Raw genomic sequence first — 144,179 nt, forward strand, 5'->3', positions numbered from 1 at the left:
GACCTTGGACTCCTCTCCTTTGTTAAACATCTCAAAAACCTCATCTTATTGCCTGAATATTTTCTGAGATCTCCAGAAAATGACTGAAGCTATAGTACAGTTTTTTGCATCAAGGCTATTCTTGTATCAAAAATAATAATAGGGAGCTCACTTCACTTACTGGTGAAGACACGCATAGGGATCCCGGCCATGATGATGAGGAGTGGGAATAAACAAATAAATAGTGGTAATGCAGAGACATTTTGGAACTAATACAGAATCATGTATTTCAGGGCTGAAGCCCATCCCTGTTGGGCATCAGAACAGAGCATTCTCTAAAGCAGCTGGTAGCGGGACCAGTGGGACCTGAATTTCATCAATCATGGAAAGCCTGGTAATACTCAGCTGCAAGCACAACTCTCACTCATTGTAATGTTGGTTGGTATTTTAAGCTTTAATTACCAATTTTGAACTATTACCACCCAGACAATCTATGGCTAATCAGTACCTGTAAGCTGCCACACACTGTTCCAAGAACTGCTTGTCTGAATTAGCTATTTAGTTCTAATTATAACATCCTATATAGGAGACAGTAACAGTCTATATTAAAGTGGTCTTTTCATCAAAACAACAATTGAAGATTTAAAGTAAATAACTCTTCCAGTTTCTGAGCATTTGTGCCCACAATTTATCTTGAAAATGCTCCATGCTGTATAAAACTTCCACTGTCAACTTACCAAAACCAGCTCTTTGAAAACACGTTTTATGGAAAATGATATCTTTTAGAAAACTCAAGATAAGATAGAAGTTGACTTCATATAGTTCCAATAAGACATTACTTTCGACTACCTTCTATTCAGTTAAATGGAAGCGTTTCAACCTATGTCTTCCAGTTCACAGTTTTTAAGGACAGAAGGGATCATTTAGGAACATTACACAGTTCTGCATTAAAGCTGGACAAAAAAACCATATCCCAGAATTTCTGAAATAAACCCACTGCAAGTTTGTATTCTGTGATATATTTATGTACAAAATTCAGGCCTTATGAAATTTTCATTTGAAGATTTAACTCATCCATCATCAGGAACATTTTTTCAGACCTTTGTTAACCTCACCTTTAATATGCATGTGTCTTTCATCCAGTGTGGATTTGTTTAGCTTCAGGTACTATGTTTTTTTCACTGTAACTTCAGCATGACTAGACATTAACATCAGCCTTTTTTTTTTCTTGTTATTTTAAACAGTATTTGAGGGCATATTTATATTTCTCTATATAAACATACAATTAGAAGATGACAAAGTACAAATTAATTAGCTAATTATGTTAATAAAGCAAAATACAGTATTCTTGACAAATTTTTTTTGGTTTTTTGTTACTGCATCTTCCCTTAAATATTATTTTTTAGGATAAATTTTCCTTTTCTAATGAATGGAGAATTTGTACTATTTCTGTTCAACAGGACATCCTTAGTTACTAATAATCATCCTCATTTAATTTTTAAAAACCTCCACTTGTCCAGTTTTGCTCATCATTATTATCAGCTTTAATGAAAGAGTCTTTTTCAAGTATTAGTCATGTATATTTTGTTTAGTAATATTCATATACACATACACCTATATGAAATCAAGAAATCAACAGGCATCTCGGCATCAACTTTCAGTGACCAATCCAGTTACAATGGCCTTTAATTTTGAATTAGGCTGTGTACATTTTGGTGGGTCTGTAATGCTAACTTCAAAGCACTGTGCTTAAAATAATATGCTCAGCCTAAAGCTAACAAACAGATTAAAATGCAGTAAAAAGGACATGAGTTAGAAATCCACACAAGTAAGAGTAAGTTACATCTTAAAAAGCAAAACAGCAACCTGCAGCGTAGTGACAATTTCATACCAACAGTCTTACTGTAAAGATTTTTCAAGCATTTCCCTCTGCTGAACAAATTTCTCCAACAGTACAGAAAGAACTAAAGGCTTTTAGTTTCTCCTTTGTTCCTCATGTCTCATCTCTACAGATAAGGACAAGAAAAACATCTATTAAAAAAAAAATTTAAAAAACAGGGTTTAAAATTATATTTATGAGGCAAACACTTACTAGCTCCAACACCAACAACTATTCAGGTAGTCTTGAACTGTACTTTGAGTCAGCAGCTAAGCAAGCTCTCGTATGCTACAGATTTATACTGAAGGGCTCAATGTGAGTAACTTGTGAACACCGAGGTAGAAACTTTCCTGGACCTGAGGGTCTGCTACAAGCAAACTATCTGCTTAGTATGACACTAAGCAAGCCTCCTGCAGCAATGCTCCTGCTGTGGTTCTTGTTCCCATGATGCCTTCCACACACTTGGAAATAGTGTGCAAGATTTTGAGGTATGCAAGAAGAACGTTTATTCTAATTGCCTTTTCCCAATGCCCTTTTTAAACATACATACACCCCTGACACAGGAATTTGGAAAACCATAAATATAAAGTGTAATCCCATTTTTCACATTTTATTTAGATGAACTTAGAGTGAGTGTTTATCAACAACTAGATATATTTTCTTACACTCAACAACATACAGTCTGCAACCCAGTGTGAGGTTCAAAGTAGCCAAGTAAAACAAGTCAATGGCTGGCACTCATAAGCTTGAAAAAGAAAGCCTAAGTGGATTAGTATGCAGAGCATTAGTGCATTGAGGTAATTTTTAAAATTAACTCTCTACAAGGAGGGTTGTGGGGTTTCTTTACCAGAATTTTATTTCAAAAAGCTGTTTTGTTTGGGGTTTTTTGTTTGGTTTGGTTTGGTTGGTTGGTTTGTTTTGTTTTGTTTTTTTCTGCAGAAATCCCGAAAAGACCTAAGAGGAAGCTGAGGAAATGTTATATAAGAGGAAGAAAACTAGGATTCTTCAGAAACCAGTGGCAAAGTGAAAAAAAAAGGGAGTGTGAGTCTGTATTCACCTTCAGATGGAAGTCTGGAGAATAGATAGATCCTATACACTGGCTTTCCGCTCCATCTTCTGAGTGATGACTGTCATTGAACTGTTTCTATGCCTCCTTTTGAGTGACAGGGAACTCTTCCACAATTAAATTTTGTCAATTAAAGTCAGTAACTAACACCAGTATATTGGCTGCCTGCACACTGTTCTGTCCAGGTATTAAATCCAGTTTGTTTTCTTACTGCGGAAATCTGAGATTCACCTGCTAAACACTACTGTCATATTGAAAGAGGAAAATATATGTGCATGAGAGGGGGAAAAATACACTCTGCTCCCTTTTGGCGTGCTCCTTGATGTTTTCTCTTCTTTAACACATCTATAAGGCTGAATTTAATCTTTTAGAATTCAAATTTCTAGCTCTATGTCAACTAGTCAATTCTTCAAAAACCTACAACCTTTACAGTAGAGCTGACACCCTTAACCTGCCTGCAATTCTTCAGTCTCTAATCGGAATATTTTCTATGAAAGCAGAGTTCCACAAGGCCTTTTAACATATGCACAAAGATCACTAATTCTCTTTTACTTATTTTTTTTAAAGACCACTTTGCTGCCCTTATTATACATAATTCAGTATAATCTTAATTGTCTTTTCTCTTTCTTTTATTTTATTTTCATTTTCCCCCCATATTTAAAGAGGAGTGCGTTTTTTGGGTTTTTTTTCCAATGTGATCTCCTGAGGTAGTCAGGCCTAAGCTGACAAGACCTGTGTGTGTAGTCAGGGTGGATCTCATCTAAATTTGCCATATGTGGAAGTATCTGGACAAGTCACCCTAGGCTTCCTATACAGACATTGGAGAGTGAGGCATTTCAGGAGGCAGTTTATCTGGCCTATTTCACAACAAACTTTTGGATGAGAGGAATTGCACTGTAGCCTCTGCAATTATATTTATAATAACTTCCTTGACAGCTAAGAGAGCCTGGAGAGATTTGTCTTTGTTGTAGGCATTTGTACTATTGACTACATTTTGCCAGTTAAATCACTCCCTGTCTCTACATGAATTCCCCCATTCCTTTCACCCCAGAAACTCATTAACAATTTTACCACTTCTAAATATATTTGATAGAGAAGCAAAAATCTCCAAGATGTTTAGTTCCTGCAAGTTTTGTGCAAAACAAGGACTAGAAGGAGCATTCTACTAGTACCTACATGCGGGAAAGCTGTAAACATGGGACTCAGCTATAGACATGAAAGAAACTAAGAGAAATGTTAAACCATAAACCATGCTATTCAAAATGAAGAATCTAAAGAAAGATTCAAAGCCATTGGACACAATTAGTTTTCATTCCATCTGATACTTGTTTAATTTAGAAAGGCTTTCCAATAATTTTTATATTCATGAAAAAGAATTCACAGATTGAGAGGCAGTTTAACAGGATGTTGACCACTAGAATGTAATGGAGCAATCCCTAATAAAACACATCTGTGGAAGCAGTAATTTATGATTTCAGGAAAAAAATATGCCCTTTTGCTACTTCAGAACCAGATTTTATTTCATTTTTTCAAAGAAAAATAAAAATTTAACAAGGAAGGAGGTTCAGTGATCTTTTTATGAAGTGAAAATCGCAGTAATTCTAGCCCTGGATTTAGAAAATATGTATAGAAATAATTTTCTCTTATTAATGACAATAAATGCTGACACAAATATCATCAAGAAAACAGAAATAAAGGATTTAACCCTGGGTTTGTTTAATAGTTTTTATTTTTACTGTTTTAGCTACATTTTATTAAAGACTATCAAAGTAGACATGCTGTAATTATCTCCTTCCTATGCCATTTTACCACTGCTGCCCTCTGCTGCATGGAACAGTTTCCAAGTGTCTTTATTTCTCACTAAGCTTGTGAATTATTAATTTTAGAGGTAGATGTTTAAGTGCATTGCTTCTGTTTCTTCTTTTAACTTGCAAAGTTTATTTGGCAACAGAGGAATGTGAATTTTTCAGTATGACTTAAAATTGTCAAAGTAAATAATTATCAAAGATGATATATGATGCATAGAAGAAATGTATTGTCAAATTTGTTTTGTAAAGTAGAATTACTTACTTCAGGACATATATATGCTGCAATATCCATGACATTAATGTTAATGTCTTTTTAAATGTCATCTTTCAATGAATGTGAGGAGGCAGTAAGAACAGAAGAAAACCCAACATGAACAATCTATGAATTCATATCCTTCTCCAGTACAGTTTGTTTCCAACATTTCTCCCTTTCTTACTCTTTTTTTTTTTTTTTAGTCCATCCATCCATCTGTACATCTCAGGAGAAAGCGCTATTCTTACATGCCATATTCCCAGCAATAATAAACTTGTTATCTGGGAAGATGTAACTTGCACTGCAAGGTAGCCCAATTACGTTATATACCTCTGAAAACACACCCTCAAATGGGTACACATCAAACTACCTATGCATTTAGCTAATAAAAGGCATAGACGACTATCTGATGTTTGTCACAGAATCTTAGCAATACCCTAAAAATGAATATTTTTTTTATTTTTCCGGCACAAAACTTAGCCTAGGCTCGTCAGTAATTTAGCCATGTTTACAAATTATGAGGCAGCTTTTTTTCTTCCCATGCATTTTCTACAAGATTCTTGTTTTTGACGAAACCCTACAAAAGTCCACAGCTTTTGTCAATTTTATTCCGATTAATAGGGATCAGTATTTTCAATCACTTTTTGACTGGAATCAGAATAAAACTGCAAGGTAAACCTTATGAAGAGAAGGATGGGAAGTGAAATGAAAGGAATAACTCAAAAGACAGAGCAAAAGACCATAAGGCCTAAAAAACATCCACTGGCCCTAAGAAATGTTTTACACAGATTAGCTTCTATCACAACAACAGAAAATGCTATTTAGGCATTGCATGCAAGCCTGGCACTATATGTGGTCCATTCCCTTCACATCCCCTGCAGTCATTAAAATTAGCTGTTAGAAAGCACACCCATGACCATGACTGTTGCCTTTAGCAATCATGCTTATAAACATGTTTTCCACATATCTTTGTGGAAACCCCTCTTTGCACTGCCTTCATAAGATCCTGCACTAAATTTTTTTTGAAATTCCCTACCAAGTCTGTAAAATAGGATTTTCTTTCATCCTTTTTAAATCAGTCTATTAGTTTCAATTACTACACTGTAAAATTTGATCAATAATGTTTCTGTATCCATTTTATTCACAACCTTCATGATTTTGCAATCATTACCAATATCTCTCATCAGGTTTCTCCAGGCCAGATTTAAGTATTTTCCTTCTACTTCATCTCTCATAAGGCAGTTGTTCTATCCCTAAATAATTTTACTTGCCTTTGTCCCCATTGAAACCCCATGTCCTTCCGATTCAAACAATATTTAGGATGTGGAGAGTACACTGCGCTCTCGGTAGTTGAAATCGAATGTACCTAAGTGGGGCTTTTTAGTAGAACTAGTAGAGCCCTTTCTTATCCTCCTGTATTTCTAAGCAAGCACTGACAACAGACATTTAATTTAGTTTACTATCTTAATATAACACAGCTCCTGAAATATTATATTGGTTTGTAGGTCATCTTAACATTCATATTGATGGATAAAGGCAGTAATCTGTGACCAGTTAAGCATTTTAAAGGCATTTACTCAAACTACAAATAAATGTTGCTTGGATTTACCAGAGTTGCACATGAATGGCATCCTGCATTCCTGAAGAAAATCTTGTTTCTAAGCATTTTCCTGGTGTCTTGGGGAACATTTTCTGTGAGCCATTATTAATTTCATGCAGCACTTTGCTAGCTCAGAAAAGTCAGAGTTGATATTGCTTCCTGTTGAATTGAAATTTGGGGGAAATTACCAGAACACTTTTTAAAAAATAACTACTTATAATCTGGGTATTTTCTACAGAACTTCATGAATTTTAACAAATTGAAATATGACCTTAGACTGCGTGTGAACAGATTCAGTTCTAAGGGATAATATTTAGAGTTGATGACTGACGAGTTTTACTTGACTCGCTCCAGTTTTTCTAAGGAATGAATACTTGTTTGAGTGACTTCTCTTTCTCTCTTTCTAAACCACTCAATCCTACTCCCTTCCTAATGTTCCTGTTTTTCAAAATACTCCTTGTTAATATCTAACATGCTAAATGTGATCCTCGGTGCACTTAAAAAAAATACAATTTCCCCAAACTGAAACTAATAAATTAAACTGCTTACTTTCAAACTGTTTAAAAAGATGTAATTTTCCTTTTATGTTAGTGTCTTTCAGGTTTCAGCTAGCTCCATACAAACACAGGATACAGTCTGCTTCTGTTTTCTTCTGGCTTTTTCAGCAATATAGTCCAATTTCAACAGGCAAGTCACTTGGAAACACCATTAGTCTAAAAGCAAAAGAAATTAAAACAGTCTGTGTAGTGATTCATGGGAAATATGAGTATAATGTCTTTATTTTTGTAGTGACTGCTTCCAGCTGCCATTAACACACCAATAACAATACTGGAATGATGTAGTGAGAGTGTTTATATGTAAGACAGTGGTACAACACGTCATTCCCAGTAATGCTCCACAAACAAGGAAGTTACTGCCCAATGGAGTTTAAAGGTGTTACCTGTTGTACCAAGAACATAATAAAGCTTCTTTAATACTGCCCAAGATCTCTGAATTTCTACCTAAACAGAAACTACTCAGACTAGGAAATACTGGGCACCTGTGTAGACACATTCTACCTTGTCAATCCTGGGTGATTCTGTTGGCTAGGTCTTGCCAGAGTGATATATCCATTACATTACTTGCACCATTAACATAGTTCAGCAAAGAGCTGCTCTGGAGGGAGCCAGTGTGACAGAAGACTAGATAAATATATTAACTTCCTCTGTAGACTCGTATTATATTTTCTTATTTGTCAATGTGAATTCAGGTGCTTTTTACCAGAGTTTGGATAGTTGAACTGACAGGCACCGACATTCACAGCCGCAGAGGCAGTGCCACACACGAGAATAGATGTGCCTTGTCACAGGGAGTTGCAGAAGTGTGTCGGCAAGTGCAGTACTAGACACTAGAACTGAGGACATTCTAGCAGTGCTAACCCCTACCTGCTTTGAGTGCATACAGCAACACAGCCAGCCTTTGTTCTGTTAGCCTGCCTAAAACACAGTTGTTGCCTGTATAAAGACAGTGGCCAACAGTTTCCTTTACAGTACCGCTGTTCCCAACCATCTATAAGAGAAATACTCTGTTGTCTGACAGGGATGCTCTAGGGTCATTACTGATGAAATTTTTAAAGTTCTGTTCATCAAGGAAATGGCCATTCATACTTTTAATTCTGATTGTCCTCTTACAGTGACTAGAACCTAGACCACTATGTAATAACACAATTCCAGCTGCTCCAACAGGAATCTGGTCTTATTCAACCACAGGAAACTGAAGAGTACAGTTGTACACCTGGACACATTCCATGATATTTTATTTAAATGTTCCCATCAAGTAAGCATTTTTGAATTTCAGTTTCCAGCCTTAGCCATAACTCAAATTGTGAATTAATCCTGAATATTACCCAAGGCTGAGAATCTTAAACTGATACGTAAAACACCTCCATAAGTAGTTAGTTTAATAAAGAATCCATTTATTTTGATAAGAAGGGAGCTTTTAAATCGTGTATCACAAAGAATCATACATGAAACATTAAGGATCACAACAGCATAATAAAAAAAATTATCAAGACAAAGAATTCATTAGAGTTTGATTACATACTATTGTACAAATATGGAAGACAGCTGCAACACTATCACTAAAACCTAACAAGCTTTAATTTTTAATTTGCTAATTGAGCCAATGAATATTCATGATCCCAAACTTGTAGCAATTCCGCAGTTCATTTGTCTGCTATGTGATTTGTAACACCGCCATAAAAATCCAGACTAGTAGAAAATGTCAAAGAAAACTAACAGACTGTGCAAATTTCCCTTCTTTTCAGATTGTGCCTTAGTCCCTATGCAATAGTAAAGTACTATACTGAGGACCTTATTCAGACTTAAAATTCATGTCCTTCTGAACAGGGAAAGCAACTGACCATAGTTTATTATTTAGAGTTCTAAATTTGTACCTTTCTCCGATTCATCACAGTTTAGAGAACTGGCTTTAAATTTTTTTCTTAAAAAGATGGCACTTGCAATGGTCCATAACTTATCTACAACAAACATAAACTAAAGATAAAATAGTAAAATTAGTGAACACAACAAGTGCTGCACCAATAACTTTGCACAGCAATCCTTAATATTGGCAATAATTCTAGATTACTTTCTTAACAATTGAATATAAAGCGCTCAATTAATGTTTAATATAAAATGACCCTTCTAATTAAAATTAAAATGTGTGACTAAATAATTAGGGATTTAAACTGCGTAATTTGAAAATACTTCTTTGTCCATAAGTTATTAATCGGTGAAACAAACCATCATAGTTTGTTACCACAAATTTTTAACAATTTTGTTTTAATAATACATTGTGGGACATGTATTATGTCCCAAAAGATAGGATTTTTACAACTGTAACAAATTTCCCTGACAAAAGTATTTACATAAGTGCAATTTATGCCAGTCCAAAACCAATTTAAATACAAAAAATAGCTCACTGGTTGGGACTGACATTTGCCATGCAAAATCTATCACAACAGATGTCTCAAATTTCCTGAGACATTTTCTTAAGGAAAGAAAGATAAAAGTATATCAGCTAGATTCTCACAAATTATTGGACTTGAATCCATCGATACATTTATATAAGGCTCCGGTACTGCCAGTTAATGCATGATCTGCAACCCAGAGCACTTGACTAGAATAAGCAGAGCCTACGCGGGAGCACGAATAAATGCAGTTTACATTAGGCATACTAAACCCAGCTTACATTTTTAGCATGAGTAGTTTCAAATAAATTTCCCAGGAAGCAGCTGTACATGGCTACAGGCTTGTTTACATGTAGCACTTTTATTTCAGTTTTGAGAGTGATATTTAAACTGGTTTTGCTAAAGTTGGAAAAAAAATGTTAAACTGTCATTTGTTTTTATATAAAGAAACTTTGCATTTTTTATTTTCAACTGATTAAAAATCAAGCCGCATTTTAGTGAATATGAGGGTATCCAGAAGGCACCTATCTCTGAATAAGTGATAAGATGGTTGAATGGATGGTGGTTAAAAGGTTGCTATGCTGAAAAGCATTATTAGTTGCCCTATCCTAGCTCTTTACACGTTAAGTAATTTGCATTTTAAGTATGCTTAGATTTGAGAGGAAAAGTAGCCTGTTACACATTTCCAGCATGGTGCACAGATAAAAACAGTGCTGAAGGTTCATACTTAGTCCCAAAGCAAGATTAAAGGATGTTTTTAATGTGAGAAGGAATAAAAGGTCCATAAAGGAAATCTTGCAGGAAATAAGACAGCATATTTCTGAAACAAAGCGGACATTAGAAAAACAAAGAAGAGGGATTGTTTAATGTTCGTTTTTGTTGTTGATGGTAGTGGGAAAACATGTAATCTCTTTGTAAAATAAACAAAAGATACAGTAGAAGAATAGCTTGACATAAATTCACTCAGATAAGTCTTACAGTCTCTGGTCTCTGATCAAAGCAGGTGATTACCATGCTGTTTTCTGACCTTGTAATCTATTAATCACATGTGTTATACAAATATTTATTTAAATACAAGTAAGTTGGCATAGCATCATAGAATCATAAAATGGTTTGGGCTGGAAGGGACCTTAAAGATGATCTAGTTCCAACCACCCTGTCATGAGCACTAGATCCAGGGAAAACACTCAACATTTTCAGAACACCAAACATATGGATTTCTACTCATGTTCTGAGCTCCTATTAAAGCACTTGTATGGAAGTCCTCAAGATAGTCTCTTAGTGAACCGAGCTAGAAGCCATCCCTGATGAAGCACATTTGTGGCTTTTATTGTTACAGAAAAGTGTCTGTTAGTCAGTAAAATCTATCCCTATGAATGATTCCATACAAATACACAGATCATATTTCAGGTTTGTTTTCAAATGCTGGAAAAACATTATGTAAGCAAGCATGGAACTTGAATGTATATTTTCTGCAGTAGAATACACTTGGCAATGTCTTATGAAAAGATCTATTTTCTTTTCCAAGACAAAATTAACCATTGCTATGAAATGTCAGAATTCCTGAGTGGCAGACAAAGGAAAGTTAGCTGAGTATTTTAGACAGTAAAGAAACACTTTATGGAAATCACACCAGTGGACACATGCCAGAGAGAGAAGTACATTTTATACCCCTCTGAGATACTCACTGTATTTAAACCCTTCGTCTCTGAAAGGACAATACACCTGCCTTGTGTGAAAGCAGTGATGAAGACAACAGCCTATTGCTCAAACATAACTGTTTCCAAAAACAACAGACTCCATAAACAGTAGCTGAGAGTCATGTACCTTTTAGAAAGGTTTTCAGGCATCTGATATGTTTATTTAAAAGATATGTCATAGAGTCATATTTGATACTCAAGATTTTGAAGCTTATTCTTCAGTTGAGTCAAACTCACTTTTTTCCAACTTTGTCACTAATCACAAGAAGAATTAGTAGAATAAGCAGTACTACAGTACCTTAAACCAGAAGTCCATCTATTAAATTGCCTTCTCTTTTACAAAGTCTAATAATGGACACTTACAGGACTGCAGAAATAAGTATATAATGAAGGATTCTTCCTCGCTATATCACCCTGTTTTCATTGAATTAAAGGTTTAGGAACCTCCTGAGACAGTGGTCAGTCACATTTGGATGACTATGTTGAAGAGCCCCTCTCGACCTAGTCTCCAGAAACATGGCAAACCCATTTTTGACAATATGCCATCCTATGGCAATTAAAAAGCCCATGATTGCATAGGTTTCCATAATATTTACCCTTAATCACCTTGTCTTACACCTGGAAACCTTGTTGCATCCAGTAACCCTGTAACAATGTTGCTAATGTTAACTGTCACTGCACAGATATTTTTAGGGTTAATTTTCCCAAATACATTACTTTGACTTTCACAGCACTAAATTTAGTTTCCATTTCATTATCTCAGCTCAGCAGTAGACAAATCTTCCCCAGGTATCCATACTCAAACTCTGCTTTTGACAACCATGAATACATATGAGTAACTCCATCATTACCTCTTTCTTCCAGGTGACTCAGGACTTTTTGAATAGCACATGATCAATATTCTCCATGTCTACTGGAACCTTCTAGCAGAGTTAGGTCTGATTTTCCAGTACAAACCCCACATTTTCTCTTCTATAAACTGTCATAGGTATTTCCTCATTCTTTCCTTATTACTGTTTTTACTGTTCTACCTTTCTTAAAGTACTCAGGAAACAGAGCTTGCTTTAGAAACCAATATGGTATTTGTGACTTGCTATTCCTTTGGCACTCTAGATGATTTCAAGAACAGGTTATGTACTACAGCAAACACCAATTTCTAGTTCTTTCAGAACAACTTCTAGGATTTTTTCTTAAATTTTTTTCTTAGTATATGTAAAATTTGAGGAGAATGCAATTAGTGTTACAGTGACCTTGACCCAACGTAACACTAATCAGGGCCTTGTGTTCTTGGGATGGATTAACCTTCTGTTGTGAGTTTTTGCTTCAAAAAACAGTGATATATGAGTACACGTACATGTGCTGTCTGCATGACAGCCCATCCATATGATAAATATAATGCTATGTAAAGAGAACTGAAGTCTTCCATTATTGCTTTTTTCTTCATTTGAAGTCTCTCAGTGCTAGTAGTCAATAGCATCTTAGTGAATAGTTTAAAAAGACAACAAGAACAGAAGAAAATAAATGCTGTTGCTCTCTGATGTGTCAAACCCATATTGCTTCTAAATGCAATTCCATTTCACTTCTTGAGAAATCTGTAAAGAAACAAATTACCAACGTTAGTGTCTGGGAAAAAAAACAATAAAAACAACAAAATGGACATTTACCGAAAGACAACAAATGGACATTTACAGAAAGACTAGTGATGCAGGGAGATATGTTCATCCTACATTAAGACAAAAAAGTTGGAAATAAAAGCGACCATATTTATATCCTCAAGAGGGGCAAGTTTGGTGTGTAAACAAGTTTCTGAAATTGAGCCAGGAGAATTCCTGTCAGTTCTGCATCTCTAATGATAATAAGCTAATGTTTTTGTAGACTTTTCAATTTTAAGATTTCAAAGCAATTACCTGATCTTGAAAATGCTTCTGTGAGATAAACACACATTATTATCCCTTTATTAGCAAGGGCGATGGAGGAATAGAGTTTTTGATTTGCCACGTAATTAACTGATTACCAGAACCAACAGTGAATCACCCACTCATCCTCTCTCCATTGCTAATATTGCTCAAACTGACCCTAATAGTGTGTATGAAGGCAAATGCCTACCTGGAACATTGCAGTGACGGTCCCACAAGACTTGTGAGAAGAAAAAAAAAAAAAGAGAAATGGAGGAAAAATATCGTTTTACTAATTCTGTTTCACTTAAAAGTCACACATAAGAAAAATTTGTACAGACCACCTTAAGCTAAAAAAAAAGAGACAACTCTAGATGGAGAGAGAAGACCAGGGTATTAACTCATTTGTCATCTAAAAAATTAATTATGAACTCTCAATCCCTTCCCTCTCATCCCCACCGCAGCCCATTCCCTTGCCCCCAGGCCCTGCCTGCCAGGGCCTCACGCGTCCTCCTGGGATGAGCACACGAGCAGCGCGGTTCACGTCCTGGACACCTCCAGCTGAGGGAATTCAGCGCTGCAGCACAAAAAGCCTCCTCTCAAGGCTCAGATGCCGCCTTTGGCCCCGGAGCTCCAGCCAGTGGAAATAAACGTCTCAGCCAAAGCCGGGGCGCAGCAGAGCCCCTCGCTCCCCCGCTAGATGGCGCCGCCGGCTGCTGCGGGACATGGCGCCGCTCGCCCGGGCGCCATCTCGGGCGCGAAGCCCCAGTGCAGTGAGCCTGGAGGTGTCGCGGCCGATCTGCTCCCACCGCCCTCACCTGCCCTCCGTCCCCGACCCGTGGGAGACTCCCCGGCCCAGAGAGCCTGACTGGCTCCGGCAGCTCCCATGGAGGCGGCAGGAGAGGTTCCCCCGCTGCCGGGCAGCGTGTGTAGGGTGGCGGGGCCGGGGCCGGCCGTGCGAGCCTGGCCGGGTGTGAGGTGCGGGCCGTGCAGCCCCCGGCCGGGATGAGCCCCGGCGTCGGCGAAGGCTGCGGGACTTCGAGACCGGGGCTACACATGAACGGGGCTTAGGCAGTCGCCTCACGCGTTGCTTTGTGAGGCTTTGCTCGCCACGTGGACCACCGGCGTGGCTGCCCTTGCAATGCGGGAGGATGGCCAACTCATGGAGTCACCCGGGGGCTGGGGTTGGAACGGAAATCACACAGTCCAGCCCTTGGCATCGAGAAACGCTGTGAATATCTCCAAGCCTGTGCTCCACATCCCCTCTGGTCAGCCTGTGCCAGGTTTGGAAACACACGCCAAATCTGGGCTCTTTTATTGTGCGGAAGATACACTCTCCAATGGTCATTCCTTAGCCCAGTAGCTAGCCATGGAAGACACCTAGAAGTGCTCCAGGATGGAGAGGATCCTTCTTCAGTTGCTTTGCAGTTCTAGGAGGTAGAAATAAAAGCTTATTTGTCAGCTGTGTCTGGTTTTTGATGAAGCCCTGTCCTCAGTGCCTGGCTCATAGAGTACTGGGATGCCACTCCAGACTTGTCATCTCAATGTCTGTGTGATCTTACAGGAAAAACATTTTTCCATATTGCAGCTTGTCTAGAAATACCCAGAACCTCACTCAGACAAAGTTCAGAATGATGCAAACCACTCAAGTTCTGTTTCTATTAAATAAGGGATCAGGTCATGAAGTTGAACAATTTCCTCTGGATGTATAGCAAACTTATGAACAAGGAAATATGAAGTTAAGAACAGATGGGTATTGCTGAAACCCACTGAACAAATCTAATGTTGAGTTAGGAAAAAAAAGTCTTGTTTTGTGGTGCTTGAGTGCTAATGAACATAAAACTGTATCATCTCTTTAATTTCAAATAGTCTTTCTCAACCATAAAACTTTAAAAAAAGTTTTTAAGTATTTAACAAAAGTACTGAGATTATTACGTGAAGAACTTACATTTAAATACCTTTCAATATGTGTCTTCCAAACTTGTATATAGTAGATAGGAACTCTTGGGAAATAGAGTGATTTTTTTTCTTGAGAATCTTATAACTATATGACCAGTTAATCCACTCTCCTTGACAAATCACCTTCCTTAACCTGCAGGCCACGCTGCTTTTGATGCAGCCCAGGATATATGGTTGGCTCTGAGCTGCAAGCACACACTGCCAGCTCATGTCCAGCTTTTTATCGACCAGCACCCCCAAGTCCTTCTCAGCAGGGCTGCTCTCGATCCATTCTCAACCTACCAGTATCTGTGTATTTTTTTAAATAATTTGAAAATTATTTATTAATAGTGTTCAAGTAATGAACTTTTTACCAGTGGAACATGTCATAATTTGAAACAATTAGGAAAACAATACCACATAATTCAGAAATGTTTCATACATGGGATGAGGGCATCATTCAGTGGAGTGGCTGAGACATACAAAATCTTAATGAGTAATGATGTTTAAGTGATAGTTAACATTTATCTGTGACTAAAGCTAAGATACTGTGAACAGAAATGGGGCTTACAGAAATTAAAAATAAATTGTCCAGATTTAGCTTAACTAAAAATTGAACAATTCTTGGTAAACAGAGATTATCAGCCTGATGACCAAAAATACCAGTCTTCTATTCTAGCTTAGCATTAAGGTCATGAAGACAGTAGGAAATAGATGGGAGACATAAACTGAATGTAGCCAAAGCAGGTGCAGTGGTTTTATGACAGTCTACACAGAATAGGAGGGGGAACTTTTAACAGCAGTATTTGGTATGAGACTGAACAGGACTTTTATGCTTCCTTTATCTTCCTCAGCTCTATGTATCAGTGATGGAGACAAAAGCAGCAGAGCCCTCATTTCTGATGCTCAGCACAACTTAACCTTCTCAGGGGTTCACTGCTGTACAGGATACATCAGCAGCTACTCAGGGAAACAGAGAGCAGACACACTTCACTGATTTCTCACCTGTCCTGGCACATTGAGAAGTGTTTGTGAGGGTACAAATGCAGATGTTTTCCTTGGGAATTGATTTGTAGTTTCTGTCAATGTTCTTAATGTTTGTTTAAGAAACACAACTTGTTCAGTTTCCATTCTGGATCAGTATGAAAAATAAAATCGACAGAAATTTTGGAATTTGACAGATGTTTTGTTTCCAAAAGTAATGGTTTTCAAGCCGGGAGAAAAAAAAAATCTATGGGGACCAGTTTTGTTAGCTGTTTTCTGAACTAGCCTGAAGCTATTGACGATAAATGTAATCAACAAAATCTATTAGTGCATGTTATGCCAAAATGCACAAGATATCAATTAAGAATTGGATTCTGCAGAACTCATTTACTGTGAGATAATTAGTTTAAGCTTTCTTCTTGCCAGTGAGAGTCTAGAAGTTCTCGTCACTTTCTGGACTAGATCAAGTATTTGTACCCTCATTGTATCCATCTCTCTGTGCTGACCACAGTGATGATCTTGGCTGAGTAGTTTAGCATGATATGGCTGCATTTTAGATATCTACATTATGTGAGATGAATTCCATCCTCTTCAGGTGCCTTAAATAGCTGAGCCTGTGTATGAAAGAGATTATGTTGTTACTGCAAACGGTAATGATTAAAAGTGAGGAAAATCAGGCACCATTTATTTATGGAAATGTGAGGAAAAATCCCGCATGCACACACATCAGTATAAACACATATAAACACTTATGTTAGAAAATCGATGCTGAAGTGTCTTCTCCACTCTGAAACTAATTTAAACAGCAGCATTCATAATAAGCAATATTTTTCTTATGCCAAGCACTGAACAGGCAGTGGTTTTACATATACAGAACTCTTTGAAGAGAAAAGACAACTGACTTGTGCAGAAACACTGGGATTTGGGATTAAGCATTTAAAGAGGTAAGGGCCTTCTCTGCCCTGTGGAATTGAAACAATTGCAACCCAGCCCTCTTCTGTGTCTGAGCAATGTGTGAGATGTGTGGGTGATGTCTTACTAATATCCAATACCAAGTCCAAATGACAGATACAGAGAAGTCAGTGTTCAGGTGCATTGGTCTCTTCCCCAGGTGGCTGTTCAGTTGTTTGAGACACTAGATTGAAAGAGGTGTCCATGCTCTGGCAATGCTGTCCCATGCTGCAAGCAGCAGGTAATGATGGCAGTGCCTGCCAGGAGTGAGCAGGTCTGGTCAGGGCTACGGCCCTCATCCCTTTCCCCAGGTATGAGCCTCCCTGCACTGGCTCACTCTGCACTCATCTATTTCCACTGCTGTTTTCGCCACAATCTCTCTGTCTTTCTTTAAGAGGCACTTTGGATCAGTTTTTGTGGTGTCTCAGTATCTTGCAGAGGGATCAGTAACATGCTTTGTGTCTAGTCTGTGATCTTGTCCATTTCTTGTCATTTCAGTCTATCTACAAAGTAGCTGTACATAAAAATGTATATTTATCAAAGTATTTTTATATATTAACTCAGAGAGCGAGCACACACAGCAGCCTGACTGTAGAGCTCTGCAGACTTCTTGCCTGCTGGTGATACCAGCCAGGCTTCTCCTCTGGAGGTCCCAGGCTGTGATGAATTTGGTCACCAGAATACTTCTGTTATGAACTCCCAATTTTTATAGTTAAATTACAAATAACTTAAAAAGAATAGTCTCTTCTATTCCCTTTTTTCTTTTGGGAAAGGTAACTCTAATTTATCAGATTCACTAACCTGGGCATATATATGGTATTATCCAGCAGCCTGTAGTCTTTGTAAGCATAGAACAGGAAAAACACTTTCACTATTCACTCATCCAAAGGGCAGGCAGAAGCATGTATTCCCAGATATCTGCAGCACACACCAGGAAACATTTTATCTCTAGTCATCTCCGTGGGAAGCAGGTGTTGTTTTTCTAATTTGCACAGTTTTGTGCAGACTTCTTTCAGCTATTTCCTATTTCCTCCTGAAAATGGCAGTGACTTTCTTTATTGCAAGGAGTTGGTATTACAGGACTTATTCCAGTAACTTTAGGAATTTTTATCTAAGGGCTGTTATTTCTGGGCTTTACAAAGTGTTCAAAGGATATTAAGAGTAAAAATTAATTTTGGTTTACTTAATTTTTAACTTTATTTTAAATAACCTATAGGTGGGCATTTTGGTTTTGGGTTTTTTTTTAATGGTGGTTTGGTTTTGTTTTGTTTTGTTTTGTTTTAATCAGGTCTTGGTTAAAAGACCAGGAAGGGACAAGCCATACAATCTTCAGACATCTTTGTCTGTGATTGGTGAACCTTCTTTACCAACTTAGCCAAAGGTATAGAATAATATTTGGAATAATTTGTGTCCATCCAGCAAAAGAGTAGGGGGGTGTGGAATCTGAATGCTCAGGAGGAAACGTTAGCAGGTGTGACTCATGTTTTAAGATAGAGTTTGATAAAACAACTGAAGTAAGTATTCCTGAAGGAAGGGGATACTTGCATTCTAAGCAACTATCAATAGAATTTTTACTTAGGAGCTTTTACTGTTTTCTGGATATATAGAAGAAATCTAAATAGTGGAGATAATTCAAATGTGTTCTTAAAATGAGCAGGCATAGACACAGATATCCTGAAAATCAGAAACCTATTCCACTTTCTCCAGATATTTGCTTCTCTTTAACAGAGATCTTTAGTGTGGTATCATCTTTTTGTCAGTTAGAGACCATAAGCATAGGGAGTGGGTAAGAAATTCTGACAATTTTCACAGAATGGCCAAAGAAACAATCTGTCTCCCAATACATATATTTGGTAGCAGCTCCTCTGCTCTAGCCCTACTCCTCCATATGCTTCTTCACTGAGGCCTGTTAGTGCCATGTGCCCTCCCATGTCTTGGAGAAAGGTGTTCTCATTCCTCAGGAGGGATGATGCATGTCTTAAAATATGCAGAATGATAAACTGCCTCCTGAGGCAAACACTGCTGTTGGGTACAATGGAAGAAAAGCTGAGAGGGGTCTAGGCAGCACATTATCAAATGATATCACAACAAAAATGAAAGAATTTATTTTCAAAAAATACAGCAGTGATTTTATATCTCTAAACTGGAGAGCTCTATGATGCAGTATAAGATAGCTATTTATTATACATACTTAGATCTCAAAAGGGGCATCTCTGCGTAATGAAAGCATCATTACTGAAATAAGACCCAATGAAAAGATCATCTAGTCTTCTCTCTTTGTTATTAATTTGAACTGCAGAAAAATGTAGGTATTCGCAGAATAATAGAATATTGCAAGGCTGTAGGAAATGGCATAATTATTCCAAAAAGTCAGACTAGAGATAGAAATAAATGAGCCTCTTCAATTTTTTTACAACTGTCTGTCTTGGTTTTTTTGGTAAGCAAATAATACACAAATGCAGGTATCATAATGGATTTTGCATGAATGAAAAGATACTGCGAAGCTGAAAACCTGAAATGAACAATGCGTCCCATCATAGTCTAGGTTCCACTGAAGTAATACACAGAGAAAAAATAATCTGAAGATATGAGTAATTATTTCCCCTGTGTGCAAAAAGGAAAATTTCTACATTGAGTTAAATAAAATTTACTTACTTTCACATAGTAAGTATGTGTCCGAATTTTCCTGGAATACCTCTGGAGCCAACTTGTCAGCTGTGCCCATTTATGTAAAAATATATATACACTCCCCAAACTAAACAATTCTCTACCACTTTGGAGGGAATTTTGGAAGGCATATATATGTATGTGTATTTATATAAATCCATGAACTTTGTATTTGAGGAGAGAGGAGACTGAGAGGAGACTAGGAAAACGTGAAGATTTCACTGATCCATAGCCTGGTTTTTGTTAATCAGAACATGTGGCCATTTGGTCAGACTACATGCTGGTATGTACATCTTTTTCTTGAATATCCACAGTTCCTTCTGATCCACTCATTCTGGTTGAAACATGTGGCAGGTTTTGTCTTTTCCTCCTCAAGTAGAAATAAATTATACTTCCAGCCCCAACTATAGAAAGAGCTAGAAGAACGAACAGCCAAATGACCCCGGTGGAAAGTACTTTCTCCATTTTCTCTTCTGTAAGGAGATACAATGGAATCAACACCTTTGATCTTAAAAGATTTCAGAATCTACTAATAAATGGGATTTCTTTAACCTGGAAGCAGAAAAAGGCAGTATGCCTGTAGATTTTCACTTCAGCGTATGGGTTTTTTTGCTAACAAACCCAAACAAAATGTAATTAAATCTGATTAAAGCCTACTATTAAAATTATGAATATGAAAGTGAAATAAAGCCCAATATTAAAAGTACAAATATAAAAGTAAATAAATATTTACTTCAGGGTAAGCCCTATTTCCTATACTGAGGCACAGATATAGCGTATGGACTTTTTATTTTTAAATACTCTCAAAACTGATACTGAGAAACTATGTAATTATCTTTTTGCTGTATTTGAGCATCTCCTTATAATTCTACTTAAAATGAAGTATGCTTACCTATATTTTCTGTTGACACCTCTGTGCTTTCAGGAGCTTTTGAAAGGAAAGAAAATGTTTATTCTGAATGCTTTAAAAAAAGAAAAGAGGCATTTCTAGCTTCCTAGGTCCCAATGTTTCTGACAACTCCCCGTAAGTTCATGTGCTGGTGACAGTTACTCTCCCAGAGAGATGGAGCTAAGCATGTGTAAAACTCGAGTAGGATAATTGGCTCTTTGATTCCAAGAGCATCTGGCCTCCTTAGTTGAGATACCCAAAAAAGACATGAAATTACAGTCAGATTTTTGTCATATTGAAAAGTGTTTTCAGACATGTTAATTTTTTAGAACTACTGACAGGATCCCTAATAATTTTAAAGTGTTTCCTGAAAGAAGGTATTGAGTGTTAGAGATGCATCATAAGCATTTTAATTGAGCTGAAAAGTACCTTCCATTGTGGTAGCCCCATCTGTCAGAGACAACCATTCCACGTGGATGTGGTTCCTATGGTAATTGCACTTCCTGAACTTAGCAAGTAATGGAAAGGTGAACAGAAATATGAAGTTTAACCAAACAAAATGTCCATTTTCTGGACCACTTTCATTTATTCTTGGCAATCGAACTCATGCATTTTCTTAAGATGATAATTTTTCTATCATGATACTACCAGCATTTTATTAAACCTGATTCTATCATACTGTAGATAAAGAGTGCCACAAGAATGTGTGGTATGATATTCCTGTAATCCATCAGATCAGAGGTCAATAAGAAAAGGAATCACCAATTTCAGGATTTCTACAAGACAGTTTTCACTGGACTTATCAGAACAAGATTTTTTTTGAGAATATATTCAATGAAATTAAACAATATGTTGTTTTGAGCTTAGCTTGCTGAAACATAGGGGTCTGAAGTATTTATGAAGGCTGCATGGGGCTGATGGTACTTTTACAGGACTTATGGGAGATGCAGCCTTCTGAGAAGGCAGTTGGAAGCCGTATGGGGCTTGTCAGTATTTAGGCAGCCACATCCTGCTATTAGAGTCAGTTAGTTTTTCTCACAAACCTAGAATATTTTGCATTTTTTTGTTATACAATGAAAATACATTATCAGGCATTATTAACCTTAATGTATTAGAAATATTACTTACTTTTTGGTTTTTTGCAGATATATCCTTTTTTGAAAGAACAGACATTGGTTTTCCAGTAGCCAGACACTGAACATATTTCTCCACAGTATTTATTCCTGTTGTTTGAAGGTTCTCCCATTTGCCAGTTGACAAAATCCATTGCAGATTTGTCTGTCCATACCCACTGGTCTAATATTTAAAATGAGCATATATGTATAAACTACAGGGGTTTAGACAAATAGAATAAGTTGTGATGGAGAAAACGAAAATTTGTAACATGAATAGTTAAATATTTCAGTTACATTTCTAAGCAAATGTTGGCATACTTGTAAATAAACTTTGTAAATTTTTTTATGTATAATTCAAGTGCACAAAGTTGATTTCTTTTTAATATAACATATAATTTTGTATTATATGATAACGTGTGATTCAATATTAAAGATATTACCTCTGTCATTTTTCTTTAGCCCTGTCCAAAAGTTTGGTGATTTTCCATGGAGTATCTGAATAGTGTTTGCCAGAAAGTTTGCTTCAGTATAGTCTTCTACTGATACCAAATCAGCACCTGAAAAAATATTAAGGAATACATCACAATGTCTCATTTTACTACAGCTCAAGTCAATATACCCATAAAAAATAAGCAAAAAATATATAAAAGACACCAATTCTTGCATATAATATTCCCTGGTTTTGTTGTGGTTATTAAATCTCTTTATTGTATTTTGAGCATGTCTGTGTGTTGTATGGATGCAAATCAGTACAAAGACATGGATTTTCTGAAATTTTCTGGATTTTTTTAGTTTTTGGTATTTTAGAGAAGCAAAATTGCTCCTTTTTGGCTAGGTCTGACCACACTCCAGATTGTGGTGCAAATAGGCTAAAGAGATACATGTGATGTAGTCAGCACCATGCCTATTGCCACTACAGCTCTGTCCCCCATCAGTGGCTGGACAGCAATTTTGGCAGTACCTGATGACAGCATCTGTTGAGGTTAGGTAGAATGTGTCAGCAGCTGGAGGTTGCAGTCCAGAAGATGTCCAGAAGTTGATTTATAATTGCCATATGCCCTGGCATTGCAAATACACAAAGCTGTGTTGGGGTCATCAGGATATTACCACCTTCCTGGCCTGGCCACTGGGTAAGAGGCAGGCAAAAATGTAGGAATCCAGAACATGGAGCAGTGTCCCATTGTGACCTTGCATCCTGGTTATTAGTGTAATATTTACTTTTTGTAGTAGTTATGTCATTTAACTTTCTACAGAACAACTTCAGGAATTCTGTTGTCGTACGGCTGTAGAGTAAAATGCCTTTGCAAAGCTACTTTTTCTGTTTACTCATTCATAGGTCAGTGTTTTCAGACATATAAGGAAGTGCTTCTAGAAATCCTTTCTTTCTCTTACATTTAAAAGGCTATGGCTCAGACATATAGTGCTAATGTATAGAATGTTTCCTTTCCTTACTCACACTGAAATGTGTGTTGCATCACAGTAATTCTCAGAACTGTGGAGGAAGGTGGCTTTTCCCTTCCTTGATCAACATACTGCTCTTCTCTCAATGGGGACCGCATGGAGGCTATTCCAGAGCAGGAGCTGGATGCCTGGGTGTGTTTTACTGGTTCACAAAAGCTAAACAGCTCCTCCGTCTCGTTTGTTGTCCATCCAGTGGGATCTAATTAATAAACTGTGCCCTGGAACTAACAAAGACAACTATCCTATGACTTTGTGTTTCCTGGTTTACACTGCTTATGGATTCCCTCTTGTTTGGGGAAGGGAACACCAACCCTGCAGCCAGTGCCTTAGTAGATCTGTAAAAGTGTTCATCTCCCTACCTAATTACTGATTGCCATAAAACTAGTAGAAATTTATTATTTTTGAGGTATTCATATTTCATCTTATATTTGAGATAAGAAATGCTGCTGACTCTGACAAAGTTTGCTTTTATTGTGGAAAAACATACTTGAAAAAAGCAACTAAAGAAGCACTAAATGTGAAGTTTTAAAGTAATTTGAGATTTGCTTAGAATATTATCCATTATTTCATATGTTTAATTACATCTTCAGTCTTTCTAAGATAAAACACTCACCTAGCCGGGCACATTCCTGATGAGATTGAGACCAGCTTCTTTTCCTGGAGGCCTCAAAGTAGTAGCAGTGACCATGGAAAGGTATCCAAGATTTGTGTCCTCTTGACTCAGGGCATTTTCCAGGAAGTTGTGGGGGCTCAGTAGGGGCCGTTACTGATAAGAGATCAGGTAGTTGGAGTCCAACTATTTTATAACATTTGTTTTTCCCATTATACTAGTAAGACAAAACTAATCGGACTGTTAGGTTTGAAATCATAGAAGAAATGAAACATGTCAAAAAAGAGCTTGAATATGGCTCTGATTTTGTGTTTGAGACAATATTTTGCTTCATATTTATTTATCAAGGTGATTAGGAAGATAGACTAGTCTATAAGAAGTATAGATTCTGTCTAATGGTGATTTTTGTAATTACTCTAGTCAATAAAATATGCAGTTGCTTTTCTGGCATAAATATCTGCCTAAGTAGTTAAAACTGCTATTTTTTACAATGTCTTCTGTGGTTTCTGTCTCATTTTTTGATAGAATCAAAACCATATAGCAGAAATTGTGATTGTGTATGAAAGTGTTGGTATAACTAAGCATGGCTTGCAGGATTTTTAGTTAAACTGCATCCTGAATATGTTCTGTAGTGATTGATGTAATAGGAAGATTTGGATGGGTAGATAAATGCAGATGGAGTGAAAATTAAATGTTCTGCCAGATTACATTTTCTTCCTGTGAGTCTTTTGTCATTTCTTTCCCTATTAAGGAACATTCAGCTCTCAAATGAGATTTCAGAATAATAAAGTGGAAAGAGACATTATATATAAAATCTGAGGATTTTTGTCAAATTAAAACATCTTAGAATGTAATTTGGCATGTAACTTTAAATTTGGTAATGATTCAAGATCTTCCATAATGTTGACAAAATCAAGAATATAACTAAATTGTGAAATCATATTTATACTTATTTACATATAAATTATAGAAGTTTGTGGTTGGAATGTTCTTCAAGGAGTTATTTACTTCATCCTTGTGCTCACAAGTGACATGAAGTTGATATCTGTTTTTAACAGAGGTTAGTCCTGCCTAGCAAGTAATGGAGGTTCCCCGAGTTCAGAGTATCTATTAAAGGCTTCAGTACTGATAAAATCAGAAGATTTTCCTTGCTGTATTTAAGTCTGTTACCACTTTCCAACCTCTATTAGACATAGGGAATAATTAAATTCCATTCCATAAGGCTCATTTTTAATATTTAGACAATTCTAAAGTACTATGGTTTCTCTTAAGTCATTTGTTTCTTAGTCTTTTGTCCAACTCCAATCTTTTCTTTTAATTCTTGTTTTCTGATCATATGAAAACTCTAGTTGATTGAGAACATTTTCAAACTTTGGTACCTCAAACTGGATACAGACTGTCATGTAATGCCTAATAAAAACAGATCTCATAGCAAGTGAATTACTTTTCCTATTAGAATAAATAGCTAAGAAACCAGTGAGTATTCAATCCTTTGTTTCTTAGGCTTTCGGTAATTACTATGAATCAATTTTGATAATTATTATGAATCAAATGATTATGAATCGATACGAACTTCTGGGAAGAGTTCATGTCAATATTTAGAGCTAGTTGCTACTCATGTCTTCCCATACACTAGTATATAAGCCAAGTATTTTTCCAGTGGCTTATTATACTTAGAACAGTTGATAAATCTATATAACCTCCAGTCAAAACATTTGTATGGAGTTACTTACCATCTGATTTTTTACAGACAGAAAAGAGTTTTTCCTTGCAAGAAGCTGTCTTCCAGGTGCCATCAGTGTCTAGGTAGACACATGCTAATGTCTGTTTTGGTTCTCCGCTGGACCACTTGCTGTAAACTAATCTCCATCTGTCAATCCATTGATACTTGCCATTTGTCTGGAAGCAAAATCTATGTGGTAATTTCAAAGTTTTTTACAATAACATAGCTACTACACAGGATCCTCAAGAGGACTCTCATGTAACCAGTATGGAATCATATGCTTACTACTGCCCCCTTTGAGCTTGTAAACACTAACTGCATAAAATGTACAGTGTCATCCACAGAGCTGAGTGCCCTTGAAAAACTATGTAACATTAATTTAGAGCATTTTTCAAGCATTGGGAAATGGAAGGGAAAAAAAGAAATGAGGCGTGAGAGAAGACATAAAACTAGGAGTCAGATAAGACATTGTGTTGGTATGACCACCCAAATGTCTGCATGGAAAATGGAAGTGTGGGTGGGAGTGTTCTCAAGCAGCGCTGTTGTACTTACTGTGACTGCAATTCATGGTGAAGAATGTAGCATGTCAAAACACACCTACCCTCCAAATGTTCATCCTCTCCTGTCATACAACCGATGTAGACATCCCATAAACAGAAAGAATTATTTCTCCATAATATTCTAACTTCTTAATAGGAGCAATTACACTCACAAATGGAAGGGTTCTTTTCTATAGTATTCTAACTTTTAATTGGAGCAATTACACCAATTGCATTTTCAAAAATATCGTCATTGGTCAATACGTACCATATTATATAGCCTCCAGATTCCTTTAACTAATTTTTACCCTATTTCTGTCCACAACTGCATTTTGCTATTGCTACCATAAATAAAAACACTCTAATAAAATATGAACATAAACACACGTAAAAACCATTACTTCTCAGGCCTCAGGTGTGTAACCTGAGATACCTTGGCACTGATCACTGAGGTACATAAATACATGGCAGAAGGGTAGGATGCATGTTGTTCCTGCAAGATCTTTTAGATAACAATAAACTCAAGATGTAGGTGATTTTACAGTTCATGTTTGAGATACTTCAAATGACTCCAAACAACATACAGCATTGTTAAATGCTGGTTTTCAGGAATATTTTCTTGTGCTAAAACTTGTAAGAGTTCTTAGGTCATTAAAATCTCCACAAGTCTTATTTGAAGAGTTCCAGTGCAAAGAGGAACTATACTCATCTAGCATGCTGTTTTCAGCACTACACTGGCAGAAATTCCTATGGGTAACAAGATGAGAGCATAAAGTAATATCTGGTCTGTTGCCATCTTACCTGCCTGTATGTAATGTACGTGTTCTTACCGTGTTGCTGTTAAGACCAATCCACAGAGGCTCTCCATATTCCTGTGCAAGTAAGAACAACAGTGCCTGGCTATAAGGGTCTAAAATGCTGGCAAGTTCTGAGGCATTGTTATTGCAGCTTTTCTGTGCTTCCTCCCAGTTCATTTTGAAACGGGTAACAGAATAGCTAATGCCACTAGAATGGTCAGAAGCAAAGTCCAGCACTGTTGCTGATGACTGAAAGAGTTCAGGATCTGTAGGAAGAAGGGAAAAAAACCCACCCCAAGAGCAGTTTAATCTGGAAGTCACATATTTGAATTGAGTAACTGAATAGCATCTTCGTTATTTACAAACCCAGTATAAAATTGCTAATGGAATGGAACACCTTCTTCTTAGCTGTTTATAAGTAAAAGGTAACTTTAAAACAACGGCGAACTTTCTGGATGAAAGTAATGTATTTTCAGCATCTGATTTTCGAATCTATAAATGCGCAGTATCTTATGTTGTAGAGGCAGATTCACCCCATCAGTCAAAAATAACCTGACTTGCCTGTTTTCAAAATACTCTTTGCAGCTTAGCAGCTTTATGACCATCAGGTTTATTTGGATAAATGTAAAACTTACTAGTTTTGATATTCTATAGATCCTTATAAGCGTATGAAATTAAAATTTTTGTAGGTTTTAGCTATTAAAAATAAAAATAATTTTCATTTCCAAAATTCTGCTGTGTTTTTTAACATTCCCTTCTTCAAAACATTGCTAAGTAACACTGGGAGGCAGGATGGGCCCTTAGGTTTTACTGATACTTTCCTAAAAAAAAACCCCAAAATGAAACAAAACAAAACCAAAAGAAAACAAAATCAAACTGGCATAAAGCATATTAAACAAGAAAAGTGATTTAATCGTTGTGTTATAAATTTCAAGATTAGCAATACAGAACTCACCACTATTCTTCTGGCATATAAACCCTCTCGACTTATAACACTCCTCATCGTTCCATTTTCCTACGTCATCAGCAGGTCCTCTCTTCAGAGAAACACAATCAAACTGTTGGACAAACAGAAAGATATGGGTACACTGATATAAGAAGTTATAAAACAAAGTACTGTAACTCCCTGAATAGTTTCCCTCCTTTTTTTCCCTTTGAATTCTGATGTTGTAGGGTGTGTGTTACAACTCTAGAAACACCTTTCTTTTATCCTTTTCTGTTCTTTCTGGCAGCCAGCTCCCCCTTTGTACACCCTTGCAAATCTTTGTAATCTTCAGCTCAACCTGCTTGTTCACTTGGTTCTTTTCAAGGAGACATACTTGAAAGGCACTATTATTTTTGAGAACTGTCTGTGACACTTTCTGCCCCAACTAATGAGCGACCATCAATAAGATTTTGAATAAGAATGAAATGGAGGTCATGCTTTGTGTTTAATTTGCAAAGCCAGCTTTAAAAAGTGGTCATTCTTGACAAAATCACCTAAATTACAGTCTTTGGCAGAGCTATCATCTTCTAGTTCTTAGGGTTTCTTAAGAAGCTGGAACATCAAGTTTATTACAAGCTGCAATCACCTACTAATCTGCCATGCCGAAATTTTCGGTCCTTTGAAAAGGATCCTCTGAAGGAGAGATCTGTTAACATTTTGAAGGTGAAGGAGAAAAGTAGGATGTACCTTTGCACACTTTTTCCCTGCTTGCTATTTCCTAGGACTGTTATTAGAGCTACAGTGGAGCTGTGTATTGTCTTCCAATATGCCTTGGCCAGGGGCTACGTGGGCAAGAGCAGCTTGAATTGACTCAGGTGCAGATTAAGCTGGCTGTCTAGAGCTATGATTTCTGGGTTCTTTGAAGGTGTGGATATCAAAATGAGGGGAGGATGGGTAGTGAGTGGAATGGCATAGTGTGAAGGGCAAGTTTTGAAAGCAAAATATAGAAATAAATGGAAGAAAGGCAATGTGGGTGTGCAAATCAGTCTATATTGGTATGATTATGTAGAATGCTATTTTATTTACAACATTCTGTTTGATTTCAGTGCTAGTAGTGGAGAAGGTTTTATTGGTTTAGGAAATTGACATCTACTGGCCCTTAGCAATTCAATTACAATTTTAAATAGGGAAAATGTTAAAAAACATTGAGCTCTTTCTTCTTGCATTCTCTCCTCCTTCCTTCCTAGACATGAAGATGATTCTGTGTGTTAAAAATTGTAATGTTGCATTTATATTCTCTGAAAAATGAACAGCAGATTACTATGAAAAAGAAAACCTTATTCAATATATCCAATCTTTATTAAATCTGTACATTGCTGCAATTTTGCTGAATACTTTGGCAAAATTACACTAATGCGATTTTATGCTCTTAGATAGCTAGAATACTCAAACATTGAAACTTTTTATCGCTAGTCCCATTGTAATGATAGGTGAACAACTTGCGGAGAAGGCTGGGTAGTGTCTGTAGTGAAGTGAGCTGTTTACTTGAAGTGGTATTGTTCCTCAGATTTAAACTTCATGGTAAACAGTAAGTGATCTTTACCTGTTGCAGATGGTGTCCATCTTCTGGACGTAGAGTGTCAAACAAAATGGGTTCTACAAGTTTTGGGGAATCTGGAGACCAGTTTGTGTATGAGACAGCACTTCCATCAGCCCAAACAAAGTAGAGTTCACTGAGTAGGTCATTCAAGCCAATCCAAGGATCATTTGAAACATCCTTCAAATGGTAAGTGAGAAAAGCTAGGAAAAAAGCCAATAGAAATGAAAATTAATGTGTCATGCCATCAGTCAAACATAAACTCATAAACAAATACTTAACTATTTTGTTATTAAAGTCTTGTAAAAAATATTTTAATTAGCATGTGATCAGAATTTTACCTGAGTTCATTATTTCAAGGTTATGCCAAGCCTTTGCCCATGAAAAGTCTCAGAGTGTATTTGGAACTACAGCAAGACTGGAGAGAGGAAAGAGACAAAACACCTGTCTGACCACCATGATATCTAATGAGTTCACTTATTTCAACACTCAGGATGAGCCGCTGGAGTGGTGAAAATGTGCAGCTGCATACAGCTGTAAGTGGAAGCTGGGGAACATAGGCAAAGTGAAAATGTGCCTTTCTCTGACATTCTACTGAATTAAGTTGCAGAATTTAGGCAGAGGTGTAGTAGTATATCCCTTTCTGTTTCTGGGAGAAACAGACCATGCATTCTGTTTCTTTCTCTGTGTCTAAAGCTACAAATGCCAGATCTCATTTTTAATTTTATGCTAATTCATACATAGAAATAATGTAAGGCAGTTTGCATGGAACAGGAAGAAGCAATCTTTAGCATCACTAGCATGCCCTAAACAGATTGTTCCAGTTCTAAAAATATTTCATGCCATGGCCATATAACCAATGTTGAGTCGACATACTATAAAATATATATATTTACATACTGACTCTTTCCTTCTTTGTATGAAATGTCCACTGTATACAGTGTAAAGACTGTCTATTATTTAAAGTGCTGTTGCACTGTACCTTGTACTTGTTCATTATGTATGCTCGCCAGGTTTCCTCCAAGGCTCATACAAGTTCTTCTTGCAGTAAACCAGTAATCATAGGAAGAGCCAAAAAATTTGTAACACTGGGGAAAAAAAAGGTATAGACTGTTAGAGTAATGGCAAAGGGAATTTTATGTTTGAAATGTAAAACTGCCATTTTGCAATAATTAGGCAACTGGTTAATTTTTTAATACAACTGTCAAAAGATGAACGTCCGAGAGACAAAAAGCCTCTTGTATATCTTTAAGTACCTTCCTAAGGATTAATATAATTGTGCTTAGACAAAAGTTACCATACCTGATTTTTAAATAACAGCCAATCTGCAGGACATCCTCCAGGAGGTGAAGGTACCTCTGAAGGAAGTGTTGCATTTATAAAACTTCTCTGCCTCTCACAGATAAAGCCATTGGGGAAGCCACAACTGACATCATTCCACAAGCCTGAAATCAATTGAAGTATAGGTAATAAGACACTAAATAAGATTGAAATTTGTGGGTAAGTGAACTGGCTTCTATGATTGTAAGTTCAAAAGAAATTGCCTAGGAATATGGGTTTACATGTGGCTCCACTCTGCTTCCCAACATCATTGCTTGCAGGGGGACTTTGATCCTGCTGTGACCAGGGCAGAAGTGACCATATGAGATGACTGATAGGTCAACTCTGTGACCTCTGAGTAGAACCCACCCAAACAGCTTTGTTGCACTGAAAGATGCAAGTGTAAATAATACTTTATTGGTGAAAACACTGTAAAATGTGAAACTCACTTTATGTTCTGTTCCTTTGCTAACTATTATCTAATTATTTACTAAAAAAATTGCAGGTGATTTGAATAGAACATATTTTTGTGCATTTGAAAAATCAGTGATTGAATTGTCCCTGCATTCCCCCTTAAAATCAATATCTTGTATTCCACTTTACTGGCTAATATTGCTCCTGAAGTAACCTCAGATAAAATGAGTATACTTTATTATGCATATTTCTCCAAACTGCTGGGAAAGAATGGGTGAAAATTGACAAGACATTTTTAACAAACAGAGGAAGAGCAGTGCCCATAAAATAACTTTAAAACAGAGTTGTGTAACTCACCATCCTTTTTATTTAAGACCACACAATTTTCCTGAGCTTGTGCAAAGTTGGGCTCACCCTGTGCCCAAGCTGCATAGTGCACTGGGCTTCCATCCAACCAACTGAAAAACAGTAGTGGTTACTCAGACAATGTTCATGGAACAGTTGAGAAAAATCTACCTTAACATGCTAAAAATATGTTTAAAAAATTACATCTGAATCTGTCTGTAAGTGGAGATTCCATTAGGATCAAAAGACCTTAGATAATGAAATCCCTGCATATCAAGTCAAATGCCAAAATACCTTTATTTTTAAAATCTATGTATTCAGAGTGTATCTATTCCCTATAAAAATTCCATTTAAAACAGTCTTAGTATAATGTAGTTGAACCAAGGGAGAGCACACATTTCAACATGCATTTAACTCCATTGCAGTGGTTCCTTCAGAAGGAGCTCTGGCAGTACAATACTTCTACAATCACCTTTTATGAATCTTGATATGTTATTTACCTACCTGAACTGTTGATCAGAATTCTGAATTAATCCTATGAGGTACGAATCCAGTTTCCCGTTTTTTAGGATCTAAACAGAGAAACATACTTTTAGTCAGTGTTTTCTAATATTTATTAGTCATCTAAAAGGAAAAGTGTAAATTTTATGTTATGGAAGAAAAGAGATGAATACTCATTGTTTAAATGATCCTGCACAGTCATCTGAGATATCATACAGCACATACTTTTGCTTTATTATTTTTATTGACGCTTTCCCGGTTTTGGCTGCATTACTGGTATGACCAAAGCTTTCAAAGTTCTGTTCTCAATTTAAAAAGGAAATGTCACAGAAGACTTGAGGAAAAAAATTTATTATAAAATTTTTGGTACTTTCCTGTACTTAAGCAGCTATGTAATTCTTGTGTCTCAAGCTGTCTGTCCTCTCCTTGTTTTATATCTTTTCTCACATAATAAAAGCAAGCTGCAAAATAGACAGGAGTTTGTGTGGATGCTTTGGTATTAGCAAACCAAACAGGATTATGGCAGAGGTTTGAGGCACCATCCAGGCTATTAAGCTGTTAGCATGCCCCTGGCGTGCTTTGGCCATGTTGTGGAAAACTAATTCATGAAGGTCCTAGTTCATCAGTCTAACCTGGACCAGGTTAAATCTTTCTTCAAAAAGTTGTTTTGGAGAGCAAATATGACCATCAAAGATAGACTGGCAGTTGTCTCACATTTACATACAACACTGTATTCTGGAAGATGATATTCAGATGAGAGGTAACCACCCTGTCGAAGGGAGTTTTCTGAGTATACATTTAATCTGCCTGTTCATTGCTCATTATATTTTGGTCACTCCATTCAGATTAGAATGTACAAGAATATACCAACCCTAGTAAATGGTAAACATTCGTTGGTATCTTTTTTGTTAAAGCGAAGATCCATTTTGTAGGATAAATATTTTTTCATGGAATATTTAAATCTACTCCTAATAAAATGTAGTAATATGCAACAAGCACTGTACTTCACGAGCAGAGGGTATATAGGCTATATAGTATATAAGATAGCGAAATTTCCTCTTACATATTTCCACAAATATTTTCTTTCATTATTATTTCCAATAGTAGCAAGATCTCCATGATTGTTTTTGCAGAATGTTCTGGCTTTCTCCATAGAAATCTTTTCTGGGCTGAAAAAATATTGTTTGTCTCCTTTTATAATCCAGCCATCTTCTGTGACTTCATATGCTGCAAAACAGAAGAGGAATGTCTGCATTATTCATACTTCTTATGCAAAGCTGCTGGTATTACATGATACCACCCTTTAGATAAGTTAAAATAAACAGAAGCTTACTGGCAGAAGGGCCCAGAGGTTCTGGTTTCAAGGGTGTCCCTGTAATGAAATGGGGGAAAAATGAAGATGTAAAATGTTTGCCAAACATTGAGCCAATATAAGTGTTCAATTAATGGAAATTATCTTAGTGCCTCTTATTTTTTCATATTTTACATGTTCAATGCAGAATATATTTATATAGTGTATTTGGTGCAGAGAAAATAGTGGATGTTCAAGGAATAAAAGATGCATTACAGGCCTACATCTCTGTCTTGGTAGATTTTTGGTAAGTGCATCTTGTACATCCTGAATGTTGCCTAAATTAGATGACTGAAATTAGTCTAAAACAATACTTGTTTCTGAAAGAAAAATAAAAAGTGAAAATACTTCAATGTTGGTATAATTTGAACAATCTGGTCATAGGTAGGGAGTTGGAACTAGAAGATCTTTAAGGTCCCTTACAACTCAAACCATTCTATGATTCTATGTTTTTCCCCCCAAAAATTCATCATAATGTTTGTATTGCTGTGTAATTACATTAAATTAAGTGTGTGACACACATGCTTGGGTGAAAAAGAAAGTTAAGTCAACTTTTAAAAATAATCTCTCGTGTGATCAGTGACAGTATTTAAAACAAAAACCCCAATATTTCTATTCTGGAAGTGGGAAGCATTATGTCTATTTCAGCATCTTTCAGCGTGCCATTATGCACTTCTGACTAATGATGGTAATTTCATTGGGCTATAATTTCTCCCATTCATACACTAATAATGATTAACAGTATACAGCTATGATTGACACTTATGCTAATGATTTTTAGTTATGATGATCATGTGGGTGAAAACTTACAAAGGAACTTACCAGGAAAAGTGTCTTTATGACATCTCCTTGAGATAGAGGTTTATGACTATTACTTTTTAAGTATGAGAAGCAGAGACTGTGCCTTGGTTAGAATAAGATTGTTTTGAATAATTCACCAGCACAGAAATGATGTTATTTAGAAAAGTATCACTTGAAACGTTAACCCTTACTGCTTTTGTCAAGGAGCCCAGGGAGCCACCAAAGCAACACTGCTGTTAGTCTGGGAACTAAAATATGTAGCTAAACACATAGTTGTGATTTATTCCTCTCTATTTCACTGAATATTTTTCCCAACCGAAGTTTTATTTGGGAAAAAACCTACAGAAGTATAAACAGAGAAGATGTCACTGCTTGTATGAGAGGAAGATGTCAATCTGTCTACTGTCTTCAAGTATATGAATTTTTAAGCTTTCATTACCTTCTTTTAATTACAGCAAGCCTGTTACAGGAGTGTCTTTAAGTGTCATCTTACAAAAAGATTCTATGATGTTGTAGTCTTGTTTAGAGTAGGTGACTAATGTGTTGTTGTGTAGAATACTAGCGACATCTGAGCAGCGGAGTGAAGTTTCATTTCACAAAGGATATGGAAATTTAAGCTAGTGTTTCCTTTTTTTCAAATTGTTATCTTCTCTTTCTCCCTCTTTGTCCCCTTATCCCTCTCAACTTGGATATTCCCTACAGGTAAAAGTTCCAAGAAACATGCAGTTCCATATCAGTCCGAACTTATGTTTTGACAAATATCTGCTTCTGTGCAGAGCAGTGGATTTTACAAGGTAGGTTCTTCTTTCAACTTATTTTCTATGTTTACATAATTACATAAAGAGGTATAATTTCAGTAAAGTGTATCATGGATTTTTTTTTAAATAAAACAAAAAATTTTATCACTAACAGATGAAATGTTGTATTCTGAAAGTATTTGTATATCTTGATCTATTTTTCTGTATGCAAAATTCCTATGAAATCAACCAGTTTTTTTACCAGTATGTAATTTGCAAACCTTCCTGCTTTGATTCAGCTTAAATTTCTTCCTAAAGTGAATTTAGGGTAAAAAGTAACCTACCTTTCTTTATTTCACAAATCCAGTTATGACTGTATTCACAGTGGTCCATAATCCATAAAGGGTCTTCCCTGATTGCTCCACAATCTTCAAATGCAGTATCGTAAAAATAATTCTTTGCTTTATAATTCACCTACAGAGGAAACACAGCTTTAGTTTTTATTCTTATCATACAGGAGAAAACAGTTGTACTCTGTAAGGAGTGAGAAGTGGTGCCAAAGTTTCAAACCACTTCTTTCTTTCCTCTTCTGTCTGTGCAGCCAATGTGGGCTATTAAAGCAATTACAGACACTACACAAGAGAAAAGAAATGCTCTGAGTTTATGCAGCGTTTAACAGACTGTAGCAGTCCCATGAAAACTGGAATCAAATTAAATTATAAATAAAAAGCAGGGGAAAGGATCATGGCAATATATCACCAGTGACTAATAGAAGTTAGGAGAGACCTTTCTCATGTATTTGTGACTTGGATAGTAGCCAAATGTAGTCCTCTGTTGTAATCATCAGTGTTGTGATGGTATAACCTCAGGGTTTATTGGCCTTTTCTGGTTTGTTCGTTTGTGGTTTTTTTTCCAATCCAGTGTGAAGAATAATGATTTAGAGTTACCCAGTTGCAAGGTAGACATTTTTTGAAATTCTTATACAACTTAAGTACACTGGTCATGGAAACAGCTCCAGCAGCAAAAAAGTCAGAACAGAAAGAAACTAGCAAGGTGAAGCACTCACTGGTGATCCGTCACTCCAGGAAAGCCCACCATCAGGATCCAAACACTGCAAACCTATCCAGAAAGGCTGAGATGATGGTGATTTTTTTCTAGAGTGTGAAAAAAATGTGTGGGGGAAGAAGATGATATATATGGTTAGTGCTGCTCAATTTTACAAGGTATGTGGGATGATAACACTTATTGAAGACTTCAAATACAGCAGAAATTTTAAAAACAAAAAGTACTGTTAGTTAGCAAACTCGCATTGGCAAGAAAGTGAAGTTCACACCTTAAAATTTCCTACTTTGCAAATGGTTGTATTGAAAACAGAGCACATTGTTTTCCTTTATTGATGTTGTGATTAAAGTGTTCTTTGAGAAATAAAATGTTCAGGGATGCTGGAAGACACAATTTAGTTTCAAAATGATTCAGTAAACAAACTTAGAAAAAGGTCTGAAGGAGAAGCATTCAACAAATTTTGTTGTTGGGTTATTTTTTTCTGAATTTAAAATGTTTACAAATTATGAAAAACTTTGGGAATTCAAAAAATTTCTTTGACAATATTACCCATCTGAGCCATTTCCTCACTTATTTTTCTTATTATTATGATGATGAAAAACAGATTTTCAACTAATTATTTCAGGGGCAACACAAGAATAATACAATTTATTACTATATAATGTGTTGTTACACCAAATTATCAATTATTAGAGAGTTCGTTTGCTTACTTTATTAAGTTTTCTATCACTGTTTGCTCTTTTTCACTTCTAATGGCCGCCAGATCTCCTCCTATTTCTCTGCAGAATTCTCGGGCTTCAAACCATGTTTTCTTTTGGTTTTCTTCTCTCACAAAATCCTGTAGATTCAGATAGAACACTGTATTTACAGTGTGTTAAACATATGCCTTGTATAAGCAAAACAGGAAAACTTTCCATTACAATTATCATGTATAATATGGATTAAAAAGTATGCTACTTGGATAACCTTACATATCATTGATAGAGTGAAAACTGCAATGATATTTGAACAGTCATGAAAAAGCTTATTACATTTGTGCTATAAGGTGCCCTTCTGTGAGGTTTAGATTCCCTATCTATTTGGAGCTCTTCTGTTTAATGAGTAGGATTGTTGCAAAAACCAGTACTTACTCTGAAGCATGCATTAGTGCTATTGCTTGTATCCCAACCAAAGGGACATTTGGAATCAGGAACGGTTTCAGGAATGAGAGGAACAGTGACTTTTTCAGCTAATTTTTTGCAGAGAAATTTTGCCTTAACTTCACAGTTCTGAACATCCCATAGTCCAGCTGCATTTCCAGTCCTTAGGGCAACACAACCAGCTTCACTTCCTTTGTGAGATATAAAAAAAAAATAAAAATGTGTTTTCCAGTGGTTCCCTTGACATTTTTACAACTCATGTGATTAATTTACAAAAGACTATTTGAAATAATAAGTGTAGTGTCCACTCAGAAGAGGAGCTTTGTAAAAAGAGGAAACCAGCAAGTCAAGTCTTTCATCTTCCCTCCCCTTTGACTGCATGAACAGCCCCTTGCCTGCCTCTTTCCTATGCCACTCACAGCAAGGATTTGGCAGCCTGTCACCAAGGATGGAAGGGATTTCACCCTTTCTTCTCAGTTTGATTTTGCTCTTGTAAACAATGAGGAGTCAGAAAAGAAATATTTTCATGGCAACATAGAAAAATCGTGGAATAATTTAGGTTGGAAAAGATCTTTAAGATCATTGAGGCCAACCCAGCACTGTCAGGCCCACCACTAAACCACGTCCCTCAGTGCCACATCTACACATCTTGTAAATACCTCCAGGGATGGTGACTCAGCCACTTCCCTGGGCAGTCTATTCCAAGGTCTGACCACCCTTTCAGTGAAGAAATCTTTCCTAATATCCAATCTAAAAGTCTTCTGGGACAACTTGAGGCCATTTCCTCTTGCCCTGTTTCTTGTTACTTGGGAGAAGGGACTGGCTCCCATGTGGCTACAGCCTCTTTTCAGGTGGTTATAGAGAGTGATGAGGTGGCCCCTGAGTGTCCTTTTCTTCAGGCTAAACAACCCCAGCTCCCTCAGACACTCCTCATCAGACTTGTGCTCCAAACCGTTCACCAGCTTCATTGCCCTTCTCTGGACACATTCCAGCAGCCCAATGTTTTTCTGGTAGTGAGGGGCCCAAAACTGAACCTAGGATTTGAGCTGCAGCCTCACTAGTGCTGAGTACATGCATCAAAGACACTCTAGTTTCAAAGGCAGAATGTTTGTGTGGGTCATCATGGATGTGTTTTATCAAAGTTGGAAAACAGTTTAGAATTAGAACACAGGAAGTTCCTTAGTAGTATAGCTTTAGTCCAATGGCAGAGTACCAGGCATTGCTGCGTTCCAGTTTGTGTACAGAACACCTTCACCAGTCACCCACTTGAAACTCCCTCGCTCTTCTATGTCTGAGAGACCAATCCAAAAATACTTCTCCGAGCTCAGACCAGTAAGGCTGGTTAGGTAGGCTTGCTCATATCTGAAATGACAGGAGTCAAATGGCATTAAGCCTAGCTTTCCCTTAGTTTTCCATTCCTCAGCATCCCAAAATTCACAAGACTGGAATGAATGAAGTCTCCATTAGCCTTTCTCTTACATGGAAATATGTTGTTTTACTGGGTTTCAGATGCTAGCTTCAATAGCAGGTGAAGCTGTGCTATACCGAAAAACTCCTGTTTACAGAGCAGAAGTTGCTTTTGTCTCTCCTTTCAGAGTAAAGTACTGTAAAACATCAACGTGTAAATTATTTTTAGTTAGAAAATCCATACTGTGCTTATTAATTATTTTTATTTCAGAAAAAGGATATTCTGTGGTTATCTGTTTTTCTTTTTCCCAAAAAGTTCTCAACTATTTTTTAAAATTCCAATATTGTTGCACCAGATATACAGTTTTTAAACTTTTTTCATACCTGTCTCCTATACTTGTTAAATAACCATTGCTCCTTTCACAGGTTTTCTTTGCTTCTGAAAATGTTACAGAGGTATGTCCAACTAGGTAGCAGTAAAAACCATGTCTTTCCCAGCCCTGTCAAGAACATGTGAAATGTAGTTGCAGTAAAAAAAGGTATATATTATAGTACCTAAACTTCAATGAATACTCTTAAATCAACATATTTTTAATATAACCTAATGTGTTAATGTATTCATTTGAATTCCAATGGACTAATGGAAATTAAACTTAGCAAACATTAAGTGCAGAAAGAAGACATTTCATGCATATAAGTCTTACTTTTTGACAACTAATAATGGATACATTTTTACTGCTAAAAAAGTCAGAGGGACTTAGGACTCTCCTAAGAACGGAGAGTGCATTCAGAATCAGGTGAATAAAATATTTCCTTGCTCAGAATCGAAAAGAGTAGTCTGTGTTATAGTAGAGATACTGACTCAAGTTTCCTGATGTTTCATGGCTAAAGGTACAATAACTAGACTAATTAATTGCTTTAATTCATCAGCTCACCTAAAGTCTGACTGAAGAAGTAACATAAATACAATTGAAAAGCAAAATCCTGAAAATTACAGGTGAATTCTAAGTCATTTTCCCTCTTATGGCAGATCATAGATTGCTTGCTGCACCAAAGAAAGGTAAATAAAATCTGTGTTCAGTATTTGGCTGCTGCCTAGTTCCATTGAACACAATGAGTCTCAACTCTGCTCCTCATATGGGCTTGTGGGAAAGGTTACTAAATATAGAATAGTAGTAAATAGAAAAGTAAAAAGAGGGAAAAGAGAAGGAAAAAACCCCGAGTAAGATACAATAATTTGTTCAAAACAAATTCACTCAAAAGTGATTTTATTGTTTTGATTTGGCTTGAATAGTGAGATTTGTCATCGTCTTGCATCATGTCACATAGTCCAGAAATTGTTAGCAGTCCCTACTACAGCTTCAATAACCACAGATGGTTATTGAACAATATAAAAAATATGCAAAAACCGCAGTAATGGCTTTAACCCCTTTCACAGAGACTTCTGAGATAATAGGCCTGACTCACATTCTCTAAAAAAAAAATTCAAAATAACTTTATTTTAAATAAGGGATTGTAGTGAAAATTATCACCCTGAATTTGTTGTAGAATCACACTTGTTAGGAAAGACAGAAAAAAATTGTTTCAGTGTCAAGTGGAGTTTACGAAAACAATGGATTTTTGCTAACCAGATTCTTGGATATGCTTTCTTCTTACCTTCAGGCAGGCAGGATCAGTCTTTGCTGTTTCAGAAACTCCTTGTAGTGGGCCTCTTTTGCAGATATAACTTAACTTTCTGTCACAGGCATTGTCTGCCCAGTATCCATCCTAGTTGCAATTTGGGAAGAGGTGAAAAACAGTGAGGCAGAACCTGTTTCCTTTAGAAACATTATTATTTCTTTTAAATATGTTTCAATGGGACAATGAAGATCTGTACTTTTTAGTGAATTCCGAGTATTTGGGCTTAATGAAGAGGTTAATGTTATTCTAAGTGGCACTGGCAGACTGTTAACGTTTGCTTGGCATATAATGTACACTCACAATCAGATATGAATATTCATCTAGTTATATATAATTTCATTTTAAATTTCATTTAGGACAATCATATGTCTGAATGAAGATACCACTCTCTGATTTGTTGCTAAGTTGAATTAAAAGAATCCCCTAGAAATATAACCAAAACTCAATTAGTACAATGCTACACAAATGAGGAATGATTCACCTTTCCTGCCATAATGACACAATTTTCTTGCCCATTGACTTCATGGGTTGGTTCTCCAGGCAACCATTTGGTATATGTAACAGGAGTCCCGTCACTCCACTCAAAGTACATTTGAGTTTTGAGGTCATTCAGGCCAATCCACAGCTCATCTACAGCTTCTAAGAACAGAGATTCATCTGTGTTATCACCCAAGTTGAAACAGTCCATTGGAGCAAGATTTTGTGGAAATGAGCTGAAATTGCAATGTTACAATGCAAATTCATCTATATTGAAAGACAGAGGAGTTTGTTTTAAATCCTAATTCACATTCCTCTTTCAAGAAGTTAAAAATGAGATACAGCGGGAAATAAGATTCCTCAGCTTTATCAGTAAAATCCATTACTGTATCTATAGCTACAAGGTGTCTGAGGCAGATAATCAGTCCAAATGCTGCAGTAACTAGAGCTGTTATTTCCTTCAAGTGATTTCATGCAGTGAAAAACAAATGAAAATCAAATTGAAAAGAATGAAAACAAAAATGAAGAAAGCATAATGATTCCTCTTGTGGTTTGCTGGTGTTTGAGGTTTTTCTAACCCATGTATCTGTGGCCTTACCTATAAATGTTTGTAATAAATAAGTAAGAATTATTTTATTTAAACCCTGTAAGATTTCTAATAATACAGTTCTGCATTTGTACCAAACACTGCCCTGTAGAAACACTCACGGTAGCCAAGCTGAGACAGTATGAAGCCATGCTCCTCAGGGTTGTGAATACTGGCCAGATTGCCATTGCTGTAATTGCAGGAAATTAGGGCTTCTCTCCATTCTTTGGGGTCTCTGTGAACCATGAAACAGTGACCTCCATAGGGTAACCATCCTTCTGGGCATTTAACAGGTTCTGCATTCCCTCAAAATCAATAGATATTTCAAATTTTTAAAGTGCAAACGGAAGTCTAGAATAACTGCAATTACATTGAAAATGAGTTAATTAACTAATTAGAATTAAAATTATTACAAATAAGCAGTACTTCTATTCATTCCTCACACATATATTTTAGTCTGTGTGTTTTTGCTCACTGTACTTTTACAAAAAACCTACTGCATTTTAACAAAAGAGGAAAATACTGGAGCCAGTGGTTACTGAGCTTCACTACTGTGAAGTATTCACTGTTGGACAGAGGAATATTTTGGAACTTCATATATAGTGTTTCCACACAATATATCCTACCCAGTTATGTTCTGCAAATTTCATAAAGGCATTATTACTGCAGCGCAAATAATTCTCTGCACATGTGGCTTCCCATACTGAGTCTCATTAAATAAATCAGAGAGAAGTGTACTAGAAAAGTGTTCTGAAGGAACTTGCTCTTTTTTGCCATCTTTCTAGGTTACAGGCAACATCACCAAGATGTTGCTTTGAGCCTACTGGTGCCACTTTGCCAAGCCTTCAGTGATGAACTTCGGTGTTTTCATTGGAATGCACTGCAGGAAGGGTGAGGCATCTCTAACTGTATTTTCATGTCCATGCAGACCATGATACTTTCATGATAGTGTATGGCTTATCCTAGTAAAAATGCTTGTGTGGTTACTGGGTACCAGGAACATTTTCAGTATTTAAATATATTTGGGTAAAGAAATTACAGTATGCTTCCTTCTGTACCCCTCGTCATAGCAGAAGAACAAATTACAATGCGTACTTTTTTTTAAAATTTCAAATAGCCATTAAATATAATTTTAGTGACACAAATTCTGTCTTTATCAAAATGATTTTTTTATTTACTTGACATACCTGATGAAAGAATGAAAGGATCCATTGTGGAGTTTTCCTTTTTACAGATATAGCCAAGTTTCAGATCACATGGCTTGTTTTCCCATTTAGCATCTCTTCTGGGATTTAGTACCGCACAGAGTTTCTCAGACTCGGGTTCAGGGCTTCCTTCATGGAATAGAAACTGAATTATTTTTATGTAGCACAGGTTTTATGTCAGCAGCTAAAAGAACAATTTACATCCAGCCTTTTAATGTGTCAATTATAGGCTTGTGACTTCACTGCTACAATTATTTTTCTACCAGAGATAAGAAAATGTAATTTAGAAGTACCCATCAAAACATTTCTTTATATGCTTATTGAATAATTCACACTTTCTGCCACATTTGATGGCAGCATAGTGATCTCAAAAATAAGACAGTCCTGTAAGTTTTGCAAAAATTATTGGGTTGCTCAGAAGAGAGACTGTACTATGCACTGGTGGAAAGGCTGCATTAAACAGCCCTTTGAAAAGGTCATTTCTGCATGTCCCTTTGGCAATTTGGATGCAGATTTGTGCCTTGCTGCAAGCAGAGCCTCCTCACAATTGCTGTGTCTCTCCTCTGCCTGCCTCTTCAATGAACCCTTCAGAAGTTTCTCCAGGACCACGATCCCTATTTGGGGAATGGTCAGTGTTTTCCTTTTCTCAGAGAGGTCCACAGTGTGATGAATTACTTTTTTTCCCCCCTTCCCCGAAAGTTACAACTTAAAACAATTTTGCAGTTAACTGGAAATGTGTATTTGAACTCATGATCACAGTCATCATGTGGGGATACAGGAGCTCTGGGTGAGTGGGCTGCTTGACCTGAGAGCCAACTCCTCTTCTCTGCAGGGCTTAAGGAATTTGACCAGCTCAGCAGAAGGTACAAAATCCTGTACCAGACTCAGCAGCTCTGGGCTTTTCCTTCATCCTCTGTGCCAGATAAAAGCAGGTGACATCTCTGAGACTTAGAAAGGCCAAAAGATGGACTATGCTTGGATTTATTCAGCATTTGCGGCAATTGACTGTTGCCATGACAATCATTAAGACACCTTCAAAGATAAACTGACAGGGATGTGAACTCTATTTACAGGCTCTCTTGAATGTTAAAGAGGAGAGAAGAGTAGAAAAGCATAAGAGGAAGGCTTTCCAAGAGTGATGCTTACTGACAGCTGAGTCCTTGCAGATTGCAGGATCTGATAACCCTTATGACAGTTGTAAAGACACAGAGGATTTAATGACTTGAAGGCATTCCCAGTTTGCTACAGCTCATCTAGTACTTTTTACTTTATCTGCGTCTGGTAGGAGATGAGACTATTTAGCTCTTCTGTTTGAAATTCCATAACGTACATCTAGTGAAGGAAAGCATAATTCTCAGATTTTCCATCTCACATCTCTCATACCTTTCGGCTCCATTTCCTCATGTTCATGGGGAATACTATAGGACTTCAATTAATATGCATTAATCATACTGGTGGGAAATATTAATTCCTAAAACTGTTAAAAAAGATTATTACCTAGTGCCCAGTTAAAGTATCTGAAGGGAATGCCACCACTCCACTGCCAGCCGCTGTTGAGATTCAGGCTGTTAAGCCCAATCCAGAGAGAGGATCTCTTGCTGTCAATCAAATCTAGGCAACCAAAAGAATTGAATTCTGGTAAGATTTGTTAGGAAATGTTCTGTATTTTCAAAGGTTAGAAGAAGATATTAAAAGTCTGCTTAGTGATTTCTAAGTTCAGTACAGAATCCATGTGTACTGGTAATAAACTGAGAGGGGGTTTTCTGTAAATAAAGGGTAGAGAATTGCAAAAGACTATTTTACAAAGTAGTTTATCTGAATTTAGTGCCATTCTACAGTTATATGTAAACAATAAGCTTTGCAAATGGAAAGACTGAATTGCTATTATTAATACTGTTACAACTTCTCTTGATTGTGATGCAATTGATATTGGACTTTCACCGTAAAGAATGTGCATCAATCCAGAAAGTCTTTAAATTTTTAGGAGTCTTCTGTATAAAATTTGCATGGTATTTCCAAAAAACTATTTCATTAGATATACGTGAAGAATACTGATTCATTAACACGAAAGTCATATAATGACTGCTGCCTAAAATGTTGTTTCTTCTTCTAAGGTCCCTTTCTAGGACCTTTCCAGTGTTTTCTGAGCTTGAGCTAACTTTTGCTTAATTATCTGGAAATTCTTAAGTAATAATATAAATAATTTCAAATGGCAATTCCACAACTTACAGAAGTTCCACCTATAAAAAGCTTAATTTACAATAATTTTGCTATTTCTGATTAGTACATATATATAGTATATTAGTACATGTATTTTTTTACATCAGCTATTCATTGTAAAGTGCTTAAAACCCTTTGAAATCAGTTACAAAAACCTCTCTGACACACTTTTTATTGAATCTTGATTATTAGTTCACCTCTTAGATACATATGTTCATGTATCTCTGTAACACTGAGTAATTCTGCGTTCTGTTGCTGACAACTCTTCCTTGCTTGGTGCCATGTGAGAGCTGACTGGTAGTTTATCTGGTAGTAGGTTCCTGTCAAAGGGTCTGTACTCCAAAATCTGTCATTGTCTGTGTGAGAGAAAGGAGATTTAGTATCTCAGTTTGTAATAAACGTTTTACACAAAATGTTATGACAAAATTCTACTGCAAGCTTACTTGTGAAATGACACTCTGGAGCAAGCAAGCTTGATCTTTGTTAAGTAAAAGAGGGTTTGCAATTTAAAGTAGCAGAGATGGGCCTTCATTCTTTATTTTTCACTTTCCTCTTCAAATTTTATAATCTCCAGATGAAAAAAAATTTGTAAAGATATCAGTAAAGCAAAACTGTATCTTGCTCATTGTCTACTCTGAAATCCTGTTCAGCAGCTCACAGACTATGTCCAAGTTTATTCTTGGCTTAAACACAACTGAAGTACAAACATTTCCAGTAATGGAAACTTTGCTTTTGAAATCATGCCATCACTAATTACATTGACAATTCTACAGGCTTGGAAGAGAGCAGCTGAAAAGCTTTCCAGTGGAAAAGAACTTGGAGGTATTGTTTGATAACCAGCTGAACATGAGCCAGCATTGTGCCCAGGTGGCCAAGAAGACCAGTGGCATCCTGGCTTGTATCAGGAATAGTGGGGCCGGCAGGACCAGGACAGTGATTGCCCCCCTGTACTTGGGGGATACTGGTGACACCGCACCTCAAATACTGGGTTCAGTTTTGGGCTCCTTGCCCAAAGAAAGACATTGAGAAGGGCAAGAGAGCTGGTGAAGGGTCCAGTGAGGAGCAGATGAGGAGCTGGAATTGTATTTGTTGTCTGGCATGTGTTCTGGAATTTAGAAATTGTCTTCTGAGATCTCGCTGTTAGCAAAACTGTTCCCTGGGCAAGTGCTGAAATAAGCTGTGATTATGACTTGTCCTAAATTTTGCTTTTTTTGAGAAAAAGATATTCTTGAATGATTTATTAGAGGAAATGTTTTCTATTTCTTATTGTGTTTATTTTTTGCTGATTCACAGATTTTAATATTCTTTTTTAACTGTAGACTCAAGTGTTAGTGATAATGTCCCATCAATTTTGTAATGCCAAATACTTCATGTTTTCTAGTTTATATAGAGAGGATGTTATGGGATTTTTCAAGGTGCTGCTTGCAATATTGCACCAGGGAATAATTTTCACTAAATCAGTCAAAATGATGGTGGTAGTTGGTGATTGTGAGTGAGATGAACCTGGTTACCCAGTGCAATGCTCCTATCAAAATGACAAATGCTGATTTTGTGGTATCACACTGAAAAATTAGGTTTGAGGCAGCATTTTTAATATCTTCATTAACATCATATTTTGGTGTTCTTCATCCTGCACCCCAATGCACATACTTTTATCTTGTAATGTATTCTGAAACGTTACAAGGGAGATGCTGATGGTGCTACTATTTCAGTAAAATCTTTGAGCCAATCTTCTTATTTTATGTCTTTCAGAAGACAAAATACATACTCCTATGTACTGTAGACCAATCTTCTTATACAGAACAGGGCTTTGCTTGGGTAGAAAAGGTTATACTACTGCTACCACAAGTATCAATGAGTATTAGTCTGTGAACAGCATCTCACTTTTCAGGTGATTCTATGCTGAAGACAGTCATATTAAAGCACACTGCTCTTTTCCTGTGTGTTGACTACTGATGGACACACCCAGACAACTTTCAGTCTGACTACAGACTAATAGCAAACAGATTCATTTCTTTTGTTAGGAATGTTATGTTGTGAGAGAGACATTTTTGAGTAAAATTAGGTCATGAGAAGGTTTTTCCTTTCCGTATTATTGACAGCATCTCAATATTGATCAAGTTACCGAAAAACGTTGTGTTATAATATTTATGTCAACATGTGGGACTTACTGGCAGTGGGACAGAACCCATACAAATGGTCCACATTGAAGTCGGGTGTTGTTGCACACCAGAGCAAGCCATCTGACCTGCCAGCAGCAGTGCATTCGACATACCATCTGCCACTCAGCTGGAAGGGGAAGGTACAGGGAGCTCCGTCGGAATTTCCTAACAGTGTAAACAGATCTGAGGGGGCAAAGATAAATTTTATTATATGTACATGAATCTACGTATCTGTACACTCCATAAGACTTCATGGAGAAAGCATGGCAAGTGTTACACCAGTGTAACAGGGAAACTGCTGTCACCAGCAGTGTCTTTTGTGGAAGTTCTTGGTAGGGCTTGCAATTTACCGTTTCCTTTCGGAGTACATCATCAGCTGTAACAGCTGGAAACAGAGCAGTTTCGTACTGTAGCCAACTATGAAAGAACTGTAGAGATTTTTGTCTCAAATATTTAAATATAACTTTCTAAAAATAGAAATTGTTTTATTATGTAACTTAATTTCCTATCATTCATTAAAAGTAAGCCATTGATTTAATTGTTAAATGTTGCAGGATTTTTGGCATCTGAAATCTTGTAGAGCAACTGAAGGTAGCATGCATGGGATTATTTCCTTGCATTAATACTAGTCTATTAAACTTAGAGATTTTTGCCTTTCATCCAACAATACTAATACAATCTCAGTAGTAAGAGTATAAAGTTAAATCAAGTGCTTTGATTACAGTCACAGAATGCCAGAATGGGTCAGGTTGGGAGGGACCACAGTGGATCATCTGGCCCAACCTCCCTGCTTAAGGAGGGCCATCCTAGGGCATATGGCATAGGGTTGTGTCCAGGCAGATATTGAATCTCTCCAGTGAGGGACACTCTGCAACCTCTCTGGGCAACCTGTTCCACTGGTTGGTCATTTGCACAGTAAAGAAGTTCGTCCTCATATTCAGGTGGAATTTTCTGTGCATCAGTTTCTTTCCACTGCCTCTTGTATTATTGCTAGGCATCACTGAGAAAAGTGGTTAATGCTAACAACTGAAAATAACCTCCACCTCTGCTTTAAAAGTAAAGAAAAAATAAAGCACATTTTTTGCACATACTGCATGCTGTCTGAACCTAAGCAGCTGTGTTTCTCCAGGATGGAGGAATACAAGCCTGAATATGAGAACTAATCATCCTCTAGTCCACCATTGCCTCAGGGGGAACAATTAATGTTAGACTAAGGGAACCAGAAGTCATGGAATCATATCTGTGATGGCAAACAAATGCATTCTGTAAACCATCAAGATTAACCTTTAAACTTTACCTTCATGGCCTCGAGAACACAAATCATCCATAGTTCCATAGATCTTCCATTTATTTATTGTCTCTGATTCTGTTTTCAGCACAATGTTTTCCTTTTTTTTGCCAGCACTGAGAAAGAAATCTTCCCCTTGGATTGCCAAGGTCTCATTTCTGCATTCCCATTTCTGGAATTCGCTTTTCTTGTTGCATGGGTACAGAGAAATTTTAGCGTGGTTTTGCTTGTAGGGCACTCCCAAACATTGTGCAAATGCCACGCTCATCAGCTGATGATCAGAGATCCACTTGAATTTTTGTAAGTCAGTGTTTTTCCTGCACGTGGCTGTAGTGACTGCCTCAGAACTCTGAGCACTTAAACAGAGCTTAATATCCTCATTGTATATTAAAAATATTTCACTGTCTGTAAAACAAAACATTCAGGATTACTCTATTTATGGTGAGCACATGGTGAAGGAGCTTGTGCAGAGAAAGATGAGCTGTTGATTCTATGCTGATCTGACTCATGTCAGGAGATTGCAAATATGAGTCACATTTGCAAGGATCAAATGGTATTTTCAACACTTATTTCATTCTGGGAGGGAAAAATAAGTGTAGCTCATGTAACTACATGTAAATACAACACAGAGAAATAAGAATACATAAAACACATTATGACAACTTCAAAAATGTCATTACTATAATGGAATTTAATTTTCTCCTGAAATGCACGTTTCATTCAAGATTTCCAAAAGAGACCTTACTGAAAATTTGTAAGTTTGCCATCACTTCATGCATTATAGATTTAGGTCATGTCACATACACTTCCATGGGGTGGCATTTGTGCTTAATACAGTTAAATGAGCGAGCCTTCTGTGACTCTTGCTCCTTCTGGAATTGGCAAGTTCTGTTATGGTTTGGGGGTTTTTTTTAGAATTAAAAAACTGAGTAATGGTGACTTGTTATCTTGCCTTATTCCAGTATCCTTTCATTAGTATGTCCATCATAAGAAGTCAACATCATTCACACAGTCAAATCACAAACATTCTCACAAGAACTGGGCAGCATATGGAGGTACAGATGCTACAGGTGTGGGCCTCTGTGATAGCGCAATGTGAGTGTTGAATAACGTGCTTAACACTCCCAAAGAGTTACAGGCACCCTAATTTAGTAATCCTTTGAAACAAGTATCCCCTGCTGGTAAGGACTGTTCAGAACTGCAGCTGTACTATTGACAGGCAAAGCAGGTCAGCCTGAGCACACAGCTGCATGCTTTTCAAAATTCAAGGAAACATACAGCCATCATAGCTATCACTGGCTTTGGATCATGAGGAATTGGAATTTGGACTACAAGGAATATTCTAGGACCTATGGAACAGAAGGGCAAAACTTTGCCCTTCAGTTCTCTGTACCTCAAATCACTACCTGGAAACAGAGATATGACATTGTTCTCATATCCATCTGATAGAACAAGACATAAGGGACAATGAGCTACCCCTCCAAACCCTGAAGTAAATTTCTAGAACTGAAGGATGTTAGGGCAAGCCACTGTTAAGTAGTGAACAGAGGAGAAAGTGTCTGGAAAATTCTGGGATGCTGTGACCGAAACAATAGTTCTTGAGCCCTCACAGAAAGTCCCTGTATTACTTAGATCAGCTCAGTAAAACATGGAAGTGTCACTTCTGCAAATCTAAATTTGAAGCTGAGACCTAGTTTCTTCTTTTCTTGTCCATTTTGGCAAAATGTTTTAAATATTATTAAATCTTTAATTTCTTACTGCTAAATAAATAGGTGCTTAGTGTAGTCCTCTGAGTTTCAGCTATTGTCCCTCATAGTATTTTTAGGACTAATAATACGAGTTCTTGCTGGAAACTGTGAGGTTCCTACTTGTGGATTTGGTTCCCAGCTCACAGATCAGGCGGGGGACCCCCTTTTTGCACAGGATGGTGCTGGCACAGCTCACATGGCACAGCATCTGATTTTGGAAGCTGTGATATGTATCCCACTCCACAAATCTAACGAACTGAAGGATAAAGAAAAAATGTCCTTGAACATTGTCATCATCCTTTCATCAAAAGGGAGCTGTGATCTGTCTTTAGTCAACTTCAGAGCCTTAACTATGCCTCTCCTCCTTACTCTGAAAGCTGTAATGGTTATTCCAGGGCTATTCTTGACTCCCATATATTTCTAATTTTTCTTTCCACTGGCATCTGTGCAGTCACGGTGTTACATCTTATATCAATCCACAAGTTCCATTTCATCCCACACAATCTCATGCTAAGGCTACACATAAAACACCCTATTTAATTCCTTTTTCTTTTTGATTTTTTCTAAGTCAGTCACATATACAGACAAGGACTATGGAGCACCCTGTGAAGTCCATCTACTTCACAGAGGAGACATAATCAATAACTAATTTTTACCCAGAAGTCAATCTTTTTCCGCTGATTCCCAGCTTTACCCCGTTTTGACTCTTCCCAACTCTTTTAAAGTAAAAAAAACATCATCTCTGTCTGTCTTTTATAAGTCCCTGTGGACCACTTCTGTTAGGACAAATATGAAATGTAGGATAGTCAAACTGTGTGAAAATCTTAAAGAGCCTGAGAAGCCAGAAAGACAACAAAGATAAGATGCCCACTTTCACATCCACTTTTTCAGGGGATAGGAAAAAATAGACTCACCAAGTGTCTGAAAAGCAGTACGAACAAATGAGAGGAAAACTAAGACTGTAGAAAAGGTCAAGTGTTTCATTCTGTCTTCTTATTTGCAAAGAGATGAGCTGAAATTGATTGTTGCAGTAGAGGTCCTTAAGGAATCAGTTGGTGCTGGTTCCTTCTCAGTTTTGGAGATTTTTAGTTGAAAGAGAAAACTCTGGGCTCTAAATAAGGAAATATCCTGTCACATGTGGCATTTTGAAATCTATAAATAATTACAAAATTCAGACTGCATCTGAAAGTGAAATTTCCATCCATTCAAATGCAAGTGGCAAAGTTTTAACAATTTAACATCATTCCGATGAATTATTTTTAACATTCTTGGTTCTGCTTGAAACTGTAACATTCTGACCCTCAAAGAGAAGTAGGGAGTGCACTTAAATGGATGTATTTTAAATAAATACCTAGGAAACTCAGAGAAAAATATATGCAAATTGCTCAGGCAGATAGGTCTTCACTGCTACAAATGATGTTTCATTTGATGGAGTGAGCAATTTTAACTATTTCAGTGAAAAATTAACCCAGACAGGACAATTTAATTTTACTTGGTGACTTGACAAACTGGGCACTTGGTATACACCTGGCTTTTATCTACTCTGATTTATCAACTTGTAAAGCTATTCTGCTGTTATTTAATGTGAATTTATCTTAGAAGAACCAATACAAACTAGCCAAATCTTTACAAATCCTTCTGTTATTTTGGCTGAAAAACTGTCCTTCAAAATTATTTAATCCATAAAGTACAAATGAATTTTAATGCCCAATTTTTCCTTTATACCACATGTAAAATGAGACAAGTAAAGAGGTCTTTTTTCAAACTTTACAAATGAGCTTCAGTCCTTTATTAAGTGGAAATGAACTTTAGCTATCATGCAAAATCCCCTATTTATTTTGAAGAAAAAGAAGGAAAAATATTCAGCTGAAATTGCCTTTCAAATTTTTCTTGGCTTTATTATGCAGACAATCTCACAATATTTTCTGCAAGGGCAAAGCATCACTTAGTGTGAGAGAAGTACAGGGTCTTCAGAGCTGTGTTGTCAATATCAAAATTTTAAATAATGATATTATTTTCATATTTTTAATCTGTTAACTCTTTTCATTTGCTTTGCATTCATTATTAGCCATCAAACTGCACTAAATCCAATTCTGTCTCAGTATTTACAAAAACCCCTAAAACATGTGTTTTTGTTATAACTTATATGAAGGGGAAAAAAAAGGTGTAAGGTCAAGGAGACTGTCAGTACAGTACAAACAGTAGTTTGAGTACAAAATTTCTTTTATTCCTTATCCTTTGCCATATGTTTTGTTTAATTGCCATATCTATAAACCATCAATCCAGTGCCATGTGACATCTCCTCTACTGTCCTTATGCACTTTCTAAAGGTTTGTTCTTCCCAGAGATCCCTGAGATCTTTTTTCCTTCAGTATGTCATAGACAACAGAGAATTCATAGAAAACTTAAACAGCACAGTAAACCTCTAAAATATTTCACACCAAGGTACTGTGGTGTGCCTCACTGCTTTACTGTCCTGTAGCACAGACAGAGTGCCCAGTTGTCAGTCTATTTATCAGAGAGGTGAATGATATTAAACAAAGACATCTTAAAATGAGCAGTCAAGTGAAATAAAATCAAAAATGGATTCTCCCAGCTTTATTTGGCATCTACTTTATTTTATAGTTTATTTATGCCTTTTTTAGTCATGTGCCTTTTTCGTGTTTCTGTGTTTCCTCCTGCTAGCCTCTCTTTTAAGGTAGATGACTCATTCGGTCACCGAACTGTGTAACGTCTCTGCATGCTAAATGAACAACACCAAAGTATTGTTATGTAATATATAGATAATTTATTGATATGCTCTTATGTTCATAATTGATAAAAAAAAATTCAAGGCCATAGAATAAGACTGTTTGCCAAGATTTACTTGTTTTGCAAAATCCAAGTTCAAGCCATGAAGGACAAGTATTTGCATTTCACTTGTAATATTATCACAAGCAAGATATATATTTGTGTAAAGAGTGAAGACAGGGGCAACAATGGGGACAGACAGTTCATGTAAATCTCTGTTTATTCCAAACACCACTTTACTTGAGTAACACTGTGCACACTTCAGTACAGGATGGTGATATATTCTTGAGATGCAGCCATTAGGGCTGAGTGCTTGGCAAAAAGAGTGCTCAATATTAGTCTTGACTCTGTATGCACTGCTGCCACAAATCTCTAAATGAAGACAACACTGTGGTATTAACTCATAACATTTAAATCTAAATTCCCACTAGTTCTGTTGTTTTTCATGTTTGCCTAATTAGCCATTTTGTGCAGTACCAACTCAATCAATACCTGAGAATATTTATTGAAGAGCACAAAGCAATAGTTCTTCATCCTTACCAAAGGAATAACTGCCAGTTTTAGTTCATAGTAGAAGTTACGTGCATCTAATAAAGACTAAGATTTACTTTGTTTCAGCTATATTTTTTTAAGCTTAATCATTTAGTTTGGCTGGTTTATCCTATCAGACAACACTGTGTTCATTTTTTTCTTTGTTGCTGGTAGAATCACTTTCATTGTCCCTTCCAGGTATGGCATGGCTGCATTCTATCTGTCTGCTGCACCACCTCTCCTTTCTTGCAGTGCCACTTCTAGTTTTGATCTTGAATGCAAAATAAATCATGAAGCCCATCCCTAATAAAATGATGAAGACCAGAGTAAGTAGTATCCACATATTCAGGTGACCATTGGCTTTGTCCTTTTTGGTATCTGTAAATAAATACAAAGCAAATAGAAATGGATTTACTGTAGCAATAAATAAATATGAAAACTATAATTTCCCCCTTTTTTAATTACAAGGGTTAAAATATGTCATATTGTCTCTGGGTCAGTCCTCCTCATCGATTTTAGCATGCACAAGAAGGAGGAAAGAGGGGATGATCAATTTACCAAAGCATTTGCTTATCCTGGGATGCCCTAAGTGTCCTGTAGGTACTGCTATATTATGCTGGGAAAGAATTCAATGTCAACTGAGTAAGTTAATCCATATAAATAAATATATATAAACCAAAGAAATAATATTAAGTTAATTAAAAACCCCAAGTTTTTATTTTCATGTATCTTTGAAACAATTTGGAAGGAAAAAAAATCCTACCTTCCACATTTGCAGTTGCTTTAAGAATAGCTGTCAAAGATAAAGACAAGTGTTTAGTCAAAATCTAAAAAGGTCACATTTTTTTCTGACAGGTTCATGTTAGCAAAAGGTCTGGTAACCTGCACATCATCATTTTCTCATGGAAACACATCTGCTAAATTAACAGAGATGAAAATGTGTGACAGATTTTTAATGCAATATTTCCTTTAATAAAACTGCATTGTTTTGCACATTAAAGCCCTCTTCTTGCTTCTTTTTTTAAAACCAAAAAGTCTCTAAGCACTGGTAGTTTCTGACTGCTTTAGATGGACTGCCTTTTCTCCCCTGATTAATAAACCTTGTCCATTTCACCGGGTCTGATTCCTTCAGAGACTGGGAACAACTTGATCAGCTGCTGAGGATATTTGAGTGTTCCCGTACTGCACACAATTGCTTTGAGATCCAGCAGGCCTTAGTTTACCAAAATTCATTTGCATCTATAATTAAATTTGTAAGCGCAAGTTTTCTTGTGCAGCCTTTCCCGGCTGTGCGCAGAGGGCGCCATCTGCAAGGTTTTTCCTGTGCACTGGGTGTGAGCTGCTGGGAGTTGGATGGAGGCCACTGCAAGGGTGGATCTTCCCCATGGGCAGCGGGATCCCCAGGCAAGGTGGGATACACCAAGAGCTGGGCTGCTGCAGCAGAAGCAAAGCAATGCATTGAGCTTTCCTGTGTTTGTGAGCACGAAGGAAAAGCAGCTGTTGAATTTGTTCCGTGAAAGGATGCAGAGTTGGCTGTAATGGGATGAATATTTGGTTGTGCTGAAACACTGTTCTGCTAGAGAACCCCAAGTCAGGGAATATCCTCTGTACTTTGGCTTGCATGTCGGGGCCACTCACAGTCAAACCCATCAAATAAAGTGTGTGTTGATAGTGAGTTTATACTTTCTGACACATCTGGTAAGAAAGAATTAGCATTCAGTAGTGTCCATTACCTGATTACCAAAAGAAAACTAGGAGTTTTCCTAAAAGCAGGATTTTCCTTTTCAGAACATGCCCTGAATACCACTGAACACTGCTGCAAATGCTGCTTCCTGCCCCAGCTGCAGCTTTGCTTTGGGGGCGAAAGGACCAAACCTCAGAAACATCCTGAACCTCAGGGTTGTGAAACAGGGCAGGAAATCAGGCTTTTTTCAGAATTAACAGTTAAACTCCAAAATAACCACATGGCTACTTGGCTCAAAATATTCTGATATTTCTACTTCCTGACCAAAGCAGATGGTGCTCAGTTATACAGAAACACAATATTAAAAAGAAAAAAAATGCTAACCAAAACACTTCTACTCTTTTCAAAGGTCACTATATGCTCTCTGGATCATGCTTCCGTTCTGTTGTTATTTAAATAGAATTGCTTCATCCATCTCCTACTGGAACAACATGTATCATAGTACAGCAAGAGGAAGAATAGCAAATTATTGATGCAACTCTTGTTCCACAGAAAGACAATAGGAATGTTAGTAGGAAAAGATGGGTTTAGTAGGAAAAGATGGGTTTATGTTGGAGGGGAACAAAACAGAGAAGTTTAATTTTTTTTTCAGAAAATATTGATAATTTTTAATTATTAATTGAATATTCATCACAGAATGTAAGAAAATCTGAGGTTATGAAGCAAGGAATCATGACAGGGCAAACAAAAAAGGGATAACTCAATATAATAATATTTTTGTCTGAACACTGTAACAGGTGACAAGCAGGACTGTTTTATGTCGATCTTTAGTAATGATCATATTGTGCTAGTACTACTAAAAAAACCAATAAACATCAAGAACAAATATTAAAAAATTCACTTACTCTTTGGCTTCTTACAAATAAAACCCTTTTGGGAAGAGCAAGGAAGGATACTCCAGTAACCTGTAGACGCAGACAACTCCACACAATAATCAAGCTGGTCCTCTGAGGGCTGTCCTTCACTCCAGTTGACAAAGTCTATGGCACTGTTGTCTTGCCAAAGCAGTTGCCCTAATGTTGCAAATGTTAGTATCAATACTAACAGGTCCACATGAAAGGGCTTCACCTTAGTGCATATTAATGCAATATTACTTTATTCAGCCTAATAAAGCAATAATACTGTCTTCAAAAATTCCATCTGCAGTTGTTTTCTAATGCATTTGATTTGATTTTATTTGATTCTCTTCTCAAAAAGGGTATAATTGCTTTTCCACATTATGATTTGCAGATTTTTCAGTCATAACTTAGTTTTAATTTATATTGCTCCATATTTTTGTCTAGGATACTAAAGTTTCAAACTGAAAAAAGCTAAATCTATGCTTTTTTATTCTAATTTCTAAATCATTATTTCAGCAGCACCCAGTGAAAATCAAGCAACTTCTATTGCAATGCTTAAAAATATGCTTATTTAAAATTAAAACATTTCTTTTTTGTATAAACTCTGAAAAAAATTTTTGATGTTTCAATGAGTTGAAAATAATCTAAAATAAAATCCTTTCTGACTGTCTGTGGATTTATACCAGTGTTTTTTTCCAGATATGTGTTTTCCACTGCACTCTTTAGCCAGCAGCCTAAATTTCTCCATACAGAGACAGAGAGAAGCTTAATGCTGTAGGTTCTGGCTGGACACCTCCAGCTCCTACATGGGTGCTCCCCAGCCGCCACATGTTCCGCAGTGGTAAAGGCTTTCTCACAGACCAGGAATAGGAGATGTCCTCAGGGAGGGCTGAGGTCAGAACTTCTACTGTACTTCAATTAGTTGCTTAAAAACAATGTATCTTATTAATATTTTGCCCATTTAATAAAGCCTATTTATGTTTATTTATAGTACTTAGAATAGTTACCCTTTACATTTCTGTAGATTCCTATCCAAAAGCCACTTGTCTTGCTTGTGTATAAGTCTGCATGTTCTACTAAAAAGTTGGATTCAGCTGGATCTTCTACAGAGGTCAACATACCACCTATTAACAAAACAACAGAAGATGATTGGAGGTATGCCCAACATAGTTACAGCTTTTGAGATAAGGTAAAGTTAATAATAAAACCTCTCCTACAGGCAGGGAGTAAACAAGTATTTGAATAGAAACCACAGAATCATGTCCAGCTGTAGAGGAACAGCACAGACAGTGAGTGATGTCATCAGAACTGAGAGACACGAAAGCACAGTGATGATTTTTAAACACCAGGCAAAATGCACTATATTTTCAAGTGATTGGATGATATTTTTTATAGGAATTATGGATGATTATTCATTTGCTCTTTGTGGTTTGACAGGATGACACGTAGCAATTCAAACTGGCAATGGTGGTAAAGTAAGAGGATCTAAAAAGATATTAAACAAAGGATCCATTTCTTTTGGGCAGTATAGTGCTTCCTTTTCTCTTTCATGGCCTCCTGAGACAGGGATGAGGTAGGTGATGACTCAGCAGCATAGGTGAAAGAGTGCCAAGGTGTGGCTCCTGGCCTTGGCCAGGACCAGATGTCCCCAAGGAGGGGGAGGGAAATGTTTGCCTTCCTCTGGCTCTGCAGTCTGCCAGGGAGCCTTGATGGTCAATCAAGGGCTTCCAGGCAGCACATGCAACCCCTTTCAGGTCACAAAAATGTGACACGTGTTAGAAACGAGTGATTGTTAATATGATATTTACTTTGAATATTGTGTAGGGAAAAATATGGAAAAGAAGGGATAAGGCCAGAAACAGGTGTTTTGCTTTGTTTTGTTTTGATTTTTTTTTAATTACATAAAATTTAAAATCTTACTATAAAGAGAAACTTTGTGAAGGAAGAAATATAACAAGAAACAAGCACAGCCGAAAAGTAAAACAAGGAAATCTGATCACCTTAAGTTCAACATAGCTGAAAAGCACAGAACGGTGGGAAATAAATGAGACATTTATTTCCCTTTTTTTTAGTATTTGTAGATTTTGCAGTATTACTTTTCAAGACTTTTTTTAAAGTCTTCTTTTTTATGTCAAGATTGAAATCCTATCTTTGGGTAAAAAGAATAATTACCTGATTGAATGCACTGAGTCACAGACTGAGCCCAGCTCATTTCATTGGCATCGAAATAATAACAGTGGCTTCGGAAAGGAATCCAAGATATGTGATCATATTCAGGACATTTTCCAATATCCTGTGGGGGATCAGAAGGAAGTACATCTAGAAGAAATGAGATATTATGGATACTTTCTTTCAGTAGGGATTGCAGTTCTTCAGATATGAAATCAAGTATTAAAAACACCTTTTCTTAAAAGTACTTAAAATATTCTTTGGCACACAGTGCTAGAATTATCAGTGACTAAGTCAACAGTGACTATGAGGAACAGGAATACTCAGCGACAAGTGGATGACTCAGTGTGAACCTGGACTCTTCTGTGTTACTAACTGAATCAGACGGACTGTCTCAAGGATATTTGGGTGTTCAGAGATTTTGGTTCTAGTTTATTTTGTTATAATCAACAAATTTGTATAAATAAAAGAAACAGTAAAAAGCAAGAAAAAAACCCAAACCCCAAACCAGATAACTCCCAAATCCTCAAGATGTTCAAATAAGTTTGTTTTTAAATGAAATATCATCTAAACACAAGTTTACTGTGGAAATTGCCCATTTAATATTTTCCTCAAGATAACAATCCTTACATAAAATGTCTTTGACAATGCATAGAATAATTTGAGGCTCACTGAACGTTTATGTAGTAGCTTCTCATTTTCCTGCAAGCAATGATATTATGGAAAGAAACAGCAACATTGTCAGTTAGTAAAGCAAAAGTTGCAAATTAACAGATATGAAGTTCTAAGTATGGCCTGAAAAAGAAATTAAAAAAAAAAAAAACAAAAACAAAAAAACAAAACAAAAAAACCACAAACAAACAAACAAAAAAACCTATATCAAAATAAACCCCAAATTTCCATTAAGTCTGTGTCACTAGAGCTAAAATGTATTACTGTATTACAAATGAGAAAGCAAAAAGGTTCAGTCCCATCCTGAGGTTTGCCTGTAGCTTTAACTGTGTAGTATTTCTCAGTGGTACCCATAGAATCCCTAGGAAGTATGACCTTTTGTTTGGACCAATACTAGACCCTTTTTTTATCAGATACAACTCTTCCTCCTTTACCCAGTTTTTGGAATCTTATATAAATGATGTAATAATCAGTGTATGAATGATGCATATACGTTGAAGAAAACAAATTTATTTTATACTCAATGGACTTCATTGATCACAGATCTTCCCACAAAACCGCTGTCAGCAAAACTTTACATCCTAGACTCCATGTGAAGTGTTTAGTCCTCCCACAATCTCAATGAGCTGTCTGCCTGCTCCCATGGCAGCTATCACTCCAGTCCAGTAAAATGGCAATATCTTGGCAGATGAATGACACCACCATCAAAATAAAGTATTGTTCTTGCAAAATAAAGGTAATGACATTACATACTCAGGCTTATTATTCCTTTATATGTACTTAGAAATTTATATTTCAGTCAAAGCTGATAAAGCAAGGTTTCTACCATAAAACCAGAAGTCATCACCATAGCTTACCCTCAAATTTTTTGCAGAGAGGAAGATGTTTTTCATTACAAGATGCTGTTTTCCAGGCCCCAGAGAGCTCCAGATAGACACAGGCTACTTTCTGTTTTGGTTCTCCATAGTCCCACTTAGAAAAGCTTATTTTCTTTTTATCAGTCCATCTATAATAGCCAGAATTCTAAAATTGAAACAGACATTTAACATAATTTTTCTACACTCTTCATCTACTGTTTCAGGTAAATGGAGTTATACAAAAGTACATTTTCAAAGTGATATATACACTATATATATATATATATAGTACTGTTAAAATACCAGTTTATAATACTGAATCAGGATTCAGCAACATAAAAACAAGACACAGCAGTATGCCTCCTATGCTGGGAAATATGAAACCTGTGGAAAGTTTAGGTGGAAATAGGTCTCAGAGCTGTCTGTCAAACAAGCATGTTAAGCTCCAGTGGAGTTTTAAGGAGAAACATTCAGGAGTAAACTGCAGCTGTCACTATGAAAAACCTGAGAAAATTGTTACTTTGTAAGGAGCAAAAGATAAATATGCAGGAGCAGAAATTCTTGAGTCTTTGTTTAGTATTTCTTCCTCCCCTTTTTTGCTGATGGTAACCCAATCATAGCATTTAACTGCACCAACTACAAATTTATTAATCTTACCACATTGCTGTTGAGCCCAATCCATAAAGGCTCTCCATATTGCACTGCCTGCAGCAGCAAGAATATATTACTGTAATAATCAAAAATGCTGGCAAGCTCTGAAGATTTCTCCTTGCAGGCTTTTCTTGCTTCTTCCCAATTCATTTTAGAAGGAATGATTAAATAGCTGCTGTTACCATAATGGATGAAATCAGAATCTGGAGCACTTGTGGAATGAAACAGTTCAGGCTCTGTAGGAAAGAGGTACAAATTTGAGAGGAAGGGGAAAATTACTAGTTGTCAGATAGCAGTATTACTTTTGAGTAACATGTGAATATAATGTGGCAGCACAAGCATCAAGTAAAAGCATTTCTTATTTAAAACCCAGGAAACTTATTTTAATGGTAATTTGGAATTATTTTAAACTACTGTGTAAATAGTGTATTCAGGAATTAGGGGGAGGCAGAAAATGAACTGTGTGTATCTATAGACATACACTGAGCAGATGAAATTATGTGAATACTGGTCCCACCAAGATCCTCTGCCCAGAGTTCTCTATGTCCCCCACCCTCAGTGCAGGTGAAGTTCCTCCCAGGCACAAGCACAGGACAGGGTCTTCACGTCACTTCAGTCTCAAAATAGGGGTGAATTTCATTCTCGGCAACATTTGTGACCCAACTGCTACATGTAGGATGAAGTGAAAAAGGAAATTGCAGTTGTGCCTTAAATTATATATGCGGAAGTAGAAGGCAAAGGCCTTAGAGCCAGTGATGGGGACAGAAAAAGGGACAAAAACTGTCTTTGTGTTCAGCTTCTGCTGAGGATGCCCTGGCAATTGTTTTTGCTAGTGTCATCCTCATGCATCTTTCTGCACTTGCATGGGACAGAGACTGTGAAACATCTGGCCCAGCTGTGGCTTCTTCCTGTATTTTTACTTGTTGCTCAGCAGTTCCCTGGTTTTATTCCTGCAAACTCTGCAGTGTAGCTGTGCTCCGGATATGTCTCCCACCCTGAGTATTGCTGTTCTTATAATATGAAGGCGTTGCTAGGGATCGACAAGCAAACTAACCAGCTTAACTGGCCTCACTTAACCCCTCAGTTGGAGGTCACTGTTGGATTTGTCTTTCTGTACTGTATTTGCAAAATAATTGGATTCAGACACCTATATCTGTGACAGCTGGGTAAAGCACAGATGGCTAAACCTTTCCGTCAATAGAGAACAGGTATTTTGAAGGCACAGCTCTTCTAGGAAGCTGGTTTGGGCATTTTTCTCATGGTGAGGAAGGTGAATCCTTCCTTCAAAGTATCTGCTTGCCACACGCAGGCAACTGATTTAAGTGTGGATATCTACAGGGCAGGTGAAGTCAGCCTCTCTGAGTGTCAATAGGTGTGCTGATAGGGTAGAGGTTGTAAAGCAAAAACTTTTCTATAGTCCTTATTCCAAAGTGACTTCTGTGACTGGAATTCCTCAGCTGGGGAAGTAGCCCTGCTTCTCTCACCCCGCCTGCTACACCCACAGCCGTGCAGTTGCAACTGAGGACTTAAATGCTCAAATTGTTCAGTAAATGTCTTGCAACAAAAAATAACCCTGAAAATTAAAACTTACTGCTGTCCATCTGGCAAATATAGCTTTTTTTATGCTTGCAGTTAGTATTTTCCCAAAATCCTTCTTTATCTACAGATCCTTTTGTCATTGCAATACAGTCAGTCTAGGAAAAAAAAAAAAAACAAAAAAAAACCCAAATTGTTGCTGATAAAGTGCAAAATGCCCAGAAAAATAATAGAAATAGGTGTGAGGAGAAAAATGTAATAGCTTTCTTTTCTAATTTTCTGGCTCTTATTTCCATTTATTGCTTCTTGGAAATTAAATGTATTATATTATATATCTTAAGCAAATGTACTTTTATTGGCAGATTAATGCAAGAACTTTTGTCAGTTTATTAAAATTCCTGGGAGTGTATTGATGTTATTTTTACTATGTAGTTTATGTTAATCTGTACTAAACTTGTTGGAGTTTCATTTGGATTCATGCCATACAAAGTAAAACAGTAAACCAGAGTAAAAATCACAGCTAGTAATATGGAATATTTTCAGTAAATATAATAATTCTAATACATATAATTAATTCTAGCAGTAAATACAATACAGCATTCATTTTCTGAAGTTCTAGACTTCTAGAAAGGAATGACAATAAGTGTGGACTCTAAACATGCCTATTAATCTCTGAGTACAGTTTTAAAAATTTCGTCTTCAAAATATTCAGTTACCTTCTGCTTTAAGTTATTGAAAGTAAGATCTTAGCTGAGATAGAAGTCAGGCTGGTTACTTAGATCTTGAGTATGTTATCTAAGCTGCACGTTTTCTGATTTTTTTCTGTTTACTTGTATTTTTTCTGTTTACCTCTATATACTTCATGTCAGCCATTACAAATTCATCTCTAAATGGGAATCCTCGTGCCCACATAGAATAGTCAAATATGCTTCCATCTGTCCAAAGATATGTACCCTCAGAGATAATGTCATTCAGTCCAATCCATGTTCCACTGGCAACATCCTTTAGCTGGAAGGTGAGGAAGGCTAATAAAAAAATAGATAAAAACAAACAAACAAACAAACAAACAAATAAAAAGTAGCTAAGGAGTTTCCTTTCTTCAAATTCCACGTAAATGAAAGTACAAATAAAACAACCAATCATCTTTTAAAAATATTGGAAATATCAAGTTCAGTAGTGTTAGACTATGAGCTAATGGTAAAAGATAAAAATAACAACAGGTAGTTGAACTGAAGCAGTTTGATTTCAGAAGAAAAAAGGAAACATTTTTTTTGATAAAAATTATTTAGGCTTCCTGGAAGTATTATAGAAATGGGGGCTAGGAGGGACTTCAAAAGGATTATTCATTCTTCCCCAAGGCAGCATCAACTGCACGTAAGTAATTTCTGATGGATGTTTGTTTACTGTCTAACTTGAATATCTGTGAGCATTTCCTGGCTATAAACTATTACAATTTATCCCATCTTCCAAGTCCATGGGGAACAGATTATTCTTTTCCTTCCGCATGATGCTTTTGCATGACTTGGGAAATGTCATAGTATCTCACTCCAGTCTTCTCTCTGGATCAAGCAGCTCTGGGTCTTCCTTTATAGGTTATACTGTCTAGATCTGGAGGACATTTCAGCCTCATCATTAGATTTTAAAATGTATTGGCTTCAAACATAGTGCCATAAGGTGTCATACCTTGTACTTGATCATTGTGTATGGAGGCTAAATTTCCCCCTAATTCTATACAAATTCTTCTTGCTGAGTGCCAAGTTAGTCTCTCTTCTTCTCTGGATCCAAATATTTTATAACACTGCAGAGAGAGTAAAGGATTAGAAAGAATTTCAGGTATCAAAAACCTCGATTTGGATCAATTCAGTGCTAGTCCCTGCATGCAAAGAGCAGCAGATAGGGGATTTGCTAAACATGAATCCTGTTGGCCAGTAAGAAGATGACACAGCTAATCACAGCAATGTATGCACAGTTCTTACACACCTGTGGGGTTTGTACTGGGGAAGAGCAGACAACCCACAAAAGATTTGAGGAATTAAGTGGGTATCCAGAGTGCACAGGTAATTTCAAGGACATTACTGAAAGGTGAGGACTCCTCCCTTTTTATGCCCTTTGACTGCATAAAAAGCTTTTCCTATTGATTGCATTGTGGAATTGATGTGTGGTTTTCGTTTGTTGTTTGTTTGTTGGGGGTTTTTTAAGTTCATATGTTCAGTTTTTTTGCTTAACTTAGCAGAAAGCAATGCTTGCTTGTTTTCTATATTTGATTTGACATTTATTGTTGTTTGTTACTCAGCTTAAGATAAGTTCTGTGGTAGCCAGTTACATATGGAAAAGTGTGACCTTTCATATTTTCATCTCAGTGTTACTCAGAAAAAGGGTCTTACATTTACAGGTAAGGATGATGAAACAAGATTTCCATGCAGTAAGTATGCTGAAATAACCAGAAAATTCTAAAAACTGGAAAGGTAAGTATGGCCAAAGGCATATGGACATCTACAAAAATTGTAACTTCAAACATTCAAATCACCTTTTTCTTGAGATTTAGTTACAAATTTGTCAACCTGGAAATTTACTACACTGCTAACTAAATGCCTCTTAATAAATTGGTATATAAAGACAGAGAATTTATATAGTGAGATAAAAGGGATTTTTAGATGTTTTCTTCATCTACAGCAAATCTGCTACATATGGCTGAGATTTATTACTGCACCTTATTGTTAAACAAAAGCCAAGTTTCAGGGCATCCTCCGAGAGGTGGAAGTACAGTAGGAGCAAATCCTGAGTAAGTTGAATTATGCCTTTCACAGATAAAGGCATTTTTCACAGCACAGCTTATATCTTTCCAAAAGCCTGTAAAGAAATGGAATACAGATAATTATTGTACAGATTACAGAGAAACTCTGGTATGACCACTACAACACTACCCGAGACAGCATTCATAAAGCACAAATGAAACACATTGACCCAAATACACTCCTCCTTCCTCTGCCATATATTTGTCTCCTAGTAGTGATGGCACAGTTTCAAACCTCAGCATGTTTGTTATGAAAAACTGGCAGTATTTTGAACTACCTCTTTTTGGGGTAGCCTCAAATTTAAATATATACCAAACATTTCGGATTTCGATGCTGAATTTTTATGCCAATATTTCTTGTTGCCATTTTACTCACCAAAATCTTGTGACATTATCACACAGTTTTCATCATTATTTACAAAATTGGGTTCATTTGGAGCCCAGGCAACATAGTTCACTGGGGTGTCATCCAGCCATCTGGAAGAAACAAGGGGACAGTGGTTGCAAGAGAGACATCTCCAGCAATCAGTCACAAGGTCTGCTTAGACAGAGGGCTAAGCAAGGTATCAGCAGTGACCAGCGGGTGAAGGCTCTACGTATCCCAGAGAGGACATAGCCCCAGCATTACTGCTGCTTCTCATCTGTTTAGTACTATCACATTCAAGGCCCATCAGCAGTCCATGGACTTCCCTTTCATCCCAGAAGGGTGTCCTCCTGAAAGTCTTCTACAAACAGATTGTTAAAAGAGGTTCTCTACCAGAAATTTCAGAAAGCCTATTGGATGAGATGTTGCTTACGCTTCTTGCTTCGAGCGCACATAACTTGAACTACTGAGATTAATCTGATTAAACATTTCTATATACTTTTTATCAAAACTTCCTGGGCTTTCTCAGGCTTTCTCAGACATTGGAGAACTGGTCAGAGTAAATCTCATCCTTAGGTCGATGTCTAAAATGAATTGGGTGAATAACATCCTAAAATGAGCTGCCTCTCCTCACTATCTCTGCAAGTTTGCTTGGGTGTTTAACTCAGTTCTTTCAGTGTAAGACATTAAGTAAAATGAGTCTCAGCCATGAACTTCTATTGGGTTTGCTCTCCCAAATTTGGAAAAAAAAAGACATTGCTTAAATATAAAAGAGAGTTACACTGCTGATGTAAGACATCTTCTGAAAACTATCCAGAGGTCAGTTGCACAACAGTTACTATATTGTAACACAAAAGCACACGCAAATGCTCCCTAAAAGCAAGATTAAATTATCATCATTTGTTATCCATTACCAGTTTTCCTTTACTCACCGGAATCTCTTATCAAAGCTGACAACTAAGCCAATGAAATATGATTCCCGTTTGTGTTTTGTGTAACTCTATAATAAAAATAATTAAAAGTTAAGAACTAACTCTTCTTCAACATCAAACAAAACCTGGAAGCCAATTAACCATGCCTGTGATTATTTTTTCCTATTTCCTTTTCTTTTTTCCCCCCAGGATTTGAGCCTCAGGTAAGAATAATGTAGGTTTAGACCCAGATTTCAAGCAGGCAACAGGGATATGTGGAACATCCTAGAGTAAAGAAATCACCAGACAAGAAAGCAATAATCACTGTACTGAATACTACATATATTAGAAGAGATAAGCAATCTGGGCCTGAACTATCCTTTGTTACCTTTAACATTTGCATTCCATTTTTCTCTACCTATTAAAAACAGCAGTAATTTCTTTGCAGGTCCTGAGCAAGTCTATTGTTCTATAAATAAACAATGTTGGATAATAGCTCAGGACTCCAGCCTTGCTGAATAGTTAGGCTGATCCTTTTATCATCTGCTCTGCTTCAAAATTCAATTTTAATTAATAGGCTCAGCACTTACATATTTCCATAGAAATTGTCTTTTGCTTTCATTGTCAATGACAACAAGATCTGCAAAGTTCTTCTGACAAATTCTCCGTGCTTCTTCCATGTGGGCATGTTCTCTGCTGAAATAGTACTGCTTATCTTCATATATAATCCATCCATCACTGGTGGATTGATATTCTGAAAGATAAAGAATCATATATAATACATTCATATCTGGTCTGTACAAAGTCTGAAAACTATACCATAACCAACTTTTTGAAAGAGGAAAAGATCCTACCAAGTTTGTAGTCTGGTACATGTTTTAGCAGTGTACCTGTAAAATAAAAGATCATCATAAGCAACATTCCAAATACAAAAAAGCAGAGGGGTTTGCTTCATGTAGTTTAACATGCTTTGTATAATAGAAGGAAAGAAAATTCAATAAACAAACAATGAATTGTGCTAATGCATTTTCAAGAATTTAGAGCACATACCACCATATTAAATTATGTGTATAATTTAGAAACATTTATCTAGTGAAAACCATGTATTTTACAGTATATATATGTATCACCAAAAGCACTGACTTAAACAATCCAGAATGCACAGTAAACTCTTGGTAAACTGACTTTACTATGAAAAATTATTTTAGCATTTTTCTTGACATGCTATGATTAACTTTTTTTATATTCTTGGGACTAGAGCTAAAACACATAATCCAGCCAATATAGTAATTTCTAAAGCTTATCTACATAGTAGTAAACTATTCACAAGTACTGAAAGCTTAGTGCTTGTATATTGTTAATACTACACATAATTTCCAGTGTCTCAATGCATTCCTCCTTTCCTGATGTCTGTTTTTAAGAGTTCTGTAGAGCCAATAGATATCAAACCCAAGTTTCTGATTACAGGATGGACCAGAAGGAAGCAATTAAGCTGTTACTATTCCAGAGCCAGCTATAGACTTTCAAAAGTAGCTCTGCTTTCATTTGGATGCCTGTTATTTTGTACTTCTGGACTACTAATTATCCTAGATTTCTCCATTTCTTCTGTGGTTTGATGGAGAGGAACACATTATTATAGAAATGACAGGAACACTTTGATGAGAAATAAGTGGAAAAGAAAATGAAAAATCAAGTAAATTTCTTTTGGGGTCTTTCGAACATTTCATTCTTAAGTGAAGAACAAAGCTAAAATTATGTAAATATCTTAATTATTACTTTACAGACTTCTTGTCATTTTGATTTTATTGTTTAATCCTAACATAGCTACAGCATTCATTGGTTTTCTGAGAAATGGAGTATCTTATGTAAATATGTGTTTTAAGTGAATATGAGGGATTAACATCTGAGCATGTCTTCTCTCATGTTGATCATCATATAATCTAGACTCGCAATAACAAGAGCAATTTCATTAATTTTTCTTGCTTTTGAAAGGTCATCAAGGATCAAGATAAATTGATCAGAGTTTTTGTGTCATGGTTTCTGAAGTACTTGTGAGTAATCTTACCAAGAGCAGAGAACCACATCTGTATAAAGCAGCAAATTCAGCACACCAGATAAGACCGCACAGGATGTGCTGCTTTGAGCTGGTGTGCAGAAATCAGTGTTTTGATGGTGTATTTGTGTGACTAATCTACCCACAAGGGAACGGTGATTCTTCCTTCTCGATTAAGCAATTTTTCAATGTTGCCATGGTGCCTTATTCACCCTTTGAGGGTAATGGTTTGTTGGCAGAGTCATCAAGTATTAGACATACTCAGTGTTTTTATATAACTGCTTATCCCTTCCCCTCCCTACTGTGCCTCCTACTAGTTCCCTGTGTGCATCCAATTTTCTTTTCATTTCAAGAAGCTTGTAAGAATCTCCTTCTCCATAGAGATGCACACAAATACTCAGTTTACAACCGGGATGTAGAAATAGGACTGGATAAACAAAACAAGTTCTTTCATTATCAGTTGTCACTTGTGGTCTTCAGCCCATGCAGACCCCATTTTCCACTGACAGGCACCCCAACACACATCAGCCAGGTCCATTTTATGACCCTGGTGCCAGTTTTGGGAGTCTTGCTGTTGGGGCCTTTCTTTCCAGGCAAAGCTAGTGGATGCAGGAGTCCATCAGGGTTGCACCAGACGCTATTTTTGATCAGCTTTTCAGAGCTTCCAGTTCCTATAGCAACTGATCACTCTCTTTAGTTCCCATTATTTGTTTCACAGTGGGAAGCAAAGCTTTTGTCTCTGTTGTACAGATCACTCTAGTGTCCTGCGTGTTTGGCTATCCTGGAAATGCCTGAAGCACATAGAAATACAGGGAGGAGATAAAAGGAGAGGAGATAAGTACCTTTGCTTTGCAAATTTATTCAGTCCATGACAGAGGGAGATAAAGCCAGAGATAAAGTAATAGGGACATCTTTAACTTCCTGCATCTGAGTACAAGTGAAATATCTCAATACATTCCTCTTGCTTTATGTGTTGCCTTCACTATAACTAGTTTTAAAATGAACAATTCCCAGTATTTTTCTTCCTTTCAGTTTGTTTGAATCCATGAAATTTGCTTTTGAAACTTGGGTTTATTGCTCCAGCTAAATGAGGAAGTAATATACCTTTTTTTGTTTCACAAATCCAATTAAGCAAATGCTCACAGCGCAAGTCGTTCCAGCGCATTTTGGGTGATCTGTTAAATGTAACACAATGTTCAAGTTCTTCACGGTTGTTGGGTTCATGTTCATCCCAGTTCTCATAAATTACCTGTGTTGAAAATACATATCAATTACTATGTGATTTGAGCTGAGTAGAAGTAATTGAGATTGCCATCATAACACAATTTCAGTATCTCATCATCTCAAGTACCTTGTTTATGGGATCAACAGGAGTTCAAATAGATCTGAGAGGGCTGTGAAAGTCATGCTAATCAACTGAGTTTCCCAATGGCTCCCTGAAGAAGGTGCAAAGATCACATGGTACAGAAAAGCTGATGAAAGAAAAACTTATGGGTGGAGGGAGTCATGTTTATCTCACTTTGTGAATATTGGCAACCTGACTTCCTGTATTGCTATACAGCACCGGCTCTTTTGGGATGCTATGAAGGTCTAAGAGCACGGACTGTTGAAGATGGGATATAACATGGTACCAGGAATGAAACAGAGGCAATTTTGTACTTCCATTAGTGTGTTAGGACAGTGCACTGGAACTGTTCAGCTGCTGAATAAAGGGTTGCCATGCACCTGATGAAGATTTAAAGAGATTGCAAAAGACGGCATAAAAAGAAGAAGATCTATATAAAAGTCGATTAATATACAGCAAATAAATACTCACAGGGGAACCATCAATCCAAGCAAATCCTTCATCAGGATTTAAGAGAAACAAACCAATCCAGAAAGCCTGAGTGTTCAGTCCTTTGTCCCTAAAATAATTCATACAATATAGATTTATGAATGTAGAAAGAGAGGCCATGATATAAATGCTGGAAAGCATAGACATGCTGCTTTCTGTCACATCTGAACTGGGAGCTGTGGCCCATAGTCAAGCTCATCCCCTGCACTCTGTCAGGGAGTTTTATAGTGCTCTGTATTGGGACAAGTCTTGCCGTCTTTGAATATTGGTTGAAGGACAAGTGATGTGACATAGAGTCAGCTCAGGCTCCCGTGTCTGTGGCTGCAACAAAGCTCTTGGCTGTAGTATGAGTTCATAGACAGAAGCTTTAGCAAAAGTAAAACATCAATAGAGAGTTATAATACAATTTAACTAATAAAAAATAGTGGAAAATGCTTTTCAACTGCTTTGATTTGCTTCTTGTCAATTCCTAAGTACTTTATTTAGTAGTTCATGTATTTATCTTGTCTTACCTATGAATCAAATAAAATAGAGTCCTATTTCATTTCGTAACATGAAGGTTTCCCTCCACAAAGATTTCATACTCTAAAGCAAAGAGACTTAACAGACAAATAAAAACCACATTCAACTTCTCACAATACTGAAATATATTAAAATGAAGAAAGGTGAGATCACAAAAACTTCTCAATATGAGAAGTTTTTAATCTATTTGAGAAAGTAAGCCTAGATTCATCACTATATTAAACACTTTTGGTTAACTAGTTGTATATTAGGTGTCATTGAGATGTCTTGGTATTATGGAATACAATCATAATAGTAATCTAATTTGGAGGGAAATAATGTCATAGCTTATTATGAGCAAGATAAGCTATGAGCATCTACAGTGCTACAAAAATTAATTAAAATTAATCACTGATTTCAGGAGTCTTCAGTTCATAGTCAGAAAAATTTCACATTAAGTCCTTGCATTTTAGTTTACATTACACAGTAGCTGAAGCGTTTTTTTGAATGAGTTGGTTAAAGCACGAATTACAGCCAGTTACAAAATACCACAGAGCTGAACATTTTATTTTCTCCCTTTTGGCAGAGGGACTAACTCGTTAAAAGTTGATCAGATCTGGATAACAGTCTTGATAAAAACCTGTGATGAAAATTTCAAAAATATCAAAGCTTCTTTGTTTTGCTCAGCCTCTTGCTCAGCTCCAGATATATTTTAAGGAATTTTGTATTTAACATAGCAGTAACATGAAAAAGAACTGTTATGCAAGTACTTACGATGCTAATTGCCATAATAAAACTTGATCTTCTCTTGTATTGATTGTGACCAGATTTCCACCTATTTCTCTACAGAATTCTTCAGCCTCAAACCAAGACTTCTTTTGGTTTCCCTCTCTCACAAAAAACTATTAAGAAAAAAAGTAAAAATAAATTGCTAAATGTGCAAAGGATATAAAATACATGTAATTAAAATCAAGATCACTTTAGCACCCCTTTATTCTTGAGTGAGACAACATAACGTCTGTCAAAACCTTTAATATTAAACATTAGAAATGTAAAGTGTAAGCATTTTTTTCTTACCATCATCTATTTTAAAATAAGCCGAGTAATATAGGTGTCTGAGGAGAACAAAAGCTATCAGAATGTACAGAGGAGAAAAAAATGATCTATAGTCTAATTGGAACTTTGACCACCGAAAGGTTCAAAGAAAGATGGAAAAGCTTTAGCCATTGGCACTTCTCAGTAGAAAGCAGGAGATTTTTGAGAAATTGAAAGTGAAGGGAAAGGTGATAATTTGGAATAGAAAAGATAGCATGGATGGAGAAAGGTATTTGGCAGAGTGTAGACTGTGGCTGACGGAGAGGTTTTTGCATGGTGGTGCAAGCACACAAATAGCTGCACTTTTTGCCATGAAGTACATGCATTCTTGAACTAAGGATATGCTTACAGAACTAAATGCTTGACATTTTATGGAAAGGATAATCAACAATTTGGTAACTGGCAGAACCAATATAATGATAATTAGGCGTGACATAGAGGCTGAGACCCTTGTAAGTACAGAACTAAAATCAACTCTGGCCTCCCAACAGGCAGAGAGTCTCAAGAAAGTCAGGGGATACTTATATAAAGAACTGGAAGAGCAGTGCTGCATATTTACTTTTACTTGATCTATTTTGCCCTTTCTTTCTCTGTTTTTTTTCTTTGTAAAGGCATTTTAAGTTTAATCAAGAGAATGCTCAAAAGCTTTACTTGCTGAAGAGTCACCACCTAAACCTGGATCTGAAAGTGTCACTAAGAGTATTGCATGCTGTGTGAGAAAAGGTTGGCAGAGGGGCATGTTTTTTTCTTAGAAACACTGTCTTTTGCAAGTGACACTGCCAGTTCTTGAGATGCAATACTATGTTTTTCCTGAAGTTTGAAACTCCTGGAAGCAAATAAATTAGGTGAGGTTCTCATCTGGCATTTAGATAAAAGAAAGCATATTTCTAGCATTCTGTGTTCATTGTTTTCTGTTGTTGACTTTTGTTATATTTGATGGTTTTTTTCTCTTTATTTTCTGTCTTTGAATACCAAAGAGAAGATCATTCCCAAAAAATGCCCCAGTATCACAGTAACCTGTGCTCAGGCTTGCAGTGCAGGGAGACACACTTACTCTGAAGCACGAGTCTGCCTGGGAGGATCCATCCCAACCTTCGGCACAGGTGGCCACAGGGACCTGTCCTGGAGGAGCAGTAGGTGGCACTCCCACTGCCCACTGTTTGCAAAGATAATTTGATGTCTTCTCACAGCTAACAACATCCCATAATCCAGCTTCAGTTCCCATGGCAACACACCCTTGCTCCTTTCCTTTGTTATGTGGAAACAAAATTAGTAAAACCAAGCCTTAATAGCTTTCTAAGGAATGAGACCTATGCTTTTATTCAAAGATGCAGATTATGCAGATTAAAAAAATATCCTGGATATAAAACTATTCTTATACCTCCTGCCAGAGGCCAGATATGGGCCAATGAATCTCACAGACACAGCTTTGCCAAAATCAGAGATTTGTAGCTTTAGAAAACAAATATTCCTTATCTTGCCACAGCAGGGAAATCACAGGGCAAATGGCTCTTGATTATATTTACATATGTAATAGATGATCTGACAACTACTCTGCAGTACTATCCTCGTAATTCAATTTCAAGACTGATACCAAGTACAACAGGTTTGTTTTAAGGCATAACTAGCTGGTGTGAAGCCAAGAGCTCCCACATGGATGGTAATCTGTATCACTGAAATGCAAAACAGCTGGATATCTGCTGCTCATTTATCACATATGCACCCCGTGGGTCAAAAAACTGCCCAGAATATTTCTTCTAAATCTGATGAGTTGTTATTAACTGGTGTTGAAAAAAGTTGAAAAAAATGAGACCATTGACCTTGTTAACTCCTGCACAGTATTGCCTTCAGTCTAACCTATTAAAAATCTGTTTCTGTACAACTTTGACTTACACCGACACCTGACATGCAGCTGTAACAGTGCTTGTTGCACTGATGTCAAACACAGGTGTGAGCCACTGACAGCTACAGGCAGAAAACATAGTGCCCACTCTAATTTCTAACTCCAGGGGATTGAAAGTAGAAACCCATGTGAGTTGCAGCTGCACTCCTGTCACAAGGTTTGAGTCCATGCAGAATTTACCTGGCATTGCTGTGTTCCAGTGAGTGAAGTGAGGAGTTTCACCATTGGTCCACCTGAAACTCCCTCGTTCTTCTGTGTCAGAGAGACCAACCCACAAATACTTTTCAGATCTCAGCCCCACCAGACTAACCAGAAAGGTTTGCTCATTTCTGCAGCGGAAAACAGGGTTAATTCACAGCCTGTTACCTTGCAATATTGATCTAAGTGATAAAAACAGAGTTATGCTAATGTGATCCCAAAGCAACAGCTCCTCAGTGAAGTTCAGGCAAAACCTCAGAAGGCTTTAAACTGCAGTTGAAAGAATTTCATAAGGGACAACTTTCTCTTTTCAGCTAAAGGCATCTGAAAGATCACAAATCACTGCTTATATGGGCTTCTAGTTGTATTCTACTATTTTCATTGTCTTGCCAAATCTTTGAGGTGCCTCAAACAGACCACCAAGACAGGACCAAGCTATCAGCTTTGCTAGCCATGACCTCTGATGGCAATCATGTTCCTCAGAGGCCATGAAGCTTGCAAAGCCTGGCTGAGATGTGGGTAGGTTAGAGATTATACATTCTGGCTGCAGGAGGAGGCAGGTCCTGGGCAAGATTTCCCACATTTGCTCAGAATTTGGCTTAGAATGTAGTTTAGGACAATATTTTTTTAAAGCTTTCCTTTCATAATGCCAGAACACCTGTCAACAAGTAGATAAAAAAAAACAGAAAACAGAAAAAAACAAAACCAAAAAAACCACCTCCAAAACCATCACCCCCCCCCAAAACCATAAGTTGCTTTAATTATTAATTGAATGATAACAGAAAGCTCTTTAACTCAAGAACCTCCTCAAATTTGAAAACTGCTATAATAAAGTAGAAAGCCCTAAAACATTGGGGAGTTTGGTTAGGGTTTTTTTCCTGTATGGATGATCTTTATTTGGCTTACTACTATAAATTTTTTTGAGAAGTGCTGATAAAACTCTTTAAAGGATTCAAAAAATGGACACATTTTGCAAGTTTTTCCATTAAAAGCACTGATTTTTTTATAAAAATTATTTTCCCACCTGCTTTCCACTGTAGCTAGATAAGCTTTGCTCTGTTCACATGTCTTATTTGCTTCTGAGAACGTCAAAAGTGCAGAACCCACCAAGTAACAGTGAAAACCGTATCTTTTCCAACCCTGTGACAAACATAAGATTTTTAATGTGCAATGGAAAGAGACTTCAATGTAGAAGTTGTTCTACTCTTCTGTGTATAAATATTCAACGCAGCTGAGCTTAAAACCAAGACGAGACTAGGCCAATCTGTTAATAAATAAAAGCTATTTTTGGTACTGTTCACTTCTACAGGAGGCTTTTTTTTGTTTAAGTGATGACATTAAGATCTTAGTTTTCATCTCTTTTATGTGTACAAGAATTTTCAAAGAAAATTGTAACTGTGATATTTGCTATTGCTTTGCAGTGTTTTCTAAGGATAGGATTACACAAACTGAGTCTGTGAGGAGCCCATGATTCATTCAGGGTGACTTGCAGCTCCAGCTTTCCAGAGCTGCAGGATCAGATATAATGAGATACAAAATTATCGCAATATGGAAATGAATTCACATACAAGCACAGCCTCCCAAAGCCGCCCCTGCAATCTCCAAGTGCAAAGGGTGAGATTTTCTGAGCCACGAGGAATCCAGACAGTGCTTGTTTGTAGGGAGGGTGGAAAGGAGGAATATCAGTAAAACACTCCTATTTCTTCCTGCTCTTAGAGAGAACTGTGCTGACCAAAACAGATACAATGGTTTTCTGAATCACAGGGTGACTTATCTGGAAATGGAGGAAAAGGCAGTATTCATGTACATCTAAATGAATCTTTCTTGAGAATTTTCAGAACAAAAATGAAAAATGCACATATATTAGTAAGTTGCTAGCAGGAAAAGATTAGGTTTCCTCAAGAGTAGATTTTCTAGAAGATACAAACACGGTATCAAAAAGAAACAAGAACCTATAAATTAACTTCTGCACATTTTTCCAAACATTATTATTTATGAGACAGCATTTACTTTCTGGCAGCCTGGGTCCTCAATTGTCTCTTTTTCTAAGGATTGTGATGAAGGCTTCTTTTTACAGATGTAACCAAGTTGCTTATCACAAACATCAGTTGCCCAGTATCCATCCTAGAATAGTAGAGAGAAGAAACAAATGTAAAAACAGGGCATTCATAAACATAACTAGTGTTTTTCCTCTTTCTTCACAAGGCTGATTGGAGAGTTATTTAAAAAACCCCACATCTGTCAGCATTGATTTAAAATCCTTTTAATGCTGTTTTCAGGTGAAAGAAGGAAATAAATAACATTGTTAAATCTAAGCATTTCTTCCTATCATAACGATTTAATGAGAGGGTTTGTAAAGATCCATCTCATCTGGGGGTAAGGGATCTGCTTTTAAAGTAGGATTATTTCACTACACTTCTAGAAAAAAGATTAGTTAAACTAAAATTATGCACATCTGATAGGGTTGCAGTAAATCTATTTTATCCATCAAAGACTCTGAATATGACTGATGACTTTAAAAAAAATAGATTATGTAAAAAATAAAATTGAAATAGGAGCTTTTTCCCTGCATGAAATCTGGTTTAGGATCAATTCTATTGATACCTAATCCTGGCAAACATTAGCATTATTCTGCGATATAATGGTTCTTTCAATAATAGCATGTCTTTCACACTAGCATTTTCAAAATTCATTACACTTTTTTGTGTGCACGCACGTGCGTGTAGATATATCAAGCAATCATGTTTTGCAAGAAAATAAAGTTTCTGAGTCAAGCAGTCAGAAATACTATAGAATTTTACATTAGTTATTTGACAGCTGGGGAGGTGAGGTGACAGCTGAAGAAACATGCCCTAGTGCCAGGTCTCCATGCTTCAATACAACGCCTCAGTGATGTGACATTGAGGGACATAATGGTCTATTGGATTGGAACATGAATCATGCAAATAGCATATAAGGTACTCACATAAGGTATTAACTAGTTCATCCCCATTCCTCTCCCAGAGCTTTAAATTTTTTTTTGCTGCAACCAAGGGAAAGAATCTAGCATAAAATTTCTGGATCCAACTTTCCACCAGATAAGGAATTTCAGAAGACAGCACTAGGAAGATGCTGCCTCTCTCTTTCTGATCTCTCTTGACCTCTGAACTTCTCTTCTGGTTAATGCCAAATTTTGGAGGAAAACTGTTTAAAGTTAAGATAAAGAATTATACATACATAAGCATATCATGTAAGTGATTTCAGGCTGATATAGTTATTAACTTACATTACTAAAAAATGAGTGCATGCATATACCTGCCCCTTCATAACAACGCAGTCCTCCAGACCATTCCTGTAGGTGGGATGCCTGCGTTGCCATTTGGTGAACGTCACAGGAGTCCCATCACTCCACTTGAAATAGAAGTGAGTCTTCAGGTCATTCAGACCCAGCCATAGCTCTTCTGTTGGCTCTGAAGCATGACAAGAAATAGGTTTGCTTACCATCCACTGTGCAGTGAATGTTTTCATATGCTGAACAAACAGGGACTGATAAATTTGGGATGTGGTACACAACAGGTAGTCTTTGTGCTTTAATAAAAATGCTGTTTCCCTTTGAGGTCTGTATAAGATGTCTTGTGAAACGGCATCAGATGTCATTCAGAAATGCTGAGTTTAATAAACATAAGGTTCTTTACAGCTGGCAGAAGATTTTTGCAAACTTTCTGTGATTCAGAACAAAATTGTCTTGAGCATGGAGACAGTGAGTGGCTGTAAGAGTCCCACCTCTCATGAGATCACACTAAGTCCAAGCCATGAAGACACCTGTCAGTACATCTCCTTATTAAGGAAGCATTGGAGGATTGTATTGGCCTATCAGGTGTGTTCACCAAGACCAGCATATGCAGCAAGTGTCAGGACTGGTTACTGGAGACCCAAGGAATATCAGAAGTGAAAAGATATTGTTTTCTTAGAAGGATATATAGCAAGAGGTTAGCCTCAGAAAGAGGTTTTAATCTCAGCAAGAAGTTTATCCTCTAGGTTTGGAGCTCAGTTCTGAAGCCATTGAACATAAAATATAGATGCCAAAAATGCAATCTTTAGAGATCTTCATGGGTCTCTGGGAGGAATACCTTTTTTTTTGTTTTCTTCTCCTCCTTTATAATGTTTTACAATGTAGATTATTTCTTGATAAACATAAATATGCCTCTACGTTTATGCAATAGCAACAACATAAATGAGCACAATCAGTTAGATTCAGTCTTCCACTTATGGTATTTCAGAGGAAGCATTTATATTTAATGTGAAGTTCTGCTTTTATGTTAGAGATGGGGCAATCCCAGTACGGGCCTACAAATATACTCACTGTAACCAAGCTGTGACACTAGAAAGCTGTATTCAGCAATGTTGTGGACACTTGCCAAATCTCCATCTTGCTTCTTACATGAAGTCAGAGCATCTTTCCATGTTTTGGGGTGCCGGTGAATGCTGTAGCAGTGACCTGCATATGGCCACCAACCGTCTGTGCATTTAACAGGCCTCAATTCCCCTAAAATCCAAGAACAATTTTTCAGAACAAGAGAAAAATAGAAAACACTAGGAAGAGGTCTCTCGAGTACTCTTTACAAAATTGAGACTATATGAATAAATATAAAGCTGTAGTTGGTAATGCAAAATATATTCAAATGGAAACCAAATATCATTAAGGCACAGTATGCTAAATATGCAAATAGAATGATGTCTCTTTAAACACAGAACCATCGAAAAATGCTCACATTATGTGGGCAATGCAATTTGAAATAATGCTCTGGGAAGAAAGAGAGACCAAGGCAGACATCAGCATCTCCCCTCTTAGTCCCTCGGAGACATTTGGTCAGTGGGTCGTGGTTTCTGTGCTGCCTGTGGTGGCTGACATTGGGCTCTGTCTGCTGCTCAATGGTTTCTTGCAAACACACGTATTTGTCAGATATGGAAGAGCATGAAGTAATTCTTTGATAACTGCAGGTCACTAAACCTTACAAATAAGCGGAGATCTGGTACTTTGCATATTAGTGGCTTTTTTATTACTTAGATTCCTAAAAACTTACCTTAAGCTTACTTCAAAAACAGAATCCTGCATTTCTTTTTAAGGTTAATATTGCAATAAAGATTTTCTGAAATTATTTCTCTACTTTCTTTGATATAACTTGTTCTTTAAAAGTAGCTTTAATAACATTCCCAGACAACAGTTTCCAGTAGATCCCTCCTGCATGGGACATGTTCATTACCATGTCGTTGTGTTGGGGTGGCCCATGAATGTAACAAGGTCTATGTCAATGTTGTTGCTGCTCCTGCTCTGCTTGTATGAACCCAATGCATTGCATACTGTTGACGTCAGATGAGAAATCTTTTTTCTTATGAATATATGAGTAACTGCAATTACTTAATTGGAGCAAATGAGAATAACACTTCTACTGTATTTATGCAAATTTGCCTTTTGGCATTGGTTACCATGACAGAGCAGCTTCCAGCTCTCTTGCAAGAATGAGTGATGGAGTGATGGAACAAAACAATAACATTCTCCTATGAATGTTTAATACACAAAGGGAGGACAAAGGCAGTATATAAAAGTCTGTATGTCATGTATAATTGTATTTTCTAAAGGTTTCTAACGTCTTGGTCGAAAAATAATGTTGCATACCTTTTACCATTGGCTGATCTTTACAAGTTGCTCTGTCCAGGAGTCAGAGAAAATCCTTTCTTTTTTTTTTACTAACCTACCTTTGGATATAATGTCAGGCTTTGAACTGAAGACAACCTTTTCACAAATGTAGCCTAGTCTCTGGTTGCACGCTTGGTTTTCCCATTTAGCATTCTTTCTGGGGTTCAGCACTCCACAGATTTTCCCAGGGAGTAGGAAAGGACTTCCTTTGAGTAAGAGAGAAAATAGAATCTCACAGCAAAAAAAAAATTAAAAAATTAACAGAAACATCATATTACCAGTAGAAACATCAGCTTTTCCTGAAACCTTGAATCATTATTATGATGAAGCCCTTCCCTATAGGGTAACTACCTCGTAATTTATAGGATGGTATTTTTAGTCTATGCATTGAGAGTGAAATATTGACCCTACATTGACTTTTTGTCAGGATAGCACTGGGAAATTTCTAATTCTTTTCCCGACATCCTCGTGCTCACAGGAAGAAGAGCTGAAACTAGACCTTTAGCCTATGTCAAAAACTTCCAAACTTTAGAAATATTAAGTTTTAAGTTATATTGTCCTTTTAGTATATCTCAAGAATTTCACAGTTCTAAGTTCCTATGTAATAGTTTTTCTCACTTCTGTTGCAGTGTGTACAAACCTCTGTAATTTTACTGATACAGAATATTTGAAAACTTACAGGAGAGTTTAATTATTTCTTTACTACATCGTAACTTTTCCAGACTAAGAGATGGCTTGGAATACTCATGGCATAAAGGAAACACAGAACAAAAAAAACCAACAAGCAAAGAGAACTCCCTAGCTATGAGGAGCACCACAAACCCATTCTGTCTCCCTTCCTCAAGGTGGCCCAGTGCAATTTTGCATGCACTGTTGAGGAATTATGAGCTGGCTCCATAAGCCTCTCAACAACATCAAGAATCATTCTGGACAATGTAGTGTCCTTATTTTCTAAATATTTTGCTACCTTTGGAAGATTCGATTTACATGCATACTCTTGGGCAACATGTTATGGAAAATTCTGATCTTTGATGTGTAGGGTTGTATATCACTCTAAAGGATACTCTGCTTTCAAAACAAGCTGTCTGTTTAGATTAGGAAATAGAATAATATGCTATAGCTGATGACCACTGTGAACTTTGAATTTGAAAGTGCAATTCTTAAAATAGCTGTTCTAAATCAGAATGGGCTTTCCTGAAATAAAGGTAGCTAAGGCAGTTTTTAGTGTCTTATCAGAATCCATTCAAAGATTACAAAATAGGCACAGGTCTTACCTGGAGCCCAGTTTAAATATCTGAAAGGGCTGCCTCCGGCCCATTGCCATCCACTGTCAAAATCCAAAATGTTCAATCCAATCCAGAATGCAAACCCAAATTTTTTAGTTAGCTCTAAATTAGAAGAAAAAAAAATGCCTCAGTTTTATCTCCCTATTCTCATTCTTAGCAAGTTCATCTAAAAGAAGTTAAGTCAAATGTAAGAAATTCATATGTCTTAGTTGAAACCAGCCCCAAACCAGCACTTTCTACATTACTGAAATGCACAGATTACAAAAAGTAAAATATGTAAATGAATCTGTATTGATTTAGTGAAGGTCTCAGTAGTTAAAAGGGCAAATTAACATCTTTTTTCACTACTTAAATAAGAGTTTATTTCTTTCACTTGGTTTCATTACAACATAAGAGATGCTGAAAACACCTGATTTTCATCAGGGAATTGTACTAAATTGTACTATATTCATGGAATAAAAGACAACGACAGTGTGTCAATCCATTACTTCCAGACTTTTTTCTATGTGAGTGGTTTCAAAGCCTCCTTTACACTATTTATAACCAAATGGATATCGTGATACCTGTATCTGAAATCCACTGAAATTATTTGGAATTTAAGGATGGAAATGTACCCATACTAGGACCAATCTAACTATCATCATATGATCTTCTGAAAAGATTAATAATCCTTGAAACACAGAAGAAAAAGGTAATTTGAGGACCAGACCATAGCCCTGCTGAGGAATGAGTGCCCTTGCACAGAGGTGAGCAGAGGAAACCCTCCCCTGGGACAGACTGCAGAAGGTGCAGGAGTTCCCATCTGGAGCACAAAGCTGGGATGGGGCCTCTTCCCCCCACAGAGGTTTGTGACCAACCTTTCATAAAAAAAAACCACCTGGTGGAAGAGCAGTTCAGACCATCGCCCTTTTGGTGGCTGCTGAAGCACCCCTGACACCCCGTCTTCTTTGCTGAGACAGATGACCAAGTAGTCAACTTTATCACAGCATTTTAAGGTCTTGTTCTCTATCTTTTTACCTCTTATATATGCTTGCTTCTGAATCTCTGTGATGCTTAGTAGTTCTGCATTTTGCTGCTGACAGCTTTTCCTTGCCTGATGCCATGTTAGAGCTGATTCTGAATTTATCTGATAGTGAATGCCAGTTGAAACATCTTCCATCCAAAATCTTTCTGTGTCATCTGGAAGAAGAAGTGACACAGAGCACTATTCTAGTAGATTCACATTGCACCAACTGAAAGAAAATGAAGTGTGTAATGATGCAAAATATCTAAAGATGCACACTGTTAACTGTAAGCATCAGAAAAAAATGAAATGAGTCTAGGCATCAATTTTTAAAAATGTGTAATGCTTTTGAAATTTAAAACATTATTTTAAATTTCTAGGTTTTTATACAGGAGTGAATTGTTTTCCAAGATTTGTTTATGAATTTTTTCATACTTAAAATGCAAAACTAAGTAAACCAGATGTATCTGTTGATTGGAAAAATGAGATTCCAGGGTGAAGTCATAGGAGGAACTTAAGTGTGTAGATGAACCATAGGCTACTCTGACATGGTATGCAGGACTTACTTATTAGTGGGCAAAATCCATAAAGTTTATCAGCATCAAAATCTGGAGTTGTTGCACACCATAGCCAGCCATCTGTCCTACCAGCATCTGTGCACTCATTGTACTGTTTGCCTTTGTATTTGAAAGGGAATACACAGGGCTTTCCATTGGCATTTCCTTTTAATGTAAACATATCTAGTGGGAAGAAAAGGTTAAGAAAATAATAATAGGGCTATGAAAATAATAATAAAATCATAAATCTGACTTCCTGGTAATGGATCTATCTATCAGTATATCTGTCTATCTAAACTGAGAGGTCACACAATCTTTTTTTAATTAATTTTTATTATAATTTCCTCCCTGATGTAGCTAGAGATTATAAATAAAATCTATTAGTAAAATCAGGTGTTTAAATACTGTGTTTAGAGCTTGATATATACACCTTGTAGGCAAGTCAAATTCTGTGTAAATTACGGATATGTTGTTGTTCCTGAAGACAGAAAAACTTCAAGTAGAACTGAGACAATGAGTGCACTGCATTACTGTTTTCTACATGGCTCAATCTATTACCACATCTATTCATTAACTGTTTAAAGAAAAAGGATAGCTGATCAGAGAGAACACAGATCAGGTAGTCATGAGCATATTTACACAGTTAAAGTTTTAGGTTTCAGTTGTAACATTTCTGCACTCGAGAGGCCTTGCATATTCACCCTGAACTCAGATTCTTTAAGGTTAACAGTGCTTCATATTTTTAAACTATCACAGTATTATGGGATTGTTCTTTTATCCTGAAATTTCTGATATAGACTCTCAGTCTCAAATTCACAAAAACTCATTCCTTCACTCAGTTCTACATACATTAGCACTTTACCATGTCTCTCTATAGCTATACCCAAAGAGTGTTATACATCTTCAGACTAGAGCTATTCTTCTAATTTGGTCAGAGTAGAGGGGAGGAGCCAGATCTTCCTTCTCATACCTCATGTCATGGGGCAGAAAGAAAAACTGGCACAGCTATCATGAAAACATGACTCTAAAACCCCTTGATTGTTTGCTGCACCATGGGCGAGATGAGAGGGTAAACAGAAAAAGCTCTCTGCTTCCTCATCTCTCCTTGCCATCCCACACAGTGCCATCTGATTGAATCTTTCTACAGAAAGAAATTCCACTTTAAAGATCCTGCTATTATTACCTCCATTTTCCCCAACATCCCTACTCCTCCCCTCTTATTCTGTGAATCAAGAACTGCCAGGATAATATCCAATATACTATTTAGATCATGTATCAAATCTTATAACAAGTACAAAATATTATAAACATCCATGCATTAAAAAATACATGCATTAAAACTGCCAAGTTTCCCAATAAAAAACATTTTCATATCTAGTTTAGCACAAAAACAACAGGAAACTTACCTGATGACTGTAATGAACCATGCATGAGGGAAAGAAAAACTAGAAACCTGGAGAAACTCATTACAAAGATAGCTTGCTTCTCATTCATCTGAAAGTTGGACTATAAGATTGTCAATAAATAAAAATCCTTCTCAGTGAGGATAGAAACGGGTCCTTCTCTGTGCCAAAGGGTTGATGGATAAAGTTCTGTACGCTAAATAAGGAAATGTCCTGTCACATGGTATTTTGAAATAACTGTAGGGCACATTGTAAACACTGTTCTTTTTGAAGAGAGAGTCCCTTCCAAAACTGAAGTTTCCGTCCTTGTAACTGGAGGTGGTGACATTTGTCTTCTTCCGTGACATTGCTAGTATTATATGCGGGTCGGTTGTTGAGGTGCTACACAGGACAGACCTGGAAAAGCAACTTGAGAATTGGTGACAAGAAACCTGCAGTAAAATATCATTGATTAAAAACCCCAGTCTCTCATTTAACCCTTAAATCTCAGAAACAAAGGGAGACAAAACCCTGGTGATACAGTATGTTGCTACAATGTCACAGCTCTACGTATCTAGAATAAAGAGCAAATTTTACAGGATCTGCAGTATTTAGTGCTTTATGAGTTCTTGCTCACTTTGAGGCTATATTTGCTATTTTTTCACTGTCACACTGCTTTGATCCCAGTTTGGGGCTGGGCTGTTCATAACTGCTTGTCAAAGACCTGAAAGAAATGATCTTCAAGCTGTAGGATAGTGGTAAGCCTCCCTGTAACAGAAGGGAAACTTTTGCCTGGAACACTTTAATACTTTTATCAAGCCAAAGGATGTGTTTATCTATCTGAGAAATTCCTAATGAGGCTGTTCAAAGATAAAGACAAACACGAGCTATATTGGGAAAACTCCTTTTAATCTGTGAGCAAAGTGCTTATCCGAAGACTCATATCGGCATGGCAATTCTTGTACAACTATGTTGCAAAGCCATACTGGCAAAAGTTCACATGCAGATAAGTCCTGCTGTTCCGTTTATTTACATAAGTGAAATTAAAAGAAGTTGTGATAATGAAATAGAAAAATCAAGAAGTGAAATTGCCAGTAGGGAGATATATATAGAAGCTGAAGAGTAGATGTCATAGGAGCAGCAACTATCTTTGGCTTTATTTTTAAGGTGTTGGGGAAAACTGTTGAAAGAACCAGATAAACTTGTTGACTTGGCTGTAGAAAGTAGTGAGAGAGAAAAACATTTTCTGGAAAAAATGTCTAGATTACAGGAAAAGTAGGAATTGAATAAATTGTTTAATAATAACTATTCTATTTGCAGGTGACAGCCAGGGAGGGCTCAGTGTGAGGAAGGCTTGCAAGAGTAGCCATATTTCAGATACATTTGAAATAACAAAATGAAATAGCTCTGACAAAGGGGATCCCAAGGAAAATACCTGAAGAGCATAATTCCTGCCCAGTTTTCTTCTCTGCCTCACAAAGTGCCAGCCTCAATATGATCCTGGGGTTTTTTCCCCCTTCTCCTTTAAATGGGTGCTTGTGAGTATTCCCCCCAGGGCTAATCGGGGAGTTTAGTGCACACACTGGTAGGCTAAAAGAGGAATCCAGAGCTGCTCCTTTCACATGACCAACCAGCTTGATGCTGATTACAAACCTTTTGCGATCAATGTCCTGTGTGCTGCTTAACACTTGTGCAGTAACCTGTTCTCACCAATCTGCTACATTCTTGTCTGCATTTACACCAAGAAAACAGGATTTCAGTGCCTAAAAAAGCATCTTCATCACTTTTTCTTTCTTTCTTTCTTTTCTTTTTGTTTGTTTGTTTTTTAACTTTTCAGCTTGCTCAGTAGACCCTGTGCTGCCTGGGGAAAGCAAGTTGTTTCTTGGGGCTATGCGCTAAGCACTCTTTCCCATAAAGTGTTTAGTGTCTGAATTGTATTTGCAGCTCGCTTAAAAGCTACTTTGTACTGCTTTCCACTGTTTTTCTGACATCTTAAACTTAAGTCGTCTTGCAGATTCCTAGTACAGAATCATCTGTTTCATTCCTTAGTTTTTAGTTCCCTTTTCTCACATTTAAAAATAGCCACTTGATGCTTATTCGAGCTGAATTCAAAGTGGTGGGGAGAGAAGCCCTCCTTGTTACGAACAAAGAGTTACTGTGCTGACAGGAGCACCTCCCTTCCCCTTTCCCCTCACTTGATTCACAGGCAATGCTGAAGCTGAAAATTATACTAATAAAAACTTTCTTCATTTATTTATTTATTTATTTCAAAGAATTAACAAAAAGAAGCAAGAACAAGGGTGAGAGTATTTTAATTCATATTAGTGAACATAATAAAAACAATCATATTATCGAATTGAAAAAAGGATTAAAACCTATACCTGAGCTTAATATCCTTTGCTAGCATGTGCTGTATTTTCCTCTGTATTTTCAGAAAATGAAAATGACAAGGTTTTCTATCCCAAAGTTATTTGAGATAAGTATATGAAGCACTGTTTTATAAGTGTAATAGGATGCAGCCATAAGGAACAATAAAAGGGCTGGTCTGATGCAGTGAATTTTGTGGGGCAAAATGAATTCCATTTTTGAGTTCTTGCCAGTTTCCACAAAATCACGGGAATACAGTTCTAAATAGCATTCACACTGGACATTCTTTCTCTCTAGTTGACTTTTATAGTCCTCTTTCATGTATTTGTTTTCTACAAGTTTTTTTGCATTAGTGTCTTTAAGAAGGCACTTGAGAAAATCTTGACTGTTAAAAAATTACGACATCAATACATAATTCTGATTTTGTAAAATATGCATGATACAAAAGAATCAGCTAGTGCAAAAAGAGAAAAGGGATTTAATTTAAGATTACAGTAGATCTCATGTAAGGGTCTCACTAGAGACTTACAACAGATATATCCTTTAGTTTCAGCAAGTAACTCGCTTGTCTGAATTGGTACATGCCACAGGACCCATTCTCACCAATTCTTCAGTCACTGACACATCATTTTAATAGTGTCTCGTTGCCAGGATCTGTTGATAGTTGGTTTTGTCTTTTTCTTTTGTAGAAATAGGCCGACATGCCAGCTCCAAGGAGAGTTAAAATAGCCAAGAAAATGAGCAGCCAAACAGAGACATGAACAGGTGGGTGAGTCTCTTCATTCTTTTCCTTGCCTGAAATGAATCCATATAACTGTGAGAGACCATAGTAATTTTTGTTCCACATACAACATGAAAAACATGGAGAAGATCATCTCTCCTGCCTGAACTTGAAGGCTGTAAATCTGAACCCTGAATTGTCACTGATCAGTAGCCAGGTCTCTGTTCCTAAAGCTAACATGGTTTTAGTAGATCTGGGTTACAGTGACATACAATGCATGCAGTGGATGCTTGTAAGAATTTAACGAAAATGTATGCTTTTGATGGATATGGAATGCTAATTATTTGGAAATTAGTTTTACAATATATTTATGTTACATTATTTACAATAATACCTATGGAAGAAATTTGCATGTACATCTACATAGTTTCTAACAGGTTAGTTAAAGCACTCTGTAGCTCTTCTCAGTCACAAGCTGGGTCACTGCTGAGGTTGTCAGCTCAGGGTCAGCCCTGCAGCAGTACCTTTGACCAAGAATGTTTGAGTGCTCTTGTGAATGTAAAAGGCATCATGGAATTACCCTGCGTGACTGCTAATCATGCATCTCTGTCAGTAAGACTTGTTCTCCAAAAGACTGTGATTTGGGAAAACTCAGGCTCTTCTTGTATTTAGATTTTTGTTAATTTTCTTACGAAAGCTCTTACCTTCTTGCTGTATAGGACTCCCGCTTGGCTCAACTTCAATGAATAACAGAGAGAAATTATATGAAACTTTATTAGAATTCATAAGTTTGACTGTTTTGCTAAAATAGTACAGGAACAAAACCCCTTGAAGTACACCATTGCATTAATAACATATATGGCTTCTATAAAAGGCAACATAAATGAGGCAAAAAATACATTGCTAAGGTTTTTACCTTCCTACTTAACATTAACAAACTATTAATATTCATTCTTTTAAAACTATATATTGTTTTTCTATCTACCAACATTCAAATACTGACTCTTTTCTATGTTCATTCAAAAATACATTTTCATATTTTTCCTGAAATATTAATTTTAATGTACTAGGAACATGATGTACCACTCTGGAGATTAATTTTATATAGCATATTTTAGGAATATCTGCATGTCTACCAGGATTCTGCACTTTATGATTCAATGGATGGATTTTAAAACTGCCTTATTATTTTAGTACTATCTAGGATGGAATATGATGGAATATAATTTGGATGTTTTTAGTAAATCTTTACTAGAGATTAACAAATTGACTGCCATGGGCATGTGCTGATTTAAGCACAGAAATTAACGATGCATGGGATATGGCAGTTTCTTGGTGACATTTCAGTTTGTTTTCCTAATTTAAAACTGCATTGAAAAATGCTAACCTAAAATTTTCAGTTATTTTTCCATGAACTACTGTGTCTTGAGATGTTTTTATTATTGAGTTCAGACCCTTTCAACTTTCCATCTGAATAAAGGAATCTTAAAACCGTCTTTACAGAGGAAATGAGGTTTTGGCATAGAACAGAGATGTTCCTCACAATTTAATGGGGATAACACAAAATGCAAAAGCTGGAGAATTAAACCTGATCTCACAGCTACTGCAAAAGAAAGTAAAAAGGTTTAAAGATTTCAACCTACCATTTTTTAGGTAAGACAGATTGATTTTTAACACCTAACTGAAGAGAATGGAATGATAGTGTTTTCTTTCAGACCATTATTTCTTTTGTATCTCCACTTGGGAATATAACACATAGTGTTTTACCTCTAGAATATTAGTCTGTCATATACAGTATTGTATGAAATTTTCCAGAAATGCTGGTAAGACAGCTTCTGTATTGACTTGAAGTTTTCATTTAGAAGGGAAGTATTCTTTATATTATTACTGCAATACAGATGACCTTTCAGTATCCCTGAGGCATTGCTACTTATTTAAATTTACTTAGAGGTTGTTGAGCCAGGGCCAACATGAAGCCAGTTTGTGACATTGGGTAGTAATATCACTTTTGAGAATAACAAGCTTGGAGAGGAAAATTAATTATTCACATTGATTCCTCCCTGCAAGAGTATAACAACTGTTACAACACATAGTTCTTGCAACAGTCATACCCTTGCACAGGTGTTTGAGTGATGCCATATCAATGCCTTTGTTAGGTACTCTTTCTGAAAGTCTCATTCTCAACTTAAAGTGCATACAGTGCATATAGGCTGTTACCCTATTCCCAAATGACTGCAGACAGTGACATGAAGAGCTTGCAGTCTGCAAAAACAGGCAACTACAAACGGTTAGAGAAGTGGGATAGGCCAAACAAAGCTGCCAGAAATTACTTCTAGACACGTGGTGGAGGGCTGTAACAGTTACTAGGAAACAGATCTGCTCTGTCACTAATGGCTGACTCACTGAGGACTTACCTTTGGGTTTTTTGCAGATAAATCCTTTCTCAGAAGAGCAATCGCTGTTGTCCCAATAACCAGACGGTGCAGTTATTTCAACACACCGATGCTCCACACCAAACTCTTTCTCCTCCCAATTAACAAAGTCCAGTGCAGCATTATCTAGCCACAACCACTGGTCTACAGAGAAACATGGGAAGTAAAAAAAAAAACTTACAATTTATCTCATTAATATTTTAACTCCTCAGCTCAGCAATTGACTCAAAGATCTATAACAGGACACTTTTAGGCAGAAGGCCATGTCATTTTTTGTAGTACAGTAATCCTCAATTTTCTCATATTAGCAAAGCACATGTCCACTAAATATTGAAAATTAGACATTACCATCCACATTTTGGTAAAGTCCTATCCAGAAGCCTTCTTCTTTATTTCCAAGTGGCTGAATTGCACGGATCAGAAAGTCAGATTCATCCATGTTTTCTACTGAAACCAAGGTAGCACCTGAAAGGCATTACCAGGCAAATAACCATAACCTACATGAGCAACTACTGGACTGACCTTCGCTTTCAGGTCTGTACAAACAATAGCTTTTGACAGTATTATGCATGCTAGACTGTTGGTCTCTCCATTGCTCCTTTCAGAGGGCAGTGACCTGGAGGTGCTCAGTGGCTGTAGCACCCCACAACTGCCTCCAGGATGTCCAGAAGCCAGGAGCTGATGGGGAAGTCTACACTCAGGGAAGCTGCAGCCCCTGAGAGGACCGAAGGCCACACAAAGTCACTTGTGTCAGTTTATTTTCATTGTGCCAGATTTGCAATAGCTTAGTAGAAAATAAAGTATTTCAAATGTATTTTTTTAAATCAATGTTTTTATATTTTTACATGAGTTTTGTGTGAACTTTTGTACAAATCTTATTATTTGATAATGAAGGCGCTCACCTAACCGAACACACTCAAGGGAGGCCAGTGCCCAGCTTCTCTCAGCTGATGCTTCAAAGTAGTAGCAGTGACCACGGAAAGGGATCCAAGCCTGGAGTTCATCTCCTTCAGGGCAGTCTCCAGGCAGCTGAGCAGGATCAGTAGGAGCCATCTCTAAAGAAGCCATATGGTATGAAATTAGTATTGCATTATGAGTCATCTATGATTCTATGATGTGTGTAAATACAGTGGGATTTCTCTCATCCAGCTTTAGCTATCTCTATAGCTAAAGCTATACTCTTGACTCTTCCTATATTCCCCTAGTTCAGACAATGGGGAGAGCCAAGCAGTAAAAATGTGAAACATCTTATTTCTCCAATCACATTTCTTAGGACGAGGAATCAAATTGCATCCTGCAACATCTAACTAACTGCCTTGGCAATACTGTGATGAACGCAAATCCCAAGGAATGATGTAGATCTCAAATTTGTGTTATCACAAAATAGAAAGCTGTTATAGGCTAATGAATCATTAATGCCACAGTCTCATGATGTTTGGCTGCCTGGTCTCTGCATGTTGTCACTTTACACAAAAAAAAGCTATCAGTGGAGCATGACTCTGCCAAATTAGACTGTTTCCGATCATGGGTGCAACTCCAATTCACTTTGATGGATCTGTGGTTCTTGCATGGCATATGCTGACCGAATGTATGGCTGGAAAGTTTAATTCAGAAGTCACTTTCGAGTAGCAAAATCTATTATGAATCTCACATCAGCAACAGACTATATTATGCAGCCTTAAAACCTAGAGGGAAAATGACACAATTCTACAAAATCTAGAAGCAAACATGCCTCTGTATACATCTGCAAAGAGTTAAAATATTATTCACATTTCCAAGTCTCTTACACCTGTATCAGCACTGCACTAGTGAATGGAAGTGAACCTCTTGCCTGTATTTTGGCTCGGTGATACTTGTGTGTGAACTTCCCCAGTTGCTGCAGTCCACATAGTCAGTGCACATTCCCAGCACTTACTTATATCACACACAGACTTGTGTGATTTATGCTCACGTCTCAGAAGGAGTAAAAAAAACCAAACATTAAGCTATTAGAGAGCATCTAAAGGAGGGCCACAAGGATGGTGAAGGGTCTGGAGAGGAAACCTTATGAGGAGTGGCTGAGGTCACTTGGTTTGTTCAGCCTGGAGAAGAGGAGACTGAGGGTCTCACTGGGGTCTTCACCATCCTCACAAGGGGAAGCAGAGGGGTAGGCACTGATGTCTTCACTCTTGTGACCAGTGACAGGACTCCAAGAAACATCATGAGTCAGGGGATGTTTAGGTTAGATACCAGGAAAAGGTTTTTCACCCAGAGGGTGGTTGGGCACTGGAACGAGCACCAAGCCTGACAGAGTTCAAGAAGGGTTTGGACAACACTCTCAGGCACATGGTGTGAGCAGATCTAGGACTTGGACTCAATGATCCTGATGGGTCCCTTTCAACGCAGCATATTCTACAATTCTATAATAAGATAGAGCTTCATCTTATGGAAACAGTTATGACTACATGAAAGCAGTGCAGCCATATCCATTACACAAGAGCCTTTCTTGTACCTTAATTCATTCATCATCCAATAGCAAACATTCATATTCTGCAGGGAGGTAGGTGCTACCCTGAAGCATACTCCTCTGCAGGGTAAGCTTCAGCTAGAGCAAAGTCTCTAGGATTAGGCAGACTAATAGAATTAAGAATGGGTTTTTAAAATTGTTACGTGCCTTTGCTTACCATCTGATATCATGCAAATTGAAGAGTAGCTTTCATTGCAAGATGCTGTTTTCCAAGTACCATCGAGATCCAGGTAGACACAAGCATTTTTCTCCTTTGGTTCCCCTGCTGCCCATTTCGTGTATCTGATTTTCCAGTTATTGGTCCATTTGTAATAGCCACCAGTCTGAAAACAAAGACGTTCTGGTAATTTTTTTTTTTTTACATAAAAAGCTCCGACACATAGTTATAGTGTAAATAAAATCCTATGTTTATTTGATTTTTTCAGCAAAAAATACTGGTTTTTTAAATTCCATTCACTGTTCTAAGCATTGTCACTGGTCCCTCCGAGTCATATGAGAACTACATATGAACAGTGTTCAACACTGCATTGCTTTTCAGAGGGTTTTTCTGCAGTAACACAAACTTTTACAACATGGCAAGAAAGTCAGATGAGGTCAACTCAGGTCACTTAGTAAATCCCATATCAAGAGAAGCAATTACAGAGAATTCATCTCCTCTGCCCTGCTTTATTAAAAATAAAACTGGGAGCTATTTGGTGAATAAAGATTACTTGACATTAAACAGCCAGCTTAAATTTTAAAATATTTCTCTAATACTCATAATAACTTTTATTAATATAATAATAGCTATAAGTTGCCCTCTGTATAGCAGGAGGTTTGACTTTCAGAACAGCTAGCAGTCACTTTATGATGGCTGTACATTCTGGTTTGTGACTCAGTCTGCACCTTGATTTCTTTTATTGTTTCTAGAACTTTCTACTTTCATCCTTTGCTTCTTGTGTAACCTTTTCTGTGATTCTTCAACCCATTTGGTAGATGAAAGTCCTTGACTAACTTGAACAGCACCACTAGATTTTTATGCATTTGCACAGTGAAGCCATGCAGGATACAGTTGTTTCATCACTGTTATAGACTGGTCATCCAGAGGACTATAAAGAGTAGGAGAGCTCACCAAGCACCTGCATATCTAGCACTTACCATGTTGCTATTAAGACCAATCCATACAGGTTTTCCATATTTCAACATATGGATCCACAGGAATGAATGGATGTAGGCATCTGAAATTCTGGCAAGTTCTGCAGATTTGTCTTGACAATTTTTTCTGGCCTCTTCCCATTGCATTTCAGATGAAATGATTGAATAGCTACTGTCACCATAATGGGCAAAGCCGGAGGCTGGATTTGTTGTTGGTACTTCAGGCTCTGTGGGAACTACGAAAGAAAAACTGAATGCATGAATTTACAATATATTGCTCTTCTCTATCATGGAAGCTAAAAAAAAAATTGGTCAAAAGGTCTAGTCAATAAGTCAAAATCTTTATTTAAGCTCATGAACAAAACAAAACACCTAAATTAAAAAACAAAACAAAACAAAAAAACCTGACAAAACAAAACAATCCAAACCAAGCTTTTAAAACATGGACTAAATTGATTAAAAGAGAGTATGCTTGCTAATGATTTGACTGGCCCAGACTAAGTCTTGTAAATTGGACATTTGAGCTTCTGTGTTTTAAGATGTTTGACTAAATCTGGATACCTGAGTATACACCTATTTCAGATCACTAGTGGAGAGGACTTAGGGTAAGGCATTTAAGTCACTAAGTGTTGTGCTCTGCAGTCTCAACCTGAGACACTGACACCTGATGTTAATTGATTGCCACTCGGTACTAACTCCAAGTTGTTGGCCTGTCTGTAAGGAGCACCAGAATGTTGCCTGCATGTTTGAGTCAGGCAATGTATATTTCCACCCTTGAGATCATAAGTATATTCAGAAGAGCTGTAACTGGGATTAAGCAAATTAAAAATGCCTCCATAAAACTATACGTTTGCTGTGTCCTCTCACAAGCAAGTTATCTGTGCTGAGAGTGAACAAGCTGTGGGAGTTGATTGAAGTGAGGGGTCAGGGAATAATTTTTTCTAAAGCTGTAATAAAGCTGAGGCAAAACCGTTTGGCAAAACTGTTCTGCTATCTGTGCTTTGCCTCCTCTACTCCCATTATATGATTGGACAGCTGGGATTTTTATAATTACATTTCTAGAGGAGGAAAGTCAACATTCATTACTCATTTTGTTGTAAGAAAAATAACAATATTCTTCTACAATAAAGACACATCCAGGAAGCTGTACATTTTAATTGACATCATATGGCATTCAGTAGAAATGTTAAGAGAGGATTAAATGCTCTGCTCAGAGACAGCCAGGAGAATGGGAAGATCACTGTAAGAACACAGTTTTACACATGCACTTAAACGGGATGCCTATAACCCTCATATTTCAATGAGAAGAAATCCATTTTCATTTATTATCTAGTATTATTCATAATTAGGTACAAAACCCCTGTTAAGATAGTAGTTCCTCTTCAGCACTTTCTGTGGAACAAATTATACTTTAAACATAGTACTGCCTTAAGACTGGTGGAGTTCTGAAAGCCTGAGAGACTCAGAATAAGACTCAAAGCTGGAAGAAATCACATCGGTTTATCTATTCAGCTTATCTAACTTAGACACTCTTTCTAGTTAGGAGACTGGGTTGAACAGAACTCACGTGAATTCATCTGGCATATATAGCCTCTCTCATTGTCACAGCTATCATCTCTCCATTTCCCATCTGACTTCATGATGAACACACAATCTGTCTGAAGGAGAGGGAAAGATACACAGGCATTTAAAAAGGCAATGAGGAGGTGGTGAGCTGAAGCTCTTATACTGCTGCTGCAAGCCTAACAGCAGAGGGGAGAGAAGCTCATTGAACACCCATGCAATTAGGTCAAAACTCCTAGGTTTCTGCCAAACAGCTTGAACTGGCATTTATTAGTGACCCCTTAAATTTGATCCAGGCATTTATCAGTGTCAGTCAAGATCTGAAAGAAGTTGATTAAAAACAACCTTACCAGTTTTATTAAGAATCCTTTAATGACTTAGAAAAGATGAAGTTATAATATAACTTCTTAGTTCTGATTTACAATTATGTAGATCTGCTTTGAGAAAAACAAAATAAGAACTATTATTAAAAGTACTAGTCTGGATTTAATCGAAGCAGACTCTCTTGTAGAAAGCAGATACTCTTTGCTGGTGCTTTGAAGTCATTATCAAGTTATGACTATCAGACATCTTTAGCAACAACCAAATATTTCCTTTACTTCCTTATGTTTAATTGCTTCAATATTTCTTTTATTACTCCCCTGATTTCAAGTCTGGCCATGGCAGTCTTTCAGCATTTAATCCAAGTTTCTCCCTTATGCTGATTTAAATAAGTTTTAGTCATCAGAGAGTTGACTGATGGTAGATGTTAAAAATCTTGGGTGTCTAGCTGCCAATCATTTCCTCAGAAACTCTCTCCTTTGGAAAAGAGGTTGAATTTCAGCAGAGAAATAGTAATTTCATTGAATATATCAATTTGTACCATCAGAAACTAGTAAAGCAGTGTGAAAGCACATTAGCCAGGAATGGGACATATACACAGACAAATTATTGTTGAATTTTCTGTGTTTGGTGTTGCAACTTTAAAATTTGTGATAATGCAGTTTGTGGGGGAACTGATGTAATATAAACCTCTCCCAGCTTCTTTTGCAGAACTGGTCTTTTGCAACAGGTCAGATGGAAGGCATGAAGCCCCTTTTCTTCAGAACCTTTGCCAAATATTTTTGGTGTATTTGGAATCTTTATCAGACAATTTGCTAAGCCCCATTTTGCTTACAAAAAAACTTGTTTCAGCATCTTGTTATTGCTGCTGTAACTTCTCTTTTAGAAAATCATCTAGCTGCCTAAGATATACAGGTTACTTAAATTTCCTGTACCTCCACAGTGACGTCTGTCAATGTTTCACCATCAAAATAGTCAAAGTAGCTTTGTTCCTGTTCTGGTGCACCATTAACCCAGTTGGTGTAGGAAACAGTGCTTCCATCTGTCCAAAGAAATGTGGACTCTTTGTTGATGTCATTCAACCCAATCCAAACATCATTTGTGGCATCCTTCAAATGATAGAAGAGGAAGGCTGGAGGGAAGCAAAGATTTTTTTATTAAGGAAAGCTCATCATGACTTACTTTCCCCAAAACCAGGAAAATGCGCAAAAGCCCAGAACTGGGCCTGTATTAAAAGGATAACATTTTCCACTAAAGAGCCCATCTGCCTTTTAATTAAATGTTTAGATAAGCATCCCTTCCCCACCATGTATACACAAGTAGAGTTTCAGCAAATCATATTGCCAGTGAGAGAGACAGAAAATACAGATTTCTGTTAGTTTGAGAGACCTGTGCAACCACGCTCAAAACACATAGGAAGTTTCATGAAAACTGAGCAACTGAAAGATGTAGAAACACACTTTATTTCTTATATGTAATAATTTAGCTATTGCTTTGCACTTTGGAGTTAAAACAAACCATAAATTGACATGGCTGATAAGCAATTTTCAGCAGGTAATCCCATATTCTGTAGTAGATAGTTTGGCAGATCCTTTAGCTAGAACTTAATATATTTTTCTTTCAATAGAGCCCATATATGTACCTTGTACATGTTCATTTGGTATGGTAGCCAGGTTTCCTCCCAGATTGATACAAGCATCTCGTGCATCATGCCACATGAGCTTTCTTGTTGTACTGGAAGAAAATACTTTGAAACACTAGGAAAAAAAGCAAGTACATCTTTCAAACTAGCAAAGATTGGAACTGTAGTATGTGACTAATATCAATTACATATGAGATGTACGTTTCTCCTAAAAGAAATCAGGGCTAAAACAAGTAACAGAGCTCAAGAGTAGAAAGTCGGTATGTCTACCCAGGCAATGCCACTCATTGCATAAGGTGTAACGCAGGAGTCTATATCATTTGAACTTATTGTAGTGAGGTCAAGTACATAATCCCTTTTCACATTTTCATCTGCCTTCTTCCTGCAATAACAGAGGGATCATTTGAAATCAAGAAAATTTGGCTTTGAGTGACACAGTTGCAGGGAATGATCTCTACTGTGCCTTGTTCTGCTTCCAATGACTGTGGCTACGACTGTTCATCCTGCCAAAGTTATGAAATATCCTTTGGCACATTGACCTAACATTTTGAGGATGCAATAGCAGTGCAGTGAACATAAAGTAGACAAAACAACCTTTTGTAGACAGAACTTCAACTCAAATTGGTACAAATTCTTCAGTTACAGCAATGAGGACTTCCGGATCATGTCTGAATGAAAAGCCATATTCAAAACAATTGTAGTTTGGCATCATATTTCTGAACTCAAAGCTTTGTGAACCCTGTACAAAGGGATTGCTCAAGTACATTCTCTCCAAATCTTTCCACATGAAACTCTCATTGACCATTACAAATTTCCATTTCTATCATAAATATATAAAAGAAGAGAGAAGAGGTTTTCTAAAGCAGTAACAGTGTATTTTAAGCCACCGCAAACTATGCTCTCTGAAATCTATTTAGCATACGTCTATTTTTACTGTATTTCTCCACAAAATGAAATGTATATAGTCAGCTCCAAAAAAGCCCAGCCATCCATGCCTCACATTCTGACTAGATAATTACTCTCCAGATTTATTTTATAATAATAAAAAAGTGGGTTTTTTCAAGATTTTCTTTTCAGTTCTATTCCTTTACACAATTTACTGAAGATACATGTTGACACACCTTGTTGCCAAAGAAAACCCAACTTTCAGGACATCCTCCAGGAGGCAGTGGTGAAGCAAACGTTGAATTAATAGAACTGTTATGTTTTTCACATATAAATTTATTGGAGGAGCCACAGTTTATGTCATTCCACAAGCCTGAAATAAAGAAATTAAATGAACAAGTAAAAATGTTACAGTATTTGTAACAATAATTTCTCTTTTTTTTTACTTTTTTTTTTAGAAGAAGAACAACAAAATTTCTCTATTTTATATTTCAGGCTGCAGCTTGATCTGAAGGCAAAGTAACTATGGCAGCTTCAAATGAGACAGCTCAAGCTCTAATAATAGCACTCTTTGTACTTAATTTGAACTTCCTGACCGTTCTGCTACTCTTTCAGGGCTCTCCACAGTGCCTATACATATTCATGGGTATATATACCTATTTATGGTTGTATATATATATAATTTGTCTGAGCTATGGCATCATCACATTGCATGCAGCGGAGGAAATATACCAGCAAGCTACTTTAAAAAGAAAATGTATCAGAAATGGATGATTTAGGAAATACCAGATCAATCTAAGGGCATAGTATGGTGTTCAAACATACATTATGAAATATATGCCTCCTCCTGGGGGGCCAACATATCAAGTTAACAGAATGTTAGCTAGAGATTCAGTTTGCAGATAAAAATACTTCAATTGTCAAGATTTCTAAGCTACTAAAATGGTCAATAGAGAGATAGGGCAGGATTCATTTGTCTAAACAGAGGTGCTTAGCACTGTTTGAGAGGTTGTGCAAAGTTCCTGATGGCACTGTTTCTGTGGGAAACATACAGTTAGATGGGCTAACTAGAACACAGCAGGTGGCTACAATCACCTACACACAGGCACCTGAATACTGCACTTGAGTAAACTGAACTGCTCCTCAGGCAGCACTGACTGTGGAGGTGAGATCTCCACTTGACCATAGTGAGACTTCAGAGGTCTAGCTTACACTGCCAACTCAATCTTAGTGCTTCCCTTGTTGTCCAGTTCAGTTTCTCACATGTAAATTTCCAGCATCATCTGAGACAAGCCCAGGAATGCCGAGCCATCTCTGCAGAACTGGTAGATATGGAGGGGAAGGTGGGATAGCTGTCCCTTTCTCGATCAACAACTAAAGGAGAGATGCATCTGAATCAGACCATATGACTATGTTTAGAAAAGTGAATCTTGTTCTTTCTGTCGTCATATAAAGGCAGAATTGCAGGTGGGATTGCTGAATGAACTCTTTAAAAAACATAAATTGAGAGATCAATATTTAGGTACTAAATTCCCATTAGCCTCAGTTACGTTGCAGAAATAGAGCCCAGAGGAAAACTTAGCCCTATGTTTCACAAGAAATTTACATTTTAGTGTACTTGTAAACACGTAAGACAGTCTTAGGTCATTAGATGTATTTGCTTATTTCCTCACTGACTTTCAACTCCTTTGAGTTGACTACTTTCAACTCCCTTATTTCCTGTAGTTGTTATAAGTGTTTTCTTAAGTTCAGAGGAAAGAAGACAGACCATTCAACTTTCTACTGAAAGAAGTAGTGAAAAGCCCTGTAAAAAGGTGCAATATCAATCTTATAAATCCAGAGAGAGACATCTGCACTAAATTACACATGATACAGAAATCTCCCCATGCTAAGGACATAGACTCTTCCACTACTGGTGGTCCCCATGACTGCAAACAGTTACTGCATTGTGTTGATTTGTGACTGGAAAGCAATTGCAGAAAACAGCTATCAAAGATTGTGTGACAGTTGACAGCAGAAGTTTGACAGCATCAGTTATAATCGAAGCAGAGACAAGTAAAATCTAATAGTTTTGCTTTGTTACTTACCATGCTCTAACAACATTACCACACAATTTTCCTCATTATTTGCAGAGTTAGGTTCATTAGGAGCCCAGGCCACATAGGTTACTGGAGTCCCATCTATCCAGCTTGAAGAAAATAAATGTAAATAGTTATTTACTAATACACTTCAATTGTGAGATGATACTCCTAATTAACATCTCAAAAATAAGAATATCCGTGAGCATTAATGGGAACTGGCTAAAACTGGGAGGACTGTTAAAGTTTTTCCTCTCTTTATCTGTTTATTCTAATTTCAAGCAATTTCTACAAAATATTGCTGGTTGCAAAATAGGAAAAATAATACACCAAGCACATTTTCTGTTAATGGGCAGGATTGCTATGACATCATTTAATAAGAGAAACCATTTTCAGTTAGTCAGAATACATAATACAGATAAAAATATTAAAATTTTATTTAACTTATTTCATTGTATCCCTAATTAATATTATGCTTCCCAGTCTGAGCATTCTTGATGTTTTCACAGATGCAAACAAGGATGAAAAAACTTTTCTGTGGATTTTACCCCAAAGAAAAATACCTTTATAGGTATTTTTCCGTTGAGTCTTGTGTCTGTAAATTAATGGACATTCTGTCAGCTTTAAAACCACCATTTCTGAAGTACCAAAATTGATATTTTTTTCCTTTATGTTTACATGCTTTTTACTTTAATATATTGCTATCGAAGGAAGGAGAGGTTGGCACTGCATTTTAATCAATATTTCAGAATTTAGGTCTGTAAGCCTGAAGTGGGAAACAAATTCAGCTCTCTCATCTATCTCTTGCTGCTGCTGATACACTTGATCTAAATAAAGAAGATGCTCACTGAAACCAAGGAATGCCACATCTCCCTAATTTGTCTCCTAAATCGGGTTAGAATCATGTACTGACCCAGTCACTATCAGCTTGTCTCTACCCACTCCTCTTCTACATACTAACACTCTGTTAGTGATTTACAGACATTGAACAGTGGCATTAAAATAGAAAGGTTAAATTCAGATCTCCTCTAACCTGTTTCAGGTCAACATCAGAAGCATGTTTTTTGCAACTCCTTCAGATGCATCCTAACTAGCAGATGGGAAGATAAAGCAGTGTATCCTGCTCTTCAGTATTTTTTACTTTAGTTTTGAGTTTATTTGTGTGCAGGTCTTTTCAGAATACCTGATAATGTTTCCATAGTGTAAACTTATGCTGACTTTTCTCCTGGAACAGGATTTTGCAGAGACTACCTTAGCCATCTCTGTCAGAAGCAGCTTTTGTACTCATTGCCCACATTTTCCTAACTCTGGAGGACCTCTCTGAAGCTCTGATATATAGATAAAAAGCATAAGGAAGCTAGGCCCTATGACAGAGAGAATGTTTTGAGTGTGTATGTTTAGAGGTATAAAATTCAGCATAAAATTCAGTATCACTTCAATTTATGGGGCAAATCTTGGAAAGAAACTTAAGAATGTATGGAGAGTAGAGCTGCCAAGCCTTTCTTTGGGTAAGTGCTTACTTAAGATAAAAAGATTCTTCTCCTATTTATTTTTGGTGAAAACTATTGGACTTCAGAATATCCTAGGACTATTCCATTTTGCTTTGTACAAAGTATGTGGAACTGCCTTCAGACCTGGAAAATAACATAGTCAGTACCTCCAGCTACATAAAATATTGTATTTCTTTCCACATATTAAAAGCTGCACTGATCATCTTAACTTACCTAAACTTTTTATCAAGGCTTACTTTTAGACCAATGAAGTATGCGCTTGACTTCCACCAGGATTGCTCCTAAAGCAGAAAAATACTATTTTAACTTAAAAAAAAAATCTTTGAAGTAAAACAAACAGAAATGGATACACCCTTGATTGGGCTCAAGAGCAGTCACTGAAGTTGACAGCAAGAAAGCACATGCTTGCAGTTCAGCACAGCAATGTATTTATATGCTCAGATACAGAAGTCAGGTTTTTATCTGGGGCATCAGAGCTGAGTCCTGCAGCACCGAGGGCCCTTAGGATAGGGTAGGAAAGAAGCAGATCTTGAGTCAGAAACTGGTTTTCTGCTTTCATTCTCTCTCCAAGGCTGCAGCGCTGTCTAAAATTGACCTCAGTTCTCCCTCTCACACCAGCTGCTTCCCAAGATGGCACAGCTGGTACCTTCCCACATTGCTCTTCCCAACAGCCTGCCTCACTGCCTCAGCACAGGCAGCACAGAGCAGGAGGGACCAAATCCCATGGGATCAAAGGGTGCATTTTGGGAGATTTCACTAGTGAAAATGCTGATGGCTCTACTTCTGAGACAAGTTTTACATGCAGATTGTCACAAGCATTTCTACTTTAGGCTATTTGTTTATAATGATTCTTACATTTTCTTGTAGTGCTCTCTTCAAGAACCTTCTCTCACTGTTACTATTAACAACAGCTAGGTCTGCAGAATTCATCCTGCAAAACTCTTGGGCTTTTTCCATGGAGACCCGTTCTTTGCTGATATAGTAGAGCTTATCTTCATATATGACCCATCCATCTGCAGTGGTTTTGTATGCTGGAAGACAAATAATGTACCTTTAAATTCTGTATCTGTAGAACACAAAAGCTTAGTTTAGAATAACAGTTTCAGGGAAAAAAAATGAATAAGATAAATGCACACAAAGACCTACCGTATGTGTCAATTGGTTCAGATTTTAATGGCACTCCTGCAAAAAGAAGAGAATAGAAGGTGTGACACATCTCTGTAGCGTGTTTTATGATGTATCTTGTGACTGACTTCAAGGAGAAGAGTGAGGAACAGAGCAGGATTCTCCACTCCTTTACCACTGACTAGAAAGCAGGCTTAGCCACACATTTCAGCTGCATATTATGCAATACGTGTGGTCATCTACTTTTAACTCTGTATCATAAACTGTGCTTCACATCAATAAAGTCATAGCCTTGACTGAATCACATTCCTGAGCAGAGTAAGGCAAGGAAAAATTGCTCTTCCAGTCTGCAAGTAGGAGTAGATCTATCTGAAACACTTTAAACTTCAGGGTACAGCTCTTTTACTGATCAATCAGTAGACATTCCATAATTCACCAGAGGGGTATTTTTATTAAGAAGGAGATAATTTCCACTAGATTTACTTTAGCTCTATCAAAAAATTCTGCAGTGCCAAATATTCATAAGCAAAAGGAAATATAACTCTCTCTCTCTATATGTTTATTCGTATATATACATGTATATATGGGTGGGTGGGTGTGTATGTACACGTACTGTGAGTTATTTCTGGCTGTGATAGAAAAAGAAATGACACTGTTTTGTGCTGTTGTATTTCCAAAAGCAACTGAATCCTCAAGAACATGAAAAGACAACTTGGAGCACCACTAAATCTTGGTGTACGAAGATATTGTATTTGGTTTTTACCTTTACTGATGTTAGAGTAAAAAGCAGCATTGTAAGGAATACAGTACAACTCTTTACAACACCTAACCTCCTACATTACAAAAATAAAAGCAAATGCTTCTTAATATTCAAAACCTTTGCATCTATTAAACCCTTGCAAACATATGGATTATTTATACACCCCAATTTAAGTCAAAAAATAAATCTATTTATTCTTATCATCTATCATTGAAAAATCACAGTCTATAATGTTACTCAATGCTCCCCATTTGGATAAAACAATTCTTCAAAATTCTGTGTCTTGCTCCAGCAACTTAGAAATAATTGCTTATTAAAGTTTTTTAAGCTTCTTGCCTAAAGAAAAGAAGAAATCTACCTTGTTTTATTTGACAAAACCAGTCAAGCTGTACTTCACAGACCGAAAGAGACCATTTCTCAGAAGACCAACCACGAACTGAGCCACAGAACTTGCGTCCTCCTGAATTTCTTGAGCTATCATCCCAGTTTGTGTACCTAACCTATAGAAGAAATCAGCTTTGTTACTCTTTCCATCTGTTTCAGTAGTTGTACTCTTCATTGGCAAACAGAAACAAATTGTTTTTGTCTGAAAGGTTATGGTTTTAGCTAGAGGTGGAAATGTTGGGAAAGCAACAGGTATAAGAATTTTACAGTGGAGCAATAATATCAGTAATCAGAAGATCAGGCTGTCTTGGCATGGTGGGCTTTTTCTCTCGTTTGTGCCTCGAGCCCTAGACACAGCGAGAATAGAAACAGGCAAATGGACTGTTTCTACTGAATTACATATAGTATGAACTTTACCCCCATGACACTCATGCTAATCCTAGCATGAGTAGTTTTCACTTCATCAGTTGTGACCTGGTTGAAAAACACATTGTCCAGCAGCTGTCCGGTGACAGTGACCACATCATGCATCATCAATTCAACATTTACTTCTTCCCTTTACTGTGGCTAATGAGGATGGGAGTGTGACTTTTGGGAGGGAAGTCAGGTCCTACAAACCTGGTGGAATTTATCATCATCATCATCATGGCTAGGCTTCGCGAACGAAGATTTGGGAAGGGCTCTACGCACGTTTGTTGCAAGCGCGTTGGTGGCTAAAAAGGCCAATACGAGACAGGCACATCTGGTTGCAAAAGGCACAGCAGAAAGACTCCTTAGATGGTATATTCTGCAAGGCTCGATTCTTTCTGCATTGTCTTTTCTCCTCAAGGGTGATCCTGCGTGCTTTCTCAAAAGCATCAGCAGCGTTATAGATGGTGGAATTACCTCTGAAGAAATTAACAACCAAGTGGGAAGGGAGACCGATTTCGTACAACTACTTGGGATTTTCAAGAAATTCTTGATAAGGTTGCTTCTTGAAACTTTCATGGAAAATAATGTGAACAGGATAAGAGGAAAGGTCCTTGCTTTTGTTAAAAATAAAATAAGAGAATAGAGAGTAGGAATAGAGAGAGTGTAATAAAGAGTGAACTACTGCAAGAATGTTTCCCACAGCTGTGGATATCTGCATGGGCTTAAGAGATGCCTGAATAAATTCAAGGAAATAAATATATTAAGATTACGGATCTGAGCTCCAGTCCTGAAAGACCCTGAGCTATCACTTACTGGGTGATGCAGGATAATGCTGGATAACACACTTGCTGTTTGATTAGTTCTTAAGATGTTTATGGCCACTGCCAGAGACAGGATACAAGATCCAACATAATGAATTTGTATTTTCTGACATTTTGTGTTCATATTATCTTCTTGGAAGAGAAAATATGTTGGAGTGCTGCACAGAAAGCCACAGATTCTGATGAGATACAGATAATTTCCATGTATTAAAATGTTTTGCTGCGATATTAGTCATGGCAATATAGGCTAACAGCCATGTGAATGTTTGCAGGATTGGAGTTTTCTTTGATGAGGACAACAGCAAAAGCTCAAAAAGTACATTTACAAATCCCAAAATATCATAAGCAAACAAATATGATGGAAAATTAAAATACTCACTGGAGACCCATCACTCCAGGCAAATCCTTCATCTGGATTCAAAGAAAATATACCGAGCCAAACATTTTCAAAACTACAGCGAGTGGCACTAAGAGAAATTACAGGGTAGAGTGGTATACAAGCATCAACACAAAAAAAAATCCAGAAATACATAACTGAACTTTCTAGAGCACATTGTAAAAGCAGTAAAGTTGCAATAATTACCCTGTTACCTTTGGTGAAGGGCATACATATGTTCTTCATAGAAATATGTAATACTTCTGTGGTTCAGTGGCAATGGCTCAGTTATTAGACTTAATATTAGTATTGATCCTGTATTTCCCTAATGTTCTGTTTACTTAGGGAAGGCCTTCACAGATTCAGAACATGGTCTCAGCATTGACTACTTCAAGGTAGGTCAACAGTAGATATACTGGTCATGTTTTCTACCATACTAAAAATACCAACAATTTCATGTGTTTCTAAATTATATGTAGTAATCATGATGCTGGTGGATGTTTTAATTTTTTCTGGACACAAACAACACTTTTTTTTCATGGAAAGGATAAAAACATTAAAGAGTAGATAAATTTCAAAGTATCTGACGTTTTTTGGCTTTTGAGGAATCCGTATGTTTCAGAAATCCTCTAAGATCATTCATAATAGTTTATATGACAAGTCTTTTAAATCTTGTAAGATAAAGATACAGCAAATACTCACCGCTTTGCTTTTATTAGTAATGGTATCTCCTCTTTACTGTTAATGCTGATCAGATCTCCTCCTACTTGTCTGCAAAAATCTCGAGCTTCAAACCATGATTTCTTATTAGTATTTGATCTGTGAAAACACTATGGAGAAATTACTGTAAAAACACTATGGAGAAATTACTTTAAAATGTATCATACAAGTGCTATAATAATAAAATAAAGACTCATAGTCTTGCTCACCCATAAATGAGATTTCATGCAAGCCAAGTGGAAGTCCATAAGAGAAATGGCATTACCTACTCCGTTCATAAAATTTTTGCACTAGAGTTGCCTACCTAGTTAGCATAGTGCTGAAAAAAAAAAAAGGGAAGGAATTGCTAGAAGGGAATACAATTCCCTTTAATTTGTTTTATCTGGAGGAGGGCCCATGTGACCTTATAGATGAAGCAAAAGGGTTGTGGTGGAGAGGCAAGATGGGAGGAGTCTGAAGATATAGGCAAAAGAATTACCTCACGGTGGTTTACATCTCTCACTTTACATTTGCAGTATGATGTCTAACTAGTTTAAGAGACAAAAAGCACGACTTTGACCAAAGTTAAAACTATGATTTGAGGATAAAGGAGCAAAAGCAAATAGCATTTCAACTCAGTTTGAAAAAAAAATGAAAAAAATAACAAAGGGAGAAGAACTCATTAATTCAATAAAATGATAAGAAATATTAACATCTCACACTAAGTTAGCACATTTCAATTCTGCATGATCCCAAATCAGTGTTTCCAAATTACCCTCATTTCTTGTTCAAACTCTTTTTTATTCCTGCTCAGATGCGACTGAGTGTACTTCAAAAACAAGTTATCTGTGGCTTTGCATTAGAAACTCTCAAATAAATGTTCTTCATAAACACAGGTTTAATTAACCTTTCATGTGACTTCTTATGGTTTATTTCAGGGGGTAATGTGCTTATTTTAGAAAGGCCCAGCCTTAGGCATTGTGCTGCTGGAGGATACACTTCACTGTTTCTCTGGTTCATTCCCTAAACTCTCACAGATCTCAGACAAATACTGGATCTTTGTACAACCTAGTGACCACAACAGATATAAGGAGCAACGTCAATAGGCAAATTTTGCTGATTCTGCTATTTAATACAGAATTTTGACATTGTTCTTTCAATAATTTTAGTCTGAAAATGTCCCTTGTTTTTCTTTTTGTTCGTTTCTTTATGTCTTTCTGGGGCCTTGATATTTATATTCCTCTTCTTCCATTTCCTGCTCCAATTCATTTGACCCCTGGGGCACAAACTTCCTCATTTTCTTTCCTGTGCCCTTCTCCCTTCCCTTGTGTCCAGTCCTTTCAATTTCATCTTTCTTTGTAAGTTTCTCTCATGTTATGGATACTTCCTGAGAAGAATCTTTGGGGATTTGGGTTTTGCTATATTCCAATTTTAGATATTGCAAAACAAAGATGTCAGTTAATTTTTCTTTCTTTCTTATTATTTTTCTCCAAACTAAGGAGTTCTTCTTATAAATACATAGGCACTTACTTTAAAACAGGAACTTCTATGGTTGTTTGATATCCAACCTTCAGGGCATGTGGGCACCAGAGCAGTAGTTGGAATAGGTGGAATTGTTGCACCCTTTGCCCACTGCTTACAGATATATTTTTGCTTTGTCTCACAGTCCAGAACACCCCATAATCCAGCCGCAGTTCCAGTTCTCATGGCTACACATCCTGGACTACTTCCTTTATGAGAAAAAAAAACCAAAACAAAACAAATGTTGGATATTTTATAAAGTGTGAATTGTTTAATTCTTTGTTAAAATCTTTGAGCAGCTGTCATTCACTTCTTGCCACATAATAACACTTGAAAAGCAAAGTTGTATTTTAGGTATTTTTCACACAGGCAGAGTAATATTTTCTTTTTGAGGAGGCCATGATCCTTTAAGGATCCTGACTTTCTTTTTTTTTATTTTGAATGTCCTGCATAATTAATTCTATGGTTACAAAGTAAGGGGGGGGGGTTTACAGTAAAATCCTATGTTTTTGAGTGACAATCTCATTTCTACTTACATTACACAGGTCATTACAGGACTCTGTTAACGAGCACTCTTTTCAATAAAAAATTGACCTCATAAAAAAAAAATCCACCTTCAGCTCAGTGCCTTTTGGTCAAAATTTTTATTCATGTAAGAGCTTTTCTGTGTTAGGTCAAATTATTTGAAAGGCTTTTGGTAATTCAGAGAGACCACTCTGACTAGATTTCCCTTATTCATATGCTTTTGGCTCCTGTGGGAAGCTCCAGGAGATCTGTGAGCATGACTTCCTTTACAGAAGCGATTTTATGTATCTTTCCCACTATATCTTCTTTATTACAGATTCAGCTAATTTACTAAAGACTCATTGGTCTGTATTTCCTCATATGTTCTGGAACCATTTTAAACGTTAGCACCAAATTTGTCTTTTTGCACCCCTCAGCTTTAACAAGGCAGCTTTAACAGGTAGTTTCATGTTAAAATGAACAGTTCATTTAACATAATTTTAATAGCTCCTGGATGCTTTTGCAGCCATGCTTAGTCCTGACTTCAGGTCATCTATTTGCTCCATAATCTATTCTCTTGATATTTCATCTTGAAATAGACTCTCCAACCATACCATCACAAAGAAATTTTCCAGCACAGAAAGCCCACAGAAAGCATTTTTCTTTACTGTTCCAGACTGACTGTTGAGGAACGCATTTAGTGCAGGTAGTTCAGTTTGCAAGCTGCAGTGACAGCTACAGATTGAGCTGTGGGTGGTGGGAGTCCGAGGCAAGAGGTCGTGATTTGGCTCCAACCCTTTGCATAGCAAAGGGCACGGGACACTGGCCAGGTGAACAGACACGCAGAGACACAGCAGGAGCCCAGGACCACAGACTTTGACACGTTTAGACTGCAGAGGTGAAAAAGCCCAGGGTTTCCTTTGCTCATGGTCCCTTCTCACAGACACCCACAGCTGTTATTTTGTTATTGCACCACGATTAATTTATTTTAAGGACTGAGACGGTTGAGACTCTGTTCTGGGAAACCTGGGGTTGAGCCGGTACAGAAACCTGGTCAGACTGTGTGAGTGTGGGGTGTGTAGCTGTGAAGGGGCCTCAGTCTGCACTTAGGTGGTGCAAGTGTGACTGCCAGAGTTGCTCCTGGGTGGTCAGAGAGGGAAGATTCCTTAACATGATCTACAAGTGCTCTCTTCATATTCTGATCATCTGCTGGCACTACAGACTGCCTGGCAAGCTTTCTTCTCGTGGTGTTTACTGAAGTTTTATTAGTCTATGTATTTTGTAATTTTTTATTATTTTTATTTTATATTTTGTAACCTCACTGAAGGTTTTCAAGTTTTCAGACAAAGGATCACTGAGAGCAGATTCCCTTATGGCATTGTGAAAACTTGTTTTCTGTGTTTCTGCACAGTATGAACCCATGAATACAGTTTTCTTAGTATCACACACAAAAATAATAATGGTACGATGATTTCTGATACTATGAGTTTGTAATTCTCGACTTAAATTCCTTATTACAGTTGCTCTTTTTCAGACTCTTCTCCCAGGCTAACTTTTCTACTAGAAGAATGAGTGTAGAATAGTCTCAGGACCTGTTTTTAACTCCTGTTATCTCCCTGTGAAGATGGGCCAAAAGATTAATCTTGTGGGTAAATACATCAGATGTCCTAATATAAAACTGCAGTTCAATTTTTTCCCTTTGAAATTAAAAGATGGAATTTGAGAACTGCCAGATATCGTAAAAGATACTGAAAGTTTAAAGCATAAAATTCAGAGGACATCGCCAATGCAAACCCAAATAGGGACCATGACTGCAAAGAGCAGCTACCATCCACCATCCCAGCACCTACCAGGCATTCCTGCGTCCCAGTGCGTGAAGGAGACCGCTTCACCATTGGTCCACCTGAAAGTGCCTTGGTTCTCGACATCAGAGAGGCCAAGCCAGAAATATTTCTCAGGCCTCAGCCCAACAAGGCTGGTCAGATAGGCTTGCTCATACCTGTAAAAGGGATCATAAAGACACAAGTGAAAACAGTCATTTATCCAAATCCTACTTGCCTAACATGATGATGAATTCTTTTCTCCTTTTCCTTGCTTCAGACTGTGGGAGAAGGTCTTATGATAGGATTCTGATTCCATACAAACAACAAAGAAAAGCAAGACTTTTTTGTTGTTCAGCTAGAGACCTCATCTCTTACTTGGACGATCTGCTGTTTGACGTTGTGTTAGCTTTTGTAGGAATATTTCATATGATACAACCTTTACCTATTTAAAAGTCAAGGAAAAGTCATTATCATACCTACTTTCAACTGTGGCCAAATAACCTTCTTCTCCTTCACAAGTGGTGTTTGCTTCTGAAAATGTTGCTGGAATATGTCCAATAAAATAACAGTAGGTCCCATAGCTGCTCCAGCCCTGTAACAAGATTTTAGGATTTCCATTCAAATTTTAGATAAGTGTGATATCATGTATTAAGTGTGCTATGTTATTTAAAATTAATTAAGCCGAATAATCATGAATATTATGACTTAGATACTTTTTGCAGTGAAATCGTGGATTCCTTCTAAGCAGTTTTTGTAAACTGCTATCTAAAGTTTAATATAACTGAGGGAGAAACTTCATAATAAATTAAAACAAAAAACCCTTTCTACATAAATAGTATACACAATTCAAACAATTCTAGGTGATTCAAGTTAAGGTACTTATTTTATCTGAGAAACTGATGTTCCATTCTCATATACTTACTTTTTTGCAACCTGCATCAGTAATTTCCTTCTCATTAGCTATTTGTGATATAGCCTTTCTTTTACAAATGTAGCCAGCTTTCTTCTCACAGACAGAGTCTGCCCAATAGCCATCCTGCAGCAGGAAAAAGTTTGAAATAAAAAGGAGATAAAGATTAATAATTTAAAGAAGATGAATAACGTGTTTCTTTATAATTGAAACTATTAATTTTCTTTCTCTTCTCATTTTGTAAACAGAAGTGGTTTTTTTATCCTTATCCAATTTCCCTAGATGATAACAAAACTAAATCTGCTTATATTCAGCGAAATATAGACTGAGCTATAGCAGTACAGCCACAGCTCATGTTGGTAAGAAGGGAAGAGGGTGCATAGAATTGGTCCCCTGTTCTGCAGGGCCCTGCCCAAACAGTTGTGCCATGAGATAGCAAGTGAGCAGACACAGAGGAGGAATCATGGATCCCCACATGCCACCATTATCACCAGAGGAAAATGAGAGAACGTGCTCAAATTACCTTCAGAGACCTGTTTTATAGCCCTAATAATTTAATTTTTGACTTTCAGATGTACTTAAAGAGAAAATTTCACCAATGATACAATAATGCTTTCTTTTTTTTTTTTTTTTGAAAGGTCATATTTAATCTCATCGTTTTTCCCCTATATACCTTTTTCCAGCCTTAGCTCTTTTCTGAAATAGTAGAGCACATTAGTCTTTTATTAAGATTTTAGTTTAAATGTAGAGGTAAAGTATGTATTGGGTAATGTCACCTGGCCTTTGATCAGTACACAATCTTCTGGCCTGTTGTTTGTGGTGGATGGCTCTCCCAGGTGCCATTTTGTGTATGTCACTGGGGTACCATCACTCCATTCAAAATACATTTGAACCTTACGGTCATTCAGCCCAATCCATAGCTTGTCTGTTGGCTCTAAAGGGTGGAAACAGAGAACTAAATAAGACCTTGGAAAGAGAACTAAATAAGACCTCTTATGCCACTGCAACCCTTTCACAGCACCATCAAGCTTTGGACATATAATTCCTTTTGTAAATTTATGAAGCAGAAAATTATTTAGTGTGTTTTATGATCATTTTATAAACTAATACTTTCACATGGATATTAAAATTAGGACAGTATGCTTTGGAAAATTAGGCTGTAAAGAAATCTCTGCACTAGATGAAAAAATTTGGCTCCTCTTCTTCATAGCAGTGGGAGTAAATTACCAGCCTAATGTTAATACACCACAGTGGTATGATAGAACTGTGTGAATAGTAGTTAATTTTTAGGTTCTGTTGCACTGGTCAGATTTTAAAATACTGCTTCTATGTTATATGAAGTGTGAATGTTTTAAGCTCCTTTCAACAAAATTAAAAAAGGAGAGAAAGGCCCCAAGCACAGCCTCCTAGCCCTAGCTCAATTATTTAAGAAATAAGTAAAATCAGAGTTTTGACAACATCCAAAACTCAGGTGGAAATCTCAATTCATCCGTCTGGTGTTCCATACATGCAGAAAAAGGTAAAAGACACCCTGGAAACACTCACTGTACCCAAGCCGAGACACCACAAAGCTGTGCTCCTCAAGGTTTCGCATGCTGGCCAGGTGACTCCCTTGCTTCTGACAAGAGGTCAAAGCTGCTTCCCATCCTTTGCTCTCCCTGAAGACCTTGTAACAGTGATCTACATATGGCACCCACCCACCTGGGCAAGTAACAGGCCCAATGTCACCTAGGAAAAAATACCAGGGCTTTAGAGGAGTTCAATTGCCATGCAATTGAACATATTTTCACTTAATCTGTGCTAAAGTTCTAAACTATGAATTTTTTTTTAAATTCTCATAATAAGGAAATGATGGACACAAAACATAGTAAACATAAATGTGATTATGAATATGGCAATTTTAGCTTGAAAAATGAAAGATTTTTAATACAAATAGTATTTAATACAATTTCTAAGGTCAGTCAAATGTCTATAACAAATACACTAATCTATTAGTTTTACCACCTTCTGTATTACCTAGTATTGGTCAGATAAATCAGACATTATCTGCACGGAACATAGAAGGCTTATAAATTTTTAAAGGATTAAGTATATCGTTAGAGTAAAAGTCATTGAGACAGATTTATAGCCAGGTGCACACACGAGGTCACACCAACAGGGAAATCTTTATACACTTAAAATAACTTTTCTTATTTCAATGTATCGATCTTCATTGGTGTCGATCTTCTACCACTTCTGCAGAGACCTGTGAACTTGCTAAGCTGGCTGACAAGAAGTCGTGGAGAATGACTTAGAGCCACACTGTAAGTTCTCCATCTTTCTTCATTTTGCTGATTTTTACTATTGTCCCTCTTCCGAAAAATAATTTTTGGTTTGTTCTCCCCTTTGATGGTCAGTAGTGTATGTATTCAAGGGTGAGACCTGAACATCGAAACATAGACAGAAGGGACTAGTTGGACTTTCTTCACTTTTATCTGTTTCATTCTGTGTGCTATGGGACTGGAGATCAGACTACAAAGGGTACAATTGTTGTAAAAAGTAAACCAGATAAACAAGAAATAGTTTCTATTTCTAATAAAATTCTCCTGCTCATCATTGTCAATATGAATGCCGAGTAATTCAGATAACAGCTTCTACTCTAATTATCAACATATATCAACATACCTGAAGGAACCAAGGTAAAGTTCTTTTTCTTACAAATGTAACCAAGTTTTTGATCACATTCCCAATTTTGCCATTTAGCTTTTGCTTCAGGATTCAAAACTGCACAAAGTTTTCCAGATTCTGGAGAGGGGTTCCCTTTGGGAGAAGTACAGGAAAAAGAAAAAGTGAACTTTTCTGAAATGCAAATAGAACTCTAAGCTGTAAAATGCACAGGACAAATAACTCCTGAATGAAGTCAGAGCTCCAAAGGTCATGTCTTACCCAGCTTTTGTAAGAGTTAAGGCAGGCCTCTGGTAGGGGGCATGTCTCTATGAAATGTAGTATGTAAGTTATGTAAGTCGATATGAACATGTAAACTCCTCATGGTTTTGTGGCTGGAGTCAAGCAATAGAAAACTAAATATTTTGGGGACAGGTAGTGTTGCTTTCACAGTTAAAATAATTTTTATGATAGTTTCTGGCTTACATTGCTGTAGAAAAGGAGATTTTTCTAAAGCTAAAGCAAGAAAAGCTAAAATCCTTACCTCATGGCATATCTATCTGAGAATAAAATTTACAGCAGTATTTGAGATATGTATATTTTCTGTTTGGAAGTACAGAATCAAACAAAGTCATAAATACCTGGAGCCCAGTTTAAGTACTGGAAAGGGCTGCTTCCAACCCACTCCCATCCACTCCTCAAGTCCAGTCTGTTGAGTCCAATCCACAGTGCAGAATCTGTAACTTCGGTTAATTCTAAGTAACAAAAGGAAGATACATTAATTTATAAAACACTTTCATATTAGTAATAGTCACTAATAATGTCTCTCTGAAGACTTGCAGTTATTAAATATCTAACTACAAATATTTGCAGATACTGAAATCCTTGATAAATTGAAATATGCCAAAACTTTGAGTACTGTAAAAAATAAACAAAGAGAACCCCCTTCTCTTATTCTCTCACTAATGCAAAATGAGACCAGATGATATGTACAGAGAATATCCAAAATGAATTTATTTCTGTAGAATAGGCTAAATGCTACATATTTATTTAAGTACAACATTTATTTAAGTAGAAATATTGGTACTGTGTAAGTATAAAAAATAATAATAAATGTCTTAGAAGTTAAATTCATCCTTAAAAATAACAATAGATAGTTTCTTCCATACTATTCCTTCAGCAATACATGGATAGGTAAAGCTGCACTTTAGGATCTATGAATAACTGATACTTTTCTTTGTCAAGTGAGTTAAAAAAACAGCAGTTAAACTGCATTTTATACAAAAACATATTTCTTTTGTCATAAAGATATATCTTTTTTTTTCAATTTTTTAAAAACTTTCTTTTTGACCAAAAGTGAAATTTTAATTTACTTTTCAGATTCTTCTCCCCCATCAAAAAAAAATTTTAGTGAAGTTTTAATATAAGATAACATTTTTAAACAAGAAGTCAAACTGTTACACTTCAAGGATGCTGGAATACTTTGAATTCTTCATACACTTAGCAACAATTTTGATGTGAACTTGCAAATTCTAAAAGATTTTGGTTTTTGCCCAGACATATTTAGGTCCAAAGACAGTGGCCAAAATCATACTAAATAATCCTTAGCTGTTATGATGGACTGAACAGATCCTGAATCTAACTCAGGGCTTTCTTTACTGCCTTACCCTTAAGGTATGTTTGTTCATGAATGTCTGTGATACTCAACAATTCTGCATTTTGCTGCTGACAGCTCCTCCTGGCTTGGTGCCACGTGAGAGCCGAGTCAGAGTTTATTTGGTAGTGGACATTTGTTAACAGGTCTGTAGTCCAGGTGCTGTCTTTATCTGTGGAGAAAATAGTTACATTGGGTGTCGTAGTAACTTGGCAACAGAAAAATGAGTTGCAGGTTCTCATTCTGCATGGCATTCTCCTTAAACGTCACCTGGTCGGTTCTTTCAAGAGCACTGAAAACGTTACGAGCAGATGGGGAAGGACAAAATTAAGGCCAGTAAACTGACAGGTAAAGCTGGCCTATACTGCCTCCTGTTCCATGAAGATACATAATTCAGGAATTACCACAGGGGAAGTGACTGCACAGGAAAATATATTGTAGGTAGTGTTGTGGCAGAAATCCTACATGAAAACTTTAAAAAGATGTGCAACCTCTTCTTCTCTTTCTGGACAGCAGTTCTCACTGAGAGCCATAAGAACCAGCTCTAGACCTGAATTTAGCATCAAAACAGTTCTTAGACAAATCCCACCCCCTTGTGAAGAGCTTCTGGGTATGTCTGTCACACAGCAATGGTGTCCTTGCAGCAACCTGGAAAGCATATTTGACCAGGGATTTGTACCACACCAAAAGACCATTTTGTATCAATTGGAGTACAGGGGCATTCTAATAATAAAAGACATAACATGTAACAGGAGCAATGGGGAGGAATACAGGGGAAATACGAGATGTATCGGGTGGAGACTTCAGCATTGTGAATGCAAAGCTCCCCTGCCAAGAACAAGGCCATAAAGGGAGATGAAGTGACCGCAGAATTGGAAGAAAGTGATTGAAGTTGCAGAGAAATGCCAGGCAGATGTCAAAAAGGGTGGAAAGACTACTTCCCAGGCAATACGAATAGGGCTTAACAGCATGGATAAAAGGACACATTCCACTTTAGTAAAAAAAAATATTCACATGAAAGTCATGCAGATCAAAACATTATCTTCATCATTAATTTTTCTACAGTGCTCATTTTTGTGCCCACATCCATCACAATGGGAGTCCCTCAGAGAAGGGTTGTACAATGGTGACAGCACACATCCCGGCTGGGACACAGTGAGGGTCTCAAAATTATTCTGTTGCTCAGCAACACCCCCACAATTAGTGGGAACTGCATGCTGTTTTACTCTGCAATCACATTTTTTTCCCACATCTTTATGCAAAATGATATTTCCTTGCATAGAGAGCTGCAGGGTGCAGCAATACATCAATATTAAAAAAAAAAAAAATCTTTGTAAGCTGTAAGTTATTGTAAAGGTAGCCATATTCTGCTAGTGCTGATTTGCCAATACAGAGGGGAACTGTGTGGGAAGAGGTAACTTACCTTTTGATGGGCAGAATCCATATCGCTGGTCCGTGTCATAGTCAGCAGTGGTTGCACACCAGAGCCAACCGTCTGTCCGGCCGGCGGCTGTGCACTCCGCATACCACTGCTCGTTGTACGTGAAAGGGAACACACAGGGCGCTCCAAAAGCATTTCCCAGCAGTGTAAAGGTCTCTGAGAAAACAAAATTATAACTTTAAATGAAAAACAGCCAATAAATGTGAAGAGTCAATAAAGTAAAGCCTAAGCTAATAGTTGAATTGTGTCTCAAAGTGCTTTCCATGGTTCCTTTCCCATAACTATAAAAAAATTCATTTCAATACTTTTTCAGACTTAAGCTGATGACATATGTTTTACAGTAGTGTTATTCTAATGTAAAGTAATATTTGAGATCCAAGTTGCTTTTACAATCTTAATAAGGCTCCAGAGCTCCACTTTAAAATAATTCTACTTCAAACAATGTTAAGATTTATATTACATATGCAAGAGAAGGAACTAATATTTATAAGTCCCGATTCATGGAATAAAAGTAAACATAGGTTACAATATTTATCTTTGATTTTATTCCAGTGACCATTTAGGTGTCTCACATACAGTGAAGCAGCTCCCACATGCAAGGTTCAGAGTTCAGTTTTCAAATATCCTGTGGGGTGGTTTTTTAAACATTCGTTCTGGATGTGGGAAAGCCATACAGAACAATCAGACTTCAGCTGATTACGAAGGGTAATTGTACTGGTGCTTATAATTATTCCATGAGCATCCTCATCTGCCGAGTCACAAAACCAACACTTTCTCCACCTCCATCGGTACTACCAGACCTTTCTCAGCTCACCCATACTGTGCTTCTTTCATGAGGATGTAATTTCACATCCATGTGGCTGTATAAGAAACTTATCAGTGTTTATACACTCTGTTAATAATGTAATGACACAGTATGGTGAGCAATAGTGACTTTAGAGAATACTTATACATAGTATAAGTATGCATATACATAAATACTAATATATAATACATATTTATAGAATATATGGAGAGTACATGTAATACTGTAGCCATAAAATCTATATTATATAAGTTTCTAGTATAGCTTGTACAAAATTGTACAAAATTTGTACAAAATTCCTAAATGTTGGTTATCATTCTTTTTTAAGTTTCAACAGAACGAGGTAAAGGGTTTTTAGCTGTTGAAATATACTGGCAGAGACATAAAACCTGATAGCCAGTCAAAGTACTCAGAAGCCTTGAAACCATTCCAGATGGCATGATACCGTGTCAAAGGAGATGAGGAAGATGTAGAAAAGGTGAAGAGATGGTCTTTTTGAGACCTCCACCTCAAATTCAAGAGGTGTGTCAGAGACGTGGCAAGGGTGGTACTGAGGGAGGGACAGTTTTGGAAGTGGGTGTAACAGTATTAAGCAATGTTTTGAATTGTTAATTAGGTAACTAAATAAAAGCAAGAGGCTTTTGTAACTCAGGCATGCACACTTTCGAAGAAATTAGATTCTCATCCATCCAACATCGTAATAAAAAGGAATGTTGCCTTCTAAAACTCTCAGATTGAGTCTTAGGGGTTTTCTTTTAGAGTTGACTTTAGGCACTAATACTTAAAATACTTGAAATACTAATGTACTATAATACACAGACTAAAGTAATGTGTGTATATAATACATACTTGGACATAAATATGACATTAAATTCAAGGCTAAGTCCTTCAGTACACTGATTTTCTAAAACTCTGGAGGTCACCAAAGGAATCAGAATAGTCAGAGAAAAAGATTTGAAACACTCTAACACTCAGAAAGGAATTAATGCAAAGCATGAAAGAATCAATTTTCTCTACCTTCATATCCCTGGGAACATAAAACATCCATGGCCCCATAGATTTTCCACTGACTCTTTGCACTCAGCCCCTTCTTTAACAAAACATTATCATATTCTTCATTGCCAGGACTGAAAAACAAATCTTCTCCTTGGATTGCAAGGAGGCTTTCATTTCTGCATTCCCACCACTGGAGTTCACTTGTTTGATTACAAGGATACAGAGTGACCATAGCCTGATCTTTCTTCAATGGCACCCCCAGGCAAAATTTCAGTTTCACACTCATAAGCTGATGATCTGTGATCCACCTGAACTTTTGTGATTCATTGTCTTGATGGCAAGTGGCAGTTCTAACTGACCGTGCAACAGATGCCTGAAGACAGAGCTTGTTGACTTTATTATATATTAAAAATGATTCAATGTCTGTAAAACAAAACAATACATAGTAAATGGTTAGTATAGAATATACATATAGTGGATATGTCATATGATTTTGTTTCCCATTCACATGAACAAGATGTCATCGCATTCATTAGATAAAAACATGATGTTTTTCAACAGAGTCCAGTGCAACATCAATTCTTCTGATTGAAAACTAATAAAGTAGAAAATAGAATATGTGTATCATGATTGTATGTCACCGTACTGTGGATCAGTGGTGGGCAGCAGCAGCAGCAGAATAGAGCACAGCTTGTTGGATTGATTTTTCTCAGTCATGAGAACTCCCTCAACCACACTGCTATTACCATTAACCTGTTCCCACCTGTCCTCAGATGCATGGCTTTGTAGACCTCTGACCTCTACAAACGTTCCTCACCCTGACAGATCTCACAGGTTTCCTAGTGGGGACAGAGCCATCTTTGCTGAGCCATTTGTCTCCCCACTCTCAAATCCAGCTTTCCTTTCCACCATACAAGACCGAGGAACTCAGAGTAACCCCTGAGAAGGCCAGATGGCCTTAAATATAAAACCAGGAATGACACTGGGAAACCAATAACAATCCGAGAAAGTAGCAAGGACCAGGGAGTAGTGGATCTGACCCCTGCTTGCCAATGTGGAAAGGCTGGTGGAAGTTAGATGGTACACCTGAATCAGAAATTGGGTCCCTAGCTCTCCAGGTAGCTTTTCTGATCATGTTTACAGTGTCAGCTTCAAGGTAAAGTAGAAGCACCAGAGCTAATTTCAGTCTTGATGTGAATATCAACAGCAGTAGGGAACTATACCTACAAATTTGCTCTGCTGCCTTGGGGTGTACTTTGTGACCCACAAAGTATTTCCTTCAAAAGCTTGTGGGATTCATAACCAGTTTTGGTCCCTGGTACATTTTGTGATCACTGGGCATCATATTGAATTAAAGTGTATTTTAAAAGTTAATGACATTTTATTAAAAAGTCAGCAAAAAATTGAAATCAATTTAATCGATAATATAGAATACACTGAAAATACTTATTCTGACCTGCAGTGATACCATGTGTGATTAAAAAAAAATACCATGTACTATGACACAACCTGTATGAGTTTTACTCAGAACTTAGATTACCTTAAGGTAAAAGGATTTAACCTTAAACATTCAATTCTGCAGAAGACGTCTGTTTACACCTACAAGAGAAGTGCAGCTAAAGGGATAGCAGTACTGTTACCACTGCAATTCCACAATAACTTTGCTAAATTTATTCCAATTTTATTTCACAAAAAATTTATTCCATCCACTTTAGCAATGACAGTGAATTCAGTGAGTCTGTTCAAAACACTGAATGAAAATAATCCTCTTTTGTAAGCATTAAGTCTCTGGATTGCACAGCCATCATCTGTGAACATCTAAATGTCCTACAAATAATTTTGCATTTCACCACTCCTGAAGTTTTTCTGCCTGATTTTGCTAACCATTACCCAGACACCAACAGCTCAAAAATCAGAACACAGAAGTAAAGAATTAAATAAATAAATAATAAAAAAAATAAAATAGGCATTTAAATGTATCTCATTATTTTCTTATGTATGATCTTCTAAAGTTATTGAAGTGATAGTGCCACTATATATGAATAAAGCCATTAAGAATTGAGCCTCTGCTTCCTTCTCTAGCCATTTCTTTTTTTCTGTTAGATTTTTCTATTGCCTCTTGCCTGCCTGCTTTGCCTGACATTACGAGATTCCCCATCCCCAAACTAATAATGTACATATAGACAATGCACCAGAACCATGATACCCAGAAATGCCAGAGGACTGGAAGCACTTTCATGGGCACCTTCACAGGAAGTAAGCAGGGGGCACTTACCAGGCAGCTGCAAACCATTGTGAACAAGAGAAAGAACAAGCAAGAACCTGGAGAACATAATTGCAAATGCTGTTTTCTTTTCTTCCTTTCAGCAAAATCTGGATGATGAGAGTTGTTGGCAATAAAGTCCTACCGAAGCAAGGACAGTGTTTGTCCGCCTCAGCTTTGCAGCCTGGATGGTAGAAAGCTCCGAGTACTAAATAAGGAAACATTGTGTCACATGCCACATTTCAAAACAAGACCACACAGCACAAATTTTGCCCTCCAAGAATGGCTTCTCGCTGAGGGCAACCAGGGCTTCCTTAGGAAAGCAGGTGGGATGCAGAAGATTATATCTCACTGCTTTCCTACTGTCTCTCCTGAAGAGACAGCTCGGGAGCTCATGGGATCAAATCAACAGTAAAATACTAAAGACAGAAATTCAGCCCTAGCTTTTAAATCTTACACCTTACCTACACAGAGAAAAAAATACCATCAGGAAAACACATCAATCTCATATTTTCATGTATGAGATGAGACAGGATTGAATTTTAGAGGATTTAAGTGAAATTCACTCTGCAGGACATTAGAGAAATTTCTGCCTTTCTACAGGAGTTTGCCATTGATATACTGGCCTTCATTGCTACATAAATGCAACTAGGAGACCAGCATCCGAAACTACTCGAAAAATGGCTCCTCGTAAAAACAATGCCTGTTTTTTCTTGTGGAGCAGGTCAGTTCTTGTGAAGCAGCATGACAGTCATACCAAGAGTCAGCCACAATTTCAGGAAATGCCACTTATTGCTTCTTAACCAGGTCACAGAGCAAGCACTCATCAGTTTGGTTTCCAGTCATATAAGTGGAAATCTGAGAGAAACAGCACTCCTCTCCTGACCACTATAGACTGTCTCTATAACTGTGTAAAGGCCTAACTTCATCACAGTAGATTTTTACCATGGAAGTATTTTGTTTTGTTTAGAAAAGCTTCTAAATCAAAAAACCAATCTGTCATGTGAAAATATAATTCGAACTGTAGTAACATATTTGATCAGCACCTGTAGCAAAAATGTGATATCAAGAAAATTGAGCTTCATCTCCTGTGTGTTGCCAAGATGACTGCGTTTCCCAAGTACAGGATTTGATCCTGCTTTTCCGCTCAGCAGAAAGACAATGTTCCCTTAGAAATTCCACAGGATTAAAATAATAAGAAGAAATTGAACTGTGAAATAAGAAATTACAAGGACATGTATGGTACAGATGTTAGGGCAAAGTTAACTGAAATTTCTTTTTCAAGCGATGACAAAATATACTAACAATAAGGATAAAGTCAAGAGTTTTTTCTGGAAAATAATTTTTTTCTAAAAACATAAGCCTTTTAATCTGCTGCCAAAGATCTTGCCTAGAAAGAGCAAGTTTTCTTTGGCCTGAATTGACCTGCCTTAAACTTTGTTTCCTTATAATATGTGGCCTATTTATATAAAAGGTACATAGTCATTTTGTCAGGAATTTTAAAAGCCTTATTCTATTCTAAAGCTCATACGACATGAGGACAAGAGGAATTCCTTTTCTTCTCAGTTGGACATTTTGCAATAACAAACAAACAAAAAGGGAAGGGTCCAGTTTCTTCACCCTCTCCTGCTCCTCAAGCCACACCAGAGCCAGCTGCAGCCTGGCAGTAAAGCAAACATTTGTTCCCCTTCAGCCAGGTTTCAGATGGGTTCTAGTGCTAAAAATCTGAACAACTCCACTTTGTTCTTCATACTCCAAATACACCTGGTACACTTGCACCTCTCCTTCTATAGCCAGTACTGTGAATTGCAGGATGCTGTGCTGGTTCCTGCAAAGGGAATGTTGCTCAAGGATGTTGAAATCTTTTAGGCCAACCTCCAAGGAAGAGCAAAGTTAGAAGAGCCAACCTCACTATGTCACCAGCACCTGACACCTCCTGGTCACCAGAGGCATTCCTCAGGGAGCACCAGGCAGAAGGTGGCACTGCTTTCCTGCTCCTTTGCACTTCAGAAATCTGGCAGTCAGACATCTTCTCTCGCCGTTGCTCACAGCTGTAGCCCTAGCACAAGCTGCATCCAGCTGTGAACTGCAGTTTGGCCAGTCTTGATCTGAAAGGTGAGAAACTAGGCTAAAAGCACAGTTGTACTCCCTGGCATGAACTTAGAGAATTCTATGTTACTTCAAATTCAATTGTTATACCTGAATCCTAGACACTAATCTTTTAATAAGATTACTGATAGTGTAAAAGTTGACTTGCTAAGGATTCCATGGAAGTCCTATTGAGTTCATTAAACTTCTACTACTTCAAATATAATGGGAAAAAGAGGAGCACAATATCAACAGCACCTTATACCTCAGCCTGTCTGATGGGTCTGAACGAATAATAAGTGGGAGGTAACATGCCATGTTGGCTTAGCAGGTGATAATTTGCCAATTACTAATGTCAGGTGTTCACAGATTGCTGCAGTGACATAAAAAGACCCACACAGTGCTTTGGGATCCCTCAGGAGCAAAGATCTACTCTGCTGAAAAAGCACTCCCCAGCAGGGTAAGTGTCCCCATGAACACGGCTGTAGTAGCTGAGAGCAGCTGAGAAACTCCTGCACTGGCAGACCAGTCCCAGCCACTGGGGGCTGATTTCAAGGGGATTGTTCTCAAGGGTTAGAGCATTAATTGGTCTTGCTGTGTCAAATTTAGTTGAATATTTTGATATAGAGGTGAGATGAGCCTTATATTTTTCTAGTCAGGTTCTAGCAAGAGAGATAGGTACTGTTTGCCATCCTTCATAACCCTTCTTATTCAGGCTGATAAAAGCATCAGTTTAAAGCTGCTCTGTTTATCAAAAGTTCAGACAATTTAATCCACACAGATCAAAATAATAACTAACCTAGGGAAAGACACCCTGGGACCGGAGGTATTGTGGCTATTGTATTGATTTACTTGACTTCTGTACATACCTAATGAAAGGCAACCACAAAGCTTGGAGAAATTAGGCATAAAGATTTACTTTTTTATTTTTCACTACCCTACTGTAACCTGATTGGTAATACATTAAACTAGTCTATTTTGCCCATGACAGTAACTGGTGAGTGATCTTTCCCTGTCCTTATCTCAACCCACGAGCCTTTTGTTACATTTTCCCTCTGCTATCCAACTGAGGAGGAAATAGATTCCACAGGAAATAGATTTTTAAAAAGTGTATTTGATGACAAACAAATGTAAAATGAAACTTTAAATGAAAAAACAACCTCCCTAATATGGAATTGTGAAATTATTCTTCACTATTTAGTAAGGGAATGCATGAAAGGACTTTTATCCAGAATAGGAAGTATTAAATTAACTAAACTAAAATTTTAAAATGTCAGCAAGTTTTTGGTGGGTAATGAAAAGCCAATTGTCATATTGTTATGAGCTTGGAATCTTGGCTTTCATTTTCTACAAAAAATGGTGTGAATATTTGTGATGGGATGAAGAATTTGGTCCGTATGATCTGGCCTATGTCATGCTAACAACAATAAAATCCAATTAGAAACAAAAAGTGGTCATATTGTTTTTGCACTTAGAATTTATTATGTATTAAGAAAAGGTCATGTAGTCTATAAAAATAATAGAAGAAAAAGGAAAACAAAATGCAAAGAAAGTATAGCTCCATGAATTGCTTGAATAACATCAAGAAGACCAAAATAAATCAGGGGTTTTGTTATTTTAATCTTCACAAAATAACTTCATTATGATAGAATTGTCAATAGTGTTAACTTGAGAAAGAACAGCAAGGAAAGGTTGAGTACTAAAATTAAGTTAGCTTTGTCTTATGGGCTTATATTCAGACTAAAGGATTGAAATTTTCATGTAGCTACACTAAATTGTTAATGTAATCTCTTAGAAATGATGCAAGTTGCATAACATCTTAGAATGTTGGAGAAGAGAGTTACACGTTAAAACTGATTTAAACAATAAACATGATTTTCTTTACAATTAGAAGGTCGTGGATCATGAGAAATCACATTGTATTTTGAGTTGCATAAAGAGATGTTCCTTTAATACCTGCTTTGCTAATGGTTCTCAGCAGTTATCAGAAAGTTATTACACTTATTATGCACTATATGTTTACAGAGCAAGAACAAGACGTAGATGTAACACTTGCTCAAGTGTTTTTATGGGAGTAAAAATCCTGACAAACTTCTTATCTTTCATCTGACTGAGATTTGGCAGGTGCAATTAACAAACATCAGTGATCTCATCTCAAGCAGAAATGGAGGAAACACGTTTCAGAACAAAAAATCTTTATCTAGGACCATCTAATTTATAATTTGCCCTTTTGAACTCTGTAAGGTGATATACCCCAAAATACACTTGAGTAACATATTCTGTTAAATGAGGTGTACATTTGACACAGGAAGCCACTGGATCACTCTCAGACCCCCCACTTCTTGAAGTGTTTAGTATCAACCCAGCCTCATTACATAAACAATGTTTAGGGACAGCTGCACCTAAACATACTCTAAAATAGCACCCCAATTCATTACATTGCTGCTTTATTATTCCATCCATAAAGACATATGTGGTCTTCTGTGTTTAAGGTTCCTCTTATTTCTACTACACAAACTAAAAAGAGTGTATGATCTGTACCTTTCAGGAACTTGTTTTCTTTTTGTAACAAAAATATTTTTCAATAAGAGAAAGACATTTCAAGTGCAAATAATATCAAACCTGCTAATTTTTCTCCTTAAAAGGAGTACAATAATCCCAGAAAAATGCATAGGAATTAGATGACCTCTGAGGAGATACTGGAAGAACTCAGTGCACAGGAAGGAAAACTGCAGACATGATAACAGTCTCCAAAAATGTAAAGTGTTGCTGCATGAAGCAAGGTCATAAATTATCCCATATATCTACTCAGAAAAGGACAAAAAACAAAGAAAAAAAAAAGGAATCCATTTAACAAGGGAGAATTAGGCATCTGGAAAAAAAAATTCTTAATGGTATAATTAAATACTTGGGCAGATTATTTAGTGAGAGACTTTTAAAAAATTACAATAAGAAAGTAGTTGTTAGAAATCAGTAACTTTTATTTCCTTCACCAAGAGTAGTCTTTAAGGTTTTCTACTTTACCTTTCTATCTCTAGAAATTAAGAATTATTTTTCAGGTTTCTGTTCAATATTCAGATACACTCATGAAAAGAAGTATAATTATGACCTTGATTTCCAACCTTCAACCTTAACTTCTAATTTGATGCAGTTCAGTGCAAATAAGTCTTGGGCACCCGTGGGACACTGGTAAAGGGCATGACAAGGGATGGGTGACTGCTGCTGGGAAGCTGTCACAGGTGGTGCTTCCATGGCTTCTCAGCTGCTTTACTAGCCCATGAGGCACTAATACTGCTCTAGTTTGAGGGTGGAGGGCAACAGCCTGTAGTTCCTCAGTCCAATGGTATAGCCATAGGGACACAGGCTCAATTTAAAAGCAAGAAAATTTGGTGAAAAATAGCAATCACCCTTTACAATAAGACTGAGAAAAAAGTGAAGGGTGAAGGATATGCAATTTCAGGCTGAGCTTCACTGACAGCCTGAGTCAGTTCTCCCACAGCCTGCAGTGGCCCCTCTGTGTTCTGGGCCCAATTGGGAAGAGGCACCCTCACCCTGGAGCTGGCATTGGGTCTGCCACCTTCTATACAGAGCCATTTCAGCACAGATACAGTCCTTTTTTTATCTTTATGTGCTGGAACAGCTCATAAGAAGGTTGAACTAGAGCCAGAGAAGGTGGGAGTGAGAGCTGAAAAGCTCTGGTGTGAAGGACAAATCTCTAAGTCCATCATGCAACATCAGCCTTAGACTCACAAGGGATGATTAGACTTAACCAAGCTTTTCTTGGAGAGAAGAAGCAGCTGACTGCTTGAAAATTTCTCTTATTTTCCATGATAATAGAATGGGGAGTTAAAATGAGAATAGCATGTTAAAACCATAGAGTAAACTACATAGACAAAATCATCACCACACTAATAGATATCTGAGGGAGCACCAGGAGGTCTTGACCGCTGTTTCCTGTAATGGAGCCACAGATGCCACATTTGAGGGGCAGTAGACCCCTCCATCTAGGAGACTGCATCAAAGGGTGAATGTCACAGCTGGAGAGGTTGCATAGTTCTTCCAGATGACCCAAGAGCATCTGAACCTCAGTATTTTGGCTGGGGTACAGCGGGCCAACGTACGCACCTTGACGGTTGATTTACAGATACACTCATCAACCTTTTGTACTACCCTTTAGCTGCTTCTCGTTAACTGAGCCTCAGTAATCACTGGAAATAATCAACATGCATTTTTGGACTATTGTTTGAATAATGGATTATGTAAGGAAAAAAAATTAGTTTAGCCATACTTCCTGGATAACAGTATATAGTTATAAAAATAACTGGGAAAATGCCTGTTCTTTATAATATCTCTATGATGAGTCATTGTTTTCTTCCTTTGCTTTATCACTGTTTCCTGCCTTATTAAAAAAAGTATATACCACTTTCCAGAAAAAAAATGCTTCAAAATATTTCCCATGGGTGAATACTTCAAGGAGCATGTGGACAATGCTCTTAGTCGTATCATTTAGTGTTAGGATGTCCTGTGATGAACAGGAAGTTGGCCTTGATGTTCCTTATGAGTCCATTCCAACTGCAGATACTCCATGATTCTGTGCTAATTTTTTACATCTTTTAAATCCTTTTCTTTTTGTAAAATTCTCTACCATATCTAAATGCCACATTTGACTTGAATACTTAAGAGAAAAATGTTGAAGCAGAAAAGCTGACAGAAAAAATGTGTTTAAGACATTTTCTTACCCCATTACCTGTGGGCTGCTGAGGTCCAGAACAAGATTTTTAATATGGGTAACAAGGTGCATGAAAAATGCCATTTCTGAAAATTCCAGATGTGACCTAACTGTCAGTCTCTGTGGAGGTAGGAGGTATGTAGTAATTGACATTCCTTTACATCAATTGGCAAGGAAGACACTAGAATTCTTCCCCTCCTCACATACCTTCCAATTACATCAAACCTATTTTCTGAAAGAGGACAGAAATTTCATAATTAACAGCACAGAAGGAGATAGAGCAGACATTCACATGGACTGTTACCAAAGGAATCTCTTAACTTTTTTTTTTTCCCTGGTAAGTTGCAATCGGTAGTTCAAATAAAACACCAAAAGCAGTTCTGTGAATAACTCTCAGGGCTGGATTTAATCTGAAATAGTTTCCAGATTTCTTTGTTGTAAAGGGCATCTAAATCTATCACAGCTCTTTCAGGCATAGTCTAAGTAATATCACTGCAGTGTAATTTCTTCTTTTTTTATTTTTTTTTGTGGTTTGAATTTATAACTCTATGGGAGCAAAAGGTGATTTGGCTAAGGCTCGGTCATCAGTTCAGCTTACCTATTCCTCAAGACTGTCTAAGGCTGAAGCTATCACCTTCCCAAACATGCCCTGGGCACACTACATTGGTCACGCCATTTGCGCAGAATCACCTGGTTTGGACAGAAAGGCACCAATTCCTTGCCTAAAGCAATCCCTTTTTAGGCAGACAATCATCTGAGCTTGAAAAGAGCTACAAGGGTGATGGTGATGGCTGGGATTTATAGTTCAGATCCCATTTGCAGGACAAGTTTTGTTTGCCAAGTTAGTGCTGACAGTGCAAACCACACGTGCTTCAGGGAACCGAGACAAGGGCTCCATGTCTGTTGTAGCCCAGCCACCAGGTACAGGCACCCAGTAAGACCAGCCTCCCTTGACTCTTCTGTTTCTGACTCACCTATTTTTTGCTGCATGGATGCAAAAAAGAGGGATGGAGACTGATATCACCTGAGGTCAATCAGGCACCACATTTAGGGAACTTTGAAGGGTTTAGATTCAGCTTCCTTTACCCACTTGACTGTTGCGATCAAGTGTTAGTAATCTGCAGCCACTGTTAGCACCATGTAACTATCTTTAAAAAGACTTCAGCACACCAGAGCACAAAATGCTAAAGGCATCTGATGCTTCTTATTGAACCTTGCCTTCTCAGGAAAGTGGTAAACACCTAGCATAGATGTACCAAGATGTTTTACGGGGTTATATATCCCAAGGAAAATGTTGAGAGAGGGAGAAGCGCCTGATACACCTGACACCTGAAACTCCCAATGAAAGGACTATCCGAGGCCACATTCTCTGCAGCCGATGTCATGCTTTTTTCAGTTAACGGTTATCTCTAAATATGAACCTAAGTAGGAATATCATCCATCAAAGTACACTTTTTTTGCAGGCTGTTCCTATCACTACATGTACAGAGCACTCTTAATTTAGCTGATTTTCCACATTTATGAAGCAGGTGTGCATTTAAAATGAGTTTGGGCTCCTGCCCACATTTTCAGTAATCTCACTCTTTCTTGGCAGCATCATACTCTATCAAATTTAAGTCTGTTCTGGAAGGCTTCAGTGCAGAATATATCTTTCTTCTCATTTTATATGAGGCAGTGTTTTTGCACTCATGAGCTTAATTTTTCGTACCAAAACATAGCAATAGCTGTTTAAAGTCTGCTCTTCATTTCCACAACATTTCGTCAGATGCTTCATTAGGAGGCATGTAAACAACGGAAGATAAGGAAATAATTGCAAGATCAGTTCCTATACTATGAACATCTGTCCAACACTGTATAAAACAACAGTACAAACCAAAGATGAAAACCAAATGTGATGTTTTGGCTGCAGGATAACCCCATAAATTCTTATTTTCATATTTTTTCTTTTTTTTTTTATTTCAAGAAGATGAATTTGATTATTCTTAAGACTTAGCGACAAGCTGAAGCACTTGGAGAAATTTGCAATTCTCAGTAAACCCTGAGGGGAACCAGACAAGATTTGAGCTTATCAGAACACCAAGGAATTATAAGCCAGGTAGACTACCTTGAATTTCTGGAAAAGTAGAAGAAAAAACACTACTATTTGTTAATCATGAGAGGATGACTAGATAGTAAGAAATCATAGTCAATCCCTAAGAAAACCGATGTAATTAGCAGCTTATGTTGAACTGGAAGGTACACTCACAAGGGTTTTATGGAAAGATTTAGTGCTATTCTGTATGTTAACAGCTCAAATAATGGAAAAAACGTACTTAACAAATTATTTAAACTTGATGTCATTGTTTAAGCCCAGCTGGCAACTCAGAACCATTAATTAATTTAAATTAAACAGTCCTCAGGAAAAGGCAATATTGTAGAGATGTCTATTCTGTAAATGAATGTAGGCATGTGTCTTTCACCCATGCCAGTGAGCGCTTCCCATAAGGGATTTCTAGGTCCAATTTGGCATGTCCAGCATTCCAGGGACCATTCCCGGGAAGCATTTGAACCCAGCCACTGCCAGCCTATTCTGGAGCAACCAAGAGCTTATTACTGGCTTATTACTAGATGTTGGCCACTCTAGCCAGCTGTCCTGAGGAGCCAGTGACATTGCGAAGCACACCAACATTATTAGTACAGAAACTCTGGGGAGGTTGTCCATGGGAAGTGAAGTCATCATCGCTATTGGAAACTTTAGAAGAGATGGAGTATCTTTCAGCAGCTGCTTAGTTTTAGTTTACACTGCCTTTGGGCAGGACTTTTTCAGTTCCCTATTTCTACTATGTATATGATTATAGGTTTCCATTCACCGGACATGTAACATTTGAAGGTCTTTAACCATTAAATTACCTCATGTCTTCTATTGCTAACTTTATCATTTGAAGAACGAAATTCCATTTGCACTTTTCTTTCAGTGGCATCCAGGACAACAGAGAACACTTTTATTCAGCAGGTTTGAAATCCCTCCTAAATTCAAAATAAGATATTATTGAAGATTACAAATCTGAAGTGATACACTGTGTCACAATACAGATAGTGGGACATGAAAGTGACATGTCTCAGTCAATAGTCCCAGAAAATAGTGTGCCCATGTACTGAAGCTTTATATACTGGGGTTTTTTATAAGACTCTGAAGCAAAATGCAATTGTATCAGCTAAGAACTTAACATTGCCAGCAACAAAATAGATTTGCACAATGCTGTGTATTAGCAACTATAATTCTTATTTTTGCAATTGCCTTGCTGAACTTCGCATTTTGAGTATCTCTAAGGGATGTCACTTCTGTGTGCAGACCAGAATGGCTGAATAACTGCTCCATCCCATGTGCGGCATCTTCACAGACTCTTCCCCACACACCAGGTGAAGCACCCTCTGTGCTTTTCTCTCCTCTGTTGCCTCTGTCTCTTCACATAGACAGGAATGATGCAATGGCATCCTGGCCTGTATCAGAAACGGTGTGGCCAACAGGTCCAGGGAAGTGATTCTTCCCCTGTACTCAGTGCTGGTGAGGCCACACCTTGAGTACTGTGTCCAGTTCTGGGCCCTTCAGTTCAGGAAGGATATTGAGGTGCTGGAGCAGGTCCAGAGAAGAGAAATGAGGCTGGTGAAGGGACTTGAACACAAGTCCTATGAGGAGAGGGAGGGAGCTGGGGTTGTTTAGCCTGGAGAAGAGGAGGCTCAGGGGAGACCTCATCACTCTCTACAACTCCCTGAAAGGAGGTTGTGGCCAGGTGGGGGTTGGTCTCTTCTCCCAGGCAATTATCAGTTAGACAAGAGGGCACGATCTTCAGCTATGCCAGGGGAGGTTTAGGTTAGGTATTAGGAAGAAATTCTTTCCAGAGAGGGTAATCAGGCATTGGAATGGGCTGCCCAGGGAAGTGGTGGATTCTCCGTCCCTGGAGGTTTTTAAGATGAGACTGGATGTGGCACTTAGTACCATGGTCTAGTAACCATGGTGGTAGTGGATCAAGGGTTGGACTTGATGATCTCAGAGGTCCCTTCCAACCCGGCTGATTCTATGATTCTATAAAAGGAAGAGACTGGATCCATGTCAATTTACTTTTGCAGAGACCAGCCATTAGTGGGCACACACTGAGGTTCCCCGCACATCAGCCTCACCATGAAGAGATTGAGGAAAACAGGCAATTGGCAAGAAATGTGCAGGGATTAAGGCACTAACAAGAAGCAGAGGACTGAGAGGTAGGTAGAAGTCTTGGAAGAGAATCTGATACTCAGAGACAGAATATGAGTGACCTCAGGATGACAAACAGGTACCCACAGACACTCAGAATTATGAAGAGGAGGAAAATAATTACTTTTAGCACCCAACTCCTTATCTTCTTTCCACAATTGATTTCTTTGTTTCATTGGTACGTTTGGCTGTTGTGGTTTTATTTATGCTTACAATATAATTAGTTTCTTGAGGTTTTGGGAGACCAATTGCTTGAAATCTCAAATCTGGTTTGGACCTTGATTTAGAATACCAGCTGCAATTTTTACAACCTACTGGAAGCGCTCATTTACCTGCCCTTAGGAGTTGAATATATGGGAGCATCAACCCAGCTTTCCAAGCAGGTTAATGTAGTAATCACAGCCACAGGAAGAGATCCAAGGAGAGTATCCGATATGGGACATTGTCCAAAGAAAGGTCTAGTAAAATATAATGAGTGAAGATACACACATTTTGAAATTATTTTGTTTTCTAAGTGTGACTCTCAGTTGTTAAATTAAAAAAAAAAAGTCTGTATTAAATAACTGTGAGAAACTGGATTTGACAATGGTGCCCAAAAGGCAACCCCCTATTCCTGGTATCCTGATGGTAAGCCCGGCACTCACATATGTCCTGAATTGTCTGGCTGCGATGCCAGGCACAGCTTCACTGCCAAACAACTCTGAGCAAAATGTTAGAGAGCAGATCGGGGAATCAAGACTTGCACATCTGCAGTCTTGTTAAGGACTCCACTCAGTGGTAAATAAAAGATGCTGCAACTCTAAAGTGCAGCAGCAGCAGCATGTCAGGGAAACCACTTGTGGTCCACATGCCAAGGCCATCGATTCCAGCTGTTCTGGGATCACCTCACCCCTGTCTGCAACCAAAGCCTTGCGCCCAGGTTGACCTGCTTTAAAGAGCAAGAAAGGTGCCAGAGATCCCGTGAGCCATCCTCGCACCTGCTCTGCCTCTGAACGGGCTGGGAATGCCTGTGCCTGGTCTTGTTGGCATCTCAGAGCTACAGCAGTCACTCACTCACTAATGAAGAATAGACTGAACAGACAGATTTCCCTGAACACAGCAAAAATCATGAGAATATTTTAAAGCATAGGGTAAGGAATTACTTTCTTTCACTACTATGTCTGGCCCTATTTCAGCAATCACAGGACTTTTCCTAAAGAATTACCAGTGATACAAGACCTCTAGCTCATGTTATCTACAGACCAATTCACAAAAGAGCTTGGCTCTTCTAGAGAGGGTTCCAGATTTCTGTCATTCTTGTTCTTTATCAGTATCTGTATTTATTACTCATGCTAGCATGAATGTGGCTGTTTCATTTCAGGTATTTTTATATGAAAATGTGTGTGGACTATTTTCACCAATATTTACAAGAGGTCCACTCCTGCACTTTACGTTTTGTAATGAAGTCCAAGTACTGGGGCACAGAGGGGCAGCAGGAACATGCATAAACTAAAATGTGGAATGAACTTCATAAAGAACATACAGTGAGTGGATTGTGCGATTAAATGCAAAATTGAAGATTCTGATGCAAGGAAAGACTGATCAGAGAAAGTTTCTTTTAATGAAAGCATTAGTAAAGGATAATTCACACAGAGAGCTACCACTGTTCTTAATGGAATAGTGTGAATCTACATCTTAGTTCCCTGAACTAAACCAGAATAGTCTACTCCTGGGCTACTTACAAAAAGTGTATTTTTCTTCCAAGATGTTTCTATTAGAAGTCATCAGTTGAAAAAACGTGAATCAAGCTGTGTTGGCATGAGAAAAAGAATTAAGCAGAATTATAAATAGAATGTCTTTAACTCTGACAAAAAAAACCAAAAGTCTCTTCAAGGACACCAGATCTGTGCCCTCTGATGTACAGATCACTAGAAAATCTTTTCATATTTTCACACTTTGTAAGTTACACTACACTGCCCTAAGCTGTTCACTCTGTGGGGCATTTAATAGGATGAACTTGTCAGAAAAGAAATTAAAATTTTGAAATGGTAAAAAAAAGCACAATGAAGAGGACTGCTGTCAGAAATTGTCTTGTTACATGTGAAGTATCAGAACATCCAAAGGGATTCAATAGGAAGAAAAATTAAATAAACCTGCTGAAGAAATACTTTACTTTTTCCAAGGAATATAAAAATAATATATTTTTTAACTGCTGACTTTCTGGAGGCTTATGTCTTGATTTCCTCAGAAATCTAGCTATAGGAAAATTTTGTAGCAGTGTACATTGAGTGCAGCCTGTTGACAAGTCTCTATGTGGACTTTTTTCCCTTCCATGCAAATCAGAGTAAATCACCTCACTTTTATCACACATTAAAATTTGTTTATTTGAGGACTTGCTCTGGAGTTGCTAGAGGAGTGTAAAATTCAAACCCAAGGTTAATTGCATGCCAATTTCTATATACAGATGAATTCAGAACCACTATATCTGGCTCAGGAAATCCTGGAGCTGCAAATGCTGAGGCCACGAGAGGTAAATGAAGAGCTACCTCTTAATGTTTGCCAACTCTTGCGCTCTTCATTAAGCACTTGCTTTTAGAAACTCTCAGGAATAAGATTTGAGATTAAATTAACCTTCAATATGACCTAGTAGAACTGGTTTTAAGGTGTGATAAAAAACCCAAATTTATTGGCTTAATTCAAGTAGACATCCCTGTCAATTCTGTTGTGTATGCTTGATAGGACTCTACAGGGATCCATGTTGCCACAGCTGGAGAAAACCTTTCACAGAAGACAAGTAAAGACAAGAAAGCAAACTTTCCATCAGCCCTTTCTGCTGTTCTTTGTCACTTCAGGACACTCTACAGATGCCAGTCTGTAGACCATTTCAAGACAACTTTGATAAAATTTAGAAATCTGTTCAGGATATTGGGATTTTTACAAGTGAGTTTAAAAAAGATAATGGATAGAACTGCTGGGTTTTGACAATAAATTGAACTCTATACCTGACTTTAAACTGTATAAAAATAGGCAGCTGTAAAACTAATTTTAGTCTATATTGTTTTCAAAACAACAATTACCCCCCACCTTCTCTGATTACTGACTTTATACTGTCTTTAGAGGTTTTTGACAGATACCAAGAATTACTTAGAAATAGTATTCAGGTAGGAATTAAAAATATGAAATTTTTTGTAATAACTGACTTCTTCCATTAGCTTTGGGCATTACAATTGACCACTAAGGTAAAATTTAAGGGTTTTGATTAGCCAAAGCCACTTAATCAGCTTAGCTAGTCTCACAAACCCAAGGCAGAAGCCATTATCCTCAAAGGGCAGGACACAACACTGACCTCGTTGCTGCCACTTGCCATTTTCAATAATGTTTTGAGCAGCCTGGGATAATTATCATACTTCCCTACTATTATTTGCAGTAGGCCATGACCCTCTCTCCAAAGTAGCTGGTTTGCTACTCTTACCCCAGTAGGAACTCCTCTGTCCCAGGTCTTGTGTCCTTAGTCAAATGCCTACCAAGAGGAGGACCAAACAGCCTCTCTGATTTTCTTGGATCCAAGAGCCTATTTTGTGGTCATCTACAGCTAGAAGGTAAGCCTATCCCTTTGTCTTTTATAATATTTTATGGGATGAGGTGCTGCTACAGGGACACAATGGCTGTGGCTGAGTAGTCCTGGAGCATGTCATCTTCTTGCTGCTTTGGGCGCAGTAGCTGCCACTTCTCCATGCAGGGTAATTTTGTCCCATTTTGGACAGGGATGAGGACAGTGGAGAGAATAAACCACAGTTCTCAAGCCTTAGCACTTGATTACACGCCTCAAAAATAACTTTGACAGAGGATGCTTGTGGTATCTGTGCTTTGATCTTGTATTAGTGGAAAGCTTAAGCCTGATGTGGGTACTAGGACTGACCAAGCAGCCAAGAGTCATGAAGCCAGGAGAGTAGTGCTGCTTCCTAAGATGTTGGCCATGTCTCTTCCCTGCCTTTGCCACATTTTCTGCTCTAGCTCATCAAAAGTGCCTAGTCCTGTATTTGACCACAGAATTATAGAATAGTTCACTCTGAAAGAAACTTCTGGAGGTCATTCAGTTGAATGCTTTGCTCAAAGCAGGGCCTCAAAAATATATACTCTTTCAAAGGTTGCTCAGGACTTTTTCCAGATGGGTTTTGAGTATTTCCACAACCAAGAATGACATTTCCAGGGAAAAATGTATCTATGTTGACACACTGAGTCTGAGAGCAGTTGGAAACCATTTACAAAATTCACTCTGACACTGAACTATCAAACATTATATGAATAACTGAGGAAAAAAACACCTTATGAATATTTGAAGTTATGAGAAAATATTAAATGTCTGGAATTTAAATGATACTGGCATTCAGCGCAATTTTGATCGAACTATAGAAGTGCACAAGAAGCAATGGAAAATTCTTAAAGGAAGAAAATTCATAGAATGTACTTTTCTCTTGTGATTCTCCAGGTGAATGCAAATGGCTTTCACAAAAAATTCAAAGATTTCCTTCCGTTTTATTGTATTTCTTGCTTCCTCATTTATTTCAAATCCCTTCCCTATTTTGTGTCACTCTGCTATGTTTCTATATCATGGAATATCACATATTCACTAAAGTAAATAAAATGTAGCCAGTTTTTTGGCATAACCAATTCCATTTCCTTTGTAAACCAACTAAGAATGAACAGTTTTACTGTTATGTGCACTAAATGTACCTGCCTTGAAAAACAGCCAAGAAGAGAAACGGTCTCTTCTTTCCCAGACTTTTGTTATCTTTGCAACGCGTGGAGATTGCATATTTCTAATTTCCCATTTTCTGTTGAAATCTTTTTGTAGACAGATTTAACTCTGAATAGATCCTAAATTGTGTGTGCTTTTAAATACATCATTAAGTCAAAGAACACAGCAAACTGTGCCTTTGGCAGAAGCTTACTTTCAAAAAGCAGCCTAATAATCTAACAGCCTAACATTTCAGAGCCAGCATCTCATGTGGTAACTCTGAAATGAAAAGTGCTATCACCAGGAGAAAAGGCTGCTGTTCCCAATGCCCAGGAATGGAAAAACATTTTCTTGTAACATGAGGTGTAGAAGAAATCTTTGGGCAAACGGGAGATGTGTAACCAAGCCTTACTACTATTCTACCTGCCCTTTGACAGATGATTCATCCCTTTCTCTCCCCCCACTAATCACAGGCCAATATACCTTTTCTTCTGCCTGTTGTTCTTGCTTCCCACCACCCACTGAGAGTTGGACCTCAAGCTGGCCAGATCCAGGAGGTTGAATTATCAGCCCCTTTTCTTCAAGCAGAGGGGGGTTTGTTCTCTAATAGGTTGTTTAAAAACAAATGTTTCCACTTTCCACAGTATCTTTGCAGAGAAAGTGCTTGCATGTAAGCTTTCTTTCAGTGGCTTCTTGGGTTGCAAAACAGCCCACACAGTTCCTCTGCAGCTCTCTAGGAGAAACCTCTTCCTTTCCATTGCCCCAGAGGCTTCCCCACAGGTCCACTTTCTGTTCCTCTTAGGAAAACCCCAGGTTTCCTCCCATCCTCTGCACGCACTCCAGCAAGATGATCTGAACCATCCCCCTCACCCTGTGCACATTCACCACTCTCAAGGAAGAAACCATCTCCTCATCTTTCTAGATGGCTTTGCCCTGTGAAAGACATCAGGATCCAGGGCAAGGTGCAGAGGCAGCCTGCCTTCTTCCCTGACCCTCAGCTGTGGCCTTTCCAAAGAACACAAGAGTACCCTGGCAAATAGGAACAAATATACCAACATCTTACACCTTCCAGCCCTTCGCCATCCACACACACACCCTCTTTCCTGGTCTGAATGGTGCAGCTGGGCTCCTGGGCCAATAGTTCACTTAGGATAGCTTTTTTCCTTGACTCCCTTATATGCAAAGTATGTTCAACCCTCTATTTCTTCCCCACAACTGGGAGTCCTATCCTCCTGCACTTATCCCAACAGCGTCTGCATTTCCTGGACCTCTGCCTTGCCAAGCCCAGCCTTGCCTGGCTATCCAAGGGATGATCAGCACTTCTGGCCCAATTCAAACTCCTTCATTTCTACCTTGGCCTTTCCTTTCAACTTCCTTTATTTGGACATCTTGCACTGTATTTTTGCACCATTCTCTTACCAACCTCAGTTTGTGTTTGTCACTGCACAAGCCCTTATTCCTCCAGTTGCAGAATATTATTCCCTCCTCTCTCTAGAACCTCTGTGCCATCATTAGCCTCTTCTGGTGGACCATTGCCCAACTGCAAGTCGTGCATATATATTCCTGATTATCCACTATAAAGAAAAATTGTGTCAATCAGTTCTAAAAGTAGGTGTGATGAATTTCATTTAGCTGTCTAGATCAAGGGTCTGGTTAAAAAGCCAGTATAATGACTGCACTGTGTTCTCCTGAAATGAGAGCAAATATTTCCTCAAAGGAACCATAAGCACTAACCACATCCTTAAAACACAAACCGAATCCTTAAAAAGTTATTAACAGATAACAAATAGTTGTACATAGTAAAACCTCGTGCTCTGCAGAATGTGACAGAAGAAATCTGGATACCTCAGATAAGGACACAACTGAGAAGAGACAAAATGAACACTAACTGTTCCCCTGCCCGGATAAGGTGACATCAGGACAACTTTATGCTTATGGAGCAGTTCAAACCTTTCCTATTGACCCCGGAAAATCTGGCTCTTGCCCACTGGAATCTGACCTGAAGATTTCATTTCACAGCTATCTATCTATTCTGCTTTTATTTATAGAACTTCCTTACATTTTGCTCCAAGTTACTCTTCACTTCCTTTTTCGGTCCCCTAATTTCAGAAACTTTAATGACAGAAGTAAAGACTTGCAGTTCATAAACTTTTTATATTATTGTTTTGCCAGGGTACTGAAGCTAATATTTTCTTTTCTGTTTCAAGTGATTCTGAAAGTATCTGAAAGTACTGAAAATATCAAGATACTCATATTAACAAATGGTTTCTCTGTAAATTGGTGTTTCTCTCTAAAATACTACCCTAATGTAAAGAAAACAAAGGCAAGCAACCAAGAAAGTAGGTCTCCACATCTTGCCTACGTGGAAAGGCATTTTGTAAATGCTATTTTGTTACATGTAAGACCAAATCCAAAAGTCTATATGGAAGTAGGACAAATTGACAAGTTGTCGTCCCCCTAAGTTGACAAATTGTGGTCCTCCACTTCTGCTTAGAGCAGCTTAACCCTGAAGGTTCCTAGTCCTGGTAAAAAACTTGGTTTTGCCGCTAAATTCTAGGTCTCCAAGCACCTTGATGAGCACTTGTATCCTACCTCCACACCAATAGTGTCTTTAAACTAGGTACTAGGTCTGTATTGTCTGACAAGCATTCTTGGAGCTGTTCTATTAGCTAGGATGGCAGTGGCAACCACAGCTTTCCTGCAGAAAACTAGCTACAGGGAAGGAATTTGGAATCAAAAGCCTGAAAGTAACCATAAACTTCGTGAAGAAAATCCATCATACTAGGATGTACAAAAGAAAGTTTATGGTGAATTCTCTTTTCACTGATAGGGATGAAATGCAGATCATAAGCAGAGTTTCTTAAAACAAGGTGTTCTGTTTGGTGGTTTGGGTTGGGGTTTTTTTTATAAGCTGTTATTTTTCTAATAGAAAGAAGCTATTATAATAAATAGCAAATAAATATTCACATGGCACATTCACTTTTTCACTCATAGAGTTCACTCACAGACAATCACTCAAGTTCCCTGGTTGGAGCAATGTTTAGAAACCAATCCCAGCTGTGCACTCATTGCAGAGAGCTATATTGGCACTCCAGGCAATTCTCAAGACATGTCTGGAAAGTTCCTCAGGGGGTCTTACTCTTCATTACCAGACATCAGTCACTGCTGTCTTGGATGTGGTCTAAGTTACATAACCCTCTGCTGATGCTTGTGGGCACTAATAATCTTGTACAGTCCAAACAAACTCTTGGTTCAGTTCTCACAGATGCAAAAGGACTGCTAAAGTTCATCAGTCTTTGGAAACTTTCACAAACTAACTTCTCATTAGGCAACTTTCCTGTCTCTGGCCTATTGTTTTCTGGCAGCCATTTATTTATCCAAACATATACATCCTGTAGAACCAATTCAGACAATTCAGACAGAAGGGTCCTTTATGGAAAGTGTTACAAGGGTGGATGAAATCTTTCTAATGTTGTTAGGATGTCACCTGAAACACCTTATCTACTGGTGTGCTGGTACTGTCAGAAGGAGCTATATACCACAGCGCAGAGTCTAGAAGGGAACAGCAGAAAGGATTAGGGATCTAGAAGATGTAGCCAATGGAATGAAAAGGGAAGAACTACTGTTGCTATCAGCAAATATTGAGAGGAGACGTGACAATTAGAATATATAAGAATCTGTCTCAGAAAGTCCTAAAGCAGAATGGCATGTAAGTCTTAAATTCCAACCCTTTCATTAGACATTTGTTAGGGTCAACTTTCAAATGTTAGAGATAAAGAAGCAGTGAGACACACAGTTTCACAGGCTGGTAAAGACCATTTTAGAACACACTAGACTAGGAAAAATGGATGTTCGTTTGTGTATGAAAATTTAAGTATTCCATCCCTCCTTACTCTTTTTACTGTTATGATAATTTGTTCTGTTTAAGAAGACATACACACTTTTACTTAGAATCAGCCTTTAATTCCCATTTAGCAAACCAACATAGAATAAAAACTTATTTACATGCATTTCATACACACACAAAATATTTTAACTTAAACAAAATTAAAATCTGTCAAAAGATTAAAATATCAAAAAGTATCAAATTAAATAAGGGCATAGCCTATACTAAGAGTTTTGAGTCATATGGTTGTTTACATTTGCCATAAAATACACTGGGAAAGTTAAAAAAAAACTCTATGTAAGCCGATTTTAGGGTTTATGAAGTCAGAGAATATACTAGCAGACAAGTATGACATGTAGTGCCATCGGTTCCATCATGATGGAAGTCTGGAATGATATTCAAAGATTTAAAACAGACTCGGACAGGGAAAATCTGATTAGAAATTAGAAAAGACTTTGTAATGGTAAGTTTCATTATGTTTTGAAAAAATGGCCTAAAAAGGAATGAAATCCTCACTGGTATTGGAGATATCAAGAATATATTTCTATGTAGTTTTTCAGGTGTGAATTAAGTATAATTTCTCCTGCCTATTTCCATCCTTTTGCAACATCCTTTGAGATCCCTATTTGACTGTTTAAATGGTAAAGCATTACTATTCACAATACATTCCAACCTCTTATAATAGTTGATCTTTCATTGTGTATGTTACAGAATTATAGCAGAAGAAATACAATTTCCATTTGCCTTTCTATGAGTCATATACAGAGGAGCAAATTATGTTAATTCAGGTATTATGGGGAAGACAAAGGGTTTCTGTGGTACCTCATTAGCAAAAAGAAGACATGGATCCACAGCACTGGAGCAGGCTGCCTGGCTGAGCCAGGGAGCTGGTCCTGCTTCAAACAGGGATCTTCCCCAGCTGACCTTGTAGATTAGTCCAACCTGTGCAATTCTGCCAGACTCCACTGGAGATCGAGGAGGCATTTTCAGGATATCTGGATATACTTTTTGGAGCATGCTAAGGAGCATATTCTCAAATTGTCTGTGATGAGCATGGTTCTTGTGCCTAAAGATGATGCTGGACCCGTGCAGAGACTGGAGCTGCCTGAGTGTTCACTTACACAATACAGCTGCAGTTCTATGTGTAAGCTCAACAATCCTCCCAGGTACTACAGTTTGTGAGCAGATCTCTGGATCTACCTTGCAAGATATTGCTTGTTCCTGCTAGTACAGAAAGCAAGGAGCACCCCGTGCAAAATTAGCTAGAATTTCCATAGGAGAGAATTGCTTTGCCTTAAGAAGTCTCATATGCTAGCATTTTAATTCTTTTCAAAATCAGGCCCAAGAATATCCAGCCTATTAAACTGTTGCCTGCTCATTTTCTTCAATATTGGTCACAAGACAATTTGATTCAAGAGTTCCAGGGTCACCACGGTATATGGCATTTTCAAAACTTCCTGTAAACATTTGTTGACCACGTCTTTTTTTATAGAAATAATACAATGTAAGACCAGTTCCAGCTAGCAGAAGGAAGATCAGTAAAAAAATTATCCCACCTAAACCATTTGTGGATGAAGCAGCAGCTTCTTTTTTTGATTCTGTGAAAGACAAAACAGAACAATTACTACGAATGCCCAGAGACTGCTATTGCATATAACAAATATCTCCCTAAGTAACCAAGTGAAAGTAAAAGTACTGAACAATCATAACAGCAGTTAAAATTATTGCGTGTTACAGATAGGCAATGCAAAGCTGAGCTTAATCTCTTTTATGTTCCCTTTAAAAGGAGTGTTGTATTGTACTACATATACCATTTGTCATAAAAAAAAGTAAGATATCCAGTTTGAGGGAAGAGCTCTCATTTTAAACAGATTTAAAATAAAATAATCTGTTACAGATGGTTATTTAAAAGAAACATTTCTGGAGGCAATTTTACTTATAAGTAATAAATGCCTATGAACTTACTGAAATTTCTGTTTAGCGGGCATGTAAGAAACCAACTTACCGTTATTGAGAGGTGAATCATGGGTCGGCTCAGCTTCAGCAACTTTAAAATTAAAAAGTATATATATCATACAGTTTGAAAGCAACTGTTCAAAGATTAAATGAATACTACATACATAATTTCTACTTTGTGTTCCTATCAAATTTTAGATAATTATAGAATCATATAATGGTTTGGGTTGGAAGGGACCTTAAAGATCACCTGCTTCTAACCCCCTGCCATGACCAGGGACACCTTCCACTAGACCAGGTTGCTCAAAGCCCCATACAACCTGGTCTTGAACACTTCCAGGGATGGGGCATCCACAGCTTCTCTAGACAACTTGTTTCAGTGTCTCACCACCCTCACAGTAAATAATTTTTTTCCTAATATCCAATCTAAACCAATTTCATTTTGAAGCCATTTTCCTTTGTCTTGTCACTACATGCCCTTGGAAAAAGTCTCTCTCCAGCTCTCTCATGAGCCCCTTTTAGCCAGTGGAAAGTGCTATAAGGCCTCATGGGAGCCTTCTGTTCTCCAAATTAAACAATTCCAACTCTCCAAGACTGTCCTCCTAGGGTTGGTGCTCCAGCCCTCTAATCACCTTCATAGTTCTCCTCTGGACCCTGCTGAGTAAGTCCATGTCTTTCTTATGCTGCAGGCCTCAGAGTTGAACACAGTACATGGACATGAAAAATATAGGAAAACATTTTCCCTGACAATTGAGGCTGAATCGATCAAATATACTTGTTACAAATACTTGTTAAAAAAACCCCCAAGACTAACTGTTGTCTCACTATTCATTGCTTTGAACACTTCCATTGCTTGGGAAGTATGACTCAGTTAATTAGTTGCTGGACTGACTGGCTGTGCCCTACAAATTTCACAGGTGACTCCATTGCCAACCTGCCAACGTGGAGATCCACAAGCAGGAAACTCAATTGGTTCTACACTGCACTGATTCCATTGGTGTGGTAAATCTGTTTGCCAATGGCAAATCTGGACTATTTCATACTGTCTCCCAGTTGATGTGTGCAAACACAACTGAATCTGTGTGCATGTGTGCAGATTTACATGCTTCATGTTTTATGCAACACTACTGTGCACGCAAGTGGGACTCACCCCAGCCTGAGGCACGTTCAGATTTTACACGGGTTGACATCCAAAAAACTACAGGGCCACAAGTAACCATTACCAATGAAACATAACATGCTGTTTGGTTGTCTTAGCATGTCTCCCTGTGCCTCTGTCAGTAGAGAAATTAAATGAGCCCCACTGCCCACCCTCACTTGATGCTTTCTGCTTGCTCATCCAGCAGATTCCAGCGCGCTTCACCATGGTGATACAGTCCCCACTTGTCTCTACAGGAGCTCAGTGACTTCTCACTGCTGCCCCTTAGCTTAGCTATCAGGAGAGTGTCTGCCTTTCTTCTCAGCAATCACTAGTCTAATCATTTAGTCACCATCTACCACTCCTTGCCCTCTAACCATAATGGCCATGAATGTTTTGTGCACTCTCAACAGGTGATAGGTTCTTCCCTACCCCAGGGAACAGCAAATGTCAAGAAATCAATGCTTTTAAACTGAGACATTGTGATTCAGGTTATTCTCTAACATTATTTCTCACCATTTCTATCAGAAGTTACTCTTGGCTTTGATTCAGATGCACATGCATCAGTGCATGAAGTGTACACAGTGCATGAGTAGTTTGACTTGATGTATAGTAACCACTACTTTTAAAATAACCCTCTGCACATAAATCCAGAACTTACTTTTAGGGATTTTGCAAATAAAATTCTGGTCAACAGAGCAGTAATAGGTCCTCCAGGTTCCACTTGAGACATCCATATCAACACAGTGTTCATCAAAAACTGCTGTAGGCTCTCCTTTCTCCCAGTTGACATATTCTACTGCACTTCTGTCCATCCATATCCATTCTCCTAAAACGAAAAATACTACCTAGTGAGTGAATTAAGTGGGGAATAAATAAGTCTGCTGGGCACAATGACATCAGGCACAGAATTTTTTAGTTGATTAAACTGGCATCACAGAGGGCTTATTTCTCAGTCTTTTGACAGCCAGAGCTTTTCAGGTGGGAGTGTACCAAATATAAATACTTAAAAAGTTAACTCCATTAGCCTTCAGGCCCGTGGCTGTCAGAGATGTAAGGAAAACATGCTCAGGCTACCTGAGGACCTTTAGCTGAAGCCTGTGCCCAGAACTGTGCCTGGGAGCTTCAAGGAAAGCAGAATACCTGCGTAAGCCAGTCTCAGCAATGCAAGCACACAGAATGTCCAAGAGATTTTCTTTGTGTGTGTATCTAAGATCAACATTTTCCTAAAAGGATAGGATAATGGCCAGTCTTCGCAAACGAAGATTTTGGGAAAGGTCTTTCACCTTTCAAGCCTGCGCAATGATTTTTTAGGTGAGACACAGCATGCGCTGAACTGAGCCCACCCTTTAATCCTAAGGTTCATCTGCCGGGGCCAAGCAAGCTTGGACAATGGCAGTGAGGTCCTCAGGACGTAGGTTTGTTTAGAGTGACCTTCTCATAGATGGATGGCCTCACAGGGCTAACGAGCTCCATCTGCCCGGGGGACCAGGAATCGAACCTGGGTCGCAGCAGTGAGAGTGCCGCATCCTAACCACTAGGCCACCAGGGGTCCCACATTTATTATTCTTAAAAGACTGCAGTGGTTAAATGTCAAGTACTTTGAGTTAAAAAAGGAATAGGAAACATTTTAATCAACTAGTGCAGTGCAAAGCTAGAACCTTCTACAGACTGAAATATACTCTAATTTCAGCAAAGATGCAGAAAGCGGAGACCTCTTTGTGATTTATGTTTTAGGTATCTTAGCAGAAAAGCTATTAAACATTTATTAGTTGATTTTTATCTGATTATTTATTTAATATTTATCATATTGGCACTATTATATAGTATGTTAGTGGTAATTAGTATTCATCCTTCTTATTTAGTATTTATTTTCATCTCAGTATGCATTGTGAAATAATTACCGTCAATATTTTTGAACAATCCTATCCAAAACTTTCTGACGTCGCTTGCAAGTGGAGACAAATAAAGTAAGAGAAAGTTCATTTCAGCTGAATCTTCTATGGAAACCAGAGAAGCACC

The 144,179-nt window shown here is 37.4% G+C and overlaps 4 protein-coding genes across 7 annotated transcripts in view; all 4 read right to left on the reverse strand.

Moving 5' to 3' along the window:
• Positions 1–19,085: 19,085 nt before the first annotated feature.
• On the reverse strand, positions 19,086–50,871 carry LOC113973511 (macrophage mannose receptor 1-like). Of its 4 annotated transcripts, none has more exons than XM_027695685.1 (30): positions 50,684–50,867; positions 48,031–48,426; positions 46,743–46,916; positions 44,769–44,927; positions 43,849–43,962; positions 42,334–42,480; positions 41,269–41,442; positions 40,565–40,722; positions 40,060–40,170; positions 38,788–38,903; positions 38,210–38,358; positions 36,988–37,187; positions 36,568–36,695; positions 35,862–35,949; positions 35,140–35,269; positions 33,240–33,278; positions 32,970–33,133; positions 31,910–31,977; positions 31,418–31,518; positions 30,629–30,771; positions 30,309–30,414; positions 29,333–29,529; positions 27,760–27,862; positions 26,838–27,070; positions 25,479–25,644; positions 23,749–23,901; positions 22,115–22,231; positions 21,688–21,855; positions 20,563–20,598; positions 19,086–20,143 (listed from the first exon to the last, which is right to left on the reverse strand). In XM_027695685.1, the coding sequence occupies exons 1-30, from the start codon at positions 50,751–50,753 to the stop codon at positions 19,944–19,946; spliced, it is 4,308 nt and encodes a 1,435-aa protein (XP_027551486.1). In that variant the 5' UTR covers positions 50,754–50,867; the 3' UTR covers positions 19,086–19,943. The 4 variants fall into 4 exon arrangements, with proteins under 4 accessions (XP_027551486.1, XP_027551485.1, XP_027551487.1 ...); XM_027695684.1 differs by having other exon boundaries at positions 41,269–41,451; XM_027695686.1 differs by lacking the exon at positions 50,684–50,867 and having other exon boundaries at positions 41,269–41,451; positions 48,031–48,208; positions 48,312–48,326.
• A 1,890-nt stretch (positions 50,872–52,761) lies between these two features.
• On the reverse strand, positions 52,762–83,308 carry LOC113973512 (macrophage mannose receptor 1-like). Its single transcript, XM_027695688.1, has 29 exons — positions 83,141–83,308; positions 81,744–81,917; positions 81,192–81,353; positions 80,163–80,276; positions 78,948–79,094; positions 77,554–77,736; positions 76,506–76,660; positions 75,222–75,335; positions 74,236–74,351; positions 73,194–73,342; positions 72,165–72,358; positions 70,790–70,917; positions 69,497–69,584; positions 68,785–68,929; positions 66,482–66,517; positions 66,218–66,381; positions 65,649–65,716; positions 64,729–64,829; positions 64,269–64,408; positions 63,242–63,356; positions 62,408–62,583; positions 61,614–61,716; positions 60,029–60,258; positions 59,372–59,537; positions 57,846–57,992; positions 56,681–56,797; positions 55,680–55,847; positions 53,854–53,883; positions 52,762–53,468 (listed from the first exon to the last, which is right to left on the reverse strand). Exons 1-29 carry the CDS (start codon positions 83,226–83,228, stop codon positions 53,224–53,226), a joined length of 3,963 nt encoding a protein of 1,320 aa, XP_027551489.1. The 5' UTR covers positions 83,229–83,308; the 3' UTR covers positions 52,762–53,223.
• Positions 83,309–85,422: 2,114 nt separating this feature from the next.
• On the reverse strand, positions 85,423–119,519 carry LOC113973513 (macrophage mannose receptor 1-like). Its single transcript, XM_027695690.1, has 30 exons — positions 119,425–119,519; positions 117,171–117,572; positions 115,331–115,504; positions 113,921–114,079; positions 112,895–113,008; positions 112,275–112,409; positions 111,156–111,338; positions 110,387–110,544; positions 109,623–109,736; positions 109,177–109,292; positions 108,728–108,876; positions 106,383–106,582; positions 104,856–104,983; positions 104,157–104,244; positions 102,520–102,661; positions 101,423–101,458; positions 101,132–101,307; positions 100,490–100,557; positions 98,775–98,875; positions 96,924–97,060; positions 95,803–95,917; positions 95,096–95,292; positions 93,844–93,934; positions 92,280–92,512; positions 91,300–91,465; positions 89,539–89,691; positions 88,985–89,101; positions 88,619–88,780; positions 86,909–86,941; positions 85,423–86,278 (listed from the first exon to the last, which is right to left on the reverse strand). Exons 1-30 carry the CDS (start codon positions 119,480–119,482, stop codon positions 86,109–86,111), a joined length of 4,275 nt encoding a protein of 1,424 aa, XP_027551491.1. The 5' UTR covers positions 119,483–119,519; the 3' UTR covers positions 85,423–86,108.
• Positions 119,520–139,128: 19,609 nt separating this feature from the next.
• Positions 139,129–144,179, reverse strand: part of LOC113973485 (macrophage mannose receptor 1-like) — a 30,426-nt gene continuing 25,375 nt past the window's right edge. The window contains exons 27-30 of the mRNA XM_027695631.1: positions 144,062–144,178; positions 142,819–142,986; positions 141,069–141,110; positions 139,129–140,661 (exon numbers count right to left, since the gene is read on the reverse strand). Coding sequence (XP_027551432.1) covers positions 140,423–140,661; positions 141,069–141,110; positions 142,819–142,986; positions 144,062–144,178 — 566 coding nt within the window. The 3' untranslated portion in view covers positions 139,129–140,422. The remainder of the gene's footprint in view (positions 140,662–141,068; positions 141,111–142,818; positions 142,987–144,061; position 144,179) is intronic.

Source organism: Neopelma chrysocephalum, unplaced genomic scaffold (assembly GCF_003984885.1).
Source record: "Neopelma chrysocephalum unplaced genomic scaffold, ASM398488v2 Primary Assembly neopelma1_102, whole genome shotgun sequence".
In the NCBI taxonomy this organism is placed as follows: domain Eukaryota; kingdom Metazoa; phylum Chordata; class Aves; order Passeriformes; family Pipridae; genus Neopelma; species Neopelma chrysocephalum.

Bases quoted from the DNA above. Each gene is read 5' to 3' on its own strand.
- LOC113973512 (XM_027695688.1), bottom strand. From the start codon at position 83,228: ATGAATGAGAAGCAAGCTATCTTTGTAATGAGTTTCTCCAGGTTTCTA. The intron at 74,352-75,221 runs GTAAATGCTGTC...TGTTTGTCACAG, and splicing joins AGGACCCAGGCTGCCAGAAA to GGTTGGAAAAGATACGGTTT. The intron at 65,717-66,217 runs GTAAGTGCTGAG...TTTTTATTATAG, and splicing joins GACAATTTCTATGGAAATAT to AGTTACACAAAACACAAACG.
- LOC113973511 (XM_027695684.1), bottom strand. From the start codon at position 50,753: ATGAAACACTTGACCTTTTCTACAGTCTTAGTTTTCCTCTCATTTGTT. The intron at 40,723-41,268 runs GTGAGTGTTTCT...CTCTGTTCTTAG, and splicing joins ACTGTCTCAGCTTGGCTACC to AAGCTGTAGATGAGCTGTGG. The intron at 33,134-33,239 runs GTAAGCTTCTGT...TCTGTTTTGCAG, and splicing joins ACCTCTGGGCCCTTCTGCCA to CATATGAAGTCACAGAAGAT.
- LOC113973513 (XM_027695690.1), bottom strand. From the start codon at position 119,482: ATGTTCTCCAGGTTCTTGCTTGTTCTTTCTCTTGTTCACAATGGTTTG. The intron at 108,877-109,176 runs GTATGATAATGA...TCCCTTTTACAG, and splicing joins TTGGCCACAGTTGAAAGTAG to GTATGAGCAAGCCTATCTGA. The intron at 95,918-96,923 runs GTGTGTCAACAT...TTTTTTTCCTAG, and splicing joins GGGTTTTCTTTGGCAACAAG to TGTTTCAAAGTATTTTCTTC.